Below are 117,193 nucleotides of genomic sequence, written 5' to 3'. Positions count from 1 at the left end.
GTACCTGCTACACAGGTGATGATAATTACAGTAATTTTAACAACAATGTGAAAAGTAAGATCTTTAAATCTCCTGTGTTTGAGAGTAGTTAATTCATTACTATGATTGGCTATAGTCAATTGCAGTTCCACTTTTTTGCATGCATACTGTGGGATTAAGCTTGTTTGAAGCGCAGAATTCACCTAATTAAGTTGTTGCTGTGCAGCTGTATCTGCTCAGAAGAAGATGTAATTCCTGCAGACGTTCCTGGCACTAGGTCTCCAGGCAGTTTTGTACAAACGTAATTGTAGAACTCCAAAGGGTTTAATAAAATTCCTGTTCTCCCAACCCTGTGGCACCTTTTTAAATCTCTGGGTCATAGTTTAATTGGCTTTTTTTCTTCAATGAATATTTGGGAAGAAGTAAAGAAATGAAGGGAAGCTCTGGAGGCCAAATGCTTGGCAGGGTGCTTCTGCCAGAGGCAAGGTTCGGGCTTTGATTTTACCAAAGGCCCCAAACCTCAAACACACGGCATATACTTGTGGCACTACTAGCCTTTCAGCTTCCACACAACCCCCATCCCAGCCCTTCCCTTTTTCCCTGTATATCCTCTGTGAAATGTGTACGAGAATTCTCTACTACTTGTACTTCCTGATGAAGTTCAATATGAGGAAAACATCAAGCCTGTCCACCATTTAGGGATGCTGTAGTAGACCTCAAATTTAACTATTTTATAGTAATCTACTATAAGAAATATATTTTTTTCCTAAGGAAATGGGGATTGAGTTACAGTCTTTGTTTCACATGGGGAAGGAAAAACAGATGGTGGGGCTGCAGAGCTCTTCACAGGAGGGCACACCAGTCAGTACTGAACACAATAAAAAGACCTAAAATAGGGTTCCTGCTCGCCCTAGATTAATTATTTTTGGGCTTACTATGTGCAAATGTCACATATTAGAATGGTATTTATCCACTGTTTCCGCCACCACCCACCAAATTTATCCCTGAACATAGAAGGCTGAAGCACAGCTTTGCTGCCCTCCTGCTAGTTAGGCAGAATTCATCCTCTAGCTCCACTTGAGGGTTTTCTGCTTTATGTATTCTTGGCTCTTGTTCTCTTCCCTGACTGCGTTTCCTAGTTTTTTTTTAGTAAGTAAGTACTGTTACAGGTATCCATCTCCCTGACTGGGGAGGTATTTGACTTACTCTTCTACACAATACACCTAGATCTGATTGACAGACATGATCACATAACTTTAATTTTTTCAAACTTACTTACAAATTTTCAGTCTGTTTTGCAGTTCACAGTGCTCTGGCCAGAGTGGATGCCCCTCTCTACCATTCTGAGACTGTCCCTAGAGCTGCTGAGAAGATGCAGTTTTCTTACTTAGAAGAATGCAGTGTGTTTTGAGATCATAACTATAGTACAGATGACTTTTAGCCTTCAACCATCTTGCCACATTGAGTTAGCAGTGATGATCCAAAGAGTAAATTGTGCTCCAAAAGTGTACTAGTAACTTGAAAAGACAGTATTTAATCAGGTTGATATTTTTCCCTTACAGGCTTTTATGCGCATGTAAGACTTGCTACTGTCATGCATTTGAACAACTCATTCATGTGTTTACAGTATATTCATCATAACCATGTATTTCTAACCTAATACACAGTGTAAAAAATAAAAATACTTTTAGAAAATAATTATGCCATTTTACTTCATGAAATTTGCTCTTTTAAAATGAGCATAAAATGATTAAATTATACTCTCTACCAACCCTACTCAAAGCCAAAAATGCCATGGCTGAGAACAAGGCATTAATTAGAACAGTCTTCAAAGTTTAAATCATTAGCTTATACTTCTCCTTGAACTATGAAAAGCTCGTGGCAAAGACAAGTTCTTCATTTATCTGTGCATAGGAACACTTCTAAAAACCAAAAGGTGAAGAAAAATTGCTAAGCTTTGTTTTTCAGAACATGTGTTTTAATATTGGAATGTCCTAGAATGCTGTAGTCGGTCGAAGTTATATGGGGCTTGGCCGCTCTGTGTCCAGTGCTGGATCTTGTTGGAGGGATCCAATGTAAGCCATGAAGCTGTTGTTCTGATGGCCCCAGTCATAGTAGTCTGGAGAGAGACTTTAAAAAAAAAAAATGGAAGAATTAGTGACTGGCAGGTTGGTTCTGCGGACACTTGGTTAGTGACCGTGGGCAAAATGCAACTGCATAGATGTGGTTCTCACGCTGAAGTGCAAAAATAACCCCCCCACCAAGGGTTCAGGCTGCCGTTCAGTTTTCTGATCTGTCAATTACTTGGGCCCAAGTGCTCTCAACTCACTGTTTCCTGGTTCTTCCAGTTCACTAAAGACTCACCCCTTTCTGCTTCGCTAATCCAGAAGGTGGTTTAAAACCCTGGAAGCGGTGCTGCTAATCCATGCAAGGGACGGTCAGTGACAGAGCTCAACCTCCTGCGCCCGTGTCCAAGGGGCTGATAGTTAGCCGCCCTGGCAACGCTGGCTTTTCACACGCGAGGCTGGTCTGTGCCTGTGTTCCCAGCATGGCTGGTTCCTGCGTGCCTCTCTGCATAGATACAGGACCAGCAAACGAGTAACGCATGACTGAGCCTCCTTTCAGGGCAGGCTAGTGTCCTGGCAGTGCCTTGCCTTCTCCGAATTGGATGATGTCATTCTTGCTGTAAGCTGCTCCTTCCCGGACAGGAACCCCTTCCTAAAGGTCACCATTCCACAGAGAAAACAGGCTTTTTGTGCCAGTTCTGGCTTGCATGGGATTTCATCAGGTGGATATGCATAAACTTTCAGCAAGTGGGAAAGCAAATGTCCCTTTCATTTCAGGTAGGCCCCAAGACATTTAACCATGCTGAGAGGCTTCTCGCCACCAGTCACAAGCTTGCCCTTGCTCACACACTTAAACTAGTAAGTGGCACTTCCTAGGCTACTCTTGGAAGAAACAGAGGGTGAAACATGCAACCCAAAGACCTCAGCTGAGATTCTGAAAGAGCAGCATGCTGCTACAATTCCTAAGTTATGGAACCATTTTCATTCTTGCGTCCTTGTAGTCTGTATGGGGCCCTTGAATCCCTACAGTCACTCGGTGCTGCCTTTCCACCTCAGCTTCCCCCTTTGCTTCCCCTCACCCCTAGAATTTATGCAACAATTGGAGCTAGACAATTTAGTCTTCTGCAGTGTGTGTGTTCTTTCTTCTACAGTTGCTGTTACAGGAAGCAAGTGGTTCTGTGCTGGTTTTGGCTGGGATAGAGTTAATTTTCTTCACAGTAGCTAGCATGGGGCTCTGGTTTGGATTTGTGCTGAAAACAGTGCTGATAACACAGGGATGTTTTCGTTACTGCTGAGGGGTGCTTACACAGAGCCAAGGCCTTTGCTGCTTCTCACCCCACCCCCCAGCGAGCAGGCTGGGGGTGCACAAGGAGTTGGGAGGGAACACAGCCAGGACAGCTGACCCCAACTGACCAAAGGGATATCCCATACCATATGATGTCATGCTCAGCATAAAAAGCTGGGGGAAGAAGGAAGGAAGGGGCAGAACATTCGGAGTGATGGCGTTTGTCTTCTCAAGCAACCGTTACACGTGATGCAGCCCTGCCTTCCTGGAGATGGCTGAACCCCTGCCTGCCCATGGGAAGTGGGGAATGAATTCCTTGGTTTGTTTTGCTTGTGCGTGTGGCTTTTGCTTTACCTATTAAACTGTCTTTATCTCAACCCGCGAGTTTTCTCACTTTTACCCTTCGATTCTCTCCCCCATCCCGCCAAGGGGGAGTGAGTAAGCAGCTGCCTGGGGCTCAGTTGCTAGGTGGGTTTAAACCACGACAGGTTCCGTCTTGTATCTCACCTGCCCTGTGTCCCCTGTGGTGCAATATTCCATGCTAGATCATCATCACTGTCGTATCTGCGAGGGTTGTCAAAGAAATAAGATCTGGGACTGAAGCCATGACTTGGGACCATTCCTGCGTTGGCCTGAAGGAAGGGAAACCTCAGTCAGTGCTTGCAACAGATTGATAAACTGCTTGGTGCCTGACTTCTAAAAGAAGTCACTGCAGACTTACCTCCTGGCTTCCAAAATAAACCAGGCAATTTTACATTTGCTGTAGACAACAGAAATCTTTTTGCATTTTCTGTTTTTCTCCACCAGCATAGTGATAGTCTACTGATCTTAACAGCTTTTCCTTTTCTTTCCTTCTAGCTAACAGACACAACCCATTTCTGACCCCACCCTCCAGTATGCATTTATCCTGCCTGCTGAATTCCTGTCCACTTTGCACTTTTAGCCAGCTGACTTGAAGTGAGCAGTAGGGAAGCAGCTGAGGGGCTGAAGGCTATGAAACACCTAAAGAGATTTGGGGTTATCTCCCACACTTGTAATCCTCCCTCCCAGCACTTTACCTCCCTTGCCTCAGGAACTGATCATGCTGAACCCTGGCACCCCGCTTAAGGAAATCACAGCTGAAAAGCCCCTTAGAAGCTCTCTGAGCAATTTCAGTATCTACCCTACGGTACTGTGAGGGTCAAATCCCAAGGAAAGGTCCTTTGATAAAACAGGGAAAGGGGTGTACATGTAACTCCTTCATTTACAAAGCATTTTGCTTTCATTTCCTTATGAATCAAGCCAGAAAACATACAAGACTCAAAAGGTCAGTTTGATTCTGGAAACAATGCAGAGGGACATCTAGGACATAGCTGAGCCTCTTCCACTGATCCACTGTTTCCATCCCCAGGGAACAGGGTTCCCTGCACCTGTGGATAAGCCAGGATGACATCTTCTCCTTGGCCTTAAGCAGGACAGCATTTTAATCTCACTCTGCTTTTTAGATGTTAAATAACTTTGACAAAGATGAACTAAAAATAGATCCCTCTCTGTCATCTCCTCCTTTCTAACATTTGTCTGGCCAAGGGTATGTCAAGGCAAAGGGCCACGCACTGCAGTTTCCCTGTGTCCACACCAAAGCGGACGGACACCTTGTTCCAGGCTAGAACCGTCTGTCGAGTGGAGCTTTACATTTGAACAGAGCGGAATGCAGGCTGCCCCTGACCAAACTTTTTGTTTCTGAAGTCCAGAACGAAATGTAAAACAAAAGAACAACAATTTCTTGGGATTGTTCCGTAGTAAAAATAAAGAAAATTTTGGAGTTTTACTAAATCAGAGCTGTTAAGATTTTTTTAACTAAAAGAGGGTTTGTCCCAATGCTAACTCCATGCTTTCTGGCCAAATTTCTACCACCAGGCATTGCATACTTAACTGCTTAACAGCTGGCCTGTTCAACACATTAGACTGAAGGCCTGTGGCCCTTGGTCTCCCTCTTGTGGCATACTTGCACTGAAGTTCCGTTTTGCTGGGTTTTTTGTTGTTTCTTTCTAACATTGTCTTTTCCAGTTTTCCTCTTACCATGATATTGTTTAGCATAAATATTTGTCTTGTGTAGAAAAACATCCATATATGACCTATCCAATATGAGAGATACTGTCTACCCTAAAAAAGGTACCCATAAAAGAAGTGGTATTACTGATTGGCTCTTCTGAACGGTACCTTTATGAAGTTGCAGAGTTAAGGCTTTCTGCAAATCACAATGCAAAAATACAATGTTCTGTGTGTTACCACAGTGCTCTTTGACTTGTGAGAGAACACTGCCTGTTTGACTCCATATGAGCTCCCGTTTGAGTAGGATTCCAAGTCTTCATGGGATCAGCTTTTTGAAAGAAGAGATTAGACCACATCCCTTCATTTCATTCTCTTGTGAATCTCTCCCACACTATCCAAACTCGACCACCAGTCTAGCCTTTCTAAACTCACTTTAAATAAAATGAGATCTCTCTCTGGTCACTCTTTAAAAGAGCAGCATCACTGGCCTGTAAAACATTTCTTCTCTTTGCAGTTGTACTGGCTAACTCCTAAGCAGGAGTGGGGCTCAGATTTTTTTTTTTTTTTTTTTTTTTTTGGTATGATGGACACTGGGGTTCATGGGGTTCTTAGTGTGATGTCAGGTATCACAGGTGAACAGGAAGAAGGGCTTTATACAGGTGGGAATTTGTTACTTCTCTACAGAAACAGAGACATTACCTGGGTAATCCCCAGTGCAGGGCTGATACTCCCCAAGTGTCTGTCAACCAGCATATCCTATGCTAACCTGGAAACATTGCCTACAGCTATGAAAAGATGCTTGTCCATGTATTGATTACCTAGATATTAAGGATACTTATAGGGAGTTATCCTTACAACTCACACAATCTTTGCTCTGTGAAATAGCAAACAAAAATGCCAGCAAGTGCTTATTATGACTATTGGTCTTTGACATGGAAATAATTCAATGGGTACAGGGCTGAAAGAATTCGATCTATTATTTCACACATGCCATTGAACAGTTAGCGCACAACCATTTTTACTGCTATGTGATGAAAGATCCCAAGTTTGGATAACAAACTTCTTTTCCAGTGACTCCAGTAAAGTACCATATTAACCCAAAGGGAAAATGGCCCTAAATTTAAAAAGGTTCCTGATTTTTAACTGCCTGAGAAACACCTTGTCGTCCTTCTGGGTAAATAAGATGAGTTTCTCTCATGAGGACTTAGTATGAAGTGGGAAGTCTGTACTGCTTTTATTCTGCCAAGGACACGTTGAAAAAGGGAAGTCAAAATGTAAAGAAGCAAAAGCTTCTTCAGAAGCTGAGCACTCCAGACCGGCCTGGACATACACTGACAAATACATTAACAAATTCCACTTACTAGATCTTTTGTAGGGTTTCGAACACGAAAGAAATACACAACCAAGGAAGTAGGCAAGAGCTCCCAAATGAAAAGAATCACGCCGAACACTATGTAACCTGCATCTCCCAGCTGACATTTCAGATCTGCCTGTTGAAAAGTCAAAGAGAAAAGTGTTTAAAATAAAGATGGCAGCTCATTTAAAGGTGCAGGAGGCAACATGTCTTATGAAGTATTTAAGTATTTAAGTGGCTGAAATGCTTAACATGGCCAGAAATTCTATCCAGTAAAGCCAGATTAACCTGGCTAATGACTAAAATCAATCATACTAAAAAAATCAAAATGCTATCTTGTAAGGTATATGACTACCCTTTCCTTCTACCTTTCCTCCTCCTTCTCCTCCTCGTATCATTCCTTCAGGAAAGTTTAATGCAGGGATCTTCCCAGTCTAAGAGTCTGGCAAGCAACCATTTGATCAAGTCATCAAATCCAGGTAATGAGAAACCAGTTTTCCAGTCCTTTTCCAGCTGGTAATAATACATAAAGGAAAAATCAATGCCCAGTTCTTCAAGGGCATTGTTGTAAATCTGCCTTTGAAGAATTAAGGCTTGGATCCCTTCAAATCAGTGCACAGTGCTAGCTTGAATAAGCATGCTGTTACTCCAGCATTAGCTTTGAACCTCTCATTCGATTTCCCCTCCACCTTCACCATAGCTGCAGAAGGCAAATCCTGTCCTTTCACGTGTTTTGCACAGAAGAGAAAAGGGTAATGTTTCTGACAGGTGACCTGAGGCGTTACCACAGTACAAACATTGGGCTGTACTTTTAAAAGTGACTCTTGATTTTGGTACCAAATTGAGTACCTGCTCCTTAATTCCAGGCTTTACAAATGGCTCAAATAATTTACCCCAAAATCCAGGCAATCCCAATGTCCCAAGTCAGATTGGACGTTCAAAAAATCACTCGTAGTGACCTAAGGCCTAAAGCATTCCAGTGAGCTCCCCATGAACAACCTCTGCCTCCACAGGGGAAACGGGACCAAATACTCTGGCCATAAAGTTCCCAGCCCCTGTTACTCCAGACTGTAGGAGTCAGCACCAGAAGTAACCCCTGCAAGGGCTCAGCAGCACCACCACCACTCCAGGCCCCAACAACTGGCGGGAAAATGTTTGATTCGGGAAATGAATCACAACCTAGTGCCACTTCCGCCTAAAACCTGTGGCTTCTATTTACACAGAGTGGCACCACTTCGGTGCACTCCTCTTCTCCGCACCGCAGCAGGGTTGATTAGCAGTCCCTTGACAGACCCTACTCAACTAACCTGTAATGAGGTCCTCTGGGCAATCCTACCCTACTGTTTACCTACTTATTTACGGTTTTATCTACTGCTCAACAGAAAATTGTTAATGGCCTACAGGTTTGCTTGGCCACCCTGGCAATACAAGGCCCTTGTGTGGCTGGGAACACTGCTTTTGGTCTGCAGGTGCTTGCTGAGAGGGTGAGGAGGTGTCATGTGTCCTGGATTTTGAGGTCAAACAAAATGTAGTCATGGTCCAGACTCAGGCCTGCCATTTTGCCCAGCCTTGACAGAGCTGGAAAACTACCGGGACCTAATTACGTGCCTCAAAGCAGAGAGAGGAGCTGGAAGCCCAAATTTTGTAATATTCAACAAAAAATCCCCTGCTATTTCCTTCAGTGTTTTTACCACTGTTGGTTTTCAATCTGAATTGTCACTTGCAATTAAAAGTTGGGAAGAATCATAGTCTTACCCTCAAACTACAGAAGGTTTCACGCCAGTGAAAGTCAGGTAAATAACTCCACAGCCCTGGATGGCAATGGGAGATTTGATGATGACTTCAGAACTGAGCATTTCAGTGGAATCAAATACTGTTTTTCTGCTTCTCCGAGTACAGTCCATTCTTTCTAACGGACAAAACACCTGCCTTTTTTAATAAAAGGATTTTTTTTTTTAAACAATAAAATCAAGGTAAATAAAAGATTGATTTTTTTTCCCAAAATTATTTGGCTAATGGTTACTTCTTTCTTTTAGCACTGGCGTTTTCTTTCCTCCTTATGCTGAAATTACCAGAAATTTGTATTTCTAGAGCAAAACAATCTGAGTGCATTGGATAAAAGAAAAAAATAATAACCTTTTAATATATGAATTCCTCTTGTCATAGCATTTAGGAAATCAGCCATCACATACAGAATGAGTTTTTCTCATTAGCAAATATTTTCGTACTTGCCTGATCTGACACGTTGTACCAATCGTAGTCAAAAGAATTGACTTTCTTGGTTTGGGAAAATGATAAGATGAACAAGTTGTAACAGGCTCGTGAGGTATAAAGTAATATAACAGTCACTCCTATAGTTGTCACCTGACAGACAGATGAACCCTGGAAGAGATTTAAACACAGGTCATGATTCATGAGGGCAGTTGACAAGAACATTTGCATGGACTTCGAGGGTTGTCATGCTGCTCTGCCTGATGCGACTGACTTTTTCTCTTTCCTTCTTTGATCAGTATATCCTACAATACGTCCATTCCTGTATTTTATCAGTACAGTGGTTTCCAGGCAATGGTAGCAGTTCCAGCCCTTACCAAGATGAGCTGCGACTATTTCCTACAACTTACTGTACAAGCACTATTTTCAGAGCAATGAAAACACACAAGAACTACCTTTGGTATCAGATGGAGCAAGAGGATTCAGCTTTCACCTGTGCATTAGCTACAGAGCATCCTGTATCAGATGCTGGCTAGCTAGCATGATGCAACCTTGCATCTTTTTACAACTGCTTGCTGTGCACCTATTTCCTGAGTACAGAGCAGATCATAACAGTCAGCAGTTAAAGACAGCACAGACAGGAACAGAACATCCTGCCTTACCTAATGTCAACAAAGAGGAGACAAAGTGGAAGCACGGCCTATGGGCAGAGTGACCATGGCAGTGCAGTCTGTGAGTGGCACCTTGGACACAAGGGGAGGAATGAGACTGCAAAGTGTGAAATCAGAACGGTTCCTAAGCCCTAGAGAGAAAAAAGGACAGATCAGAGGAAAGAGCCTAATCCAGTGAGGAATAAGTGAGACACCTGACCACTGTGTCAGGTGGGGAGGGTCACTGGGGGGACTGAGACTCCAGCACAGGAGCTGTTGTAGCAGCAGGAAAGGAAGGAATCCAGGAGCCATGGCTACGGGGGTCAGTGAGAGTCTGATCAGAGGGAGGCAGGCATACAAAACATGGGATTGGCTTTGAAGGAAGAAGTTCAAAGTAAATTCCGTGCAGTTGGATCTGGAATACTGCTTTGCATAGCCAAAGGAGGAAAGATGAAGTAAAGCTCTCTGCGCTTTTAGGGGAGCAAAATACCTTACTGTCCATTTGCTTCATGAGCCCTGCCTTCTCCTTCTCCTGGCAGAGACCCACACCATGAAGATGGGCTCCTCTCACCCGTGTGAGAAAAGGAAGCTGCTCCTCCACTCACAGGACCTTGTATACCAGTGCAGGAGACAGGAAGGTCTGCACCCAGTTCCTCCACTCACACTGCTTCCAGGTTTGCAGCCAAGGAGCAGAGGCTCAAAGTGCTGTGGCAAGTAGAGCACAGACATAATTGGCTACTAAAGTATCAGGGAAAGTCACCAAGCCACCATGTCCTACATCCCTGGCCTTTAGGAGATTACCAGGGCCCTTCTGCTGCTCACCCATGCTAGTGGCTATTGTCCCTGCAGCTCTGCCAACCAAGCTCCTTGGGCAGGATGTTCCCTGATGGGTGTCAGTAAAAAGGAGCTCAGGGAGTAGTCAGAAAAGCTTGCATAAAACTAGTTTGCCTGTTTTCCCAGCAAAATAATACTGATTCAGGGAACAGCCAGGCTCGGGAGTATTACAAAATCCCCAATGCAGTCAACCGCTCTGACTGACTTTCTGCTTCAAACACGCTGGAACTACCACCATCCACCAGGCCATAAACTGCAGCCACATCAGCAGTGAGCCAAGAGCCTGCTGCTATACGGGAATTGAAGCCAGATACGTAGCAGGCAGTGGTAAAAGCTGTGGCAAGACCAGCAAGCGGGAAATACCACAAAGAGGAAATTTTTGCTAGGCACTTCTCTATTCTCCTTCGGTACTAGCAAGTGCTGCTGTCATGGAAACTGAGGGTGAGAGAGCAGAGAGAAGCTGCTGACTAGGATATACCATATCCCAGCTCAGTGGCATTTACAGACCAGGATAGCAGAAGTGAAGAACAGAATGGGGTCAGTATTTCCCTAGTTAGGTTTCCCTATATAGCTGTCATTCTTTAATAGTTAACAGTTAAATATGCTGCAGATTTAACAAACTTCAATCCCACCAGACACAAAAAAGGAGGTGAAAATGTCCTGGGTTTGCTGCCAGACAAATATACTTAATGGCTTGGGGAAGGGAAAGCCCAGCAGTAAAAGCAAAGCCAGAGGAATCCTTTTTCAGTCACAGGCCCCAACAGAAAAGAGGGGGAACCCCGAGTCGGTAGTGTGTCCCACTACATGATGCTTCTGGCCAGCACAGAACTGGCCCAAGTCGGCACCTATGGGCAGGGCTGTGCACCTACTTGTGCTCTCCTAGCCTTGGCGCAGAGGACCAGACCGGTTCTGGTCATGGAGGTGAATGCGTTTTCACATGTGCTCAGAAGATACGTGCCAGTAGATGGGAGATGCAAATAAAAGGCTGCCAGTACCGATGCCTATCTATGTGCGCTGCAGAATATGCATTATTTCCAGCGCTGCTTCTATCATATCACTGCAGAGAATGGATTTTTCTTCTTTAGCTAGTTTTTTCAGCACAACAGTACCAGATTAAACCAGGATGTTTTTCACTGCCAGCTCTAGCCATCCATATCCCTAAGTATGTGCAGTTAAATCCTACTGGAAGTCCCCAGAGGAACTCCCATTTCAGGTCAGCAGAAAGGAGCAAAGAGCTCTTTAATTCTCATTTCCACATTCGAACTTTCATCAGCTGAGCATTCTGTCCTTTCCTGTCTGCAATAACGTTAGAGTTTGTTTTTCATGAAATAACTTGACGAAGATCAGGTTTCCTGCAGGAAGAGGAAACGGAACAAAGTAATCTACCAAAGCCTCCCTTAGGTTAACTGCACTTTGTTACAGAGATTTACGCTTCCGTGATTTGCAGCAGTACAAGAACTTCTCTTACTAGTAAAAATAATCCATTGCCCATGCCCTTTGGTCAGCATACGACAGGCTTGAAAGAAACAAAACAAACAAAGCTGTGTTTTTAAATCTTCCATTCAGCCCTGAACTTTCAGTTGTTGTACAGTACAGCCAGATTTGATTAAACAGGAAAAGTACTCCTTTCATCTGATTCAGTAAATGGAGAGAGGAATTTTATTATAATATTTTCTAAATAGCAGCTGAAACTTACATTTTTTTAAAGGTTTGGTAATGGTAATGTGCTATTGGTTAAACTTATAATTTAACTATCTACTGTAAATGCAAGGACCTTTGAAAGCCCCGTTTCGTTATTTATAGATACAAAACATCTTCACCGATTTTATAATAAACACTGCACATTTACGTGATGCCACCCAGCGCCTTGACCACTGAACGTGTCCAAAGCTGTAAACCTAACAATATTTTTTAAAGAACATTTTGTAGACTCAAAGGAGAGATTTTTTTCCCCCTTCTCCCCACTTGGCTAAATTACAATGTATTAAGTCTTTGAAAACACATTCTCATGATCTGTTGGACAGTATGCAAATGTATAAACAGAGATTCATATTTCTCTGTCTGGCTAATTGTCAGCATGCTGCTACCTTAAACAGTTAACTTAATCAGTCAATAATTTGACAAGCTTAAGGATCCCAAAGTATAGACCACTTACATGTAGCAGCACTGAAATGAAGCGGTCTTCACATGGGGAAAGCAGTATCCACTTGAAAAGCATCTGTGAGAAACTCCAGCCAATAAGTTCTGTAAACTCTGCCTCAAGACACATATTTTGGGGTCACTGGTGTTAGCAAAAGCACCCTTGCTACCACTTAGTATTTAATTAATGTATTGAACAGGATGGCCAGCCAAGTGCAAGCTGTGAAGCTTAAGGCCTCCAGCTCTTATGGGATCTAACGAACCGTGTGGCTTTGCCTTGCACTGCCCTTGTCTCTCAGAAGGTACTTGAAAAGAACTGAAAATGTACCTTACCTTGGACTCCAAGTAAATGTTGGCTAAAGACATCTTGGAAATCTTATACAGGCAGATGGAGAGTGAAACAGCGCACAGCACAAACAACGTGTCATTAATTGCCACCCGGACAGAGACAATGACTTTTCTCTCTGAATTCTGTGTCCTCACCAATACTGCACATGTTAAGTTCACCAAGAGGAAGAGGAGACTTATGAAAAGAGAAGCCAGGTAGAGGGGCAACCTGGGAGAGTGAGGAGAAAACAGTTTTAGCGACATTGTTCAGCAAGTGTCAGTCATGAGATGGAAGTTGCACTCTGAGCAATGGAAGCTGCACGCATTGGGCTGCCACAGCTGACCGAGTGACCAGCTGCCCAAGCCCAAACCAGAGTGCTCCAGATTGCTGGAGAAATTAACTTTGCTCATTTCAAACTTGTTTTTACAGTTACACAACAAGCTGTAAGTCAAGAAACTAATGTCAAGCAGCAAAACATGGAAGACTGTTTGCAGCAGAAATACAACAGCACAGTTCTTAAAAACTACTTAAAATACACACGTACTTTCTTAGAGTGTGCACTTTATATACAGCACAAAGCCTCTGACTACTTACTGACAGGACAAACCTCGCAAAAGGTTGAGTTGCCTGGCACGGGCTGGGTTTGACCCTGGTTTTACTGCACCACCCCTGCCATGAGAAGCATCACTGACTGCTGATGTTTGCCATCAGATTTCACATTAAATTAGGGAAGTGTCTAACAGTAGGAAAAATCTCTGAGTTGCTGGTTCTCCAGCATCTTTCTCTGTCCCTTTTCCTAAATAACTTGGTCATGGGCAGCCTCTTGAAAGAAACATCAAGAAATTTAAATATGCTTATTGATTCCGGGTTGGCATTTTGCCATCTATGCCAGGCAAAAGGTTCATTTGCACAACCACAGGAGCAGAGCTGGAACAGGAATGTGACAGACAGAAGCCGGCATGTTTTTCTCCATCTGTTTTTTCCTACCTACCCAGCACCGATACCTGCAATATAAGTATACCACATACTCAGGGAAAGCTGCTTCTAATTCCTCTTTATTCCTACACACAGCTGTGAAGCTTTTTCACTTAAATAAAGGAAGGGGGGTGGGGGAAGCATATTTTCATTTCAGGTGTTTGCTTACTTCATTATCATTGCTGACCAAGGCAATTACTGATAAGGGTCATAACCTGCAGTCACTGAACAAGAGGTTTTGGCCACAGCTTTTCATACCTGCTGGGAACTTTGAATTTGGCTAACAACAAACATCCAGACTGTCCCCGAGGAATCAAATTCTGATTTTTAAACATACTTTACCCAATGGTGATCTTTTTCTTTCACACATTCATATCCTTTTGGGTAGCATCAACCCAGCTACAAAGCTGAAGCACAGCTGGTTTCTTTTCAGAGAGCAAGAAAGGAATGGGTATACCTTTGATACCTTTTAAGTGTGTAACAGGGAGAACTGAAAGCCTAAAAGTCCCTGCTTGTGAATCAATGCCCTTCTTTCCAGCTATATCTGCAGTGAGGAAGGATGCTGTCTTTTCCTTGCCAGTCACAGAAATTCCTTCTCGGGGGAAGATCGTGCTCATTCTTAACCTTTGAGGGCAGGGCTCTGTTTTTAGGATAAGCAGCTAGAGATAATTCCTTTAAACCTCACAGTCTAATGCTAGAAACACTGCAGTCCTGAAGCTGCTCTCTCACACAGCTCCCTCTGGAGAATGCAGTTCCCAGTTGTAGTGGTGGTACATTTACAGCTTTTATTAATATCTCAAAAGTCTTTAAGTGGCTGTCATGCGTCTGTCTTTCCTTCCCCTCCCAAAATCTATTTAATAGTCTCATCTCTGCTCCCCCACTGTAGTGCAGGTAAAATATTCTTGTGGGCTTCAGGCTTACGAGGAAAGGAATGCTCTTACATGCTGCCTGCTTGCAGGACAGTATGTGCTCTCTTTTTGCTCAGCTTAGTCAGAGGGACCTTCTGCTTCAGTGCAGCCTGCATGCCTTTGATGCTGGCTTGCTACCAGCAATGCTTGGAGGCCTCCAGGCCAGGCTCCTCCTTGATGGACTTTAGCAGGAAAAAAAAAAAAAAAACAAGCACTGTCACACTCTCATGCCCACACACTCCTGTATGTGCCAGGGTGAGCTGTCATGACCAGTGAGTTGTGCAACTCTTCACATAATGATCTTCCATCTCCCTTATTAACATGATGTGGCTGGGGAAACGGCTGCCTGTTGTGACAATAGAAGCATTGTTGCTGAACTTCTGAAAAAACACTGATGGAGATGCAGGCTGTCTCTCAGGGCAGTTTTAGGGTCTCTGCAGCTGCAGAAAGCACTCCTAACTCACTTAAAGGCAGAATATATCCTTACATCTCAACTATAAGGGCACCTAAAAGGCATGAATAAGCATATGGGTTTTTTAGAAAATAGAAAAGCAGGGTGGGAGAGGTGCTTCCAGATTGCACCAGTGACTGTTCAAAAGCCTATTATGCCTAATCCCCATTTTGGGGCTAGTCCCTTAAAAGGAGCTGTGTGTAATCTTGCAGGGCTGGGGACAGCACATGCCAGGGTGTTCTTTCTGTGTCAGGCTGGATGCACCCCTAAGCTTTTCTTTGAGTTTAAAATAAAACTTCAGATGAATGCAGTGAGTTTTGCATTAACAGGAAAATCTGTTTGAAACTACTGCATGTTGTATGTGGTTTCCTCAGAAACCATACAGCCTCTGAGGCTTGTGTGTAACACAGTATGCACAGCACACAAGCCTCATCTGAACCCAGTGACTGTAAGAAATCCCCAAGCCCATGGAGATGTGCAGAAGAACTGTTTAAATACAAAGTGTGGCTGGCATAGGCTGCACCTTGTGCTCTTTTGCCACAGTGACTAACATCATGAAGGCTGTGCTGAGTAAAATCTACTTAAAATTCTGGATCTCTTACAGTATTTTATCAATTTTTTCCATATTTGAAATGATTCTGATTTTTGAGACCTGTGCCAATACATAGACAGCAGTCCTACCTCTCTGTTGCCCTGTTTATATTGCCATTATCTATTGCAGAAATGCCAATACCAGGCAATAAGTTCTGACACTTCTAAAGAAAATGGGGGGGCGGGGAATCAAAACATGAACATTCAACAATGAAGAAAAGTCAAATTCAGTAAGTGCAGACTCCAGCCCTTGTCTGTAGGCCATCCATCTTTCTACCATCCATGTCTTCATCAGGATTTGAGCAACCTGATCTAATGAAAGATGAACTAGATGCTCTTTAAAGGTCCCTTCCAACCCAAACCATTCTGTGATTCTATGATCTTTCACTAGCTTGTTAGAATTAAGATTCGGGACCTCAGCTGTGCACGTACACATATTACACCACTTCAGTTGCCCTGTATAAGAAAGGAAGCGAGGTCAGCTTTATTTATATGGCTCTTTCCACAGGCTAACCACATTCATGCGAAGAGATCTAAACATTAAAACAAAATACTACTGAACAACTTTACCAACAGAGCTGAATAAGAGAGAAAAAGCTAGACCGGATCCAAGAGTGATCTGTGTTAGAAATGCAGGAGGCAAGAGTCAGGGTGGACATGGTGCTGTTGTAGGGAGGGCAGTCTGTCCATGAGTAATCCCAGTCACAATACATAAGTGGTTAGGAATAGAAACGCTCCAAGAACCACATGCAGGATGCTAATGTAATCACTTCAGAGGCATTGACTAATTATCATAAGCTCTCTTTGCTGGAAGACAGTCAGTTTCAAGCAGTTTTCAAGACTAAAGCCTTGTCACAAACGTCAGTAACAGATGAGGTTCAAAGCTTCTCCCTCTCACCTCTAAAGCCAGCCAGGAACCTGTTCACAGACCTGCCCTATACCACCCTGACCTGCTGCCCAGGCTTTGTGCAAAGCCATCCTCTTTGTTCCTCTCGCCGATGCGTACCATCAGGGCGGGCACACTTGCATTGGGGGCTGGCTGGGGACCTCGCTGGTGTGTGCTGTGCCTGTTTGCCAGCCCATACTCCTGGATTTCCTTCCCACAGAAACCAGAGTGCAAAGGGAGGTGAATGTATTTATATGCTACAGTGTTTACCAGGGAGCATCCAGCTCTTGCCCCTTGCGGTTTGGGATGTGGCCAAGGTATGCACTAACTTGAAAGCATTCCTGAGGCCTCCAAAATACATGCAGCCTCTCTGTTCCCATCCTGACGATTTCTACATCAGCTGCAGTTCAGCATGGAGTCCACAGCCCTCAGTCAGCCATCACACCCTGCGTGTTCCACATCCTCACCAGCCCAAGCACAGCCCACCCCAGCCTGCTCTCACTGTACTGCCATTCTACCAAACATGGTTTCTGAAGCACTTGCTCCAGACGATGGCCTCTCCAGCTGTATCAAAGCCCAGTTGGATAACAAACTTTCCAGGGCAAGGACAATGTTAGTATTTGACCTGTTGATACAGTACTATGTTCTCCTAACAGTCAGCAAGTAACAGGTCAGATTTCAGTTTCAAATTACTCTGTTTTCCTATCCTGAATTTAGATTGTAAATTCTTTCTTTAGAATGGAGACAACTTCTCTCTCTCTCTTCTCCTGTCTAAGCAACATTGCCCAACTGAGGCTTTTAGGCATTGCCACAATAAAAAGTAATTTATTGAGCTCTTTCTCAGCTTTCTGGACATTACAGCTCTTTGGGGAGCTTTCAAATAGTTCCTGACAATCTCTCCCACTCAACAAAATCCCAAACAAATCCCTCCACCTAAATGCAAAGCTGCCATAACCTCAACTCTATGGAGTCATGGGAGGTTATCTGTGAGCTCCCAAACACATCATCAAGCTAAATCCATTCTCGCTAGCTTCACAACTCTTCTCATCTTCCCAAAACTTTGTAGTCTTTTATTACCACTGACCTCACAGATTAATACATACCCAGTCCCACTCATTCCTGTCAAAATAAATATGTCACTCTGGTACCTTTACCAAAGCACTGGATCTGAATTCACCTAGCAATACAAATGTTAAGAACCTGTAAACAAGTCACCAGGGTGTTTTCTGCTTGCGTTTGAAATATGTGAATGTCTAAAAATGGTGCTTGTGTTGGGAAATTACAGAGACTTCTAAATGTCATAGGAAGCAGCTGGCCTCAGAACCATCATCATAAAACATTGGTAGATAAATATGAATAGCTGAGATACGAGTGCCACAAATTATCAAAGATGTAGTGTTTCTCAAAAAGCATGGCTGCTACTCATTACCACATTGAATGTTTGCATAGTTCTTACCTGTATTTCAGTAGCTCTGGGGAATATTTTGATTTAGCTTTGAAAATCACCTGCAAAACAGAAAAATATTGCATCAAACATGGGATACATGTAAGTAAAGACAGACACTGTGATCCACAGGAATCCTGTCTCACAGGTCACAAGAAATGTAATGATAGGTTTCATTACATAACAGATTTGCATTTATTGCTTATGCATGGCAGGCAAGCTCTAAGCACATTAAAACCACTCAGCAGGCGATCACGATGTATACATATTGTCTACACCATTATTTTCACTTACTCTGGGCTTGGGAATAAGGTCCTTTATACCAGTATTCACAAAAGGACCAAAGCCAGTATAATCATAGAGGCAGGAGATTATTAGGCTTTTACATGACCTGGCAGTACATGTCTTTCACATAGACCAGTTCATACCAGCCTATTAGCTCAGATGCTCTATTCACATGAAGAGCCCATCATAGTACCCTAGCCTGAAATTGGATATATATGTTTGTATCTATGTTACATTGCCGAAAGAATGCCATCGAGAACCAAATTCACTGTTTTACCAAGGTATATATGGCTTCTGCTGACTGTTCACTATACAACAATATGTATTTTTACAGTGAGATAGCTCAGACCCAGTAGTTACCTTTCTGTAACAGAAAAAAATAAAATACTGACATGTTTTCTGCAATGTAGCTAGGTAATATCAGTCACAGGTATTTAACCACCATCAGAAATTATTCAAAAATATATTAGCATATTTTATATCTTATTTATTAAAAAAATTACAGGGAAGCATCACTGCTTTTTCATAAGCTAACATGGTTTCCATACAGACTCAGTTTGCAAATGTTCATTTAAATCAACACCGAAGCACGCTGATTGCTAATATTAGAAAAAACCCTCATGCTGTATGACTTACTCTGGGTTGTTTCCTAATTGTTTTCTCCTCAGGTTATCCTGCCTTATCGATTTCACTTAGTTTTGCATGCCCTTTAGTATAGCTTGCATAACATTTGCTATGATTATCATGCTTTCCCAAGGAAACAGGACTTACATGATCACTATGTATGTGTAGGCATGTGTCTGCCTATCAACCTGTTTATCTGTCCCCCCGCTAATCTTACTTAAAACTCTCCAGTCAGACAACTGATGGAAAAATACTTGAAGCATCAAACACATGATCCTTTACCACCCTCCTGAAAATTAGTGACCCAACAGAAGTCAGGAACCCTGTAAATGCATCTGATATATGACCTCTCTGAGGAGAATCCTGCATAATGATCCTACACATCCCCCAATATGAGAGTGTCTGCATAGCAAAGTATTGTAAGAAATGCCCCAGTTACGGAAACAGCTCAAAGTCAAGCATGAGACATAGATCTGGAGAAAATCAGGCTTCACTTGTTCCAGCGGTCCTGGAACAACTTGTCATTTAACTCCTATTCACCATAAACAGCTGCCTTGACATGGAAATTATTCTTGTGACGCATCAGCCTGCTTAGCACTAGCTGAACCAGCAGAGAACACAGCTTTTCAGCAGGCCCTAGCAAAATAATAGCCAAGAATAAAATTTAAAAGTGGTGTGAGGGGGGAAATCGCTAAAAATTTTCTGCAACCATTGATACTGTTTTCAATAGTTAACATCTCTGGCAGTTTCCCTTACAAAAGATTTTTGTGATTAATTCTCTAAAATCCTGGATCGTGAATGCTCACAGGAGTTCAGGAAGAAGTTTTATGTTGTTTTACTTACTTGCTACTGAAAGGAGACATACAAGAGGCTTGTGAATGTTCTGTGTCTGAGGTATAAAAAGAGGGGCTGTCAGTTTTAAGAGATGGGGTTCAAAATACTTCCTGTACACTTTTTGTACTAGACTTGTTGCCTATTCTGCTTATTCTGGAAGACACTGTGAGCAAGAGGGAAGGAACAGATTCCTGACCTCAATGAAACTAAACAAGTAAAACTTGTCTCTAGGGCCATTCCACAATCCTCACCTGTTCTGACTAGCACTTACTCACACATACTGTACCGTTAATTTTGACAGCTTTCAGGAGTAGCACTGAAGAGCAGCGTTCAGAGCCTCTGCAAAGAACTACAAAAGGCACGCAATTTGCAGTGGGCAATGAATTGTGCTGGGTCCACAAAACCTAGAAAATTCACAAGTTCCTGAACACCATCGCCCGTGGTTGCCCAAAAAGGACCCACTCACCCCTATAACATCACAGAGCACTCCTGTCACATAAACCAGTCCAAGGCTGCCCTATGTAGAAAAGCTCCACGGATAACTTAGCTAAAACCAAAAAATTATGTTCTTGCTGCAGATCCAGCAGGATCTCCAGATGTGAGATTGCCAAAACAGCTGTCATTGTGATTCCACATTTGGTGGGCCTCTCTCAGCCGATAAATGCTTCTGAATTTTATCAGAGTAAAATGACCATTAAGAAAGAAAATGAACACTGCATAAAATGTGGGTGCTACACAGAATGAAAGCTACACTATAAGGCATGGACACTCTTACAGATTCACTGCTAGACAGAAATATAGGCAGCCAAATTCTGCCACTTTGCTTAAACACTGATGGGGCCTTAGTTCATGAGTAGCCTTGCTGGAAGCAATGTGGTTGTCAGAGAATAAAGGGCTGTTCAGTGGGAGTAAGGATGTCAGAAGCTGATCTCAATATACCTTCCGTGCGTGGGTGCAGCTTTTAACAGTCATTTAGCTCAAGAGACTGGTTGCTCAATGGTCCCTCCCCGCAACAGTGTTGAGAAAGCTTCTAGTCAATATCTGAGTCATCTAAGCAAGTCTTCCAGCAAACCAGAGCAAACCAGGCTATTCCTAAGAATAGACTAAACAGCAAACAGAAGGCAGACTTTTTTTTTTTTAAAAAAAGACCTTTCAGACATCCCCAAGATGAACGGCAACACAGAAAACTCAGTGAAATTCCTTGCTAATTTTCTAATGTCTAAAGTGTTACTTTTTCATCTTAAAAGTATTTCCCCTTTTGCTTGTTCTTGAAAGGAGAAGTATCCTGTTTTGACTCCTTGTTTTTGCCAAAGGACTGGAAACCTCAAGTGAGATTCTCACAATCCCTCCTCCACTCCCCTGAGGTATATGTCTGGCATATAAAACTGCAGCAGTGCAAAAGGACTCCAAAAAGCCCTTCATACAGCCAGGGGAAATTTCTGTTGCAGGAACTGATGTAAACAGCTGGCCTTAAAGACATTTTACCAGGTCCCAGCAGAGGAGAAGTGAGGATGGCATGGGAGTCCATTAGCTCAGCTGCAGAGAGCTCTGCAGAGCTGCTGGGCAGCAGAGAAGGCAGACTGGGCCAGGCTGCCGTAGCTTAGGGGGGTTCCAGCTACGGTTATGAAAGCTAAATCAGGAGCCACTCTGGCCCTGTAAGTATCAATGAAACAGGTGTCAAAGCCAAGTCACGTATTCCCAGAGCAAAAGAAAAAGAAAATATCACTGGAGCAATTTTCAGTCCATGCTCTGATTTAGCTGAACTGACGTGATGGCTGGCACAACCCTCCACTGTACCTCTAGTGCTAGCTGATCAACTCACTTTTACAGGAGACACAGCTCAGCTTACCAAAAAGCCTGAGGTATGTGTTAAGTGCTCGCATATGTCTCAAGCTGGCCCTTTGTACAGGAATGAAGTCCAGCTTTATTTACCAGTTCTCATTTCTAAAACTCTATAAGGAGCATAGCGTGTTCTTTTCCTTGCCAGTTCCTTTCACCACGGCACTTCTCTTCCTCTGTCACACTCCATGCAAGCTTCTCTTTGCACCCTGAAAATATGCCATAACCTCATGCAGGCCCAGAGTCCCTCACCATCAGCATGTACATCTTTCCTCTGCTGTGTATCTTCCAGTCCCAGGCCCACCTTCCCCATTCTCCTTCTCCCATGTTCATTCTTTCATTTGAATCAGATTCCCCAAAATATGCAAGTTTTCCTTCTACTCTGTAAACTCTACAGAGTTTGTAGGGCCTACAGACATGAGCAACATGACTCACTAACATACTCAGTCTTGGGTAAATTGGTAAAAATAGTCCTGAAAGGACAGGGACCATTGTGGGGCTGGCAGCCACAGTGAACTTGCATGTGTAGCTTTCCTATCAAATTACATTCTAAGTCAAATGACTTCATTTTTCATGTCAGATGCTGACAGCCAGCCAGCCTGCAGTTGCAATTTGTCTCCTATAGATCCAATACTAAGAGCAATGTTTTACGCCAAACATATTTGCTGATGCTTTACCATCCGTAGTTAGACTCCTGGGTAGTTCTACGTACATCTAAAGCATGCTTTAAATTAATAACAAGCTTTATAAAATATGGTGCATTCATTTCTATTAAAAGTAAGTATTTCTCCTAAATAAAATGCCCTCTCTTCTCTCACTGGTAGTATTACTTTTGAAATGCTATCCCCAGTAATTAAAGAATGAGAAGTTCTCTTCATTTTCTTCCCAGAACTAACACATACCCAGTTCCAGAGATACACGTAACCTCATGGAAAGCCTTGTGCTGGTTTTACCCCGCCCTGCCAGGCACTGCCAGCACAACCAGCTTCCCTCTAAACTGCCTTACTCTGCACAATTCCTCTTCATTTGAAAGTCCCTGATTTTATCAGCCCTGCCTGGGAGGCAGGGTAAGCTTCTCAATGTGGATGCCAGAGAAAAGGGAAGATGGTTAAGGAGGAGGAAGGAGAGGTAAATCTGCCTACCAGCCCTTCTCCACCCATACAGCCTCAATTCTTTAGCTCAGCACCACATTTCCTAGGTCTTGGAGAATTTCCCAACCAGATAATTAAACCTACAGCCCACCAAATGTTTTACTGTGCCTGGCCACAGAGGAGGCCTGGGATTTCCAGCATACCCTACAGCTCACGGTCTTTGGCCCTGACCTTGATTTTGAGTCTGTAACCTTCCATCCTAGCGTCCCTCCTGCTTCATTTGTATCCTGCTCCCCAGGGAAATGTAAAGTTTGAAGCAAACAGGACAAAGTGAAGCAAACCCTTTCTCTGTCCACCTCACATACACACACCAGAAAAGGCAACTTACTTTATTTCCCAGAGCCTCTTTACACTTTTGCCCACAGCACTGACTGTAAAGCCTGAGGACTCCTTTCAGTCTCCTCTTGTTAGGGACAGGGAAGATCTGGCTAGGCAGGACATGAATAAAAGAGTGCCTAAGTCCTGGGATCCTCGCTCTCTGGAGTCACTTGAAGTGGAAAATACATCATTTGCCGATTTGCAGTCTTTGCTTTATCAAGCAGCAAAATAAACCTGTGGGAGCTGCAGGTGTGAGGCAAATGTATCTACAGGCTTTTTGGTCTCTGTAGGTGGAAACGCACACTTCAGCTCCGTATCTGCTCTGGCTTGGTACAATGCAGTTAGTTACCAGTGTTGGGCTACTGCTTCACGGAAGTGCCACTGGATCTTATCTTCACTTGAGATTTATTTTAATGACTTCTAAGTAGATGCAGGCTTATCCTGAAAGGGTAGGTCAAATTATTTTTTTTTCTTTAGAAGAGAATGAATACAGATACAGGATTAATAAATTCTAATAAATTTAGTGCTCTCACTAGAAATCATACATATTTTCTGCTGTATGATTTCTGAGAGGAGCTAATATTGTATAAGCCTTATCTGCAGCAGTCTTATCTTCTATTCTGCCATAAGTAGGGCATCAAGACCATAGTGAAGGACCCTGAATTTGGCTTTTAATCCAAAGATCCCACAGGAACTGTTCCGAGTCAAAACTATTTTGATTGTCACTTCTCTTTCATCCACAGATCCCCCACTTTAGCAACCTTCCCCAGCGCATGACAGCTCCTTCTGCTGTATCTGTTGATGGTGATGCTCAAGTCTGGGAACAACCCTTCCTGTGCTGATGCCATCATGGCTTGTTTGTCTTGCTACACATAAAATACAGTCTAAATTTGTGTCCCCATTGCTTTGGGATACCTATTACATAGAGAATAGTTGTGGCTAACTCTGTCAAGTTCTAAGGTGCTCATTATTCTGAAAAATGCCCTCGGGCACTTGCCAAATGTGGTTTTTTGTTTGGCCAGGAGGATTTGCAATATTTTTGAAACCACTTTTTCTTTTCACATCTATGTCTGAAAGTTTTCCTAGCAGTGCCACGTGTCTGGGTGCCGTACAGCAGATAATAAACACCTGCAAATTGAAAAGACCCATAAGGTCTGGTCTCTTCCAGTGCCTTGTCCCTATAGTATACATAGATCACTTCTTTCTCTCTAGCTACGCACCAGTTAAATCGCATGATTTTCATGCAATGAGACACAGCTGCAGACCCTTCTTGCCTGCCTTCTAGAGAAAAAAAATGATAAAAGTTGTTTCTGAACAGGTCTGTGAAGTTATAAGCCATTACTGAAAACAAAATTCTCTCTCCCCACCCCTTTCACACTAGTTCTTGCTTGCCTACTGTGGAAAGCTAGATGCACATTAAATATACAGTCTCAAGACGATGCTGAATTTCAAGCCAAACCACCTTTTAATGGTTAGAAGAAAAGAATTAATAACAGTGAATTAAAAATATGTGCACTTATTCTCTGTCTTACATTATATTCCTACAGTGTGTTGTGCTTGTATTTTTTAAGGTTTTGTTTTAGCCGGTGAGATACTTGAGATGAGATTTCACTGAGAGCAACCAGCTCTACAGCAAACAACAATACTAATAATATGCCTGTCTACAGTGGCCCATGATCTTTAAAGATTATGATGGACATCACAAACTCCGAAAGTCCCTTGCAAATATTTCAAAAGTATGACAACGGCTCTTCAAGACAGGTAACTATTACGCTCTCTTACAGACAGGCTCAGAGGCAGATTGTGAGGACTCATGGTGACAAAGCAGAAATTGTCTCAAAGGCAGAACCAATAGTCTTAGCATTTTTTCTGTTTCCAATCACTGACTTGTACTTCCTGAATGATATCAGACAGCAATGCCAAAAATGAGTTAAAAGGACACGTGTGCATTCTGTATGCTGTCTTTTTAGATCTTCCTTAGACGAAAGGAATCAGTTACCCACTAGGTAGAGGCCCCCAAGTGCTGGCACAGAGGGCAGACTGGTGTGCCCCCTCTGTGCTCACACCAGCCTCGGCTTCTCTTGCCGAAGAGCGAGGATGCAGCATTCTGCCTCCAGACTTCCACAGCAGCCCTATGTGTGTGTCTGAGGGAAGAGTCTGACCTACAGCTATGACTTAGCCCCAGCTGCTGTGATGGGGATGAACTGTGTGATGATGGACGTTTGCCCCTGGGGAACTACACCATTATCAAATGACTCTCACAATAGCTCTGGGATAAAGCATAGGTCACCACATGCCTGAGCTGGATTTGAGTAGCATGTAGATGAAAGGTTCCTGTAATCCCTTAATATATTGCAAGTCCCAGGGAGTGGGAGCAGGGTGAGTTAGCAGGTGTTTCAGACGCTGAATCCAGAAAAGTAAACCTAAGCACAAAACTGTGTATGTGGTTCTAAGTATTTAATACCCTCTACAACTCAAGTGATCCTCTTACAGCTGTCATGCTTACCATTGCTGTTTTTTCAGCTCTGGGATGGCAGCTCTCACAAGCAGTCTGATCTCTCCAGCCAGGCTGTTCAGAATTGACAGGCCTGTAATTGCTACAGAGCACTGTGAAACACTGTAGGCATTACAGAAGCACCCAGACCCAGGCACTGAGCTGGTTCCAAGTGGGGCCCACAGCAACACCCAGAGCATCCTAAGCACTGCCGGGGGTGCTCCAGGGCTGGCTGGTGCTCTCCTGGCCAACTACCCCTGCACTGGGAAAGCGGACTTTGGCAACTGTCATCTAAGTGCAGGCTTGGCTTCCTGCTCCAGGTCCATAGTGGGACTGAGGAGATCGAGAATCCAGTCCCTGCCCTCCCGCAAGCTTCCTGTGAGATCTTAGGCAAGCCCAGCAGCCTTTCTTTGCCTCAGCATGCCAATATCCTGTCCTGCAGGCCAGTCCCAAGATACCCAAGCTCACCATAAATACTTCCAAGCAAGTCTAACTGCAGCAACCTGGAACACTGTGCAGCCTAACTCATGTGGCTTCTTAGCTGTCCTTAGCACAGATAGATACACTCTCAAGACCCCTTTCTGAAATGGAGATACTATTTCCTTTACTCCAGTATACAGGTAATTTACCTTTACATCACCGCATCCTTGAAATAGAGTGTATCTCTGTACAGCACTTAGCACTTACTGGGGTGCGGAGTCACTGCTATTTGTAATACAGATCATTATAGGAATTTGGGTCCACAGTAGGACTCGATCAACAGTTTTGATTATGGTACACAGAATAGAAATCTCACTCAGAAACATGTTAGCCAACTTGTGAAAAACTGGGGTGGGGTGTTGCCAGCAAAATTAGAAATTACAGTTCTGACTGCACACAGAGATCAGCTCTGCTAAGCCAGGAGGTTTATGAAATCTCATAAAAACAACAATAATAATAAAAAATAATAGAACGGCAGTTTGGATGTCCAGCTTTCAAGCTCTCCTATACATTTTTCCCCCCAACCTTTAAATTAAATTGCACCCATTTAATAGACAGTATATATTATTTGCCATTCCTAAATGATCACTTCAGACTCCAGTTTCATTATAACACTGATCACTTGCATATAGATCAAAAGTTAAAATTTCCAACTAAATAACTGAAATTTGCTTTTTGCATTGCCAAGGTACATTAGGAAATTACATTTTTCTCATGATTATTAGAAAATAATGCTTTACCATTCTGTCAGATTTAATCAACCAAATATCTGTTGCTTACCTGTGTGAAGTAAAGATTCATCAGGGTCAGGGTGAAAAACTGGAGGCAGACTGGGAAGCAATAGAGAAGCCAGAAGATGAAGGGGCTGAGAGAATTTGCTGTGACAAAGTCTTTGAAGTAAAACGAAAAGAGCACAGTCCTAAGGGAGGCCCAAAACAAGCACAGAAACAGAAAGACAGTTTGGTAACTGAACCTTTTGTGCCTGTAGTGAAGGACCAGCCAGAGCTGGACGTAGATGAACACAAAAAGCAGTGAATAAAAAACAGTATATACAATGGTCAGGCCCAACTTCACATACGGAGGGACAGCTGGCGTCAGGGTCGGCGGGAGGGTGTCATTTTTCAGTGGGTCCCACTCAGGGGCCTCCATTTGATATCAGGAATCGTCAGAATTATTTATTAAGTTTGGCTGCTGCTGTTGCCTCCTCCTCCTCCTTCTCCTTTCATCTTCCTACAGCATAGGAATCAAGAAAATGAAAGAAAACAAGCTGCACTTCCTCTTTGGCAGCTCACTGTGGGCTGGTAGCACATGATCACAATTCAGAATGATTCATTAGGACTGCCTTTGTCAGCAATTGGCAGGGAACAGCTCAGAAACATCAGCCCTTTACTGATGTTTGTGCAGGAATCTTTACCATCCTTAAGAAACAAAGAAATCCACCAGCCCCTGAACGGTTTACTGCTGAATTTTTTTTCTAAGGAGAATTATCTAGATTTTAAATTAGTTAAGTAATTCTCTATTTTCTACAAGAAGCAGGTACCTGACATTTTCCCAGTGGCGGCCACGCTGTATCTTTGTAGGATTTTTTGTCTTGTTTCCCATTTAGCAAGTACTTTATTTAGCTGCATTTCATTAGGAATAATTTTAAGCACCTTAAAAGTACTCCTGAAATTCAAACCACTGCAATAAGCTGTTACGGTTCAGCTCTGCACTGCAGAAACCTTGCCGTTTATAAGGAAATACACAATTTGCACAGCAAATCTAGCACATCCAGTATCTTCTTTTTCTTCTAGCATAAGACGTTTCATTACAATGGGAGAAAAGGCACATCAAGGCTTCCAAACATGGCATATACAGGAACAAATAAAACCCCCTAAATACCCAAATTCACCAAAGCATACATGCAGCTACAGGTTCTTTTCTTCTTGGTTGTTGTCTACTTGTGCCATCACTGTGGCAACAGCTGACCAGACACGCCTTCTCACAAGTGTGCAGATGTGCCCTTGGGATTAAATCTATAAATTAATAGGCGCTATGGCAGGCTGCTGGGTTTGACTCATGGGGGTGAGAAGTGAGAACTGAAACTAAGTGGTTTAGATATTTGTTGCGTGGTGCAAATGCTTCATATATCTCTAGGTCATGTATAACATCATATACCATTAAATAACAAGGTTTTTAAAAGATACCTTGGTTATGGCTGGAGCACTGCCATGTGTCGTTCTATCGTTTATAGTAAACTGATTACAAGAAGTGCTTGTTACCTGGAGGTAACACCAGGGAGGACCCCACATGTCTGGTGAGCAGGGAAAAAAGATCCCTTCATTGAAAGAGTCCATGCAGTCAATTAACACAGTGTTCAGGGTATGCAGATACTGACACTGAGTACTACCTAAAATAATGATTTCCATTATTAATGCCTCACCCCAAGAGGAGTTCAGTACTAATAATCTGTTGAAAAGGACAATTATAATTGTGCTTATTAATATTAATACAGCATACATAAGTTTGGATGGTTCTTTAAAGAGATCTCTAAGCCCATCCTGCCCTAAAAATACCCACACCAAACACTTAAAGCTATGTTCCAAAATCCACGTTTAGGTACTGAAACATAAGCAGTTTGATTTTAAAGGTGCTAAGCAAACTCAGCTCCCTTTGACTGGAAAGGGATCTGTGGGTTCTCAGTGCTTAAGTAAATCAGGTGACTTCTATTAAGGTGTCTAGATATGATTTTAAGACCCTTACCAGGAACAGTCAGCTTTGGAAATCCTGGATAAACAGCTCACAGAAGCAAGGTGATACACAGCACCGAGTGGCTGTGTCGATTTGGCTATGTATAAAAATACACAGAATATACAGTGAATGATGGGAAAGAGGAGAGAGGATAAGAAATATCTAAGAACTAAAAATCATGTACATGTACAGAGGTATGTTATAGCTTGCACAGAAAGAGGATTTTACGGCTTCAACATAAACAAACTTGGACTTAGTTTTAAATTAGCACCTGTTCCTAGACCCTGTGTATTTCCTGGAAAAAGTAAAATTGACTCGATACCAGGGTAGAACATGGAAAACTGAACAGTTACTGAAGCAAGTTTGTCAAAGCAGCTGTCTGTACTCAGGCCATCATATTCATTAGGCAACAACAGGGAAGGTAAAAGGCCTGGGCAGGACTTTAGACAATATGTACAACAAATAGAATAGATACAACAAAATATATTTTAATACATACTACAGAAGGTTCCGTCTCCCAGATCAGGAAAACATCTTCCCTAGATGGATACATACTTCCTTCTAGCAGACAAGGAAAACCTCTTTCCCAGTTCCAGTAATAGGCCTGCCTTATACATCCCTCAGCCTCCACAACCCCAGTGCACACGTGCATTATCTAGAGGCCAGAGTACAGTGGTAATAAATTCAGTGGGTTACACACCAGCTCTCCACTCTCAGCACAAACTTTCTGATTATGCTTGTGGCTAACATTAACCCACGGTGGCCAAAAGCACTCTATTGGTTTTTATCAGTGACCTATAACAACTCTTCACAGCTTGTGCTATAAGACTTTAACCAGCTACATGAGGGTAAAGGCTTCCATGGCATGCCATCAGCAAAACCACCTGGATTTTAAGAACACCACATGCCTGAAGTATACTATAAAACATACAGAGAAGCAGGAATCCATTTCCACTCAACAAACTGCTGGCTTCCCTTAGTGCCCCTGTAGGTGTGATTGCCAAGTCATGCTTCGTGGGCAGCGTGTTGTGAACAGCCAAAGAAAGCTGCTGCTCCCTTGGTCAGTGTTGCCAAGGGACAGCAAAGAACAGTGGTCGCATAGACTGTGTCACAGACTTGTGTCCTTGCCAGTAGGTGAGCAAAGGTTGGTTGGGAAACTCTATTGCAGCATTACAAGAAACTTCTTAATAGACCAAACTTTCCGTGCAGCTCTCCAGTGCTTAAGAAGTTCAGCCACTGCTTGGTCTTCAGCACACTCCTGCTGTCTAGGGATGTTGGGTAATTCCAGGCAATTTGTTTGTGCCACCGTTTTCTTTCTAAGGGTCATTGTCCAAAGAAATAAACTTGACTGGAGCTTGAGGGTTGAAAAATTGCTTAGCTGGAGTGTCCCACTGCTATTTGACTTGAAATGAACATAAATAGATAACAAAGCATCTGGATTCTGCAAGTTGAATTGCTGCCCTGTTCCTGAGCAGAGAGGTCTACAGTTCTCATCTTTGATGTCACTTGCAGTTAATTAATTTTGCTGGCAAGTGTTAGTGAATCACTGTGCTAAAGCGCTCTGGACCTAATGACTGTCACTATTTAGTGTGCAGTTCAAAAAGTCTGTTGGAAAGGGTTTTGCAGAAAGGAGCACTTCTAAGCAGTGAAGAAAATAAAGTACTTCAAGATTTTGTTAGATACTGAACCATCTTAATCTTTTATTTTATACTGTGGTAGTCCATAGAGTTTGTCCACAGTTACACTGGCAGGCTTTTCATTCTTTCGAGGTTTCATGATTTCTTGGATTGTGGTTCTTACAAATACCTGGCTCTCATTAAACCTCAAGTACTGAGTAAAGTATCATAGCTGGACCTTAAAGTCTGTCCTTCTTCAAAAGTTGCTTTTTCCTAAAGTTATCTGGAAAATTGTGAGAGGCTGTTCCATCCAGTTCCACCCCAACTGAGACATACTAGGAGAGGTTGCCAGATAGGCAGGCCTTGTATTGAACCAAAGAAAAAGAAAATGGTATTCTGGTTCAACATTTTCTTTTGCTCTGCACTCCATGAGGCCTATGATTAGAAAACTCAACAACAACATTTTGAAGGAAATAATTCTTGCTATTTCTACTAATAAAAAAACCAAGTGGGACAAATCTGCTGTTGAACAAGATCTGCCAACTAGCTGGTGGAGAGTGGGAGTATTAAGACTCTTTGAATTACATAAAAGGTAGAGATACTGTGGAATTCATGATGACTTAATTCACCCAAATTTGTCAAAACACTTACACCTCCTCTTTCTTCATTTTGTGTCCCACAAACACCAGCTCATGTCCTTGCAGTCCACTCATTTCAATTTAAATAATTTTTTGAAAGGCAAATTCCTCTGAAGCTTTTAGTAATGTGGCTATTAGAATAGATAAATTGAACTATGTGGTATAAGCACACACCTTCTGCATCTAATAAGCCATCGCAATTTGGTGCATTACATGACAAGATGTTAGGTTTCCTGACAAGAGACAGTGGCTGGGATGCTGAAAAGAATGGACATTCCCTTGCAATAGGTTCAGGAATCTGATGTAACTACAGGGCAGACACATAAACTAGTGCTGCTCAACATGATGGATGAATTAGCTGGTAAATCCTGAAACTGTAATTTCTCATTTGTCTTTGGATTCTGAAAACCATATATTGGAAACTTCTTGAATGCTACTGCATTGCAGAGCATGAGTACTTAGCCTTGGAAAATACTGCTGATGGGATACTTCCGTCCTTCACTTGGTGTGGGCTCATCTCCAAGTCACGGACTACGTCACCATCTTTGGGATCCAGCGTCTCTGTGCCATTCAACATTTAGCAACTCTGACAAAAGCCAAACAGAGGGCTGGGAACCAGTTTTCTCAAGGGAAAAAATGTCCTTTCATTGTTGGGCTTTCTCTGTGCCTGGGCATGTTAGATTTCACTATAAATACTGACACAGACCTCATACTCAAAACATGTCTAAATAAAGCCCTCATAATAAATCAGGATTTATTATTCTAATCTCATTTAGGTCATACAGTGGCATACAACAGTACAAATGTAGGGCCTTAACCCATAATCCTTAAGGCAGTCAAAGCTTCCATTGGCTTCAAATAAAGTAATGCCTATGCATCAAAGGCAGGAACTCACCCCCACAAACTAATCAGAGCAATGCAAATAGCTTGAAAGGAAAAAACCTGTGGTTTCATAATTTCAGCCAATACTTGACCATAAGAAAATTTTGCAGAAGAATTAAGTATGTTACACAGTGAACAGAAAAAAAAAAGAGACTGATTCTGTGAAACAGAAGCATCAGAACATCAGTATCTTTGTTTCAATTTGGAGTTTTGCCTCTATTAGGGTGGTTATACACTGATTTCAGGCTCTTCTACAGTCTTCCCTATTGCACGAGACGCAATAGGAGCAGACTCAAGCATTCCAGACTGGTAAGAAAGTCTTGAAAACCCTGAAATTTCTGTCCATGCTGCATGTTCCTTGGGGTTTGAAACAAGACTGAGCAATTTGCAGATCTAAGATTAAAAAGCACTGAAAAGGATTCATAGCTTTTCACTGTTTAATTGTTCTTTGCAGCCTTCAGTTTCCCAGATGCCTCCAGAACTCAGAAGGATACTTTAACGCCATGTTAGCTCAAGTAGAATATGTTCTCACCTTGGCTAGCCTTCTCCGCTTTCTCTGATTTAAGGTTTACCCCCTTCTTTGCACCCTTCCCCACCCCCAGTGGAAAAACCCATACAAGAGGAACTAAAACAGTTAGGTATTTCCCTTCAGTGGGGATTCCCTTAGATATATTAGTCAGCTGGGTATGAGCTGACTGGAAAAGGCAGGTAGACTAGATGTAGACTGACAACAGAGGGAGGTGGATTTGAGTGCTAAATATCACTTAGCCCAGTGTCTGGGGTTTTGTATCATCTCCGACATCCTGGCAAGGAACATGTCTTCTTTACTCATCAAGGTTCTTATGAAGAGAATAAAAGCCCATTTAAATAAGGATGATTGCATCCAGTAAAGGGAGTTAATTAATTTTCTTCCCTTGGCTTCTGATACTTAGACAATACAAAGCATTTGGCTCACAGCTAATAAAGCCCCACATGTTAGAAATCATCTGTTTCAGCTCTGATTGTCTACTCATTCAAGCAGCTGAGAATTCAGCTGTGGAAGCAGAGTCCTGAATCTTGCTGAATCCTTCTCAGGTTAATGCCTAGAGAGGATTTTTAACTCCAGTATCCTAGATCTACTCCAGTTGCTGCTGACATCCATACTAGCCCAGAGGACTGTGCAATGTTAGGAAGTGGGCTCAGACACGGTCCGAGCAGCTTGATGTTTCCTCACTGTCTGAAACTGTATTTGGCAAGGCTGCCCTCTGAATGGGTGCTGCAGAAAATTTTCAGCTATCCTGAAAATAGGATAGGGCCATCCTTGGAGTAGTGATGAAGACATTTTTGTTGGTGAGGGGCCTATAGAACTCCAGTCTGGTCTTTCTGAGATATAAAAAACAGGGTGGGAAGGGGTAGTGGGCATGGCTAGAAGCAAAGGATTGTGTGGGGGACTGCAAGGTGAGGTAGCTGTGCAGAGCAACAGCTAATTCCTGAGCTGTGTGTCAAACCTACAATTCAGGGCTGAATTCTCACAGAATGAGGATTCTTTGATCATTAGCCAATCTGCATTCAAGACATCTGCAAAGACCTGACATACAAATGTAACTCCTGGGCTAAGACAAACTAGTAAACAAACCAACCTTTACAGCAAATTTGCATTCAACATTTAACACACAAGATCCAGCCAACAGCACCCTTTCTTGCCGTATGCACTTGTATCATTTGTATGTTATATCCTATCACAAATTGGTAGGGGTTAGAAGGGACCTCTGGAGGTCTTCTAATCCAACCCCCCTGCTAAAGCAGGGTCACCTAGAGCAGGTTGCACAGGATTGTATCCAGGTGGGTTTTGAATATCTCCAGAGAAGGAGACTCCACAAACTCTCTGGGCAGCCTGTGCCAGTGCTCAGTCACCATCAGAGTAAAGAAGTTTTTCCTTATATTCAGACAGAACTTCCTGTGGTCCAGTTTGTGCCTGTTGCCCTTGTCCTGTCACTGGGCACCACTGAAAAGAGTCTGGCCCCATCCTCTAGACATCCACCCTTTAGATGTTTATAAGGCTTGATGAGATCCCCTCTCAATCTTCTCCAAGCTAAACAAACCCAGCTCTCAGCCTTTCCTCATACAAGAGATACCCCTAATCACCTTTGTAGACCTATGTTTGTATCCATATTTGTGCTGTTACTTTCCTGCTGCCATATGACTTGTACAAGCCATTAGCCTATACACAAGGGTGAAGGAGTCTGGTAGCTCCTCCAGGTTCAAGCAGAATAATAGGAGAGAGCTGGCACCTTACCTGGCAGGAGGACATCATCTACAGCCCCCAGACCAAGCTGCATCCTCACCCCCTCCAAGATACATCTCTGTCAGCAAAGAGGAGACAATGACAGTAGTCCAGGACCCCTCACCTCCAGCCAGTGCCCACCCATCCCCACCCATATACAGCAAGAGACAGGGAAGGCTCACTCATAGCTTCCCTCAGCTGCCTCACCCCAGGAGCAGCCTCAACCTGCACCACGACCCCACGCTCCTCTTGCCTCGAGGCATAGGGATACGGGGTGAGGTGAAGACACGAAGGCACCCCGGGGTCCTGAGGGGAACGAGAGAGTGATGAGCCGGAGGGAGACGGACTCTACACAACCCTTCCCCTCAAACAACGCAGGCAGCAGGTCAGCACCCCCCTGGCCCCTCCTTATACCGGCCCGGCCGCGCCGCGCCTGCTCCCGCCCGGCGCTGTCTCTTCGGCACCACCGCGCCCCCTAGTGGCTTGGCGCCGGGACTGCAGCGCCGGCCGGGACGGGCCGCAGGCGGCGGGCGGTCTGCGGTGGCCTGTGGCGGCCCCCCGGGGTAGCCCGCCGGGGTAGCGGGACTTGGCTGCCGGCTTGCTTGGCGGCTTGCTGCTCCGCAGACGTAGCCGCTTCGTGTGCTGAAGGCTGGGCATGGCTCTGTAAGAGGAAAATGAGAAATGGGAAAGCTTTTACTAGCTGCTTGTTGATGGGTTTAAATTCTGTTTGTGTTTTTCCTATTTTTTTTTTAAATTATTATTATTTTTAGGGCTCGTAGGGCGAGTGCAACGGCTTCCACTCACCAGTTTGAGGGCAGAAGCGGAGCTGGTCTGGGTGCGGGAGGCGGCACTGCACACCAGGCCCTGCCAGGCCCGGCGGGTCCCTTCAGGGTGTGGGGGTCGGTGCCGCGCGGTTCCCTCAGCGCGTACCGCGGGTGCCTCGCCTCCCGCCCCGGGGGGTGCGAGGGATCTAAGCCGTGTGCTGTGGGTCGTTCCTCTTATTGTTTGTTAAGGCTGCCATGGGTGTACATACTGCATTCAGAGTTATATAGGAGCCAGGGGGCTAGGCAGGCAATAGACTCGTTCCTACTGATGACCTGAGGACACATTGAGCAGAGACTGCGCCTGCTTTCCTTCCCCTCCAGCTCTGCGCGTCCTGAGCGTATCTGCTGTTCTGTAATGCCTGCTTGTGAAGATGCCTGTTTTCTGCATTAAACTCCCCTGGAAGAGAAACAGAAGTTCTTACATAGGTTCATGTCCCTCAGCCAGCTGCATTTAGCCAGGCGATTTCCTGTCCCGAAAAGCAGCTTTTCCAGATTTACCCTTGTCGTGAAGCAGTAACCAGTGTTGTCCTGCTCTTTATTCTGATTGCTTCTGCAGGATTTTATTTGTTCATGAACCGTGGCTCAGTGGCAGACATCAACTGAACTTTATCTCCTCCTCCTTAACATCATTAAAATACATCTCTCTGAAAAATAAAAATAGTAGCTGGCTTAACAAAATATTGGTTTTATTGGGAGAAAAGTGCCAAGACTATATTGTATGTTTGGAAATGGAACTGCTTTTGCTTCTAACACAGTAAAATAAAACATGATCATTTAATTAATTTAATAATCATGCCAACTATTTATGTTTGGTTTTACCATGACAGAACATGAAATACCTTAGACTTCAAATGGCCCAGCTGAATAAATTGCCCCAGCAATTTATTGGAGCACAGCAGAGAACTGTAAAAGTATGATAAAAGAAAATACTGAAAAAAGACAAAAGGAGAAAGTTTGAAGAAACAGAGTTGCAGATGTTATCACAGGAACTACATTAAAGAGAAACTGCTTGGAAAAAGTAAGTACTATGCAGATCTCTTAACCTTTGGGAGATTTTTGTAAAATTCTTACGAAGTAGTTGTTTGATGATATCATCATGTGGATAGCAAAACCTTTGTCTTTCTCATTTCTTTTTATAAACCTGTCTCTATGTAAGTTTATTTAATAAAGAGTCTTAGCTACAATTATAATTTCTTAGTAATCATATCTGATTATACATTTATAATAAATCATAATTATAAAAGTAGTAATATTGTGAAGCTATATTAATGTTACATATTAATACATCATTAAAATATAATTCAAATTATAAATAGATAATAAGTTATAATGTGTAATTATTAAGTAATAAGATATTAACTATTTAAAGATTAGGAAATGGTGGAATTAAGGTTGTCAGTGCAAGCTTTGTTTGAACCCCTTTGCAAGTGCTTTTTGGTGTTACCTTTAGTGATTGTTTTCCCCCCAGCTTCCTTACTTCATTCAGAGGACAGAGTGGCAGTGCAACAACTGTTATAAGAGGAACCAGAGTTGTTAGGAAGTGGTACGGTTGTTTGTAGGGTTGGTGAAGTGGGGTTTGGTGAAATAAGGGTTTGTGTAAGAGCGTATCAGGTCTTTGTAACTACAGAATGAGGATTGCTGAGGAGCTTTGCAGAGAGGAGAGAGCAGAAACTGTCCAGTGCTACATGCTGTGAAAGGAAAAAGGATAGAATGATTTAACAGCTGGGATGAAGGGCAGGGAGTAGGTATTTATCCTGGACGTACTTCTGTCAGCTCCAGCTGTGCTGGCTGTAGTTTATTTTGGAGCAAAATCCAGTATAATACAATGGCAGATTTCCAATCCTCTTATGGAACAGACAACATTTGCAGTAAAAGGGCTTCAATCATTTTTGCTATTAAAACATTTTAAGAGGTTCATTCCTGTGTGCAGCTGTGTTTGCTTCATCTTAACTATGTCATTGCAGAGAATGTTTCATCAGAAACTGCTGCTGTTTGTTTTATTTTTCACATTTTTTTGGCCCAGATTTTTTAAAAAAGTAATGAATGTCTAAATCTCAGCTAGGCAAAGGTGGTACAGCCACTTGATTAATGAATAAAAAAATATATAGAATTTCAAACTACCTTAATGAAAGAAACTGAACAGCTGAATTTGAGTTTGATTAATCACTATGAAATGTTTTGAGATATGTGTAACCTAATTTGTCAGTTTAAATGTGAGAGATGTACTAAAAAGACCTCAGTCAGTCGCATCAACGACAAAGCTAAAATCAAAAGTGATTTTAACTAATTGATGATGCTTGTTGGGATCATCATATGTTCAGACTGCTTGTCCCAATTCACAGAATCACAGAATCATTAAGATTGGAAAAGATGTCTAAGATCATCAAGTCCAACCATCAACTTGTTCCTTAGGTTGCTGACATCAGGTGTCCATTATGTATGTCATGCTAAGTATTGGGGTTTTTTTGAGAATACAAATTGTAGAGAATCACAAGTATAAAATTGTAGTCTTAGAAGGCCTGCAGCACTAGGCCATTTATTGCATCTTGCTAAAAGTGTGACCTGTGTTCAAAGACATGGCAAAAGAGTATAAAGGTATATAAAAATATGAAGAAGAAAGAATTTCCATAACTGCATCTTCAAAGGTAGGATATGCAAGCCTCTGTCTGTATCTTCAGACAGCTTTGGTTATAATTTAGTTAGGATTTAATCAAATCTATTCTAATGGCCTACCTATTGTATTGTTGTTTTGTCTATCAATAATTTTTAATTAAGAGAAGCAAAATAGTCATTTCAGAGAAAGCTTGCAATAAAAAAGGCAGTGGGATCTGGTAGTCTGAAGTCAGTTGGGGGGGGCAGTTTCCCCCCTGGAGCTCTATTTCTACTGGATGAAATGAAAGACATTTTTTGCAGGCTCTCATGCACACAGACACCCTGTCTTCCTCAGGCACAGTGGCCTAGATTGTCTTTTCTTTTTTTTTTTTTTTTTTTTTTTAATTTTGCACATATCTAATGGCCAGAAATCTTCAAGGAAAAAATATGATGATGATAATACCCAATTTAACTTTTCATTGCAAGCTCCCAAATAAGGTTGGTACTATAACTAAAGTGCTAATTAAGATTAGTCTGTTTGGGAAATACATCTTTTCAGGTATGGTAACATAATTTATGAATCTTGTTATTAACACTGAAATTAAGTGCTCTTTCTGTGCATAAGCTTTATAGTCACTGCCCCTGCTTTTAAGATATGTATGACTGTAGTGACTGGAGGCAGCTGGAGGCCACTTACAAAGAACATGACCTATTTGCGTGTTTAGTATAAAGGTGTATTTCTCAAGATTTAACCTAACAGATCTAGCAGCAGCTCCAATCAACCCCTTTACTGCAGGTGTCTTCATGGCAGAGGCCAGCGGAGGGTGCTGTTGTTACTTTTCCGTAGCGGAGCACAGGCCGAAAAAAATTGAGAGTGAAGTACTGGGAGAAGTACAGTGTGCCTGCGTGGGGTCCTGGGGTTCCCCTCCCAGCATGGCCTGTGCAAATTCCTACCCACCACAGCCTCGAAAATCTACAAAGTAGTTAATAATGGTTGACAGTGACCATCTCCAGTCTGAAAGACAGGGTGTGCTAGCTACAGTGTGATGAGGAGAGGTAGGGGAGCAGGAAGGGAACAGCTTGCTTTGAGAAAGTCTGCAGCAGAGCACTGCAAAAAGCTGTGGGACAGCAGTCAGTTGTTTGTCTCGCTTTCAATGAGTAAGGCTTGGCACATCGGCAGTCAAGAGGTTCTCATCAGTCACTGGTCTCAGTCTGTCATGCTAGGTGTTTGAGTTTGAGCTCTGTTTCTATTTTGAAATATCTCTGTGGAGCTGCACAGCAGGGGTTTACCTCCTTTAGCATGAGCATTGGCTGCATAGGTAAATCCTTTGTGGTGAGCTTTTGCTTCCCTGGTGATATTGTAGCTTCTTGGCTGTTTTCAAGCAATCCTGCTGCCACCTTTTCAAAGTCACCTTTTAGAGGTTGCAAGGTATGCAATATTAAAAGTATCACATATTGTAGCCTGTGCATGTTGAATAGCATATGCTTGGTCTTTGCTGGTTGACTTCACAGATATGGGACCTCTGACAGAGAAAAACCTGCTGGAGCCCTCAGCTTCTTCTTTATTATATCTGTGGTTTGCCAGATATCCTAAAGAGAAAGCCTGCCATGCCAAGAAGTCTTTAACACTCACTGAAGACAGAAATAAACTGTTAGACATAGGAAGCAGGAGTCAATCGCAACAAGAAATGACCTTCTAAGTAGACAGTTTAAGCCTCTTAGTGCCTCCTGTGTGCTGCTCTGTCTTTTTGTTTGGCACTAACTTCACTTGGTTTTTGCTCTTTGGGTCAGTACCAATGCCTTTCTTGTGCCTAGTGAGTCAGGCTTGCCTATTCCTTTCCTTTCTCTAAGCATCCTTCCTTATTACTGAGTGGCAGCATTTCTCATTTATTCAAACACAGTAGGCACTCATTTAGAGAATTCACCCATCTTAGCTGAGCATTACTGAAGATGAGAGATCTTCAATCAAAGAAGAGATAAATTTTTTTCATGCAGGGTGCCAAGACCAGCAGGATCAGCAGACCTTGGGTTTCATTTGGTAGGGCTGAGAGTGTACGCATGTTTAGGCAGCAGTCCACTTCTTGCTTCTTTGCCTGTAGGATTGGATAGCCCAAGTTGTTCTCTTCTGGGTGCAATTGCTATGTGATGAGAGCCCTTAAAGTGAATGGGACAATTCACCTGCACAACATGCTGGCAATGTCAGGACTTATATTTGTATCCTCTGACTTAAAAGACTCAGGTTCTCTTTCTTTTTCCCACCATCCTTTTCTCATCTGACTTTTTGAAATCCAGTTTTCCCGCTCCCTGGTTTATTCTTTCTCAATTAAAAAAAAGACATCCTTGAAGCAAGGAGTGAGGTTACTGAGGCCAGGGGAAGTCCAGCAGCCTTCCTCTTCTCAGTTCTGGGTCTGGCTATGGCACAGCCAGGAGCAGCTGAAAGCTGCTGCTTCAGATAGCAGTACTGAGTTGTTACTCTGCTGAAGCAACGCACGTAAAAAATATTTATATCTGGTACCAAGAGGGATAAAGCATGTTCAGTGAAGATGGGCTCTTTGGAGATGACAAAAGTGCTGTCCTTAGGCAAAGCTGAGCAATTTGGGAGGATTCCTGTTTAAGTCAGTCTGAAAAGCCTGAGAAAACTGTAGTACACTGTAGGGAATGTTCAGAAATCGTAGAAACTAGAAAAAGTTATCAGAGTTAGTGGCAGTGAAATAATAAAGGTAATGTACTTACAAGTTCTTCTGTACGTATAATATCTATGATACTAAATATAAGCTCCGAGGTTGCACATGCTCAGGCAGAAGTGTTCCCAACTTTTGGAGAACACTTAAATGTGTGAAACATGCAGGGCATGCTGATGAATATGTGGAAGTGAGCATCAGCAAACAAGAAAATTAAGTTAGTCTTGGTCATAGTTTGCCATGTAAAATGGACATGATGCTGAGGAAACTTTAAAGGTAAGGTGTTATCCAGACATGAATCATTCCCAGCAGAAGTTCCTCTCTAATTCTCCTATCTTTGTACTTTGCTGTCTTTGGATAGAGGATTATTTGAAAAATACTGCAATGTCAGGGGCGATTTGCTGTTGCTGTTGCATTAAATCAGTCTGTTTGTTTTACTTTACTCTGAAGCATACATCCTGTTTTCAGAGTGATGGTACAATTTAAGGATCTCAGAAACAGCTTGCAGATATTTAAGACCAACCTTTTAATTCTGCCACCACACAGAATGGAAATTGTTGCGAAGTTTTGTATCTTTCTCTGCTTACTGAATTGTAATTAGTCAGTCATATCCCCCCCCCAATAAGGCTGAATTTGGCAGCCAGCAACAGAATTCTTTGTTACATATTCACCTTGAAGAACTGGCTCTTAATTTTTCCTTGATTTTTTTTTATGAATTTCTACTGTGTGGTAGCCCCCTGAATATCTGAAGTCGGTGAGCTTTCCTGAGCATTAAGAACAACTACACAGCTTCACACTCTGGATACACACAGAGACAGTTATTAGTTGAAACTGTAATTTATCACGGCAAGAAACATGATCTGCTCCACTTCAGAAAGCTACTTCTGGTTGTCAGAAAATCTCTACTGAATTTCCTGTGTGTCTTCTGATTTGCCAGGTGGACAAGCTGCATTTCTTTGGTGCCTTATTTTTTCTGTTTGTGAAGTAGAATAATAATAAATGTTTCTTAAATCACTGGGAAAGACTTTGAGGTTTGACAGAGTAGTAATGGAAAGTGCTGTTGAGACTATTATACTGTGATTGCTATATGAAAATCTGCTTTATGCTTTAGCACTGCTGCAGAGAATAAGCTGCAGAAAATAATTACATTTCAGATGAGGCAAAGTCCTGTGCTGGGTACTTAAATACCTGAATTGTATTTACTAATATGGAAGAAGCAGAAGCAGTAGATTTCTCTCAGGAAGAACACAATGCTCTTGTTTGTTCAAACCCTGTGGTTCATTCTTCAGAAGTTAGATTCCCTCCTCAGATGATAAAAATGTAAATATCAGTACATCCACAAAAACCAATCATTTTGTTAAAATTTAGGTCCAATGTAATACACGTTTCTCCCCATTGTTTGTTTTCAATAACTGCATCTCCAAATATTTTCAGACTGTGTAAGCTGTGTACACATGGTGAACAGAGGTCTCTAAATGGCAATTTCATATTGTATTTAATGGCTCTAAAGATGGGTGGGATTGCTGGATCAGATCATTGTTTTAAGGGACAAATGCATTAAATACATAATATGCATACATCAGAATTATATTATTTCAAGAAAAAAATAGAGAATTAAGAACCAGATTTAGATGGTCTTATTTGGGATAATACTTTTTCTTTCTTAAGTAATTTCCTTAAGTGTAGTGGCCTTGTAAATAAGAATAACCCATGGTGGCAGAACTGTGTTTTGAAAGATCTGTGCTGCTGGAAAACACTCAAATATTTTTTTATGCAGGAAGTTTGAGAGAATCATAGAAGATTTGCAATTAAAGGAAAACAGACGTGAATTTCTCTGAGAAAGAACTCAAGGAATGAGAACTGGTCAATGAGCCATAAAGTGGGTCAGCCCTAAGATCCCAAAAGGTTAATAAAAAGCCTCTTCTGGAGAAAGACAAGGAAGGAAACTAGGAAGAACATAACCAGTACAGAGTTAAAGGCCGTTGTGGGGAAAAGGTAAAAGAGGAGGATGTTAACGGTGAGTTCCAAGAGCTCAAGGGAGTTAAGACATGACAGGAAAGATCATTTAAGTCCAATAGTGACTGCAGAGCAAGAACAAATAATTACTTGAAAGGAGTTTTGGTAACCTTTCATTTGCAAGTGTAACTTTTTCAATTGTAGCAGTCTTGCTGTCTCTCCCCTTTGAACAACTTATAAGTATGCCTCTGACTGCAGATATAAAGGTACATGTATTTCTAATGAGAGAGGGTGAGGGATCTTTCTCATGCACTGAACTCCTGAATATCCAAACTGCTTAAGTGTTAGCTGATTTCCTGCCTGCTTCCAACGGCTCTTTCCAAGACAAAGCACAGGAGCGGTCTGGGGAACAGACCTTTTGCTCCAAGGATCACGCTGAAAAGGCAGGCACAAGCCAGGACCAGACTTCGTTCTTGGCCCTATCTCATCTTCCAAAGCTAGCCTAAAAGCTTTGCGACTTCAAATACCTGCACATACCCTTGTGCCACAGTCTGCAGCATGTGACTAAGACCCTTAGTCTTGTGTTGTAACTAAACCACTGCTGGACTGCATAACAGTTCACTTTATTTCAGACACTGAACTGGGGAAGAAAAAAAAAAAATTGCATCCTAGGGCTACAGTAACCCAGCAGAGATCATGGACTAAATTCTATGTAGTGTGGACACAGCCAGTGACATCTAGGGGTTAGCAGCTTGGACACAGTCCAGTCCTTGCTACTTGGCCTCAGAGATCACACCCTGTCCCTCTTCTAATTGGAAGTGTAGACTACACACAGAGTTTGTTCTCAGCACCCTCTTGTAGAAAAAAAGAAAGTTCCTGCTTGTCTTGCTCCTACCCTGTCACTGCTCCAATGAATAAGTTATTACATCAATCCTAGTGTTTGCAAATAATACCTCTTTTTTCCCAGAGGCAACATGATTGTTTATGTGCAGAGCTGCTTTAGTGCAGGTCCTCATGTTTTATTGTTCCTCTGTGACAAAACCGCAGTGTTACATCCTAGGGTAAAACACTAAACTGTGTTTGGGAAGAAATGAGTGGGCCACTGTTTATATTAGTCTGCAGATTCCAAGTGAAGTGAACAGCAATATAAGTCCTTGAGTCAAGGAGAATAAATAGCTGTAATTCATGGAATTATTCCTGGTTTTTTGGATCTGGGCTGTTTCAGGCCAAGGGAAAGTTCACAGTCTTTACACAGTTCTTTTAAAAGAGAGAGGAGAGAAAAATCTTCTTTCAACATTACATATGCATGGTGTGTTACAGCCAGCTATATGCATTATGTCCAACTAATTTTAAACGTAATTTATCTCCAAGCACACAAATTAGGCCTTCAGATTAAAAATGTACACTAGGTTCTTGAACTTCTACATGTTTAATCTAAGAATAAATTATTATATTTAAGGCACCTCATAGCTACAATTTCAACTCAAGGTACTAGAACTGGTCACCCACCAGTTTTTACTGGCATTTTGTGTGGAATGATCAGCAGAATTGTCACTCCAAAATTGCCGGTTGACAATGTTCTTGAAATCTAAGGTTATGATTCAGCCATCCTCAGGCAAGCTTTAGAGAAGAAACATTTTAGCCTTTGAGCACACATTTACATCTACCCCACTCAGTAAATTATCTTAAGCTCACAGATAAATATCAGTAACTTGTAGGAGACTTTGGTGTGTGCTGAGTGGATTCCTGTAGGCAGAAAGCCTTTTGTGTAGCTAACTTTGAACAGTTGACCAGGAGAGGTCAGGAAACACATAATCTTTTTTTAGATGAAGGAATTGGCCTTCTTGGTAGACCTTGTCCAACAAAGAAAATATTTATGAGCAACCTCATTAAAGGAAATTTTAATACCTAGTGTTCAATCTGGCCAAGCATGAATTTATATCGGGAACTTTGTTCTCTCTCTATGCAGGGCTTCATGACTATGTCTACTTGTAAAGATGAACCACAATCTAATTTTGAGATCATACAGTTAACAAGAATAGGCATTGTCTTTATTAAATATTTCTTCCCTTATCCAGTCTTGTTGTAAAAAGCAGTAATTAAAATTGTTGGCCTTTGCTACACCACAGCATCATCTGTCCTGAATGAAAATCAGTTTCTCTGTTTCACTCACAGCTGCTCAAGGCAACGATACATTCTCCTGGGTGAATTTCACTAGCTTAGCAATGGATTCCACTTTAGAAAATCAGTTTCAGAAATCAGGCTTTTTCCTTGTAAAAGACATCATCCAATCATGATGAGGGAAAAGGAGTTAAGTGTCTTCTCTAAATTGTCATGATTATTTTGACTCGTCTGAGAAATCATGTACTCTTTTTCTAAATTGCAGTTGTTGCTAGTTGTATTATTCTAGCAGGCAGAGAATCTAGGCAGTGCCAGGCTCCATGAGGCTAGGTGCTCTATAGGCACAAGGAGCAGATATGAGATAGTAGCTTGGTTGTTACAGGAGAGACTGTAATAAAGTTTCAGACTTTATTAGCCTTTTTGAATGTTTGCAAAAACATTGAGGCTGAGCTTCTCTTGTAATCATTTGTTATTGAATTTCTAGCCACCACTAGCATCAGACCAGTGCTTGGCTTCTCTTTTCTTATTGATTGTCATCTAGAAGCTTTGCTGCTGGGACTCAGTGCAACATCTTTTTTGTCTATTCTGTGCACAACTGAAATTCAGTCATTGCAGTCAAAGCCTGGGTCCCAAGTAAAACGGAATACAAAATTAGCAATGCTTTTGTTTTGGGTGCACATTCAATCTGAAGTGATGATTTAACTTGAGACGCATTAAATACCATCTCATCACCAGACTACAAGGAGATGTGTTTTCCCTCTGTTCTGAAGTCTGACACAGTAAGATATCGGTGGGTCAGAGTAGTTATTTCTTTAGTCTCAGAGTAGATAGGAGGTAAAGGATACCTTTTCCATATCTGTCTTCCTGTCCCATTCAAACTGGTTTTCCACATGCCATTCCCATTGTTTAAAAAACAATGTTCCTTCATATTGTAATTGTTTTCTGCATATATGAGAAACTGGTCATGCATTTTGTCTTCCTGTCTCCTGTGTGTTTTTTAATAGTCTGAAGTCAGTTATTATTGTCTGTTTGGAGTCTTTTGTTGCACAAAGCTAAAACTTTTAGATAATAACAAAACAGTAAGGCTTGGAATAGGTGTAGTAGTTAGTGCTGTGCTGAATGTTTAAACAGAAGACTAATTATATACCTTCTTCCACTATTACAACTCTCTCTTACTACAGAGAAGTCCTAGTTTTCTTACTGGATGAGAGACTTCATTCTTGAAAGACAACAAGCATTAGGATATAAGAAGGATATGTTGATAAAATGTAAGAAAAATGTAAAAAGTGTCATATTTTTCATGTGGCTACATGACAGATGGGAGGATTGTAAGGCTGCTTTTTTTATCTAGCCAGTTTCCGTGATGCTGATATTTTTCTGTTCTGTTTTCCATCTCATTTTTCCTAAGTTATAAACTGGGATGAAGAAAAGTGTTCATGCTTCTGTATAAGCATAACTTCACTGCATAACTTCCTCTGTAATAATTTTTTTCTGTCCCTTATTAATGTAATTATCAGGTCTAATAATGAGACATAGAAGTAGATGAAGGTACCCCTAGAAATATAAACAGTCTCTACTAGCACCAAACCTAGGAAGACCTGAGAGATACTGTTTCTCCCATGCTTCTTGTCCTGCTCCAGGCAGTGACTAATCTGTTACTGCTATGTACCATTATATTACAGCAGTATATCGCTTCTGTACTGACCAGGTCATTGGCCAACTGTTAACATGTCCCCATTCTTGCCCAGCTGTTCTCCAGAACAGGATATGAGTTCCCAAGGAGCTTGTCCTTTTGTTGCCCTGTAAGATCTCCTCATGAGAGAAAAAGAAGGGATTCTACAATATTCTGTACCCTGCACTAATGCAGATACAGTATTGCCCTTCATGTGCAGCTCTTGAGAATCTAACAGCACTTCAAAATTAGTCTCTTTCTGTAGAGAGTTCTGCTGTAAAATATGCTTTTTTTGAAGTTGTTCCCGAGTCGTGTGACCTCCATAATGATACAGGCTCGTGTAGAGTTGCAGAGGGAATCTCATCATGTTCCACTCTAATGAACAATGAACATTAAGTTCCAAGACAGTGATTTAAATTTATGATGCTCACTCCATGATCTTCCTGCAAGCCTTGCCTCTGCTTGTGACCCTCTGATTCCCATGACCTTGTCTCTCTAAAAAATGCTCCTTCTCAGCAGACCTCAGTCGTATTCTTTCCTGTCATTATCCCAAATGCTCAATTGTCTCCACTTTATTACCACATGGTTACTCTGTCCTTTGATGATCCATCCACTAGAATGCTTTGTCATCTTTGGACAGCAGCAGATCATTATGAGGGGCTCAGGACATTATTTTCTTTCCTCCAGTCATGCCAGCAAAGGGGACACTAACTTCCTTTTCTCTTTTAATAGAACCTGGGGAAGAGCTTGAGAAGGTCAGGAGAGCCACAATATCTGCAATCCCCTTTTCCAAATCTCCTCACATATAGGCAGTGGAAGTTTTCAAATATATGTGCATGTATACCTGTGAGCTACTTTAGTACTGTATGAAGACAGATACTCAGGTCAAAATCAATTGGGCTGTCTCATCCCATGATCAAATACAGAATTATTCCTTAAGTTCTGTTGTTTAGTAATCTGACCAACCTAGTGTTGGACTACTCAAAGCTTTCTGTCATTCTGGTTCCACTATACCTAATCTATGATTTTTCTGAAAATAGACCACATGGTAAGGAAGCATTTTCTGATACTTGGTTTCATGGCTTCTTTTAGTTATTTTGATCTCCTAATTATCTGTACTCCTCAAACTCACCCATATAATTCCTCTGTCTGTTTGGTAGCACTCTTCAGATATTTGAATTGAAGACACTCCATATCTTTGATGGGAGATGTTAATCAAATATCCTCCCCATTTCCATTTGTCCAAGTACACATGTTTGGTTCTTTAACAATTCCTTGTATGTCACTCCCTCTGGTCGTCTTATCTTTTTTATTGTTTCACTCTGAATTCTTTCCAGTGGTGAATTTTCTGTGAGATCTCTGATCTCACAAGCAATCTCTGATCTCACAAGCAATCTCTGGAAAAGCAGTGTCATTACATCCCTTTAGAAAATGTCACTTACTTCCTTCTAACACAATAAAACCTGCTCATTTGTTGTACAGGATCTCAGTGGCTGGTCTGGAGATGCTATTGCTTTGTAAACTGCTGTCATATCTGATTTATGATCCATTGAAAATGTGATGTTCTTCTTGGCATTTACTAGCTATGTTCTGGAAGATTTTTCTCAATGATGTGTTAGCTGGTGATAGTCCAGTTTGCATCTGAATACATTTCTTCCCTTCTTAAGTCTCACTAAAACCTCCATTCTAGGTTGGTCTTAGCAATTAATATCTCCCAATTAATTGGATTGTATGTAAGCATGCTTCTCCATCCCTTTTTCAGGTCATTATTGAAGATGCTAGAAAGGGCAACTGAAAATATTTGTTTAGTCTTAGAACTAACAATTCTCATTGCTCCTCAAGGTGGGAGCTGCATACAAGGTAAACTTACTCAATTATAACAGAAACACTGCAATCCTCTTAAGGTAAAAATAGACTAAATAATCACAATATACTGACTAATGGACAAAGGATTTACCGTAACACGGCTATTATTCTGTGTTTTAAACATGCAGATCTAGATATTTAAATCTTCAGCCTTCAAATCAATTTCAAATTTACTACACTAAGTTTCTGGCTTCCCAGTGGTCCTCATCCTCCAAATTCTGGGCATAATACTAGGAAATCATGTGGATCTGACAGGAAAATGTTACCCTCTCAGAGTTTTCTTCTTCTTGTGCTTATATCTTCTTCTCGTTGAGGTTGTCTTTTGTACTGAGGGAAAATGTGGTGGTGGAAAACTTCAAGCATAACAGAAATGGCATTTTTATGTTGTGAATGTGTATATGGGATTCTGGAGGTGTTATGGGGTTTAATTTAGGCTTTCTCTTTGCTATGGAGCTGTATTGCATAAGCACATCTTGCCTTTAGGTTCTGCAGGTTTGGAAATAGGCTCATGCTGGAGAGAGGAGGTTGTAATGGGAGGATGGTGTTGTGGTGAAGGCAGTTGTTAGTATTCCAGTGTACACATTTAATGTGGGTAAGAAGTTACAGTTTGCTTAACTGCTTGTAGTTTAAGTATCCATTTGTCAAATGAGGAGAAAGATACCTCAGCCGAGTATCTTGAGCTATCTTTGTGGATATGACTGTGTTCAGATATGGTGGTGATCCAGCCAAGAGGCTACTTTCGTAGCAGTGGTTAGCCAGATATCCCTGAATCCACCAGTTACTGTCTTATGGGCTCTGAAAATGGAGGGAAGTTGCAGGTGAAAGTACAGTGAGAACAATTGTGTGGAGAGAAGACTTGTCTTCCAGACCACCAAACTACTTGCCTCAGTGGCTGTTTTCATTGTAATATAGAAGTCAGTTGTAAATAGTTGCTAGTGATAATAATGGTGATTAGATATACAGATGTATTTCTCTCTTTTAGGTAGGAATGGTTATAGCTCTACCCTAGAATCACAGAATGGTTTGGGTTGGAAAGGACCTCAAAGATCCTCTAGTTCCAACCCCCCTGCCATGGGCAGGGACACCCTCCACTAGACCACGTTGCCCAAAGCCCCATCCAACCTGGCCTTGAACACTTCCAGGGAGGGGGCCTCCACAACCTCTCTGGTTCCAGTTCCTCTCTGTTCCAGTGCCTCACCACCCTCATAGTAAAGAATTTCTTTCTAACATCCAATCTAAATCTACCCTCTTTTAGCTTACAGCCATTACCCCTTGTCCTATCACTACACTCCCAATTGTGCTCTTGCAATTCACCAAATGCAAAATCATGTTTTCTTACCCAAAATATAAATAAATAAATAAATGTGTAAAGAAAAGTAAAAAGCCATGTAAAAAGCATGTGGGTTCCCTCAGGTGATTTTCTGCTATATACATTCTGTGGAAATATCACAGCATATACTTTACTGGACAAGAATTAATCCTTAAACACTGCTATCTTCACTTGGAAACTTTGGGAAAAATATATGAAATATATCCATTTTTCAGTTGCTTCTGAGAGTCTCTTTGGAGCAGAACTAGGCTACAAAACAAGAAGATATCGTCCGAATGTATTTAGATATCCTATATTTCTTTTCTATGTACCTCATACCATCAGTGAGATTTCATTTACGAATTTTTCTTTCAGTTTTATTTTACAATCAAATGCAGCTCTGACGTTGATGGTGTTAATTTATGAAACACATCCCAGTGTATTTCTTCTTTCCCCCCAATAATAAGGACCTGGTGTCAAAATGATTTCAGAAGACAGCATAGGGATTCGTATTTTTGTTTCACGTTGATTTTGGTACGTTGTTTCCGTTCGTTAGCCGCTGCCATACTGGTGGAAGACACTGCAGCTGCTGGAGTAACTTTGAGTCCGCGTTTCCCAAGCTAACGCAGAAGCCCCACCGCTCCTGGGAGCGAGCCATAGCTTTGAAAGCATCTGTCGGATGCCTACAGCCCCGCACCGATGTACCTGCCCGAGTTCCTCACCCCACGAGCGACACGGTCTGACCCTGAAAGCGTTGAGCCTCGCCAGCCCAGCGCCCCCGGAGCGCTCCCGAGAGACCCCCACACTCCGCCCCGGAGCTAAGGCCGCTTCGCTCTCGCAGCCTCAGGGGCGGGGGGCGTAGCCCCGAGCCGGGAGCGACCCCCCCCCCCCCCTTCGCTCTGCCCCTCGCTCTGGGCTGTGGGAGCGGGCCCCAGGGGTTCCCGGCGGCGGGCGGAGCCGTGCCGAGGGCCCCCCGGGGGGCAGTGGGGCCCGCCCGCCCCCTCGACCCCCGCGCAGCCATTGGACGCGGCGCCGCGCCCCCGCCCGCCAGCCCGGCCGGCCCCGCTTGGCCGCTCTTATAGCGGCGGGACGGCCCTGCCGCTCTCGGAGCCGTTGGGATGCGCGTCGTGCAGAGCTGGGCGCTGCTGGCCCTGGCGCTGCCCCTGGCGCTGCCCGCCGAGCGGCTGGCGCTGCTGCCGCACGGCGAGGAGCGCGGCGATGCCGCGCTGGAGCACGGCGACGATGCGCGCTCGGCGGCGCTGGAGCTGAGCACGGCGCTGCGCTTCTACGGCGCCGCCGTCCGCTCCCTCTACGTGAGTGTGGGGCCCGGGGGGTGTGGGGCCCCGCTCCGGCTGCATTCGGGGGCTCCCCGGGGGGTTTGTCACTTCTTGCCGTGGTGCTGCCTGGCTGTGGGTTAGTACGTGGTGGCGGTTGTTGGGGTTTCTCACGTCGGTTGTGTGAGTGCCGCGGTCAGAGGCCGGTTCAAAGAGCTTAATTGTTCTAGTTGTGTTCAGTCAGGTATCGGGCCATGTTAATTCCCTTCTCATACTGTGGCTGTTGCTGATTCTTTGCGATGCGCACAGTCTGTGGAGGCAATGCGACATACAGTAGGAGGGTAAAGAGAATGTAATCGGTTATCCACAGTGAACATCATCCCCAGGCGTTTTCTGTGCTCTTGAATAGAGCGTATGTCCAGCTAAGAAACATCCTTGTCGTCGTCTATGTTTTGTGTTGTGTGATTCAGCATGCCAAAGTCACAAAACTGAAACTTTGAGTGTCTAGCCAGCAGCTTGACATGTCCAAGACTAGCACTGAGAGTGCTGTTCTACCCCTTTAAGGTCTTGGGTGTTCTCTGGTGTTCCTTGCTCAAGGGTCCCTTGGGTAAGGGGAATATGCATCCAGAGCAATTGCAGGCTTTGGGCTGCAGGCAGACCTCAGCCATGTGTGCGTGCCTCAGCAGGATCTGCATCCCAGAGTTGTATGTGCATGTTTATAGCTAGTGGAGGATGTTTGGTATATGAAGGTGGGATTGAAAACAGATTGTCTGGGGCAGAGCTGCTCCAAAGTAGTCAGAAAAAATGTTGAAAATGGCAGCATGTCTTCAGAATGCTGCAAGAGTGCTGGCTGTTTTAGCATTGCCTCTTTTTCCCCTGAAGCCTCATCTGGGCTGGCAGTTGAAGATGCTAACTAGCATATTTAGAAAGGTCTTAGTAGGGAAGGCCCCATATGTTTAGTGCGTTGGTCTGATCAAATTAAAACCCACCTCCCTGTCTAGATAAAACAGTGTCTAAGATGCAGCTTTGGGGACTGATCTACATGGAGACACTTGGGAAATTAGATCTCCATGTGGTTGCAGTCATTCAAAATTTGATGTAGTTTCCATGTGTCTGATTTATGGTTATTCACTGAAGATTTAACATGCTTGCATTACACTGAATTATATTAGTGCTGCCACTTAAGTTGTGTTCTTTTTCATTATCCACACCACCCCTTCCTGGATAAATCTCGAAGTCACATCTGAAATCCAAAATTTTGAGGGATTCAAGTTATGCCTGTTTGGAAAATGGATAATGTTAACTGAGGCTGGCAGTAAAGATTAAGTAATTCATAAGTATTAAGTGGAGTTCCGACTTCAGTTTGACCCTTAGTTCATTGTCTTGTCTTCCATATTCTAAGTTTGGTCACTGATTAGCCAACCCAAGTAAAAAATACACTTTTTGAAGCACAGGCATATTCTTGAAAGATAGCAGGCTGTGTATCCAGTCACTAAGAAGCAAAGATAACAAGTAATGTGTCAGATAAGTGACAGAAAGGGGACAGAGTTTTCAAAGAGCGGTAAACTGATTAACAACACTAGGTTTCTTTAGTTTAATGACCTTGTTACTTGCCCATGCCATAAACCAGGAACAGTTCTAGTTAGTTTTTGTCTGGAAGAATGCCTGTATAAAGGCTCTTACAGAATCACTGTTAGAGCTCTTGCAGCATGATTACTCAGTACTAAGGATGGGCAAGTTTAATATAGGCAAAGTCTGATAATGAATGGTATTTCAGTGTCAGTCTACATAATATGCAGAGACTTTTAACTTGCATTTGATCTGTCACAAATATTGCAAAACAGAAGCACAGTACAAACTATATGGGGCTAGGGAAAGGAGAAGTATACTTGTTAAAGACAGATATTGAGCAGTCTTAAATGTACCTTCACAATACACAGTATTATTGTATATTGGCAGTGAGTACTTATTAAGGCCTATGGTGTTGTTCAGTAAGCAGAATTTACCAAAGTATTGCTGGTTGATAGTAAATATTATCAAGCTGATACAATTAATGTGGTATCAGTAGAAATACATCATCATTCTTAAAGGAATTCCTGGATCAGATTTTGAATTGTGATGAAATACATCTTTCTGTATGGTTCATCAGGATAATGTGATAAATTTGAGTGCTTGATTTTTGCAAGCTTTGCCTTCAAGCAGTTGAAAATTTACGTGGGTCCTCTATTTTTTCGAACAGTTGAGAAGCTGAGTTGTTTGAGTTAGCTGTACACATGAATAAAAAAGGCAAGGAGTTCTGAGAAACGATTGTTTAGTATCAACTTGTCATAAAGTCCCTGGCAACAAGTATTTTTTCTTTTCCTACAAGAGAGATCTTTTATTTACTATAAGCGGAAATAGACTTTCACGTACTGCAATCTTCGATATGTTTTCCTATGCAAGGTTTATAACGTTGAATCCTATCACTAACCCATACTGATTTATTTGTTTTAATAGCACACTTTTATCAAGGCTTTTTCAGTTACACTAGGGCTCACTGATGTGGAAAAACTAAAGGGTTATTTCCTTTTAGGGAAGAATTAGAGTCCTTTAAGCAAGCTTGGATCAATTTGTTAATCATTACTTCTATTAATTTCCTAAATTAATAGTTGATCATATTTATGTTAGAAAATTTTGCTGCTTTAAGTCTACTGGCACTTCATTATACAAATAAATTCAAATTTTCTAAACTCTCTTACTCAGAAATATTCAAGTCCTCAAAATGCCCAGTAACTGAATAGGGAAAAAACCTCATTTGTATCAAAGTTTGATTTTTGTTATACACATGCAGTTACACTTTTTCTTTCAATAGAAGTACTTTGTTACTTTGTACTTCCTTCTCCTCGCTTGGTTTTTCAGGGTGGAGCTGTAATAAAGTGTGTGTGATTTGTTCTGCTACAAACCACGAGTGTATGTTAACTATGTGTGTAATCCAAACGTTTAACATGCTAAAAATACATCTGTCAAGTTAAATAGTATTATACCCTAAAAGGAAAGATGTACAGTACATCTGGTCTTTAGACAACTTAGACAACCTGAGGCCTTTTTTATTATTATTATTCCCTTTCCTTTTTGGCAGGAATGATACTTTAATGAAACCCAGTACTTATCCTGAATTACTTATCTTTATCTTGGGGTTCACACTTTAACCTATCTGTGTGACCTTAAAAGGAAAAGTTAAATCATACTATTCACCATCTTTGTCAATGTAAATGTATTGTTAAATCTGAAAACTAAAATAATTTTTTCAGTAGTGATGAATGTTCTTTCTTTCCATTGTAAAAATCTCTTCACAAAGCGAGCAGTTTGTGTATTTATTTTCATTTAATGGCTTGCAAATGCTTTCTGGGTGATGGAGTACTTGCAACCAAATGTTCCCTTAACATTTAAAACCAAACTGTCTCACTTATAAACTACAAACAAATGAAAATGAGATTGGCATTTTTGCATCTCCTTAATAAAATTACTTGATACATTTAAGTTTTTTAGCAAGATAGGAAATGAAGTCAGAAGCATGCCCCTAATAGGTGAAAAGAGGAAGGTCAAGTGTTAGGTCATTTCTTCTGGTCTCTACTTTGTTCTGTAGTATTAACTAGTCCTGATTGTATTTTCTCTTAATGTTATTTTAATCTATGCCATAAATGGGGGACCATGCAGCTGCAAAGTCTGCACATACCAAATCTGATGAAGAGCATGGAATTTGTTTAAAATACTTCAAACACCAGTCATCTCTCACAAGAGGATTTAGAGTGGGAGTAAGGGTGCTTGTGTACAGAAAGTATAAGCAAGGAGAAGGAAGGGGAAAACTTTTAATTTACTCTAAATGTATTACTTGAAAGGTGGAGTGCATCTCCTGGCTAAAATGTCTCAATGTCCACCATCTTCCCTACTGTAATCAAGTGGTATAGTGTGATTGGTGGGTTTTCATTTTTAGGGTAAGTTTTAGCTTTGCTTTACAGGGATGCAGGGGATTTTCTAGTGTACAGATGTTACAGAAGTTCTGGGAACCTTTCTGGACTAGATATCTGTTGCATGTCTGCCTGCAATTGCAGGGTCTAGACTGGGGTAACCCATGCTGTCTTTTTAGTTCTGTATGTCTAAAATTCATAGTTCACCTTAGGATCTGTGGCCACTGTTAAATTACAAATGATTAGAGGAGAAAAGATCACAATATTGACCTTCTCCTCCCCCTTTCTAACATGACCTGCATTCCCATCATGCTTGTGCAGATTATATACTGCTTATATATCTTATATATCTGTTCACGCATAAAGCCCTCTTCTCATTATTTACATGATCTTAACTTTTTTAGTGTTTTTCACTGTAGCAGCTAATGAAATTATACATCTGCAGACAATACAGTCAGCATATGTCAAACCATTTTAAAGTAAATTCTGATATACTGTGTGAGTTATTTGCTAAGTTTAGCTAATGGTTCATGCTAGCCATTATCAGTTATACACCAAGCTGTTTGACCACTAGGCTGTGGCAGGGAGCATGCTCTGACACCCTGGGTAGCCAAAGGAGGGTTCAAGGTATAGGTGTGTGCTGTGTATGAAGGGGTGATTTGTAGCATGAGTTCCCTTACTACAGTTTTCTGATTCACTATATGTAGCGGTAGTAATGGTGGTCCAGATTTTAAAGGAGGTTGCCAAGACATATGCAGCCAACATCCCTGACAGGCTTGCACAGACCACAATTTCTCTGTGTCTTGAAGAATATATGTAGTACTGGCCTCCTTGTTTCCAAATTTATATAGTAGAAAAGGGAAAGAAAAATTTGGAGACAATGAGAATGATCAGACAGGGAACAGCTCTTATACAGGGACTACGTGAATAGGCTGGGTGTCTTTGTTCTGGAGAAGAACAAAGACATGGGGGAGAGACTGAGCGGGATTTGACTGTATTTCCCAATACAAAAACTAGGGGCCATCAGATGAAGCTTGGAAGCCAGACTGAAAACAAACAGAAGTAGGAGAGACCTCAGGGTATGAGTCACAGATCTGTTGATTTCTTTTTTAAGGGATTTTGTGGATGTTGAAGGGAAGACTTAACAAATACGTGAAGGAGATCCACTGAGGATGAATAAACAGTCAAACCACGGGGAATCCCTTGTGGTCAGAGGCTGGTATGTCCTTCTGTGGTTCTGCTGAATCCATAAGCTATCAGGTACGGCTGGGGACAGGCAACTGGGCTAGATGGCCTTGTGGTCTGAGTCACAGTGGCCATCCTGACCCTCGTCCAAGCATTCATAAAGATTGCATAACATTGTGAACATCTTGACCATGTGGAAAGATCCAGCATCCTCTTGTTCTTCTTGGGCTTGCAAGAATCCCTGTGAGTGAGATAAATCTGTGAGAGATTGTAGTTGTAGTTTCATAGCTTGTGGTGCCAGTTTTGGGACCTCTGTCTTCTTCTGAGTCATCTGCACGTGTGGCAGCAGCTCTAGAGCATTGAGTGCCTGGCTGCCTGCAGGTAGTCAGATGTGTCCTGTTATCGGGTAGTCAAGCACTTGGAAATACATTTGTACGTGTCTGATTCATACAGTGCCATACACATCTGGAAGAAGGGCCCGGGACAAAAAGCAGCGTGTGAGAAGTTTATGCACTGCCTCAAGGCCTGACACATGTAGTCTTGCTTGCTGCTTCTGTGAGTGAGAGTCAGCTCTGGTTTGCCAAGGGAGTTTGACTGTCACGCTTGGACATTCCCCTAGCATCTACCTATATGTGTGTATGTTTTTAGTTCATTTTTAGTCAGAGGTGGTTGGCTGTGAGTCATCATTTCACTGACCAGTTAAATCTCGCTGAGCCAGTAGGTATGCATTTTCAGACCAAGAGTTTCACTTACATATGTTAATGCTTCCCCCTTCTCAAGAGTAATAGAGCCAGTTTTCCATAGGACTGTGTCAGGGCACTCAGCCATAAGGGAATTTACAGGGTGTGCTGTATCTGCTATAGGAGACAGAATTTCTAGCCTCTGTAGTCTCTGGTATAGGAGCTGTGCTCACAGCGTACCTTAAGAGTGAACATCAGCTTGTTGCAGTCAACCTTGCATAGTACAAGAGGAGTTCCTAGGAGAATGGTTGTAGTGAAGTGAAATGAAAATTAGAGCTGACCTGGCCACGCAAAGAGGAATCCATACATCTTCCCAGAACATTTTCACCCAAGCTATTGCAATATTTAAGCATGGAGCAGTTTTGAGTGGGCATCTATGTGTAGATTAGTTCTTTGCTCAGAAGTTCTATCGTCTTCTGAGGCAATGTTGTAGTAGCAAGGAAAGCTCAACTGACCCATTTGTGTCCTGACTCCTTAACTGAATTTTCATGGGAATGACATAGCGTGTTGTGTCATGACTTACATGTGTGTGTGGGACAACACAGAACTGTTCAGTTACCCCCACCTCCTTTTTTTTTTTTTTTTTTTCCCCCCTCCATTGACAGCGGACTTCCTTAGGAATGGACAGCTTTCTAAACTGCCCAGATTAGGCATTCTCCTCTGCCTTCACGGTAGAAGTCCACTTCCTAGGGGGTATGCTATGACTTTAATACAATTTCTCTGTAGCCCACTCTGCTTTATACCAGGTAAGAATCTAGCTTGGTGGTTAACTGAAAAAGTAACTGTTGCAAATACTTGCTTCATCCTTACCATCCCCAGTCATGCTGTTGTAAAACTGCTCTTCGGGAGAGTGACATCTAAAAGTGAGAAGAGCTTTTGGTCATCTGGGAGGGTCTGTACACAATTCTTGACAGACTCACAGGGGGATTGTGTTGGGTCTTGGTCTGAGAAAGACCCAGAAACTTGTGAAATGTGGTGGTTATGTCTATCTTTGTTAGAAGAGGCACTAAGTGTCTGAAATTTAAATAGCTAAAATCTTTATCTAGGGGACAAAAGGTTGGTTTATCTGTAAAGTAGACCTCTGGTTTTGGGCAACTGAAATCTCAGGACTCCTGATATGGGGTACAAAACAAAAACCTGAAAAAAATCAGTTACTTTGCAAATACAAGACTGACTTCTGATTCAATTTCTTTTGGAAATGCAATGAAAATACTGTGATCTAGAGCACATAGGTGTGGGAGACAGCTATATGAACAGTATCTATCTTATAATTTCTACCTTTTTATTAGGTTGCCACTAATGGGATTATTGCAGTGAATGAACCTTCAAGTGAAGAAAAATATCTTGGTCAATTCCCAGTCAGTTTTGGGGCTATTGCTCCGTTTATGGCTGATCTGGACACAACAGATGGACACGGAAATGTGTATTACAGAGAAGATTCATCTTCAGATGTCTTGCAACTTGCATCAGACTATGTCAAAAGTGGTTTTCCTGAGACTACTTTTGATCCCACCAGCGTTGTCATTGTTACCTGGAAGCTCGTGGCCCCTTACCAGGCAGCTGGAGAAGATCATGCTTTGGAAGAAAAGGTGAATGTTGATCAGAGCTTTAAGGCATGTTGGACACATGTTCAGCGGAAATGTAACACCGTAACCTGTGGTTTTGAAGGCTTCAATTCCTTTGTGTTTAAATGAATCCTGTACAGTTAAGAATGCATTATATTGTTGAAAAGGCTGTAGCAAAATAGGAGTTTCCAGAATTTTTAATTTATTTTTATTTTACAGTATTTTATTCATTCAAAAGAAAATGCTTGAATCTATATAGCTGATTTCTTTGTATTTCCTGACAAGTCTAACTTTGAATGTTAAGTGTGATGTGATAATAACTGAAGTAGTAGGATATCCTGCCCTCCATCTGTGCAATATAATCCAGTTGGCTTGCATTTTTCAACAGACTCTTAAGTCATTTTGACATCAAACTATGCAAAATCTAATCGGTATATGGACTAATAGGAACTTCAGATTGTGAATCCCTTTTTGGACAGATGACATTGCATTCACAAAAAAGTCATGCTTTGTATTGAATGAAGAAGCAGTTAGAGGTGATTTTTTGCATTACTTGCAAACCATTTCCCCTTTTTAAACCATGTTAGGTACTATCCTGCAAAGATATGTAACTTTATGCACCATAGTTATCCCAGCTCATGAGCCTCTTCCCAATGTATAAAGTTGAGAACATTACCACAACTTTAAAAATCTTATTTTTTTCAAAGATTAATTTCTTGTGCCTAATGACACAACCATTGTGTTCACAGTAATGATTCTGCACTCCGGTAGCAACAAATAGCTGATGTCTGAGGTACTGTCTTGATGGTTCCTACAGTACGTAGGAGTGTTCCAACAGGAAAAGACGCTTGCAGCAACATGAAACTTGAACTCTTCTTTAAATATGCTGTTTACAGAATTTTTTCTATTTAGTCTAGCACATCAGTTTTCATTTTAAGGAGATGATACAGCATCCTATGCATGTTACAGAACTTAGAAATTGTTATGTTTTAGGCAGCCTCTCTGGCCCATTTCCTAACAGATTAACTTATCTTTGATAATGCTTTCTTTTTAGTGTGTGTGTGCATGCTAAAGCTAAAACTGCCTTAACAAAACATAAGCTTTCTCCTAGGAAGTACATGATGCATTATGTGTGATGGAAATTCTGATTTTGACTTTGTGTTTAAAAAAAAGTTATTCTGCTGTCTGTCTTGATTATTTTTCCGTGAGTAAATGGATGTTAAATTTTCTCCACAGAGAAACACGTTCCAGGCTGTTTTAGCTTCTTCTGATTCCAGTTCCTATGCTATTTTCCTTTATCCAGAAGATAGCTTGCAGTTCTATAGTACATACTCCAAGAATGAAGACGGAAAGATTCCTGCTATGGTTGGCTTTAGTCAAGCCTCTACAAACTACTACTTTTGGGAAAAGCCAGGATCCTACAATGTCATTGCTAATGACGAAGACAGCATTAGAAACCTGCACAAGTATGCTTTTTTGTTTGTTTAAACTCCTTGAAAAAACATCAAGGAGTTCCATGTTTTTCTTAATTGTAGCATGAGTCAATGAGAAATAATAAGATCCTGTGAGCCACTGCATGAGAAATCACAAAGCCTGCCACTGATAAATATCCAGCCTCTTGAGGAATATAAGGACTTTAGTCTAATTTATCAATAGTCCTTAATTCCGTTGTCACTGGTAGGAACTTCTGTATACTTAGCCCTTCTAAAAATAGGATAACTTAAGACTTTAACTCTTTATAGTCTATCCTGGGCAGTCATTTTTTGAGAGAAAAAGTCAACAAGAAGGAAAGGGAATGAGTTAGAAGGTTCTAGTAAGTGTTAGCAAGATCTTTGTGGCCCAAATATATCCTTCTGTTCCCATCACTTTGGAGACAAGAAGGCTAGAAATTCTGAAGAAGAGATCTCTGAGTGTGGAGAAAAAATGCTATCCAAACTGTCAGGGATGTCTTATAGCTGAATAAACTGTACCTGTAGATAAGTATGTAGATAATTCGGCAGTTTTGTCCTGATATTTCTCAGTGAAGAAAGGACAGTTTGTGTAGGCTAGAAATACCATGCAACTGTGCTGATGTTTTTTATTTGGCATATGCTTCTCTTTGATAGAAGCAGCAATGCTGGGAAACAAGGTGTCTGGGTGTTCGAGATTGGTAGCTCATCTGACAGTATCGTGCCTGCCAAGATCAGCAGTGTTTTGGAGAGCCTAGAGTCCAATGAACAAGACCAGGAGATTACTTCAAAACCATTTATGTTAGACTATGGCTCTACTGAAATAAGACAGCAGTATGTTACCAGCAGTACAGACAGCGCAGAAGAGGATCAGCACCACATTACGTATAGTGTTCCTCAGTTAGCTGCAGAAGACTTTCTGACTTCATACCAAGATGTAACTGGAACACCTTCGACTGAGTCTTTTTACAATCATCAAGATTTCCCAACAGCAAAAGCTCCACCTCACCAGTTCCACGTCCAGCAGTTCCCCCCACAGCAACCCCAAGTCATTGATGTGGAAGAATTTGATGAAACTGGTATAGGTAAGGTCTTTTGTACAGCTTGGGTACTTCTAAGATGGATAGGCTGCAAAAAAAGAGGTGTGCAAGAAATTGAGCTACTAAAGAAATAATCTGTTTCCTTCTCACTACCTTCATATCTGAAAATCTGGACACATTTAATAAGCTTGCATTATTCATCAAGGCAGTTAACTTGGATGTTACTTCAGATTCAGTTCTCACCAGTCTGGAAAACTAGTGCCCCAGTCAAGCTCGCAAGACAGCACATTTAGAGTGTGTCTGTGGAATCTAAATCTCTAAGGAGAGCTTCCTGTAGGGGTAATTGTATTTCTAAAGCTGACAATTTCTTAGCAGCAACTGATTTCCCCTTCTCTTTTGCCCAGGACTCTTAAAGGTATGATCTTAAGTTTAACAGCTGCATTAAGTGTCTGTTCCTGGTAAGGATTTTATAATCGGTTCTACTGAAACCTAGCTTATTTCCTTTCATAGATGTGTTACTGAATACAGGTCATTTAACAAAGGTTGGGAGTAGTAACTGCAGTAATAGTTGTTGCTAGGTTTTCATGGCCTTAAGTTTTACAAGGGTGGGATTAGCGGTTCTAACTTCTGAGGAACTGTTTGTAGAAAATTCAAAACAGTGTGACTGACTACCCAGATGTTAATTGTTTCTTAAGGCAGATGTGAGAATTGCTATCTCTATGAAATAATAGGGTAAACCAATTAGGATTACAGGGTGCATCAATTGGTTCACTGTCCTGGGTACCATACTGATGTGTTTTGTTCTGAATTTGGAGAGGGTCCTTTTTGCTTTGGCTTGGAAATAAGGACAGGTTAAAATTATTGTGTATTTAGTTTCACTGAGACAGTTCAACTGATGTGTATTAATATAGATCTGCTGAAGTCAATAGAATTAAACAGTTTTCAAGCATCTGAGGCCCTCGTGTTTTCTGCGAAATAGTAGACTACTTGCATATTGTAAGGCTAGCAAAAATCAATTGCAAATATTTATTTTCCTTAAAGAGAAAACGAAAAAAAACCCTAATCAAGTTAGTCTAGAGATATTTTTAAATTAAACCAGGGATATGTGAATACTCTAGTAATTACATGAAGTATAAATGTCTGGTTTTATTTTCTACAGTGTTTCGTTACCACACAGATGTCCAAGAGACCTGTGCTAACAACCGCCACCAGTGCTCTGTTCATGCTATTTGCAAAGATTATCCCAATGGATTTTGTTGCAGTTGTATTGCTGGTTACAAAGGAAATGGCAGACAATGTGTAGCAGAAGGTAACTTTTTTGAAAATGAGGTACATATGCAGCAATTGCACATGGCATTCTTGAATGAGATGACCTGTTTTCAGTACTAAAAAAGACGTGGTTAAATACTTCTTGAAGGACTTAACACTGAGATATATTGAAAGGTATTTTAAGAAGTGAGCTACACTTTCTAAAATGGTGTGGTTTTTTTGAATGAAGCAAATTATTTCAGGCAGTCAATTATATGCAATATGTATTTTAACATGACTTGCTAGAAAAAATAAATTCTTACGTAACTGACATAATTTAATAGATAGCGTAACATGCAGTGTTTATTGCTGGAATTAGTCTGGAAGTTCCAATGTGTTAGAATCTGATTTGGTCCCCACTCTAGAAAAGGACAGTTCAAAGGGGATGAACAAATTAACTTTGATGATCAAAGTAAAGAGCATGGCTCCTCTTTGTCTGACTCTTAAGCTTCTTTACTAAAGGGCTAATCTGCCAGATTTTTGTTAGATACCCATTTAAACTTTGTTCCTGTGTAAAATCCATAAAGGAATTTCTTATGTATACACTTGTAATCCTCATAGTGACTTGACTCAAGAGTATAGATGCATTTCAACAACTAAAATAGCTGACTGCAGACTTCGTGTTTTATAAGGCAGGAAAGCAAAACCTACTGCTTAGCTTTCAGTTCATAAAACTGAATTTTCCAGAGAAAGAAAAGAAGGGTCTGATGATAATAGAATTTAAATTTGCAAGTAGTAAATTATATACAGAAGAAAACTAGCAATCCAAAGTAGCTGCTTCTGTAAAATACGGGCAAACTTAAATGGTCAATAGTTTTGAGTCAAGAAATAGAACAGGTTAGAACAGTAGGTCAGTTATTCTAACACCTAACGGTGTCAGCCTTCTAATAGGGAATGAACAAATTTACATTCGGTAGGTATTGATATGAAGTGTGATCTTCAAAAGAAGTTTCTATGTGCCAGTTACAGTCAGGGAGACTAACAGCTTAGTCTGTTTATAGAGTTATCCTTCCAGACAAAATTGTTAATTAGGATAAAGGGCATCTCTTCAGGCATTTTGGCCACTTAGTGATCTGTATAATGGCAACGCACACGCAGGCAGGCATGTAAATATGTAAGCAGTTTGTAGACAGTTTCCTGTCTATTGAATTCAGTGACCATTTGTTTGCTATTTATTTCAACGCTAATACGTTTGAACATAGTGAATGCTCTGAACGCATTCCTTGGAGACTATGTGAGAAGTGTCGTTTTGTTCTGATGTGTTGTATTGATTTGCCAGGTTCTCCTCAGAGAGTCAACGGGAAGGTCAAAGGAAAAATCTTTGTAGGAAATAACCCCGTTCCAGTTATATTTGAGAACACTGATCTCCACTCCTATGTTGTGATGAACCAAGGGCGTGCCTACACTGCTATCAGCACAATCCCAGAGACTTTGGGGTATTCGTTACTGCCTCTTGCCTCTATTGGGGGCATCATAGGATGGATGTTTGCTGTGGAACAGCAAGGATATAAAAATGGATTCAGTGTTACTGGTAACTTCTAAATTAAAATAATGTTCAAAAGCTGTGCTATGCTTTCCTCTGTCTTGAGAGAAAAGAAATGTGTATTTAGAAGCAATAGGGGGTGAAAACATGTTTATTCTGAGCTGCAAATAGATTTCTTTGTAATCAAACTTCTCACCATTTTTCTTGCAATGTATAGATATTGGGCTTTTTAATTTACCATCGGTGCACAAGCACGTAAGTCTGTTAGAAAGAAGAATGGCTTGGCCAGTTCCCATGCAAGAAAGAGATTATTAAAAAGGATCTGATTTTTGGTATGGAGCTGCTGGAAAAAAGCTGCCCCTGATCTGCAAGAGGTCTAACATGTTAATTGACTGATTGAACCAATGGAGCAAAAGAGAAATGAAAATCTGACCTCATGAAGGTTTGAAATTCTTAACAGAAGCAATTCCGGCATGAGATGCAAATGATTCAGTTAACTTATTTGAGGGAAATCCCAGTTCACAATTACAGCTTCTCATGAGAGTCTGAGGCCAAGTCTGATTGGTTGTGCACATGAATTCAATCCGTAGATCCAGTCTGTTCTAGAACATATGTTTCTTTTTAAAATTTTATCCTTTACAACCCTGTAGTATGAATTTAGTTGAACATAACTTTTTGTTTTGGGGGTTTCTTGGATTTGGTGTGTTTGAAGTTTGTTTTGGAATTTGCAACATACATTTCACTTGGTTTTGATTTGGAAACAGATGTACTGGATTTTTTTTTCTTTTTTTTGACTCTCTGTATTCCTAATGGAGGTTTTTTCTAAAATGCACAACTCCTTTGCCATTTTAACTGGTAGGATAGGCCTATTATTAGCTTTGTTGAATTTTTTTTTTTAGTTTAAAAACCCCTGCTTCTTCAGACTTACTTGCAACTTAGTGTGTTTAGTGCTTAAGCAAAGATAAGTTTCCTTGTGGTATCCAAGGATATTATCAGTATACCTCTGAAAGTTATTTCTGTAGAAATGCAAAATGTTAGCAATTATGCTGCATCAAAGCTTGCAGAAAATAGTAATTTATATTTTATCCACTAGAAGCAGTACTTTGAATAGAAGGATTCAGAAAGTGCTGTGAAGTGTTTTAACTAATACTATTTCTTTAGGTGGTGAGTTTACACGGCAAACTGAAGTAACTTTTGTTGGCAACAATGAGAAGCTGGTTATAAAGCAGAAATTCAGTGGAATTGATGAGCATGGTCACCTTACCATCAGCACAGAAATGGAGGGCAGAATACCTGAGATCCCATCTGGTGCATCCGTCCATATAGAACCGTACACTGAACTCTATCACACTTCTAGTTCTGGTAAGGTTCCCTAAGAATGAAATTATAAGAAAGTGCACATTTCTCAGAACAGAGAGTAAAACAATCTAAAAAACATTATTTTATTCCCTTCTCAGTGAGCAAAGTTAGGACCCTTCGATTTATAGAAAGTTGATTTTTGCCTCTTAGGAACACGTCCCAAAAGAAGGTGGATTTTGAGTGGGACAATGCAAATATTTCTGATCTTTTTATTGAAAAAAAAGTGCGAGTTTAACTTTCTCTGAACTGATGTTTGCAAAACACTCTCAATTTTCCTTTCCATTGGCCTTATTTTTACACTACTGATGGCAGTCATCCAAGTTGCAAAGCTTTTTGTTGAGTCCACAGCTCTTCAGCAGGAGCTGTGCTGATGTATACCTTTTTGTGATAATGTTATTAAGTGGGCTTTGGTCTTGTCCAACGAGACTGTGCAAACCAGTTATTTACTGGTAAACTGCATTGCAATGACTGTGCCTTGTGTTAGTAACAAGCATTTTCAGTATTATTTGAGCTGAATTTGAGCAACTGACCGGAAAATTAGGAGCCTCATAATTGCCATATCCGTTTCCTCCGTTGTCTCTTCCGTACTCTCCTTTTCTCTCTCTCTTCCTTATCTCAGACTGTGAGATTTGGTAAGAGAGCCATTCTTCATTTCACTATTTACAGAGGATTCTCCCTTCTTTTGCTTTCCTCTTTCTGGATAAAATCGTGGGTGTTTCAACATAGCAAAAACAAAGTGAGGTGTGAGTGTTGCTGCTGGCCAACCAGCCCAGCTGTCATAGACTAATAAAGAGGAAGCAGTCTGTGGTGCACTTAGGTGCACATGAATACTGGGGAGTACACTTTGTTCCAAGGGCACACTTTGATTGCTAGAGATAGCTGAAAATTGTGTTGTTGCATCATCACTGCCTTATATACACTTTGGTAGCCAGTGCTGAATCCCTCTTGCTGCTTTGCCTGTTGTAATGGACTGTGAGGAGGAGGACCTGGAGGCAGTAGGAAGCTTCTGTTTTGTGCTGAACAACTTCAGGAGTTGTTTGGGCAACATGTGCTCTGTAAAACACCTGCCTTCTTGGCATAAATGCTGTCCCCAAGGAGGACAAGTCAGGGGCTGGAAGGAAGGAGGTATCCTTCAGGCTGGATTTGATTTACCATTACTCAAATAGATATTCTTCTGCTGTCATATGGCATATCTGACAGACCACTACTTAGCAGAAATCCAGCTCTTGCCAGCTGTTGCAAGTGGATTGATACAGGTGTATTCTGGTGTCCATATGAATAGTGGAGTTCTGAGGAGCTTTCTGCTGGTGGGAGGATCTGCAAACCCAGATCTGCTTTGAAGAGTTTTGGTTCAATTTTTCACAATATAGAAGACTGTTGTGAAGCATACAAGAACTTTCAGACGTGCATCTTCAGGGCTCTGTCAAAATCCAAGGCCAATAGACCACAATGAACTAAAAGTGGGTGTAATTTGGTGCTGGTGAGGTGGCTTTGTCCTTCTTAGCTTATAGATCCATCATGCAAATTCATCTAAAGAAAGCTCTGAGGTTCTTGAGTTGAATTTTCCTTTCTTTACCTGGTAGTCCACAAAGTAAAATATGTCAAGATAAATTAAAAAAATTATATGACTTATTCTTCAAGGCTGTGATACCTGAGCACAGAGTAAGCCTAGTCAAGTGCCTATTCCTTTGCATAGGAATACATCCACTTTCAGAGCTTCTTGCCTTTGAAATTTCTATTTACATTACTCAGCCTGTATCCCAAGTCTACAGATAGCATTGGGCATCTGTTCTGATCAGCGTGTTTGTTGCCATGTTGCAGTGATCACTTCATCGTCCACGAGGGAGTACACAGTGACAGAGCCAGAAAGAGATGGGGTTGCTTCCACGTACACTGGCACCTATCAGTGGCGACAGACCATCTCATTTGATGAATGCATTCATGATGACTCTCACCATGCTGCTTCTGCTACTCAGCAGCTCTCAGTGGACAGTGTGTTTGTCCTGTATAACCGAGACGAGCAGATTCTACGATATGCTATGAGTAATTCCATCGGCCCAATCAGTGGTATGTATGAATTGGAAATCTTTCTTTTTCTCTTTTGTGAGTAATTAAAAGCAGGCTTCTATTTTTTTTTTTAGCCTGCCTTAGCTGTTTTAAATTAATTAGTTACGTTAATTTGTTGCGTTAGTCAGTAGAAGTCTGGATCCATCAATTAAGAAGAGAAATATGACTGTTGAAAGTTTGTATTTTCACATGGGAAGAGTATTTTAGTGATTATCTCCTCTTGAAATTCAGTGGAGTTTGTGTCTAATTCCTTGAAATACTCTCAACACACCACCTTTGAATCTTTTGCTGCTCAGATACATGGAGTCTATCGTTTATATTTACCAAATTTATAGTTCCTCTATTAATGATTTCTTTTTTTTTTTTTTTTGTATTGTCAGAGCAAAGGGCAAAAGAGCAGAATAAGATTTGCCATTGAAACAGCTAGTTTCTATAATTATCATGAAACATGGCATTTTATCTTCGGAAAGTAGGCAGCCTATGAAGTGTACTTTTTGGATGAGCTGTCCAAGTTTGTCTGTTTGCACTAAAATCAGAAAAAACATGAAGAAGCAATTTGAAAATGCACACCAGATGAATACAAGAAAAGACTGTGCTCACTTTTGTCTGTTACAAAGATAAAGTTCTACTAATTAAAATGAACAAACCAATCTCTCAAGAATTTGCAGTTTCAGTTTAATGTCAGCAGCTGGAAGATGCATTATCTTTGTCAGTCTTGCTCTTTAGAGATGTTTCTGTAGCTTCTCTATTTTTTAACTCAGCAGTCCTTTGCACAAATAACAAGGAATGCAGGTACTATTGCCATGTCTGAGATTCATGTCCTGCATATCACCTGCAAGTTCCCTTCTTCCTGGTGCAAAAAGTATTCTCTTTCCTTGCTTCATGTGCACTGCAAGCAATCTTCTGGGCCTTATCTGAGTGCTATTACTTGGACAGATTCTAAATGTGGCTAAGTATTGTCTCTCTTCTCAGATGGTGCTGCTGATATTAACCGAAATCCTTGCTACACTGGTACCCATAACTGTGACACCAATGCAATATGTCGTCCAGGAACTGGCAGTCGTTTCTTCTGCGAATGTTCGATTGGCTTCCGTGGAGATGGAAATGTTTGCTATGGTATCAGAAAACTTTTATTACAAAATGACAGCAAATGTAGCATTTTGTTTGCTTGGAATGTATTGACCCTCAGGACGAGCCATTCCAGCAAAATGAGGCTGGGTTGGGGAAAGATAGGTTAGAGGGATGCTGAGGTAGCTGTCACATTTCAATAATCAAAGTAAGCAAGTTTGACTGTCTTGAAGGGTCAAACTTTGGTATGCTTTGCTAGCTTACAAAGCATCTTTCCTACCCAGTTCGTCCTTTCATAAAGCCTATGGGAACTTAGCTGTGAGAAATTTACTGTAATGCAAGTTCTGGTTAAAATGAGTCAACTAGGTTAAAAGTTCTTAAGGAAGATGAGGAATGGCGTGTGCACATGCATACAGAGTACAGATATGTGGAACCCATTGAAATAATCTTTTTCAAGATCTGCTTTGAAAATACCTTCTGTTCAAGGAGAGTTTTATTTCCCAGCTCTGTATTCTTAATGTATTTGGGCACAAATACTTGTCTTCAAGAGGTGAAAGTGTGTATTAATGAAATATACATCTTCCCTATTAGTTAACTGAGTTGTTTTTTAATAAAAAAACCCCAACAAACCACAACCCTCCCCCCACTCCAGCCCTTAAATCAACTTGCAAATGAAAACAACATCACACTGACCCTCCCAGTTGTCTGGTGCTGTGAGTTGAACAGCAGTGGATTAGAGACGTATATGGAGAATGAAAGGGGAAGTCTTTCCTAAAGTTCATGCTCCCCCAGTAGTCATCACTGCTTCTGATCACCTTGTAGGCTGCATTTTCTTTCTCAGTGGCTCTTCCTCTCTGATTTCCCATCCCATCCCCTTATTATGGTTTGTTTTTGTTTTTGGTTTTTTTTTTGTTTTGTTTTTGGGTGTTTTTTTTTTTTTGTGCAGATTAGCTGAGGATACAGTTACCTGAAAACTTATTTTCAGGTTACTAACATCTTTTAAGAGGTATGGTCTATCCAAGATGTGGTTTAAATACTCAACCCTGCTATTATTCAATAGTTGCATGATTTCTGTTTTTCTGGCATTGGTATTAAATGCATCTTTGTAATAACTAGAATCCTTATAATATTCTAGATGTTGATGAATGTTCAGAGCAACCAGCTCTATGTGGCAGCAATGCAGTCTGCAATAACCAGCCAGGCACCTACCGCTGCGAGTGTGTTGAAGGATACCAGTTTGCAGCAGATGAGCGGACTTGTGTTGGTGAGTTTCATATTTCTTAGAAGTACTGACCACCTGCTTTCAGGCTGTGATTCATCTTCCACAGACAGGAAAAAGAGCTTTTAGGATCTGCACTGACTTCTAACATGAGTTGAATTTAGGAGTTCGTGCTGCAGTTAGTGATTATAATCCATTAGGTAACCAAAGAAGGTGCCTGAAGTACTTTGTTTTCATCTCATAAAAAATCCCCATTCAGAATGTTTCCAAGTAGGAAGTGGAAATGATTATTGAATGTTTCTGTCCTTTCTGTACCATTATTTAGCTGTAGATTTCACATGGAAGTAAAATTCAAATTTGTTAAACAAAAAGCGAGCCTTCATTTGTTGTTATTTCACAGCATCTCATTTTCAAGGTAAGACAGGACTTCTGCATTTTCTGTTGTTGTGTGCTTTGGCATTTTGGGGGTTTGGGTTTTGTTTCTTTATTATGTCTAATCCAGAATTAGATGTAACATACTAGATTTTAGTTACAGATTCATCCCTTGAACGAGGCAGCGCACAAGTCTAAAACAGTGTGTCTAGTTAATCATGCTAAAAAGGAGTTGTAACTATAAATCATTTCACTGTTAAAATCCTTGAGATTTTGAGGAACTTTAGCTGGTTTGTTAATGGACCATTAAAACTTCAAATTCAGTAGCTGTCACTGAATTAGTTATTTTTATTTAATTTGAAAACATTTTTCTGGAGGAAGCCTGAGTTAATCTGTATTTGCTGGACAAAAGTTGTCCTCCTGCGGATTATTTTTTCCTGATTACTCTGTGTGTTAGGTTAACCCTGGCTAGAAGCCAGGTGCCCACCAGAGCCACTCTATCACTCTCCCTCCTTAACTAGACAGGCTTGTGGGTTGAGATAAGGACAGGGAGAGATTACTTACCAATTATCATCATGGGCAAAAGAGACTCAACTCAAAGGAAAATTCATCTAATTTATTACCAAGCAAAGCAGAGTAGAGCAATGAGAAATAAAATCAAATCTTAAAACATCTCCCCTCACCCCTTCCATCTTCCTGGGCTCAACTTCACTCCCGATTGCTACCTATTCCCCCCTCAGCGGCACAGGGTACAGGAAATGGTCATTGCGGCCAATTGGCCACACGTTGTTTCTGCTGCTCCTTCCTCCTCAGGGGGAGGACTCCTCACATTCTTCCCCTGCTCCAGCATGGAGTCCCTCTCATGGGAGACAGTCCTCCACGAACTTCTCCAACATGAGTCCTTCCCACGGGCTACATTTCTTCACAAACTGTTCCAGTGTGGGTCTCTCCCATGGGGTGCAGACCTTCAGGAACAGACTGCTCCAGCGTGGGTCCCCCATGGAGTCACAAGTCCTGCCAGCAAACCTGCTCCAGCCTGGGCTCCTCTCTCCATGGGTCCACAGGTCCTGCCAGGAGCCTTGCTCCAGTGTGGGCTTCCCACGGGGTCACAGGCTCCCTCGGGTGCCTCCACCTGCTCCAGCGTGCGGTCCTCCACGGGCTGCAGGTAGAATCTCTGCACCCCATCATCTTTCCTCCATGGGCTGCAGGGGAATCTTTGCTCCAGCACCTGGAGCACCTCCTCCCCCTCCTTCTGCACTGACCTTGGTGTCTGCAAAGTTTCTCACATCTTCTCACTCCTCTGGCTGCAAAAGCTCCCCCTAGGTTGTTTTATTCCTTCTTAAATATGTTATCACAGAGGCGCTACCACTGTTCACTGATGGGCTCGGCTTTGGCCAGTGGCAGGTCCGTCTTGGAGCCGGCTGGCATTGGTTCTATCAGACACAGGAAGCTTCTAGCAGCTTTTTGCAGAAGCCACCCCTGTAGTCCCGCTCACCGCTACCAAAACCTTGCCACACAAACCCAATACACTCTGTTTTTCACTGAAGCTGTAGAAATTCCATTTGGTAGCTGACAGAATTGATTGTGTGGGATGTGTATTGAAAGTGAGTTTTCCATATAGAAAGAAAAACCATGAGCTTTACCTTTCACAACATTAAGCTGATTCTTTTGGATGTCAATTATATCAAAAGCTAAATAAATGAACAAACAGCAGATAGAAGAGGGGTAATGGCTCTACTGCTAGATTCCAACTGTCAGGATAGGATATAGATTAGCTTTATTTTTTTTTTTTAGTTATAATTTTTATCTTTGTTTGCCACCTGACAGTAATTCTGTGCTGACAAAACCTGTACACACTCTTCCAGGGTGGACCAGTTCCTGTTTCTTTTGGCAGTAACTGATAACAGCTGAGGATTGTTGCTTCTGTCTTGCCTGCTTTGTGGTGGAAGCTTAGTTACCTTTTCCTCATTATATCTGAGACTGTTCTTCAGCTAAGACTGAAGAGCCTTCATCTTACAGCAGAAAGTTGCATTACTAAAGCGTGTGACTTTGCATGCTATGTGTTACATTCCATCAGGAGCCCCATTTCTCTGCTCCAGTAAGAATTACCATTTGCATCCACTCACAGTGCACCCTAGGTCTTCCCTTTGTTGTAGAACAGTTGGAAAAAGTAACTTCTTCTACCAGGACACTGGAAGGGACAGGGTGAGATGTGGAAGACAGGCTTTATGTTCTTTCCATTATGTCCACCACTGCCCTTCTGTCACTTGGACCTGAAAGGCAACATTCTTCCCTCCAGCCATGACCTTGCTGGCTTCACTCTGCCACTTTCCCATGAAGTTGATGTGTCACACTTCTAACAAGTGCGAAGTAATTCTTTGCCCAGCTTGAAGGACTTCAGTTTGGTCCCGTCCTTCAATTAGAAACAAACTTTGCATCTGTAAGACTGAAGAGAGGGAAGATGAGCTCTAGTTTCCCAACAGATTGAAAATAAATGTCATGGTAATCTTGTTCCCCTTTCCACAGGTGAGGGTTTTACAGTCTACAACTTGAACCCCAGGAAGAGCAACAGCTATGCTCTTTGTGCTTTTGCAGCTTGCTCTGGGATACCAGCTCTGACTCAGCTTTTCTGGAACTGCAGCTTTTTCATACCATCTCTGTGACTCACTAGATAGCTTAAGAAGAGAGTTGTAAATAAACCCTGTTCTCCTATTTGTAGGCTGAGGAATAGGAGGACTTGAGGACTCCCTTCGAGCTCCAACTCCAAATTGTATGCATTTATAATGCAGTTCTGAATGGATTTTTTTGTAATCTAAAACTTCCTTCATCAAACAGAACAGATATAAATGATTCTATCTGATGTCAATGATGTCATCTCCTCTAGAGAAATGGGAAAAAAGACTGTTTTCAGATCTGGCCTAGATGGCGGATTTTTGTTATTTCCCTGCCGATACTGTAGTAGTTTCCATCTGTGTACTGTGATGAAAGGAGCACTGCAGAGTCTCATCTTGGTCCCCTGTCAACTCCTCATAAGAACTGCATAAAGAAAGCCTCAGTGGACTCTGTTACAGCAGCTGGAAGGCTGTTCCTGGATGTAAGCACTGCAAACTCATCTATTTCCAGGCCCAAAATTGTTGTAGTATTTTGCCTCTTCCTATCTGAGATACCATGGTTTCCTTTCCTCTTCTCTGACATAACAGGCAAACATAGGCAGGGCTCCAGCAACTACCTGAAATAATTTGTGTGTAAAGCAGTGCAATGCCTTCAGAGTCACTGCTGTCAACAATAAGAAAGTTATGAAAAGCTGCAGGTCTAGTCCTAGCTTCCACAGTTCATCAAAAATATCTCCAATAGTTGACAAATGTGTTTATCTTTGATTGAGTGAGTCACAGCTGCTATCTTTCGCCAAGTGATGACAGCCGTGGGTCAGTGCTAGGTTAGTGTAGCGGAATATCTAATAATTCCCAGTGCAGTGAACTGGCCACTTAGCTAACATGTGAGGTACCCCTGTGAGATGCCTTACATGTCTTCATCCAGGACTCCTTTTCATAAACCGTCACAGATAATAGAATCTGTCACTGTGGTAGACTTTCTGCTCTCTTCTATATTAACAAATGTTTATGAAGTGCTGAGGACAGTCAGTTCCTTATAAAACATTAATAAGAAGATTTAACACCAGTGAAACGGGAAATCTTGGCAAAAAACACCCCAATCCCCAAAACAAACAAAAAAAAAATCAGTTTCCTTTCTCTTCTGTAAGCTTTCACAGCTATTGTCTCCCTATAAACTTGTTATGAGCTTCAGACTTTGCGGAGGAAAGTTCAAATGTTCATCTCCTCTCTTGTACATCTAACCTGCAGCTGTTGAATATGTCGTAAACCATTGCCAGACAGGCACACACAATTGTGACATTCCTCAGCGTGCTCGGTGTGAGTACACCGGGGGGTCTGCCTACATCTGCACATGCCTCCCTGGCTTCTCTGGAGATGGGCGTGCCTGTGAGGGTAAGTAGCACCATTTGTTGTGGGTTTTTTATACTCTTTATTGCACAATTTGGCTGGTCATTGCAATATCCTATAGTTAGTTGTGATTTAAAACAAGAATTTTCATAGTTTAAGTCACTTAGGTGGGCATTGCATTAAGCTTTTGTCCTATCCTGCCCCCACTTTTGGATTCACTCTTCAATATTTGAGCTACAGAATTCCAAGATGAGGTAAATGTGGAAATTGCAGTTAGTAGACCAGATCTTCATCTGCTGGAACTGTTTGCACTGTATTGGTTTATGTTACTAAGATGGTGACACGTGATCCTCAGACTATGTAAAAAAAGTTATGTTCTGTTTCATGTCAATTGGAGTGCAGTGGGGGAGCAGCTTTACCTAATTACATGTTGGAAACCTTGCTGGCCAAATCCTGCTTCTCTTGCTGTGTTAAGTCTTTTCTTGAGAAACCTGGGCATATATTTCTAAAATACTGTATGAGTTAACGATGATAGTTACCCATTGGAATAGCAGAGTGTAGGGATTTGCTGAGAGACAGAACCTAAAATACATGCATGTTGGGTATTTTTTTTTTCTCCTTTGCATTTCTCTATAGATGTTCTTCCAAAGGTCTATAATTCTAATCCGATATCCTAAAATAGGAGCCTTAAAGTAATATGGCAGGTTTGCACTTTAATTTGTCACTCTGATTTATCCATCAGGAGGAACAGTTATCTGAGATTGATTGTTTCTTTTACAGATGTAGATGAATGTCAGCAAGGCCACTGTCATCCATATGCTTTCTGCTACAACACTCCTGGGTCCTTCAGCTGCCAGTGTAAGGCAGGTTATCGTGGGGATGGTTTCCAGTGTGTGTTAGGAGGTAAAATTTTATAGTTCTTCAAAGTTGGACCAGAAATATAATGTGGGAGTTGGAGGATATATGTTAATTTGGTTCCTCTCTGGAACAGATTGTGTATTGTCTTAATGGGTTCTTTATTCTTTCTCAAGTCTTTCAAGTTTTGAACTTCACCAAGCTTGTGTCAAAATCTGTATCTTGATATTATCACTTTTCCATGATATGCTGTACAATATCCTGGTTTATGTCTTGTTTAATCCTCAGCAGTTCTCATCCCCAAGCTGGTACTATCTTTTGAAGTTGCCTTATGTAAAGGTTGACTTGGTTTCCATATACAGTAGTAACTTACCATAAAACATCTAGGTAATGTTGGCAATGTAAATGAAATGCAACAACTACAGGAGAAAAGTGAAGGATGAGAACAAAGTATCTGCGCTGTTGTCTTCAGCAGAATCTAGATGCCTATGTGCCATGAATAGCTGTCAAGAGTCTAGAAGGACTAACTCTGGTTTCTAACTAGCACGTAGCTGTTTCTGTATTTACCCAGCTTGCTCTCTGTTTAGCAGAAAGTTCTTTACCCTTCCACACTTCTGCTCTTGCATGGTAGTTTGGCCCTCGAAGTATAAAACTCCTGTTCTTGAAGGTATACTCAAAAAGAAAGTAAGGAACAACGACACCAAGTTGTGTGGTGTGGTCGACACGCTGGAGGGAAGGGCTGCCATCCAGAGGGACCTTGACAGGCTGGAGAGGTGGGCCTGTGCGAACCGCATGAAGTTCAACAAGGCCAAGTGCAAGGTCCTGCACGTGGGTCAGTGCAATCCCAAGCACAACTACAGGCTGGGCAGGGAATGGATTGAGAGCAGCCCTGAGGAGAAGGACTTGGGGGTATTGATTGATAAGAAGCTCAACATGAGCCGGCAGTGTGCACTTGCAGCCCAGAAAGCCAACTGTGTCCTGGGCTCCATCAAAAGAGGTGTGACCAGCAGGTCCAGGGAGGTGATCCTGCCCCTCTGCTCCACTCTTGTGAGACCCCATCTGGAGTACTGTGTCCAGCTCTGGGGGCCCCAGTACAGGAGAGACATGGAAATGTTGGAGTGAGTCCAGAGGAGGGCCACGAAACTGATCTGAGGGCTGGAGCTCCTCTCCTGTGAGGACAGGCTGAGAGAGTTGGGATTGTTCAGCCTGGAGAAGAGAAGGCTCCGGGGAGATCTAATTGCAGCTTACCAGTACCTGAAGGGGGCCTACAGGAAAGATGGCGAGGGACTGTTTATCAGGGAGTGTAGTGACAGGACAAGGGGTAATGGGTTTAAGCTGAAGGAGGGTCGATTTAGATTAGATATTAGGAAGAAATTCTTTACTGTTAGAGTGGTGAGGGACTGGAACAGGTTGCCCAAAGAGGTTGTGGATGCCCCATCCCTGGAAGTGTTCAAGGCCAGGTTGGATGGGGCTTTGGGCAACCTGGTCTAGTGGAGGGTGTCCCTGCCCACAGCAGGGGGGTTGGAACTAGAGGATCTTTAAGGGCCTTTCCAACCCAAACCATTCCATGATTCTATGAACACTGAAGCACAAAGTAGCATTCTTACAGTTACTTTAATTCAGCAGCCTGGCAAACCTATGGGACAGCACTCAGCTTTTGCAGAATGGTGAATGCTTTCATCCAGGAAATAAAAGCTAATTTCTGAGTATATTCAAACCCAATTCTCATGCTTCTAAGTTTCTTGCTGTTGAGTAAAAGACTCTGCACGTCTCAACAGACTGAAACTCGAACTGTGCAGCCAAGAGTAAGAAAGGTGTAGGGCCAGAGTGAAAGAAAGGAAGAAGCAGTATGACTGAGGAGGGAGTCTCTCTTTATAATTCATCTTCTGCACTGTTGTCTTAATGATGTCCAAAGTATTTGATCATTCAAAATTGAGGAGTTTTTAATAGTGGATGTGCTGGCTTAAAAGTGCTTTTCTGCATGGCACAATATTACTACCCGATGTGTTGCTGAAACTTAATCTTTTTCTTTTGCCACTATATTCTGACTTTTTTTGCACAATTGGATACTCATGTCTTAAAACAAAAAGGCAAAGGATCATTTATAGGAAAGGCATAAAAAATGACAAGGTTGTTTCTAGTTTTAGATCATATTTACATGAGTCTTCATTGTGTGCTCAACACATTACATCAAATCACCTAGTGCTTGCAAACTTTTCTATCCTAGGTAAATTGTAGGAGGTTTTGCAGTGTTTAATTCTGAAGCTCTAGCTTTTGTCACTTTATCAGTGTTTCAATATTATTTTTAACTAACTTTTCATGCATGAATGCCCCTGTATATTTTCATTTTAATGCCAGATGAATGAAGAACAACCTGGTGTTTCTGACCTGTGTTTACAATATTTAGCTAACCATCCAGCTGATGAAAACAGGATTATTCCTCCTAGAGGAGAAACTTGATATGAATAATTTGAAGCAAAATCAAACCTTAAAGCTTCCAGTTTTTCAGGAAGAATTGTAGAGGCAGAAATATTGCTTTCATGTCAGGCACACCCCCTTTGTAGCTGAAACAGGTGGTTTGGTAGACTCATACTTGAATTCAACCGATTAACTTTATTACCAGGACACAATTAATTTCTCCTGAGTATATGTGGCAGCATATTTAAGTGGGGTTTTTTTGTTGAGAACAACACCTTTTCACATGCAGTGGTTAGTGTGTCTACTAAACTGCTAAGCACAGTGTACTATTTTGTTGTAGCTTTATGTTATTTTCTTGCTGCTTATCCTGTACACATCTTGACTTTCCATACTTAACACAATTGTATCTTGAATGGAGATCTTTCCATGTCACAGCTTTAATGGTAGTAACATAATATTTTTGAGAGTTTTGTTGTGTCTGCTGTTTTCGTGGGTGGGGATCTGCCAGGCTTTGTTAGTCTTCATAAATGCCTCTCTGATTTTTTTTTTTTTTTTTAATGCTGTTTTGTACTACCAGTAGAAGACATGCTTTAGAAACACTTGCATCATTTGGCTCTGTTCATGAAATGCTCTGAGCAGAAAAAAATCTGTGTAGATAAGAAGTCTTGCTTTTGCTGAATCCTGACTGAATTACAGAGTATCTGTAATGCTCTGCTAGTCTGCAGCAATGGCAGTGTTTACAACAACCTAGCTACTCCTCCCTTCTTAGAGTTAATAGAACAATAGCCGCCCTTGGGTTGTCATCTGTTGCTAAAGCTTTAGTACTTTTAAAATGGATCTATCCAGCAGTTAATCATTGCCAGGAGATAGAATTGAAATACATTTTCTGAACCCTAGCAAAAAAGCAGCTTCATTTACTTTACTTTTGCACCCAATTTGTAAAGTAAGTTCCTTCAGAATGGAGATTCCAGATGAGGCTGTATTGTATTCAGCTATAATTAGAGACCCTTTCTTCCCCTTTTTACCCACTAAGGTTTTGATCTAATTAGCCTCAATCAAGTCACTGAGGTTGTTAACAGCCTGGAAAGTTTCATTCGTCTGAATACTCGGTTCTTTCTGCTGTACTGTTTTCCAATCCATGTGTACAATTGCTTGCTTGTGTGGTGTATTTATTATTATATGAAACCTACTATTGAATCTCACCACTGCTGAATGGCAACTCTTGAAACAAGTAGACTAACAAGTAAAATGGATTTAAGTCACACACAAGAGAATGTCCGTAGGAGTGAACCGGCAGGTTAATGAAAGAGTTAATGTCCCACTGCTCACAGCTATTAAGAAAGTCTGTACTTCATTATTTCCTCACGCTTCATTTTTCCATTTCAAAAAACCAGATGTCTGAGTGTTTCTATCCCTGCAGACCCCAGACACTGTTTACTAAACAGAAACAAATCTAGATTCTTGGAACTAGGGGTCTGACTGTTAAGAGCCATTCGCTGGTCCTCTGTATACAATCCCGTTTCACATGAGAAATGCATTCAACAGGGCAACACTGTAAGTTAAACAAAGGAAAATGAAGGGACAAAGGGAAGCGTGTTATTTTGTTTCGGTTTTTTTTCCTCCTCTTTTTCTGGCAACATCTGAGAACAGCAATTAAAAATGTCGGTATAACTCCTTGTGATATGCAGGGAATAAAGTGATCCATGTGGGAAATTAGAAAGTACTCTTTGATTACATACTGATGCTGGACACAGTTTTAATTTGCTTCATCTGTAGTTTGTGAATGAAAACCTGTTTGAGTAGTTAGATCTTTAAAATTTTTTGAATGTTGTTACAGAACTAATTGAATTTGGTTTAGTATATCAGACTGTATTCCCCCCTGCAAATTGAAGGGAAGAAGTCCCATACACCTCTGTTTCTCATCCTGTTTTCTCAGCCTCCAACTTTTTTTGGAAAAGTCCATAAATCATTTTCTGCAGTGCTGCTGCAAGAGCTTTTCTTTATGATCAAAAAAGACTTCGAATGTTTGAATATGGCTTTGGGGGTTCCCTCCTCCCGCCGTTCTGTTTGTTTCTTTGCTTATGTGGGAAATGTGTACATGTATGTTTTTCACCTGGCCCACTTTCCATATCCATGCTATTTCCATTTCATTTTTTCAAGTTCCATGATATATTTCAGTGACTTTTAAAGATTGCTTGTAGTAGTTTATGAAGCAACTGAAAAAAATGTTTAAAACGTTAAATACAAATTTATTTTTCTGAGGAAGGGTATACATTTAGCTTGAGTTCAGGATGCACCGTTCTATGTATCTAGTCTGAATTGTGTGTACTGTGGTCCATGGAACATAACTTCTTCATCAGACCCTTGATCTCTGTTCTGCACTACAGTTTCTCTTTTAGGAGCTCTTTTCTGTACACTGGTTCAGTTTTTCACTATCCTTTGGAACTGTGGTTGCCAGAGCTGGACCCAGTATTCCTTGAACCATCTCCCCAGTCCCACGTTGCTTCTCTATACCTGTGCAGTGTTCCCTGTGTGTATGGTGAATTCTTATTTATACCCTCTCATAATCCCTACAGCACTGAGCTGGGTGCTGGCAGTTTATCTGCTTGCAGTTATCTGCCAATAGCTGTGATCTGCTGATAGCTTTTTTCAGTTGCGGTTTCCAAGATGAGTCTGTCTTTAGAGGCTAGTGTATTCCATTTGACTGCGTGAATCTACTTGTTGACTTTAATGAGCTCAGTTTATCTAGTGATGAGGTCCTGTCTTTCTCACCTTTTGTGGCCTATTTTTGTGACCTATGGTTGTATATTTTCCTCTAGAAATTTTCCTCCAGAATCCTAATGAAGGAATTAGATTTCTTAATAAGGAAATTTAAAACCAAGACTTTAAAACCAGGTAATATGGGAACTTATTAGAAATACTACTACTACTACAAATGACATTTGTCCTGTAATTTGACTCAGGTAATTTTTCAGTTTTTAATCATTTATCAAATTAAGGTAGCCCACAGTATGGTGCTTTGTTTTGAAAATGATACTGTCCTGTGGGCGTAAGTAGAGTGCCATAGGGAAACGCAAAGATATCAGGTCAGTGATGCACTTTTGTGCATACCCCAGTCTTGCTCTTACTGTTTGTTTCATCTCTGACAGTATGAACTAACCCTAATGTTATACCATTCTTCTTATCATTGACATGATCATTTGTCTTGACTTTCAAATGTGGATTTCAAGAATGGTAGGAACCACTGAAAATCAGGGCTGGTAACCCCTGGATATGGAGCCTTGAAATAGGCATGACTTACTTTCTATTTGCTACCATCAGGTATAGTAGTAGTTGTAACAGCACTGTTACACCAGGTATTTGCTCTTAGCTGTACCTGTTGTAGTTAATGGAAGTTTTCTTCATGCCAGTCAAAAGATCAGAGAACTCTCCTAATGTTAATTGTTCTGTATCTTTGAAGCCTGTTGACTGGATGAAATATTACTGTATTTATATTAAAGGAGGAGCACTAAGAAACCTCATTTAGGTTGCTATACTGAAGGAAAGGAAAGTTACTAGTCATAATGTTTGTGCCTGGAAGCTGGCTTACAAAGTAGCCCTTGTACTATTTAAATATGTGCCAATTTTTGTTATATGTGTTGTCTAACTTGTACTGTTAGCCCAGCAAGGCAGGGAATGTACTTTATTTACTATGTCAATCTCATCTTTCAAATTTCGTCATAGTGAGCCTCATTTCAGACAGTTAATTAACACAATTTAAAGCTTGCATAATCAGAGCATCTTCTCTTAAGCACACTGAGTAAAATGTATGACTGTATAAGCAGGTTGTTTATCCCAACCAGCTGTCATTGTGCCTTCGTCGCAGTGTAGGTTACAACACTGGGCTGAGTTTCAGCTCACTTTCCTTTAGGTGTCTTTAAACTGGCTGTTGAGATTAATTTTATACTGAGTGGAAATAGTGCAGGGCTTGATCCAGCTGACCAGCTGTTTCTTCAGGATAACAGAATAACATGAATGCCCTGGATAATACACTGCGTTGACTAGATTTTTCTCCACTTCAAGGAGACTACGTTGCCATGTTAATGTATAGCTGTTTAAATCTGGGTACTCATACTTAGTCTGTCTTCTCCCCCCTAGTTGGGGAGCCTTAACTCTTAGACTAAGGACCTGTTTCTTGTGTTCAGCAGCCCATCAATATCTGACTAACATATGTTCAAGGGAGTGGCTGTAGTTGGAGAGGGTAAAACAGTCATACCACGTCGTGCCTACAGCTGCAGGAAAGGTGTTCTTTTGCAAAGTAGAAAATCATGTAAAGGCATTCACCTGGTAAAGGAAATGTACATCCTGTCACTGCTGATCTCTTTGGTAAAAAAAAGTTTAAACAGGACTAACTTCTTCTGAATGTGTTTTGAGTGAAGATTAGTAAAGATGCCTACCTGCCAGCAGTAAGAGTTAGTGAGCTGTGATATGAAGCATAGTAATCCTGCCCATGATTCAGAGATAAGGAGAGAAAAAATACAGTATGGATCCCAAGTGCCTAGTTTGGATGGTCCTAAGTAGTTTAGGGGCTTGTTTTGGTTGATAAATTTTAATAGTAACATAGATTACTTCATAGAATGGTTTCGGTTGGAAGGGACCTCAAAGATCATCTAGTTCCAACCCCCCTGCCATGGGCAGGGACACCCTCCACTAGACCAAGTTGCCTAGATACTACTTATTGCACTAGAAAAATGCTTGTAAATATAAGAGACTTTCAGGAGCACAGAAGTAGTAAAATACATCGTTATTCCTAAAAGTGAGTGGCGATAGGGTATTTGACATCTTTTTATGTAACTGAAAAATCATTGTTGATGGGAATTTTTTAAAGCGAACAAGTCATATTCTCTACCTTCTAGAAACTGAGTACTAATTTTGAAAATTAATTTGTTTGACTAGTCTTTTGACTTTAGTGGGGCTAATTGCATAAGCAGGCCATTTGTGAGATTGGTCTTGATCCTTACAATGTAAACACTCTTCAAAAATTCCATTGATATTCCTGTATAAAGTCTGCAGATATAAATGTGAACATTGTTGTGAAATTAGAACAGACATAGATATTTCAAATTACCAATAATAGGAATATATTTTATGTATAACAGCTAGGTCCTATCTGGGAGTGTATATACACTTCTTTGTATAATTCATATTTGATGACTCATTTTCATAAAATTGATCTTGTCTATTGATTTAAAAATTATAAGCTGTTGGATATTCTCTAATTCTGGAAGTTTCAGATGGGAAGGAAAAACAACCAGCTTCTACATCTGTTTTTGTATCCCACTGAGGAGGAGCTAACAGTGTCTTTCAAAGATAATGTGAACGCAATGAAGACTGTTCTGCAATGAACAAAAGCAGAGTGGGTCAGTTTACCAATACTCTGTATTCCCCTGCTTTCGCTCAGAAGCAGTGCATATAATTAGAGCTTTAAAAAGAAGAAAAAGTGTGGCAAAACTATCCAGTTACTGGAATAAACATTTCTTTTACCTACATACTGCATTGTGCATTGAATACATGCAAACAAAATTTGAGACAGATAATGGAGGCTTTCCTTCAGGGTCTGGTTTTGTAGGTTGATTCAAGGCTCTCCGCCACCCACATTAAAGCTCATGCCAAGTATTTCAGTTGTTTAGAGTGAGCTGTTTTCCAGACATTTATATTTCTCTATTCTAATCGTGTCCAGGTGCATGAAACTTGTCCAAAGCTTTTGCTTGCATAACTAGATTAAATAATAATAAAAAACCTACCCTTCTTTTTTGTATTTGTGTGATTTGCACTGCAGTAGTCTGTGGGTGCATAGGATTAGCTTTTTGGTCAGCTGGGCTGGGTCTAGTCTGAGCCACACATAGCTAATGCTGTCCACCAGGCAATGTAAAAACAAGGAAGGGAATAAATGGAAGTGTAATGTTCAAGCCACTTCAGCAGGCAGTTTGTGGTAAGTATTTCTAACGGTCTGTAGAAATCATTGACAGGAAAAAGATATTCCCTCATAATTAGAGCTCTTTCACAATGCACAGAACTCAGATTTCTTTGTCTAGAGAAGAAAAAAGATTATTTTTATTGTATTCTTTTAATTTCATTATGCTGTTTGGTGTCTAGAAGGATATATTGATCCAGATGACATTCCCTGTTGCATGACAGATAATACCATAAGAAAAGGTATATTTTAGTCCAGACTGTTTTGTAAAATTGAAACAAAAAGAATTGAATCCCTGCATCTCCTGATAACCTGGAAAGTTAGTTTTTCCTCTGTAATCTCTACAGTAATACATATGCATGTGGCATAGCCATTGTGCATCATATGTTTCTCTGCATACGTAGTAGTATTCCTTTTTTCTGTATAGCCTTACATGCTTTACCAGGGACTGGACAATCTTTTCCTGCAATTGCTTTCTTAAGTTCAAAAGTATCAAATGATTGCTCAAACTTGATAACTAAACTCTAAAAGCCTAATATACACCAAAGCAATGAGTTGTTTCACTTCCTAGGTTCTGTAGAGACCTTGGCATCTGCCTCATGTTGTGGTTTTCTCTTGTGGCTCTGAAGGGAAACTTGACTTTTAGCATTACAGAAAACCTTTATCCACTGTATGGCCTGGCTAATTAGTCACATTTTAAGGCCCGTGGATAATTGTCAGATGAGTAGACATTGGGTTCACAAGTCGGACAGAATGTTCTTGCTAATGTGCCTCAAGGAGAAAGGCAGTGTTTTCCAGCTTCTGTTTATGACTCTTCAATGTAGGAAGCTGCAGGGGGGGCTGTTTGTTCTGTTTTAAATTAGACAGTGAAAGATAAAATTACCTAAGTTTAAGGCAAATGTATCACATTTACATAGGGCAGACTGTTCCTGAAGGTGCACTGAAGGCATATGCCTCCAAGGTCCGTAACAGTGCCATGCTCCTCCAGCGGTAACAATACTTGCATTATAAGTGGTCAGCATACATTAACTGTTAATGGAACATAGGTACTAGTTAAAACGGAAATACTCACTGCTCTGTATCTTTTTACAGAAGTGGAAAAGACCAAATGTCAGCATGAACGAGAAGTAGCTCTTGGAAGCGGAGGCACTTTCTTCTCAAGGGAGATAAGAGTTGGTCAGTTCATTCCCCAGTGTGATGACCATGGGAATTACCTACCCACTCAGTGCCATCCTAGCAGTGGATATTGCTGGTGTGTGGATAGGGATGGAAATGAGATTGATGGCACCAGAAGCATACCAGGAGTCCAGCCACCATGTAAGTGCCTGAAGCACTTGTTTCTTGTGGGTGTCTCTCCACCTAAGTGCACTGTCTCCCAAATGTAGGGCTTAGTCATGCCCCAGAGATACAGCACTGACTTGGAGCAATGCAGATCTTGGCTGTCCCAGTGATGATATGCCTCATGCTGCAGCCCTTTGGTAACTCCACCATACACTTTTCCTTCAGCCAGGGAATCTGGACAACTGTGGTGAGCCTCTGAATAAGAAGATGGTTTTCTAACTTCTTCCCTGGCTTGAAACTGTGAGAGGCCTCTGTAGTTTCTACCCTCTGGGAGCTGTGACAAATCTGAATGTGTGGTAACTGACTTGCCTCAGGAAATGAAGGATGTTCCTACCTACATCTTCCTCACTTCAGCTGCAAAATAAGACAGGCTTTTCTAAACATTTGAAGGAAAGAGCTGAACATGAAAAGACCTATTATGTCAATTGCTCCTTCTCTGTCAGCCAAGGGGAAAAAATCAGAAGCTTTCTGCATCTGATTATAGTTATTAGTGTCTGTTTATAGGGCTGTTTCCTTCTAAGAAGTCTGACAGTAATTGTGTCTCTGCAAATAACAAGGAGCCTTATTATGCTGTACAAACTAATTTTTTCCCCATCTGTTTCCTTTTCTATTAACAAGGTCTGAGCACAGCTGCTCCTCCTGTTGTTATTGGGCCCTCTGTTCGACCAGATACAGTACCTTTGCCGCCAGGAACGCACTTGCTTTTTGCCCAAAGCGGTAAAATTGAACATGTCCCACTAGAGGGAAACAATATGAAGAAAAATGGTGCAAAAGCACTCTTGCATATTCCAGTAAGTAACCTACTATACTAAGTCCATGTGTTTTAGAAGATTTGTGACAAAGATGAAAGTGAGAGTGTTGGTCTATGTAATTTGATAATTTAAGTTCCAAACTCAATTTTTACTCTTGATGAAAATTTCAGTATCCCATCACTTTGTTACTGAAAATTCCTGACCTGACTAGTCAAAACACCTGAAACTGGGCTTTAAGGAGTAGCTCATAAGACAAAAATCTAATGTTTGTGATCTCTCATGCCTCCAACAGCTCATCATACACTCACATTTTCATTGGCTTTCTGAGTCTGCTATGAAAGTCTAGGAGACCTACAAAAGCACTATGTGGAGCCCTTTTTTCCCCTCTCTTACTACCTCAAGTTTTTTAAGTCTTAATCTCTTCCTGTTTTCAGTCAATTCTCTGGACTTCTTGGCTACAGATATATAGATACTTTTTTTTCTTTTTTCTTTTTTCTGCTTCTTTTTTGCTTCCTTCTGCAAGTGCAGGCCCAGTGGGTGGTAAATCTTTTCCCCACACTTTTTTACTACTGTCTTGAGAATCTTTTTTCCTTGAAAATAAATTCCTGATGCTGAGAACCTATCTCTTCCATCGCCTGTGATACACACCAGCTCTTCTCACTTCCAGTTTCATCATACTCATTTGTTTTGCCTGAAGCCTGGGATTTCTGTTTTCTTCCAGTGTTACAGTATTTATAATAGATAGCAATACCAGGTAGCATGCTGGCCTCTTTTTTACATTACTGTGAATATTTAGTAGACCAAATCTGACTAAATCACTTACTACAAACTGTGCTGTGATGTACGGGCAAAATCAAGCTTGTGTCTCTTGTATAAAGTGCTGCTGCAATAATGTAAAAATAAAGTAAAATACTGTGTGCAAAATGGAGTAGTTAAGCTGATACAGAGACACGGTTCTGAATCATTGTCAACTAGTGTCATTATTTCTTTGATCTAGCTTAAATGAATTAATTGGAAATATCTTCAGGAAAGAGCTTCCAAGAGATAAGATGCAACTCTTCATTAAAACTTTCAATTAAAATGAAACTTTCAGTCTCTGCTAACAGTGTTGTCTCTGCTTGTGTTGTCTCAGTGTTGTGTATTTGCAAAGTGACAGTGTTTAGCAGCCTAGAGGCGTTCAGATTGTTTTGGAACCTTCAGCATTAATGCATGCTGATGAATGCACACATGTGGCTTAATGCATGGGTTTGGACCACCTTTCTAAGACATTGCAAGCTACAAAAGCAGCAAAGGTGATAGATCTGGCTGTCCACATGAAACTATTGTTTTACCCTGAAAGTCTCTTTCATTTGCGTGGAGGAAAGAGTTTCAACTCTAAACTCCAATTCTAGTCCTAACTTCTCCTGCCTGGAAAATTGCATATATATGTTCCTTGTTCCTGAGCATATTCTTCCCAGCAGAATGATTTATGGAGTATTTGTTTAAGCTTTTTTATTTTAAAATCTTACTTTGATAGAACTATTTGAATCAAATGATGCTATGTAGGTAGCACTGCTGAAATGCAGACATTGTGCATGGGTTGATGAATATACAGAATGCAAGTCAGATTTGATAGAAGTCACTATTCTCCTTGAAGAGAAAGAACAAGAGAAAAAAGCAGATGAGGAATAGTACAGTAAAATAACAACGTGAACTTTCTTTAAATGGATATGCAGGTGAAGTTGTAGAAGTGAGACTGACTGCTCAGTGCTAATATCTACAATGCTTCGTTGGAATATAGTAATTGTAAATGTTGTCTGCTAGTTAGAAGGTACTTCTAATTCAAAGTATTTTTCTAAGCTGTTCTACAATGACTGCCACCCAATCGTTTTCTCCGCCTATCCTCCCCATCTCCCACCTTTCCTCAAGATTTTTTTTTTCCAGGCTTGAGACTTAGATCCATAAGCTAGTGCTGCTGGCAAATAATTGTTGTTCAGCATAAGCTGATTTAATTTGCTCGTTGACCAACAGGATAAAGTTGTTATTGGAGTTGCTTATGACTGCACAGACAAGATGGTTTACTGGACAGACATCAGTGGCCCTTCAATCAGCAGAGCTAGCCTGCATGGTGGGGAGCCAACAACCATCATCAAAACAGGTAACAGCACAAAATTCTTCCTCTTGCTACTCTGTAGGAATAGCATTAGTATATTATTATTATATTATTATAATATATACTTCCCAGGTGTTGCCTGAGCTGTAGCATTGCAAGTTGGTGTTATTTGGATAAACAATAACCAAAAAGTCTGGATAACATAAAATGAAAAAATATCTGTTCCCTATGCACTAGTTCTTCACTGCCTTTCCACTGCTGAGGTAGGCAAGAAATCGGTTCTCTAAATAAGCAGCATGTCAGTGAGGTATTTCTGTCCTTACTCGCAGTTGCAGGATACTGTATCTGTCTAACCATTGAGTGTCTTGTGAACATCACTGGGGACATTTTAAATGAAGGCTGAGGGATTTAAAAGATGAATCAAGCTGCTGTGGTGGTATTAAAGCATATCTCAAGGCACTAATGGCTGCAGGGTTCAGAGCCTCACAGTGTGGGCTTTGGACAGTGTCTCAGCTCCTCACACAAATGTTTAGAGGGTTTCTGTACGCCATTACAGTCCAGGCCTCTGATTGTGATAGTCTTGCTGTGTTTAACAAAAGGGGGGAGGAAACCCCAAAACCAAATTGAAAAAAACCCCAACCACAAACAACCCAAAAAACCCCCAACAACCATCCTTTGGATGCTTTGACACTTCTGGAGAGGAATCGTGAAGCAGGCTTTGAGGTCTTTACTGCTCTCTACCTATGGTAGCAGCCTTAAGGCTGCCACTATAGTGGGACAGCACAGCTAATACTCTCAGGGCAAATCCCCAGGTCATGACATGCCAGATTTTTAAAGCACACTCAAGACCTCACTTTTCTGTGTTGAGGATTGCTTGTGCTACGTTGTGCCCAGCCTAGCAGCCTTTGTGTATTCCACCTCTTTTACAGTCATGTCTTGTCAACCATACTGATCAGAAAGGGTGGTCCAGCATCCTTCCTGAAAAGATCCCATGTCTTTGGCCATGAGGAATGGAACACATAAGTAGTCTAAGCTCAGGCTACTGCATGTTATTCATACTTACAGTGATGCGACGGCTACAAGATGTAAATATGTGAAGAAGAAAGGTTAACGTTGCAACCTAGGTCACGTGCTGGGACAGACTCATTGTTGTGTAATGTATTTGTGGTCTGAAAAGGGGATGATGGTTTGTCAGTTTGCTGTTGAATGGGTATCGAATACAATCACAGCTCAAGCTGACTAAGGAGTTGCATTCATGTGTTCACATGAAATATCATCTCTGTGTGTCACTCTTGATTTTTGTAGGTAATCTGCTGGCTAGCTGACATTTGGTTTTATGTAGTCCTTTTCTCCCCTGTTCTCTGCCTCTCAGCTGTCACCTCTGCTGAGGAGGGACTGGTGAGCAGGGAGGATGAAGAGGAGAACCCCTGCTCTCTGTTCCTGGGCTTGGGGACCAAATGGCTGAGAGATAGTTAGAAACTGTTTCAGCTGTGACTTTCCATGCCTCCCACTAAAGCTGTAAAATAAAAGTGAGTAAATCACCATGTTTGGTTCTTGCCCTTGGAGTTGCTCAAGGATTTGAGAATCAGACTAGAGGGTATTGTGGGGTTAGTGTTTTCACAGTTTATGTCCTGTTCTTATACTCTTTCCCCCAAGCTGCTGCTGCTTACTGCAGTCCATGTTCATTTCCATTAGAAGGGTAAGTGTAAGCCCATGCATCTTAAATAGGAAAACATTTTTTTAAATGGAAAGGGTTAAGGGGAAGGACAGGTTTGCAGAACAAAGTGAATGTGGGGGCATTAAAAACCAACAAAAACAGTAGCTAGAGGCACTTTTTGAATACTAGTGTCCTCAGGATCCTAGAACACCGGTGAAGTCAAGATACTGGAGGAGGTCTTGCTTTGGATCCTTTGCAGCTGTTGTCACAAAAACTTAGGAAACTGTTGTAGCAAAAAGATCAACCAGTTTTAAAACTCTACTATAAATTTGCTTTCATTTTCTTTGGATGTATTAAGTATCTCTGCCTGGAGTTTGTGCTTCTGAATAGCCAGTTTGCTGCGACTCTATTCAGACTTTTAAGGGCAGCAGAGAGATGGGAGCTGCTTGGATTCTGCTGTTGTCCTGGGAAGGGAAAAGGGAGAGTTTAAGGCATCCCTAATCACTACAGCAACTATTGAACTTGATATTTCTATACAACTTGATGGCTGAGATATTTGTAAGACTTCTTTTTCATCCCAGCATATTTAATCTAAAAGGGACTCCTAACGTGTGGTACAAGCATGTGCCTATACCAACTACATATTCTATGGGGAAAGGATTTTCATTTTTAACTATTAAAGAATTTTGTCAGATTCTGCACCTCAAAAAGTGAGGGGGAATTATTATTGCTAAAAACTTTGTATGGATATGAATTAGTCTGTATGATGAGAGCATGTGTGCATGCATTAAAGATCTTGCAGCGTTTTAAATATTTTAGAAATATTTGTGAAGGTTTTCAACAGAATTTGATTATTTTAGGTAATTTAAGATGCTTCAATGCCACATGGAAACCGCATGGGTTTTGACTGCGACAAAAAACATTGTATGTATAAACACATTGCATGATTTCTGTTGTCCTGTTTGCATAGGAAGTGAATGCCATTCCTGAAGAGATGCTGAGCGATGTTACACTTTACTTTCTGTACGTTAACAGGCTCTTCAATAAGAGTCAGAACAAAATAAGGTTGAATATTCAGTATTTGAATGGATATCTTCTGTGCTGGCTAAAACTGAAACTTTAAAATTTCAGGGAATAGGAAAATGCCTCCCTCTCAGAAGACTCCTGAGAATTCTTTGTTTTGTTTTGATTTTTGCCTTTTTCCTTTGAGATGCAGCTGCTTTCTTCACTTCACATGTATTTTTGTGGAATGCACTTTTTTTTGTTTGTTAAAGCTCTTGTGATTCAGGTTGGGTTGCTTCGCAGAAACATGTTTTATTGTGGAGCCTCATCCAGTTTTCATCTGTCCCCACAGCTGTATAGCCTGTGGAGGCTTTCTGAGCTCTGCAGCTGTGGAGGCAGGTCAGGAAGGAGAGCCTTCATCTTCATTGTAGCTGCCTAAGTCATGTCAGCCGTACATGTCTGCACAAGCCTGTCCCTAGGGACAGAGCCTGTAACTGTATCAGGCCTGATGACAATATAGCAGGAACACATTTGTGCTTCTGGGAAGACTGGTGATACACGAAGCCTGCATAGGGGGATAGTTTTTTCTGGCTCACGGTCAATGAGACAGGAAAGACATTTATTTTAGACTTCTTTAAATCTCCTGGCATATAGCTGAAGCAAGGAAACTGGTCAGGGAACAGGGGCTCCTGGGAATCAGTGGCAGCAGATCTTTTGCCTGCTACCTTCTTCTCTTTCCTAAAAGAGGCTGGGGGCTCGTCTACCACCATTTAGTCAGTGATCTTCTGATCCCAGAGACTGTCTGGGAGTTGTTGCCACCATCACCTCAAAATAAGGCCAGTCTCAGCAGCCTCTGCCATTAGCAAGAAAACAAGTGGGAACACTTGAGGATCTGAAGTATATGTGAGGTGATTTCTTGCAGATGACAGACTTAGCTCCACAGAGGCACTTGGAGAAATGCAAGTAGTGATGTGAAGTTAGTGTAACAAAGTGTGCCCAAGTGCCTTTGGGAGGAGAGAAAACTGATTCACATTTACTTTCTTGGGGCCTCCCTGTGTATGAGCTGTGAGTCAGAAGCAGTGAGATACATCTTATTAGTTCTTTTCTGCCTCTTCAGAAATGAACCTACACCCAAAATGCCATGTGTCCGGGTTAAGTGCGGTAAGTGTAATCCACCTGTGTGAGAGAGCAGAGGCTGTTTAGGTGATTGTACAACTGTTATTCATAGCAGAGTCACAGTAGCAAATTGTAGACAGCTCTATCCAGTGTTCTGGACCAAACGCCTTTTCTCCAGAAAGGTTGTTCATGTCACATATTGTTTGTTTAATGGCTGTCAGTAAATAAACTTGGGAATTAATAGAAGGCTTAATGGGCCACATTCCATCATTCTTGGACATTCACATGATGTGTGGATCTTCATTTGAATGGTACTTTTTTTTCAGCAGCTGGATGGTATGAAGAGTCACTTCATCTCTTTTTGGAAGTGACCATGTACAATTCTTCCTATTTCTTTTGGAATTGAAATTGGACTAAAGTTGATTTGTACCCATCTTTGGCTTCATCACACCCCACACAGCCTGCCTGCTCTTTTTGAATGTATGTATGAATCTTGAAAAGTATAGAGCAGTTTTTCACAGTGGCTGAATTAAATCTTGGAGTGCTATATATTTATTCTGCATCCTTCCTCTAAGTTAGAAATTACTAATGCTAAAGCAGTAAGGTCATTATCTGCTATTTCCTGTTGCTTTTGGAACAACTAACTGTCCAAGAAAAACTGTGCACATACAGTACCAAAACATGTTCCAAAAAGGATTGCTCTGCAAAAACAAAGAACTGGATCTAAATTCACTTAGCTAATACCATTATCTCTAGTGCTTTGGAGCTTGATTATCTTTAAGTATTGCATTGGCTAAACTTAGCATAAATCCAGTTTTCAGAGGGGTGCCATGTATGCCAGTACCAAAGAAGGGGAAATATTAAGAATTATAAAATCCATTCTAGATCCTGGCCCGCTAAGGCGGTGTTGTGCTATAACCCCAGCCGGCAGCTCAGGCCCATGCAGTCGCTCACTCACTCCCCTCACAGTGGAATGAGGGAGAGGATTGGAAGAATGAAAGTGAGAAAACTCGTGGGTTGAGATAAAGACAGTTTAATAGGTAAAGCAAAAGCCGCATGCACAAGCAAAGCAAGATGCGGAATTCATTCCCCACTGCCCATGGGCAGGCAGGTGTTCAGCCATCTCCAGGAAAGCAGGGCTCCATCACACGTAACGGTTACATGGGAAGACAAACTCCATCACTCTGAACAAGCGTCCTCCCCTTTCTCTTCTCCCAACGCCTGTATGCTGAGCGTATCATCGTATGGTATGGAATGTCCCTTTGGTCAGTTGGGGTCAGCTGTCATGGCTGTGTCCCCTCCCAGCTTCTTGTGCACTCCCAGCCTGCTCACTGAAGCAGCAAAGACCCTGGCTCTGTGTAAGCACTGCTCAACAACAACAAAAACATCCTTGTGTTATCAGCACTGTTTTCAGTGCAAATCCCAAGTATAGTCCCATGCTAGCTACTCTGAAGAAAATTAACCCTGTCTCAGCTGAAACCAGGACAGGAGGGCAGAATAAGATTCTGATAACCTCTACTGCTGCTTTCTCTGCTATCAACTCTTTTTCTGTGTCTGCTCCCCAAGGAAAGCTTACACACATGATGAGTTGGTTCCTCATAGAAGTTGTCATTGTATGTATTTATTAAAGTTCTGTGTATTTAAACTTCATAAGGCAAAATGTGTATTCCTCTTCCAACTGACACGAAGTAGCTTTTGTTGAACCACAGCCAGAAAACTGAAGAAAACTTATCTCAGTTAAGAGTTATGCTTATGAGGCTGACCTTGTGTATTGGGAATAAATATAACGCCTAGGCATGTTTTTCTCTGTTCTGCAGACTTGGGAAGCCCTGAAGGGATAGCTGTAGATCACCTAGGTCGCAACATCTTCTGGACTGACTCTCAACTGGATCGAATAGAAGTGGCTAGGCTGGATGGGCGCCAGCGTCGCATCCTTTTTGACACTGGCCTGGTGAACCCCAGAGCAATTGTTGCAGATCCTATGAGAGGGTATGGATATGTTGTCAAGAGATATGTGCAAAGCTTGATTGATTTTATTTATTTATTTAACATGAGCATATACTCTGAGTCCATGTTTTTAAGACTGTCTATAGACAGTAATAGAACTATATTTTGCTAAAACAACTAACAAACAAAAACGGAACAATCTACTTGTGTCCTGTGTCTTAGTGGTACACTGGAAATAAAACCTCTCAAATGCCTGCTAGGTAATACTGTGATGTGTTGTTGAGAGGTTTGTCAAATACTTATTTGTACTGTGCTTTCTGTACATTGTTTGCAGGATGACAAGTGTTGCCCTGACCTAATTTTTTTTTTCCAGGATTACTGGTCTAAAATACTAGATTAAACAATCTTATATTTTCATTTCCATCATGACAGCCCTTCTTCCTGTACAGTGTTCCTTCTTTGAAAACTCCCAGGTGTCTCTTCTGTCATCATTTTCACTTCTGTCATTCAGTTGCCTGAGAAGGTCCTATTAGGCTTCTATTTGAAGATGTAGATAAATCTGTACTTTAAAAATTGAGCCTGTAAGCTGCAGTCACAGAAATAGCCAAGCAGAATGTCAGTAGGAAAGTGTAAATATTTTCAGGTTATGGTTCCAGCCTGCAAAAATGGAACTATATACATACTTCTATGTAGTCTTTGATCTGTTGACATTTTCTCTCTCTGAATATTGGAAGAAATACAAGGAACATTAAAACTACTGCAGAGTCCATTGCATGTCTGTTCATTAATGTCTGAACTTGCTGCTGTTGTCCTGGCGCAACTTTCTGTAGCGTGGCCACTGCTGAGAAAAGACATTTCAGTCAAAATACTCCAGAAAGGAATGCATGTGGTCCTTGAAAATTTGAGTGATACAAAATTAATTGAAAAAAGTAATGGTATTGACTTCTCTCATTCCTTTAACATAAAATAAACCATTACATAATAGTCACATAATAGTGGGGTGAAAACATCTGTGGATGCACATGAAGTGACAGCATAATACAGCAAAATGAATGCACTTCATAATGTGAGAGGAGAGGGACAAGTGTAATCAGACTAAGGAGAGACCTCTGTTCCATGCAGAACCCCACTGACAGAGTAGGGCTCTGGGTTCTTCAGGTCAAGCAGCATGGACTTCTGTCTCCTAACAGATTTTTTGTGTGTGAAGGAGTAAACAACAAAGATGCTTGCGTTGAAGGGCCATGTAAATTCTCAGCCATAGAGAGTGCATCCAAGGAAAAAAACACCACTAACAAATGGCCATTATTAATAAAGCATCAGTGAATTAGTGGCCCTCTCTGGGGTTCTCCCCTGACCATAAACTACTCTGATTCCATTGTATGTTGCTTGCTTGCTGCACTGAAAAGAAAAAATGTAGTTTTGAATGAATCCCACAAATGTATGCCAAATGCTCCTGCTGCTTAGCCTGAGCTGATGTGATGGGTGGTGGTGGTAACTGTAGACATACACTTTGAGTGGTCCTCAGAACTGTTGAAAAGGAGGTCTTTTTGCCTGGCATCTTGCACGTAAACTGAACAACGTAGAGAAAGCATTTATTCTCATGTGTGTTCTTGCCTTTTCTGTTTTGTTTAATGGAAGTACATTTGCTACATCTTTACTATACTTTTGTTACTTCTATATCAAAGTGCAATGTGGTCTTTATTTATTTATTTAAATGATTTAGGGGGTGTGCATGTTACTTTTGTGTCCTTAGCATTTTCCTTAATTACAACAATCTTTTGAGATCAGTCACTGTCTTAATTCTTACGTTTTTCTTCCTCTTAAGAAACTTGTACTGGACTGACTGGAACAGAGAAGCTCCTAAAATTGAAACCTCATACATGGATGGCACAAACAGAAGAATTCTTGTTAAAGATGATCTTGGGTTACCAAATGGTCTGACATTTGATCCTTATTCCTCAATGCTGTGCTGGGTAGATGCAGGTAAAGAGGTGCTAAAATCTTTCTTCAGAATAGTAGTAGAATAAGTATGTCTAATCCTGAAATTATGCACAGCTAATTAGTGTTCATAGCTCTTTGGGCTGCGTCTTAGACTTCATGCCTTTCTTTTTGGCTCTAATAATCTCTTAATTTATTTGTTGTTACTACCACAGTGGCATTCACATGAGACTGTGTGCAAGCTGAAAAATTTCAATTCTGATCACAAAACTTTCTAGGAATGCAACAGGTTTATATCTGTGTATCTTGTATGTAGCTATCTCTTTAGGTAGTACTTAGGCCTTTGTAGAAGAAATTACAAGTTTAAGACCAGGAAAAAACACCAATTCACCTAATCCAGCCCTACAGAATGTCATCTTGGCACAGAATGTCTGGCTTATATTTGACTGAAGCAAGTCTTGAAAAAGAAATTTGCACTAGATTTAAAGATCAAAGGATGAAGGTTCTGCCACCATCCTGTTGTTAGTTTTGTGCCAGTGTCTTACCAGTAAAAAAAAAGGTGTGCTTTTAATCCTTATTTGAACGTTTTGGGTTTTTTTCCATCTTGCTGTCTTTCTCACTGTAGACTCTGCCAGAGATGATCTCCTGTGGAGGTGCTTTTACACTTCAAGTCACCTTTCAAGTTTTTGATAAACTAAAAAGATCAAGCTCTCTTTTTCACTGTAAGACACTTTCTCCAACCTTCAAATATATCTCCTTGTGCTATCTTTCTTCTCTTTTTCTCTCTTCCTCTCTTGTTCTTGCTTTTGTCTCTTTTCTTTTTTCCCTAATTTTGAAACCCACTACGTAAGAGAAACCTACAGGTGTTTACATTCATTAGCAGTGTTTCCAATGTGTGTAGTAGCTTTACAGCTATACCTTTTTACACCCTATTTGCATCTACAAGTTAGATCTTCTTCCTGCAGTCTTGCCTTCATGGCCCAACCCAGCAAGCATTTTGGGAACATGCTGAGCAAACTAACTTTGCAAAAATGCCTTCCAGAGGAGGTGGAACTGGTTAGTGGTTGAAGTAGCCCTCTGGAATGGAGGAGACCTTCTGTCAGCTTCCACACCAGCCTGAGGATGCTGGTATCTGTAGCAGGAATCTCAGCATGTGAGCAATGGCCATGGCTGCACTAGACATCTGTGTTCCTGTAAGTTAGGTGGTGTGCTGATTAGCATTAGCACCAAAGTACTGTTCCATCCAATCTTCAGCGCACGCAGAGATGTGGCATGAGGAGGGCTTTGGCTGAGCAGCATACCAAAAGATTTCCAGGACGTTTTACTCTGTTCATGCTTGCATAGTAACACTTGTCCTTCATCCCTCATGAGAGCTCTCTTGCTCTGGTTCAAAGGCTTAATTGTTTCACTACATCCAGGTACCAAGAAGCTGGAATGCATGAACCCTAATCAGCTTGGTCGACGCAAGGTTGTTGAAGGAATTCAGTATCCTTTTAGTGTTACAAGCTATGGGAAGAATTTATACTACACAGACTGGAGAAGGTATGTTATCTGCTAAAGAAATTATGGAGTGCTTTAATCTGTTCTTGTCCCTGGTAGAAGCTGAAGTATATATTGCATTTCTCATGTCTGACCTCTCACACATTCCTGGGTTTTTTTGCTTTCCTGGCAATAGCTGATGCAGGGTGGAGTGGGTCTGTAGACTTGACCTATTGATGTTGCCAGTTAACTGAGTTTTCATTTTCAGCATTTGTCCTCTAAGAAAATGCTTTTAACACTGAACATTTTTTGGGAAAGGAGTGGGAGCTAACATGTTTCCCTTATGGCTGTACTTGCTGCATTGTGAGGGCAGAAATTAGTCACTCATGGCTTTCCATGCCCTATATTATCTGAATGTTCAACCAGAAATAAGAAAAAAACATTTTTACTGTCTTGATGACACTTTCTTTATTGCAAATGATCTAAAACATTGACATATGATCAAGACTTTAGTTTACTGTATTTTCCAGAAAAAAATCCAGTCCATGCATTTTAAAGATTTGGTTTTCCTTGACATAAATGGTTGTGTGGGCTCTATCTGCAAACTCTTACACAAATGACTCTATCAATTGCAGCAGGAAGAGCTATTAATGTGTGTAAGGATTTCCAAGCTAGAACCTAATAGCTGGGAAATGCTATTCTAGAATATGAAACATTCTCTAAATGAGAAACAGTGTGTTACAGGTCTGTCAGTTGACTGCCCTTTTATTTTTAGGAAGAAAAGTATACTCATGACTAGCTATATTCCTTCCAGATATCAGACTCCACCTGAAATACAACATTGTCCATAATCATTATGCATAATAGATGCAATATCAGCTATACCACAGAAAACGTCAGAGGGACAGAATATGGAGAATGTGTCAAAACTGCTAACAGATGCGTTCCTGTAGAGGCACATTGTCCTGTGTTGGAAGTACCTTCAAAATTAGTAAGGTGGCTCCCTGCTAAATTTCTTAGCTGCCTAGAATGAAGGTTGTGACATATTTTGAGTTGTCCAGGAAAGATGAGGTCTTAGACGATTTTGCTTCGGCCATTGCATCTTAATTGTAAAAAAGAAGCAACTTCAGATTTCTTCCCTTTCCATTTGTTTGGTTTGGTTTGGTTTCCCCTGTACCTCCACCTTCATCTCACTTCTGTATATTCTCTTCTGCATATGGCAGGGATGCCGTTGTAGCAGTGGATCGCACAATTTCAATAGAAAAGGATAACTTCCAGCCTCACAAGCGCTCCCGTCTCTATGGAATCACTACAGCTTTTGCTCAGTGCCCAGGAGGTAATCCAGATGATTCTCAAGTTTTTACAGCTGTGCAACACCTTGGTGTATAAAGCAACTTAGTAGCAGCTCCCATTGACAGGCTGCCAACTGGTCTAGGTAGTTAGTGAAGAACTGGTTAGAGCTTAGGTTTCTGTTTACTAACAAATTAAAAGCCACCTAATTTTATTTTTTTTTTTTTTTTTTTTTCATAAAAGCAGTTGTGGTTGCTATATGAAACCAGAATATAGAAGGAAGAAAGGGCCTGTTCTATCCTTATGTAAGGACAAGTGTATGATCAAGTGAGGATCTGACACAGAAAAAGCTGCTATGTTGTCATCATCTAAATAGAATGCTATATTCATGGCTAGGGCCTTATTTGCTTAAGTTTAAACTACAGAAATATCATGGCCTTCCAGATGTCCTTAATGAGTTCCAGTGTTTTTAAAAAGGGAATGTTCAGAAAACAGCAGGTGGTAGAGTGGCTGGGCTGGTCTTTCTGCTCCATTGAATGTTAATTTTTTCAGATACATTATTGAAAAGCCCCTTGTGAAGCTTAGAAGAGAGGAAGTTGATACCCTTGAAATAACAATTTGTTCTTTGGGAAGCAATATCACTGTTCAGTTATGTTGTTCTTAGCAAATTACAGTGAGGAGAAGAGTTCACTTTTTTATTATTACAACGTGGCTGGAATTATAGGAGTTGTGCTGGTTTTCCTTTAGGCCTAAAAAACCCCTAAGATAGTTTTCTCTTCAAATTATTCAATCTATATAGTAAAAAACATAATTTACTTTAATTGAAAGCTTTGTTCACAGCTTAAAAATGCATATATATGTCATAGTTACAAAATCAGTAATGTTGTTATTACTCATTAATTCACAGTTCCATTTTGGTAGGCAGTGTAAAATAAAACAATGTGTGCTCTGAGTAAATGCTTGTGCTTATAATATTCAGAACCTTGGTATCATTTCTTTCTCATCATATGTCTCTTTCAGGTGTTTTTCTGGGACAGATGCCTTTCCCCTCAGATCCACTGTTTCCGGCACTGTCTTCTCTTTCATTTTACCATTCAACATTAATGTGCTCCTCCCCATCCACCCAATTTTTTTGTTTTCATGGGACATTTCTCCATGTTTTTGTAATGAGTGGTATCCAGGGATGATGTTCTGTAGCATTTTCAACTTTGTCCCCACATGTTGCACTTTCTGTATTTCCTCACGCACTGTCTCTTCATTCTAATGTTTGTGACTACTTGGCCAATTTATGATGGGCATTTCAGGAACAGTCCAGTTTTTTCATGTTGCCTTTCCAGCTCTGTCCCAGTATATTCATCTTTCTTTGAGGTGAATATCAGAAGCTGACACAAGGGATATGATGACTCTCATCTCCCCAAAGTATAGTTTTGTTTCACACTCAATCTCATTATGGCTTGTTTCTCAAGTGTAGTCATGAAACCTGTACTTCTTTTGTATGTACATGTTTTGGATTTTATTGTGGTTTTGCTTTTGTTTTTCTTATGTTACATCTCTGTTCTTTTCCAGGACATAACTACTGTACAGTGAACAATGGCGGTTGTACTCACCTCTGCTTGGCTACCCCAGGAGGCCGTTCTTGCCGCTGCCCTGACAACACCGTTGGAGTGGATTGTATAGAAAGAAACTGAGCATTAGAATAAGCTTTAGAGCAGGGGACGCCTTTTGGAAACATGCTGTAAACAATTCACTCCTATCAACAAAATCAGGCCCTAAAGATAAGTGCTCCAAGCTACTTGACAGCAAGCCACAATACGCACATGCAGACACACACAGAGGCAATGACTGTAGCAATTAGGCAAGACAGAGCTGCCCAAGTTAGGTCCAACTGCATCTTGTTCCTTGTAATATTATCTCCTTGCTTTTAAAAGTAAATGTGGAGGCCTTAATTGCACCTGTGCTGCACTAGGAGGAGGTGTCTCTTGGCAAAATGAAAGTAACAAATACTGAACAAAGAGGATGGCGTGGCTCAGATCCTGAGACTGAGTTGTACCTTGGAGCATGCAGAAGTTTTATTTACATAGTGGCATGCTTAGCCCATCATATATGTGGCTGGGCCATATCTCTAGCTGAGAAGCAACCAGGGGGTCCCTAGGATGAATAGATGTGGGTGGGAACACCCGGTAATGTCACAGATTTAATGCCTAACTGCATTCCTTCCCACTACCAGTCCTTCCACTTCCAAAACTTGAATCTCAACTTTTGACTCTTGTGTTACGGAAACACTTTATCTATGTGCTGTGAGGCTAGTTCTCACCCTGGCTCATGTGATCCTTTCCCACAGCATGTGATTCTTTATAGATAATCAGCACTGCTTAGTGGATGTATTTGAAGTTTTTGTTGGATTTTAAGAGATTTATTTTTCTTCTGTTTGAGGTGGATTCCTGAGTAGTTTCCTGAAGTCCACCAAACAAACTTTAGATATAGATCTGAATTGCTGATAGTTCATCAAAGAATGGATGTTGATTCATTTGGAGGTGTTCGGTTTTAGAGACACACAGTCACATTTGTTTCCTGAGAGCTTTCAAAATAATATTTCTGTGTTTGATTCTGTAAGCCTGAAAGTGGTCTTTGAATCCTATCCTAGACATCTTTCTTCTTTAGCAAACCATGCCCTGCCTTTTCTGAGACCGTGAGAAACCATGGCAGTTAAAAATCTGATTTCCAGAAGGGTCACCTTTGTCTTGGTGCTTAAAAGAAAAAAAATGGTGATGCCCCATTTGTGTGCCTATGTTTAGTAACAGCAAAAAGGTGTGCTTGAAAATGAAAACAGTGAGTTTGGAATGGGGAAGAAAAATCAAAATGCATGTTCTTATGTCAAATTAGCAGTACAAATCTGGGAGTGAAGTTTGGCTTCCACACTGTGTGTTGGGAAGGAAGCTTTACTCACAAGCCAACCTGCAGCAGCAGAACAAAACTGGGCTTGTGAACCTTCTGCCAGAACACATTTCACAATGTCATGATCAGAGCAGTAAGCTAACATCTCCATTTCCTCACTCCCTCTTCAGACACTACAGTAACAGTTTTAACAGAGCCAATTCTGAGTCTTAACTGCGTGACATCTTCCTCTTTAACTGTATATTTATCATAAAATAACAAACCATATAAACATTTTAAAGATTTTTTTAATAACTTTTTATTCATTTTATTCATACACTTAATCAGGTATCTCTTACTGTAAATAGAAAAAAATATGTTGAAGGTGCTTGATAACTCTTTCTCCAGAATTATTCATGTATCTGGTGAAATATTAAAGTTTACACTCTGTACAGGTATCTACAGTACAGTCAATAAAATCTTTTGGTTTTTATTTTCTATAAAAAAAAAAAAAGCCATGCCTGTAGAAGGAAGTGATATGTGGTATTTCAAATCTCTTTTCCTGTTGAGTTCTGGATTTTCACTAACTCTCATGTCTAGTGATGATACTTCTCTTCTAAGATGCAACACTAGAGGGGAAAAACTGCTGTTGGGGGTTTTGTATTTTGAAACCAGTAGGATACTTTTATTCAAAACAAAGATGCGAGAGCACTTAAAGAAGATACAGCTTCTTCTGTTTTGACACAGACTTTTTACTGGTTGTTAACTCTTGTTTATCTTTGTCAAGTAAGCATAATTCAGTTATACCACACTTCAGACTTCTATGCTAGTGGAAATACAGGATGAGGACTAGATTAAATGGGGGACAGAATTTATCCCTCTGCTTGAAGATGACGTGGTGCTGAGGTGACAAAGTTCTTTGCTGCCTGGTGCCACAGCACACAGGCTCTCTGTGTGGCTGCAGGGCAAGATGCAAGCGAAGTGAAGGGTGGCTTGTTGAAGGTGGTGATGCTGAGATTTAAACTCAACTTTTACGGCTACAGCATGTCAGTGCCTCAGAGAGGATGGCAAAAGGCTCTGTAGTACTGTGTAGCTCAACAGCTGGAGAACAGTGTGCCTGTCAAGTGAGCCACTGGAAAGGTGGAGAGTGGGGCAGCAAGGAGAGCTACTGGGGTCTGAAGGGTGGTGTGTGGAGTTAGAGGAGGAGATTGGGAACGGAAAATGGAATGTTTTATTTTAACAGTAATCTTTTATTATTACAATAGGCTAGGGCTGGTAATCATGTCAGTCTCTGGTTGAAGAAAAGATTCAGTGTAACTACAGTTCACCTTTTTTGCTACAAAAAAATAGTATATTCACAGGTTTTTCAGGAAAGGAGAACAAATGTTTCAGTGGTTAAACAAAAGACAAAATACCTCTTAGATTTATTCCAGAGGTAATTTAAATAGGATAGGATAGAATCGTTTCAGTTGGAAAAGACCTTTAAGGTCATCAAGTCCAACCGTTAACCTAGCGCTGCCAACTAAACGCGTCCCTAAGTGCCACATCTGCATGTCTTTTAATTACTTCCAGGGGTGGTGACTTAATGTGTTCCAATGATTGATAACCCTTTTGGTGAAGAATTTTTTTCCTAATATCCAATCTGAATGTTTTCTTAAATGCTTCCATTCAGATCTTCTAGCACACACAAAAATATTTAGTGGTAAGACCATTAGTGATGTTTATCAATGATGTAATAAGTTGGAAAAAAGTGAAATTACTGATAGTAGTACTGGCTTCCTGATGACTTAATGGGATGGTTCAGCCACTTTTCTGTCTGAAGGGTGTTTGAAAACCCCAACTTTACTCACTTTTTAACCTGTAAAGAACTCTCTTCTCATAGTGAAAATCCAGCGTGGCTTTTTGAAACCCAGCGTTCTGTCCAGTGTTGTTCCAAGCTGGCAAACTGCTTACTCTGCAGTTCTCCAGTCACACAGTTTTGTCACAACATATTAGATTTTTAACTTGCAGGCATATAATTAAGAATGACAGATGATTGCTAGAGGATAATGGCCCATCAATGGCAGTGTCACAATGCATCAGTTTAACCTATGGTTAAATGCACACTGTTTTTTGTGTAGTATTTCATAGTGTATTGCTTGGAGATCTTGCTGAAAAAAAAAAAAAAAGCAGGATATGAAACACATATGGCTATAGAGAATACAGTTGTGAGAAGCCCCCTGCTTGGCCTGTGTGTAAGAACTAAATAATACCTCCAGAACCTGAGTCCCCAGCTGGGGATCTGGCAGCAATTTGTTCATTAAGTGATTGAATCACCTCCTTTGTTTAAATTCTACTCCACTTGAAATCTGTCCTTTATTTTATTTATAAGTTTAGGACAGCATGTCAATAAAATAGGTGAAAGGTCAGGATGTTTTGTCCTAAAACTGTACATATTGATGACTCTGTAGCTTTGCTTGACTAACAGAAGGCTCAGTGGAATTGGAATGCAATGAGCAGGTTCTCTGCTGCTTTGTGGCAAAGCAGGTGACGCTGCAGTAACTTACTGCTCTTTTTTCCAGAAGGATTCTAGAGTTGATGAATGGGGACAGACTGCCATTCCCACAAGGAACCAGGATGGTGTAGTTCAGTCTCTGGCTTCTTTGTGTTGAGTATTCACCAGAGTTCATGCAGTTTGTGGTGGTGTTGCTCTGGGCAGGCAGTGTTCCCTACCCAATGGGGTGTCTAAACACACAGGAAGCACACAGAGGAGCCGCGTAGCACAGGGCCTTCAACATGGGGAAAATGGCCTGCTGTACAGATGCTGGTGGGGCATGCCAAGTGGCAGCTGTGGATCTGACCCAGGAACTTGCACAGCAGCATTGGGAAAGAAAGGGGAAATGTGGAAGGGAACTGAAGAGGAAGATTTTGTGGTAGTGGATGCAGATGTGTGTGCAGTTTGGGAGGTGGGGGAACAATTAGCGTGATGGTGGTTGTACTGTGCTTTTGTGGTCTCCAGTTAATTCAGCAGTACGCTGCTGGGGATAGGGTGAGGGAGACTAAGATGCAGAGTTGCTGAGTTATAGTGGATTTTGGAAACCTTTCCAGTCTTTTCCTTTCCCGCTAGAACCAGAATATCCTACTGACCACAGCACTCTTTTTTTTCAGGCACTGTGGGATAACCTGTGGGATCCCAGATCCAATTCTGTTTGAGGACAAACCCCAAGAGCACAACATTTTGTTCTTCCCACCTCTCTTCCCTGCTTTATGCAGATAAGAAACCTAAGCAGATAAGCCGGAAGGGAGCAATAGTGCGGTCCATCCAGCTGCCTACCAGAGGGAAGGCAGGCATGGTGCCAAGCACGACTGCCCTCATTCCTGAGACAGCCCCAGGTACCCTGGTGAGCCACTGCTGGCATTTCATGGCACAGCTCATCTCTCAAGTTGGTATTATCCAAAAAATAATAATAATCCAATCCCAAAATTATTTCTAATCCTCACCTGCACTACCTCTTCCAGGACCAGATCCTCTAGCTATGACTTGCTGTGCACATTAACTGTACACAAAGTGTGTCACAGGGGTCTGTTTAATAACAAACAGCAACAAAGGACTAGTCTGCTAACAAGCTGCTAAACCTATCTGTCAGCTTCAATCCAAAGGTCCCTGGTGACCCATTTGTAAGCATAAGATTTTTTTCCCTTGCATTGTATTACAGTCTGTCGTCTTAGTTATTAGCCTTTGAGCAGATGTAGCTCATGTATTTTTAAGTGATTGCACTGTAATTAATTATTTATCTTTGTGGCCTGTTGTCCTTTTAAACATACACATATGGAGAAACAGCAAACCACACAGCTAATTTCATTCTCTTCCAGGCAGAATATCCTTCTAGGCTCTTGGCTCCCAAGTGTCAGTGCAACCATGACACTGATTTTTCAGAACAGCAAAAGACTGATGCGCCGTTTCAGTTTCTGTGCTCATATGCCTTGTAACTCAACTGTCATGCTGACATGGTACGCTGACAATTTTAGCTGACCTTAACCTGCAGAACCAATGGCTTGTACTTTACAGTTGTTTCAGCCTAAATGCTGGCATGTCTGCTAGATCCTATACTGTGCTACACCCAACTAATGAGGCAGAGTATGAAGTCTGATATGGCCTCTGTATCAATGACATATAGAAAAATTTGGCATGGTTTATCTTCTCCAGATAGACGTGTCCATGCCTGTCATAGCAAGAGCAACTTTCAGCAATGACAGACGGCTGTGGTCTTCATGTGCTTTACCCTAGCTGTCTGTGACTTACACACCTCTGTCTGGTAGATTTTACTGATTAATTTTATGAACTTGAGAGTCTGGACTTCGCCAGTAAAGACGTTTTTAATGTTAGCCATTGATTAAGACAGAGAGGAGGAAATTGTTTCTCTCAGGGGAGGTGCTGCAACAGATTTATGTGCTCCCTGTGAAAGCTCAGTCTTCACTGGGTGTTCCCTGGAACCCAAACTTTTCAAGTACAAGTTAGCAGTACTCATATTTGTCTGATCATTTATTAATTTGCTAGATTGGCTGCCTGTGAGAAATTACATTAGGGTCTGAAAATTTCTGTAAATTATACATTTGTTCTGATACAGTATTTTATTACTAGTGGAGCCAGAACATCTAGCTTCATTTTTGTTCTCCAGTGCTGTGACAAATTTATGTTCCTGCAATTACACAATTTTAGGGGTTTGGTTTTTTTTCATTTTCAGCTTGATTTTTACTTGAATGAAGAATCACAAAGGGAAGAAGAGCATGTTCTTATATAAAAAAACTCCTTAAGACATTGTTCTAATGAGCAACAAATGTACAACAGTTAAGGAACACACAATAAGAGCGTTCACAGATTTTTATCAAGAATGTTTTCTCCTAAAGCCTCAGCTCTTATACATGACCCCCAATAACCTCGACTCCAAAAGACAAATAAAAAGACCAGCACACACGATACTATTTTTTCCCAAATTTGTGTTAACTATATGCCTTCTTAGAAAATACATACGAAAATTTAGATTGGAAGGAACCTCTGGAGTGCGTCAAGTCCAGCTCAAAGCTGGGACAACTTCCATGTAAGAATATATTGCTCAGGACCTTGTCCAGTCAGCTTCTGAAATCCCCAAGGATGAAGATGCTACAGCCTCTCTGGACATCTTAGTACCGAACCACTTTGGTGTTGGAAGTCCAATGGGAATTTCCTTTGATGCAACTAGTGACCATTGCTTCTTGTACTTTCCCTGTGCAACTATATGAAGGGTTTGGCTCTAGGTCCTTTCTCCAGGTGGCAGAAAACAGCAGTTGCTTCACCCTTTCCTCATATGCCTTATGTACTTCAGCGCTCTAACCATCATAGTGGTCTTCAATGGACCTTTTCCAGTTTGTGAATACCTTTCTTGCCCTGATGTACCCTAGACGTAGTCTTATGAGTCCCAAGTAGATGGATGTAATCATCTTGGTACCTGACCAGGGCATTGACTTTAATGCTTGGGGTGGGCAATAGTGAATGCAGTTCTTAAGAAGACCCGTCTACAGAGACTTTGGTTTCTTGCGTTAAGCTTACCATTGGGGCAAGGGGACACACACACAGGAAGGGTTGGTGTCATTTTTTTCTCCTGGTCATTCTGAAAGCATGTTAATCTTCATGGTGCTCTGCATTTCTGTCTTGCCTTCTATTCCACCACACAAAATGGGTATTTGTCCATTCGTTGCTCCTGTTTTCGGTTCTTTGAGATAACATGGAGGGGTTGCACCACTATCCCTCTCCACCGAAAGCTCGGGGACTGACAGAAGTCCTGGAAAATACAAGAACTGTATTCATTCTCTATGTGTGAGGGGAATTAATCCACCAAACTGCAACTTTAGAAGGACTGGAGGGAACACGGGAGGCTTCTTGCTGTCAAAATGCAGCTTTTGGATACAGAAGGGCAGGAGTGCGTCGAGGGAGCTCACTGGGAAGGGTGGTGTGAGACAGGCAAATGTCTCATCTAAAGTTCTCCTGAGGCCTAGGCATTGGGCAGGGTCAAGCGATACAGCTGGTTATGCACCAGTGGAAATTTGGACCTTGCAGTGGCTGAGTGTGCAGAAGCGGACGTGAGGGTTTCAATGCCACATCTATGATGAGTAAGACCCCTTCTGGGTCTGCTCCTCATTCCTTTTTTGTGACTCACTGAGCAATGATGACTTCCGGTGCTGTTCAGTGTCAAGGGATGTTCTGTGCCAAATTACTGTCTGTTTATAAATATTTGGCATCAAGTGATATCAACAGCTTCAAACTCACTAGTGGGATGTGAAAAATTTCCAAACTTTGAGTGGTTAAAAGCAAGATTATTAACATAGGAATCGGGTCAGCAGCTCTGTTACCTGTCAGGCTGTAGTCCTAAACTGTGACCTTCAGGAGCACAGCCCTCACACTTTTCTGCAAAGTTATGCATGCTGCAAACGGGGCGGGTGGAGGCTAAGCATTTTCTCAAAAGATCAGTAGGGCAAGAAGGACCTGTACCTAACTGATTTATAGCATGCTGAAGTAAATCCAGGATTGATGCTGTCACAGGAAAGGGAGCCTTGTGAAACACATTTAAATTAAAGATTCTGTCACTTCAATTATGAACGAGGCAGAATGCAAACAAAATAATGATTCTATTATTTTGGCAATCAAATATAATAATGGGTTTGAAGAGCGTGGAACTAGTCATGTATCACAGAAGGCTGTATCGGAGATGAGATTTCTTATTTTCTGTATCTGTCTGTATTTCAGATTCTGCATTTGTTCCACTCCGAGCTGCCATGGGCCTCATGAGCTCATGCGATGTTTAAAAGACAGTCAGTCCAGCCACAAGATATCAAAACATTCAGCAGCAAAATACAGCTGAGTGCAATATGCCTTCGGGCAAGTCACAGAATTTATTTCTTGACGTCAAAGTAGATCATCAGGTTGCATAACATAATGTTTTAAACTTTAAGTACTGTCTTAGTGTTACTAGTTAAATAGCCACCTAACTACGAAGTTTATCATCCTCAAATTAGCCATAGTGTTATATATGGAGACAGAGGTCTCATTTTCTTAATGCAAAATTGCCCAATATCACTTAAATTATAGTAGTTTCTGATTCAGTGTTTCAGGTGGCTAGGTAAATGACTAATTCCAAAGGGAGAGGCTTCAAGTACAGTTTCCTTAGGTGCTTGTCCATTTTAATGGCTTGAGAGGCTTCCCAGAATTGCACAAGAACACAATCTTTTGTTCTCTGCATCTTGGATTGGTGTGCTGCCTGGAGCTCCAAGACGCATCCAGCTGCAGCTGCCTCAAATGGAAAATACATTGGACATCAGAGAAGGTTTTGGGGGTTGGTTTTTTGCTTGTTTGTTTGTTTTTTTCTTTCAGGCTGCTTGTAATTGTACTTCCACCATGAAACCATGCTTTCAGAGACTTGCCATGCAAACAGTAAAACCGTTTGTCACATTTTCTAGTCATTTTACTGCAAATTTCTGCATAGATGAGCTTTAATCCTCCTTTTCTATTGCTCCTTCCTCTTTTGCCTTGCAGACATTGTTTTTACTCTTGCTAGATGAAGACTTTGACGTGTATTAATTCAGCAAGTACAGAGTTAATGTGCCCTGGTTTTCTTGCTAGTGGACTGAGGCCCCCTGGTGCCTTCTTTATTAGCAGAGCTGGGAACAGAGCGAAGCATTGCAGTAACCGAGATTTCTGTTCGTCCATGTGTTTAATTATACGGGTAAAAGAGGAGTAAAGGCGAAGGAGAAAATGTTTTTTTCCAGTGCACGTTCGTGTCTGGATCCCACACTTTGGGTGGTTTTTGCTCTCCGGCCTCCCCTTTGCATTCCTCCTTTCTGTTTGCCCCCTGCTTTAGAAAGGATATTTTGCACTGCTTCAACCCTGGCTTACATTTCTCTGGTTGCAGTTAGGTGCTCTGTAGTTCATTGCTTCTGTTTATGCAAGAATCCACATCAAAGACTTCATTGTTCCCCGTTTTAAAGACCATACAGAGATCAAAAGTAAGACTTGAAAAGCCCAGTCTCCCTGGAAAAAAGCTTACCAAAAATATCAGCAGAAGCTATAAGAGCGAGCATTCAGCAATTCTGAATGTTGTTTTTTGATGAATGCAGATGTGGTTACAGCTCATGCAACTGGACACCATGTACTGGGAGAAGGTCAAAAATAATCTGATTACAATCATGTGTTGATCCATTTGCTGGGGTTTATTCAAATGCTTACAGTGGACAATATATTCAATACATTGAATCTTCTTGATGTAGATCTTTCTGTGATCACAAACCAAAAATTTGTTGTAGTTATTCACAAACTCAGATGTTTGTGTAAATATTTGTATATATACAAACTTCATGTCAAATCATCTATTAACAGTTTGCAATCATCACCAGTATATTTATAGTTTGAAATTATTTTCCAATGAGTATGATGAATCAGTACCTTGTTTAGGAGTAATCTGATGTGTAGAATTCAGTAATGCATTTGAAACCAGTTGGTTCCTAGGTGTGCATGGCTTTTTCATTTGGGTTGTGAGTTGGGTTTGGAGGTTTTTTTGTTTGCCTTGATTTAAAAGCATGAACTATTTGAGTGAAGCGCTTAAGCACAACTTTGCAAGGAAATTACTGCTTAGTATTTGCAACTCATGTTTTGCCCAGTATTTGCTTAAAACTTAATGCATTCTGTTCTGAGATTATTGAAGAGTACAGTGTCTAAAAAATGAAAAAGACAATTCAATGTTTGGTTTGGATGTTGTTTATACAAATAAACATTTGTTAAGGCTTTAGTGCTGTTTCCCCTTTTTTTGTAAATAAGGTATTGGAGGTTTTTTACTTGTACTTGCTTGCATGCTGCAAACAGGATGTTGAGTAACTCATTTTGTGTTGGCTAGTACAAAATGATGGATGAGTTGTGGAGGCTCTCAGCTGATAGTGTGGATTCCTTGTGTTGCTCTCTTCTTAGCAGCATAAAGCCAAATTTAAAAATAAAGAACAAATCTCAACCTTAATTATACAGAGGTGTGGTATATTGTTAGTAGGTACTAACACTGAGAACAGTACTAAGTACTTTCTTTTCCTGAAATCTGCAAGGCCTGTCAGTCAGGAATTAATATTTGTCAAAAGAAGGTAAAACTGAAGAACAATAAATTTGAAAATCACCCCCTTCTGCCCTAAAATGCCTATTTCTTTCAACCACAGGAAGCTCATACAGAGTTTACATCTTGCTCTTTGGAGCTGCCTCCCAACAGAAATAGATGTCACAGAACCACAGACTGGTAGGGGTTGGAAGGGACCTCTAGAGATGATCTAGTCCAATCTGTTATGTCACCTGTTAGCAGTGTATTTAAGTTCCTTCATTTTATGACATCATAAGTGAAAGGCAATGTCACTGTTTTGAAGCCCAAAGGTCTTAAACTGGCATTTAATATCAGAGCTGCTAAGAACAAAAAAGAGCTGTCTCAGAGAACAGACCAGAGGTTAATTTACAGCATCCAAATAGGAAAGTGGAGTTTAGGAACTGTGAACTCCAGTCCAAACTCCAAGTTTGGAGAGGAGCTGAAATTCAAAACTTTGCAGCTGGGTCTCATTCTCTTTTATGAAAAGACCCTTATACTTTACACAGAGCTTCAGGCTATGCACAGAAGACTTGAGACATGAACCTCTGTCTTGAAGTAAATGTGTTAAAACAGGCAGGTTGTACACATAAAAGCAGAAGAAACAAGAGATCTTGCACCAACAGTCATATATGACAAAACCCAGTAGATATAGTCCTGCTTTATCCAGTGTCTCTAATAAACCACATGAAGAGTTGAGAGCCACGTAACTAGTGGAGTAAATTTAAAACCTTTGTTTAGTATAGCTCAGGCAAATCATTACTAAAAACCTCTTGATAATAGAGCCTCTATGTTCCTTGATATGGGAAACACAAATTGGTCATCTTAAATCCTACTGTTAATCAGTTCTATTACCACTAGGAAAAAATATTTGAAGCATCAAGTACCAAAGAGCTCAATGCCAACTCCATACTCCTTTACTTTTTCCTAAGAGGCACCCATGAAAGCCCATCCTCAGCCTAGGACCACCCAGCAGCCACTTCAACGCTACGCCCAGACTTGCTGCTAGCACTTTGAATTACCTTTCCTACCTTCTTGGGAAATAATGACCATCAATACCCCATCAGCCTTACACAGCCCCAAGAGCTGCAGGTATATCATCCACCCAGCAACCATCAGCTGTCCCTCCCCAGCCCACCATCAGGCAGCTTGCCCCAGACCCCTCCTCCCTTCAGAATCTCACTGGCAGCTTGCCTGGCTTTGCACAGCTCTAGCAAGTTGTCTGTGATGCTGGTTTTGGCTGAGGAACTCAGTGACCAAACTGAGCTAATACAGAAATGAAATCACTGACGTTCCTGTCGTTTGGAAGAAGTCAGGTTAGTGAGAAGCTGTGATTTATTAGAGCAAAGAGCTGGGGGGGGGGGGAAATAGTTATAAGGCACAGGTGTGAACTAGAAGTAACATACTTCAACTATGGATTAGAAGCAGCTGCTCTGAATTTAAGAGTATTTGGTACCTACTGAGCAGAGGTTGTTAAAGAGGAGAAAGGTGAGAGCTTGTGTGCTTAGTGCCTGTTAGAGTGAGAGGCTGGGGGTCATCCAGTTGGTTAAAGTTTTGTAGCTATTTGCTGGTGGTTGGCGTAAGGGCCTGTCTAATTTTTTCTGCTTTGCTCTGCAGTCTTCTGTAGGTGCATGTTCTGCTTGAATGGTGTGCAGAATTGCAAGCCGTGTGTGGTAGAACTTTACAGGCCTCAGAAGAAATAACTGGGAATTTCAGAAATAATACATGTCCTAGTTCTTGTGTAAGTCAAGCGTGTGAGAGTGCAGAGCATCCTGTGTTCAAAGCTTGAACACAAGGCTTTGTGTTCAAACCTTTTCTGTCGGCAGTTTCATGACAGAAAGATAATGTGACTTGCTCAGTTCTTTTGCTTTGAAATCAGGGTGATAATAGCTTCTCACCTTGTGGTTTTGCTGTCAGGATCAACTTTAGACCATGAGTATGAGAAGGTTTACAGAATTGCCATTTGACAGAACCAGAACAGATGCAGCCTTGCTCTAATGTGGACGTGTGGATGAGGAGGCAGGCTGCATAGTTCTGACCACATTTGCTGCTCCGCTGACAGTGACAGCAGTGGGCCATGGCTCTGCTACCTGCTCAGTAAGTCTGTCTGTTCCTCACTTATGCACAGTACAAGACCTTTACTCCTGTGAGTGAGCTATTCACTAAGATATCTTAGTTTGTATAAGGTGGGGGCTAAGGCCAGATTCACAGAGATGAAGGAAGGGCGGGTATTGGAAGTTTTGGGCCCTTTTGCATTTTTAAACAAGTGGAACTCTTCACAAACCTTCTCTAAACTAAAGACTGGGAAAGTGTTTTGTCAGCGTATCTTTGCTGTCTGTGAAAAAGGCTGTCAAACTTAAGGCAATGTGGAGCTTTTTCTGATTTGGCTTGGTTTAAATTCCACCCTGTGTGTCTATGCATGTGAGAGAAAACAAATGCATCGGAAAAATGGCAGCCCCATCTATGGAGGGTTAGAGGCTGAAACAGGATGTGTGGTAGGCAGGTGAGCCCAAAGAGCAGGCTGAATCTGGGGCAAATGAACAGAAGTAGCCAGGTAAAGATTGCGTCCATAGGCCTCACTGCTTACCTCTGTTATTGGGTTGGAGTTACCAGGATGCGTTAGTGAAGAGCACGCTTTTGAAGAGGAACTCAGTAATGGACCAACGGTGGGTTTAGTGACTTGCAAGAGGAAGGTTTTCCTGGGGTGACATGGGAGGCAGTGTGAAAGTGCAGGAAGAGAGGCAGAAAAATCAGCCTTTTGCTAGAGTAGAGCTACACTGTTAAAGTTTTTGAAGAAAGGATAATAAATTGGTACTAGAGAAGACAGGAAAGGGTTAAAGTTGAGGATGATAAGAGGACGAATCAAGAAGACTACCTATGACAGTTTGGACGACCCAGAGAAAGAGTCATCTGGATCAGCAAGGACTTGATGAGTTGCCAAAACAGGGAGTTAACAGGTTTGGATGACAAGTTCAGCAGCATTAATTATGGACTTGAATGGTGATATGAGTGGCTGGAAGGAGTGTTTGACTGGACAGAAGAAAGGGGAAGTTTCAGCAGGGAGGTTGGATGTTCTGTTCTGACCCTGTAGGACACAGTGAAAGGGCTTAACAGCACTTCTCTGTAACTGATGTTTTGCTTTTTGTGTGAAGGTCTGCAGACATGGAGTTTGTAGCAAGCAAGGCTAAGTATTGTGAGAATACCTGAATGTAACAGTAAAAATCACGTAAGCATTGCTAAAGGAAGTTAATGGAAGAAGAGAAACAAAAGGCTTAAAAGATAGCATACATAGTGGCCATGGGACAGACATAAATAATAGGTTGAATCCTAGAATTTTAAGTAATTTGTTTGACATAGCCCAGTATAAGTGACAGAGAAAGCTATCTGCTAATGTGGTTAGAGTGCATTGTAGTTAAGGTCAGTACAGTGTTTCAAATGTGAAGTGCTGTTTCTCTTCTCCCCCTCTCCTGTACGACCAGTCTCGGGGAATTTGAAAAGGATTCACCTTTGTAAAGGGTTCCACAAGTGGAAACCTTCCTACGCGGTGTATGCAAAAGGCAGTCCATCAGTTTTAGAAATACTTTACATAAAGAACCGCTAAACAATAATTGTCCCATATTTCACTACAATTCCCACATGGTGGGCTGTGATCCTTGGATGAAGGATGAAGAAAAGTTGCCAAGTTGCAAAATCAGCTGAAACAAAATGTCAAGAGCTTTTGCAAAGAATTCTCTACTTTCCTTCCAAGGAATGTTGAGGTTAGAGTTCTGTGCTATTTCGTGTTTTCACCACATATTTTAGCTGGTGGGAGAGTTAACACTTCTTTTGCACTTTCAGTTTTAAAATCTGCTAACTAGCAAGCAAAAAGTAGAAGGACAATTTTAGTCAGAGGAAATATTTAAGGCCAGTACTCACATGCCTCACTTCAGTAGCAAATGTGAGTGCTCTGTAACTGTGTATGCACGCTGATAAATCAGGGGAGCAGAATCTGATCTAATGTTTTGTCCTACTGTGACATTTGTTTTTTGTGGGATGTTCTTAATTTCTGTATTCTGGGGGTGGGGGGTGGGGTGGCATTTCATCCACCCCCTATTCTCTGGTTTCTCAGGGCCTACATAGCATCGAAGTAAGGCACAACATTCTCAAATCTTCAAAAATTTGTAGTGGTTAAAATGTGTCTTTAGCTCCGTGTGTTTCCCTCACCTGCTGGAGCAAGGCCTGAAAGGAAGAGTAGAGGTAGAACTGCTTTTGAGAGTGCTGTGTTAGATAAGGAGCCTTTCTTCAGCTGAAGGTGTTTTCTAGCATCTGCTTTTGCCTTCCGAAGCTGGGTGGTGGTGGTTTTGCGGCCAGGGGTTGAAGGGTCCTGTTCCTCGGGGCAGACACCCTGTGCCTGCCTAGGAAGCTGGTGGCTGCAGCTGAAGTTTGCCCAAAAAAAAACCAGAATCACTTTGAAAGGTTGGATCCATCTTGCAGAGCAACAGCCCAGCTGCCGATTAATCCTGAGAAAGGAGAGCTGGGCTCCAGACAGCAACACTTTCTACTGAGGCAGTACTTAACCACCTCTGCTCAAACCCAGACTTAGCCCTGTCTGCTGCAGGTCTGTAATGGGAGGACTGATGGTTTGGGCAGAGCTCTCTGTGGGGCGGGCAGCCAATTTGCAAAAAGGTGATGGTGAGAATCGATGCTGTTGTTCATGGTGGCCATGGTTCATGGTGAAAGAGCAGTATCAGCAAGAAAGCAGCCGCCTGAAGGTGCTGCATGAGCAAGGCATGGGCACAGCATGAGCAATGACGTTTCGCAGGACTTCACCCTGAAACCGCGAGGTAGAAGTTCAGGAGTCTGAGAACCCAGCATGTTGTAGGGGATTTGTCCCAGGGAAGTCTGGGTGGGAGCAGTAGGTACCACTAGGTGGTAGTGTATCAACACAGCATGTCTTTCCCCCAGCTGTGAGCTTGTCAGACCTGAAGTGGGGGCAGTGAGGGTGAGCAGGGTTTGGGACCTGCAGAACTTCTGCTGCGATGCCTAGACTACAAGGGAATGTGACTCTGCAAGTTCCCTGCAAAACCTGTGGTGATTGGGGATTTGAATGCTAACACCAGGAAGTACAGAAGGTTCAGAAAATAGAATGTTGGTAGAAAATGGAACAAAACAGATGAGCAGCCAGCTCTGGGAGTGGAACCCTTTTCCTCCCATTAAAAACAAGAGCAGAACAAACAGAGACGAGCCATAATCTGGCCAAAACATGGTGAGGTGTACCCCTTGGGATGGCACTGTGCCAAACAGACTTTCTGGGTTACCGGAAAACAGCTATTCTAAGGAAGCTGCTATCATTTTATTAAACTATCTTAGACATCTTAGCTGCTATCCTGCTACTGAGATGACTCTGCATTAAGGCATCTAGGCCCTATGCAATCTTTAGTTTATGGGTCCCTGGACAGTACTATGCTTCACAGCAAATCTCCAAAAAAGCTGCACGGAAATAAAGTTCCTTTCTATCAGTAATAGATGTCACAGAAATTGCTGTCATTTTTCTGGGACAAAGGCATTGTGAATGCTAATGTTAAGGTTCAATTTGAGAGACCTAAACAGTGCAGGCAGAGAGAAGCTCAGACCTGTGAAACATCTTTCCTTCTGCTCTGTACTGGCAACAGTGAGCACTACTACTGGGGCTAATCAGTGATCTCATTAAATAGTTCCCTGTGGAAACAAAGTTCCAACAAAGCAACCGGTTGTGAAAACCTTAATTCTAGTAAAACATGCCACAACACGAACAGGTTGATTTTTCTTCTAGCACGCTCTCCTGCCTGTCAGTCAGACCATCTTCCTGCCAGCCCACTGGGACCAGCTGCCAGGCCTGGCAGTCAGTGTCCTGGGCTACCAACACACCCCCCAGCCTTGGTCAAGCAGGGAGTACCCGGCCACTGGCCACCCTGGAGCACAGCGGAACCATTGGAATGGACTGTGGGAGAAGGTCCACGTCTGTGACTCATCTCACATTGAATCTTTGTGAAAGGTATCTTTTGCATGCTAAACCTCCTATTTCCAATTGTTTGTTCCAGTTTTGGGGAAAAAAAAATAAAATTAAACCCCAAAATCTTCCTTGGGAGAGGAGTTGTGGTGCCTGTTCAGGACATGCTTATCAGGAAGCTGTTGTAATGAATACTGTCCCACCTTAGATCGCCTTGGCTTTTCAAGTCTCTCAAGATTTTCAGCCACCTTCCTCTAGCAGGCAGGGATTGTAAGGCTATTGCAGTAGCTAAGCCAACTGACTGGGAATGTAGTTTAAAAAAAAAAAATGTTTTTTTTGAAAACATCTTCTTCTGGAGGAGCATCCCTGGTCCTTGAGCCAGGGCTTGAACAACACTGAGATAGCTGGCCTAGCTGTTTTTCCACTCCAGAGTTTCAGGGAGATGTTCCAAATTCTGAGTGTACTACTCCATCCCTGATTTAAGAGATCTTTCATATGGAGTAGTTCTGGGCATTACAGCATGCTTTGTTAATAAATGAATAAATCGACCCCTTTGTAGAAAAGGTTTTAAATGTTTTGAATTAAAGCCACAAAATAATGAGGGTAGTTACTAGCACCTTGCAAAATAATAATGGAAGGATAAACTGCAATAATGGGGTCATCTAAGTATCTGAAAAAAAAGGGATGATACAAATGGAGATAATTCTGTCTCAACACTAACAAACCATTCAATTTTATTCTCTAGTCAAAAGGCCTTTTATGTATGGCATTTTGAAATAGCGATATTTTTAAGCCAAGACCTGAATTAAGGATACATTTCTAGGCCAAATACTGGACAGAGTTTAATGGACTCAATATACTGTTTAGCAAGTATTCATAGCATGAGAAACTACTGCCGCATTTGTCTGGGAGCTTAGCGCTTGGAGGGATCTTCTAAAACAGGGAGTCCAGTTGTCTGTTTTTGCAGGCAGCCTTGTCCTATTATCCCTTTATCAGATTTATCAAGCTTCATCTTAGAACTAATTAGGCCTCTTACAGCCACTGTTCCTACCTGGAATTCTGTTCCAGAGCATTACTTTACTGATGGGAAGAAATAATCATCTAACTTTCGACTAATTTTTTATGTGGCTGGTTGACAGCCATGTGTTCTTGTGCCAACATTATCCCATTGCTTAAATGTTCTTTGCCTTTCTTTGTGTTTCTTTCCAGCGGTTTTACAAAAAGCAATCATATACCCTCCCAGACTTTGTCAGACAAAACAAGCTTAGCTGGTTTAGTCTCCTCTTATAAGATAGTTTTAGATTCCCAACATCTTTCTCTGCATCCTTTCCAACATGAATTCATTTTTCCTGAACATGGGGGGGGGGGGGGGGGGGGGGGGGGGGGGGGGGGGGGGGGGGGGGGGGGGGGGGGGGGGGGGGGGGGGGGGGGGGGGGGGAGCACAATGTTGTGCTTTGTTCTGGAAAAGCCTCACCCAGGCAATGCCTCACACTGTGGCATTCACACACAGGGCTTTTCTGCAAGGTTGCTGCAGTGCACGCAGGCTTTTGGCAACTAGTCCCATCATCCATCATCCCAGGCGTGCCCAGCCCAGCTCAGCTGAGTGTCTTATGTCATTACATCCCTTCTGCTGAGGAAGCAAGCTGGAGGTAAAAAAATAAATTAAAATTAAAAGAACTGGGACTAAGGGGGGAAATTCAGCTCCAGGCATCTTCCCTTAGACAGGCCACGTCAGAGAATCCTCGAGCAGTGTGAGTGTAGACTCTATAATTTCTGAACTGGTTGAGCCATAATAAGAGAGTGTTTTTTCCTTTATTAAATGTTTCCATATCCCTGTTCTATAAATATAGTCACAAAATACTAGGTGCAGCCAGTGCTATATGTTTGATAGGACTTGGAGTTCTTCCAGTGTGGCCAGCTAATGTCTGCTGCCAATGCTTTCCCAGGTAATTTTGTGGCACGTGGATTGGGTAAGCAGTAACAAATATAGCAATGGGTCGCAGATTCCAGCTGCACACTGCAGAATGAAACTTTCATTCTGGATTCAT

The 117,193-nt window shown here is 41.3% G+C and overlaps 2 protein-coding genes across 3 annotated transcripts; one reads left to right on the top strand and one right to left on the bottom strand.

Moving 5' to 3' along the window:
* Positions 1–1,485: 1,485 nt before the first annotated feature.
* Positions 1,486–27,449, bottom strand: GPR137B (G protein-coupled receptor 137B). Of its 2 annotated transcripts, XM_075748743.1 has the most exons (8): positions 27,236–27,449; positions 26,938–27,076; positions 18,145–18,194; positions 12,883–13,105; positions 8,944–9,097; positions 6,723–6,847; positions 3,838–3,962; positions 1,486–2,109 (listed from the first exon to the last, which is right to left on the bottom strand). In XM_075748743.1, the coding sequence occupies exons 1-8, from the start codon at positions 27,304–27,306 to the stop codon at positions 1,998–2,000; spliced, it is 999 nt and encodes a 332-aa protein (XP_075604858.1). In that variant the 5' UTR covers positions 27,307–27,449; the 3' UTR covers positions 1,486–1,997. The 2 variants fall into 2 exon arrangements, with proteins under 2 accessions (XP_075604858.1, XP_075604857.1); XM_075748742.1 differs by having other exon boundaries at positions 26,938–27,449.
* A 22,920-nt stretch (positions 27,450–50,369) lies between these two features.
* Positions 50,370–108,848, top strand: NID1 (nidogen 1). The gene is made up of 20 exons (XM_075748744.1): positions 50,370–50,620; positions 57,743–58,042; positions 59,255–59,484; positions 60,124–60,551; positions 61,666–61,815; positions 63,094–63,345; positions 64,459–64,659; positions 66,478–66,723; positions 67,696–67,839; positions 68,927–69,055; positions 73,243–73,386; positions 74,122–74,244; positions 83,660–83,884; positions 84,527–84,699; positions 86,671–86,797; positions 92,345–92,516; positions 94,300–94,457; positions 95,831–95,954; positions 97,115–97,227; positions 98,748–108,848. The coding sequence occupies exons 1-20, from the start codon at positions 50,426–50,428 to the stop codon at positions 98,867–98,869; spliced, it is 3,756 nt and encodes a 1,251-aa protein (XP_075604859.1). The 5' UTR covers positions 50,370–50,425; the 3' UTR covers positions 98,870–108,848.
* Positions 108,849–117,193: the final 8,345 nt, after the last annotated feature.

This window comes from Balearica regulorum, chromosome 3, assembly GCF_011004875.1.
Source record: "Balearica regulorum gibbericeps isolate bBalReg1 chromosome 3, bBalReg1.pri, whole genome shotgun sequence".
Lineage (NCBI taxonomy): Eukaryota > Metazoa > Chordata > Aves > Gruiformes > Gruidae > Balearica > Balearica regulorum.
Note: the sequence above shows the minus strand (reverse complement) of the source record. Positions and strands in the feature narration are given on the sequence as shown.

Coding starts and splice junctions, on each gene's coding strand:
- GPR137B (XM_075748742.1), bottom strand. CDS start 27,306: ATGGAGGCCCCTGAGTGGGACCCACTGAAAAATGACACCCTCCCGCCG. Junction 18,195..26,937: donor TGAATCTTTACTTCACACAG/GTAAGCAACAGA, acceptor TCTGTTTTGCAG/GTGATTTTCAAAGCTAAATC. Junction 3,963..6,722: donor GAAACCCTACAAAAGATCTA/GTAAGTGGAATT, acceptor CCCTTCCTTCAG/GCCAACGCAGGAATGGTCCC.
- NID1 (XM_075748744.1), top strand. CDS start 50,426: ATGCGCGTCGTGCAGAGCTGGGCGCTGCTGGCCCTGGCGCTGCCCCTG. Junction 58,043..59,254: donor ATCATGCTTTGGAAGAAAAG/GTGAATGTTGAT, acceptor TTTTCTCCACAG/AGAAACACGTTCCAGGCTGT. Junction 74,245..83,659: donor TTTCCAGTGTGTGTTAGGAG/GTAAAATTTTAT, acceptor ATCTTTTTACAG/AAGTGGAAAAGACCAAATGT.